The following is a 121,599-nucleotide window of genomic DNA, read 5'->3' on the forward strand; positions in this document are numbered from 1 at the left end:
TATATATGCGTTGCTTTTTATATCGTCTTTAAAGAGACTTTTACAAAAGTGGCTCGCTTAGTTATGCAGTGGATATTTTCTTTGATCCATTTTTTCACGGTTTTCCACTGCAGATGCTTTAAAATTCAAAATGTTCACATTGCAGGACGTCCTAAACAAATACTCCTATCTGTAAATTCACGTCACATGAGTACATCAACACATATGGTGATATTACTACTCCCTCCGTCCCAAGATAAGCGAATCACATTTCTTTCTGGGACGTTCCAAGATAAGCGAGTCATTTCCTTTTTTTAGAATTCTCTCTCTTACTTTTTCTCTATAGTTTATTAACTTTCTTATTTTAATCATTTTCCACTTTACTAACAAAACCTCATTTCCTTAAATCTCGTGTTGAAAAGTTTTTGCTACTTATCTTGAGACGGAAGGAATATTACAGTATATTACTGTATGAGATTAGTTATTCATTTTTAATTTCACAAATCCATGGTATTGACATGACTTTTGTAAATGGAATATAATTATAAGCAAACAGAAGCAAGGAAGATAAAATCCGACAGCACAAAGACCAAGGATACCTAAAATCCCTGGAATCACAAAGGCAGACTCAGGAATCGGGCAGTTAAAACTAGTAGATAAAACAATACAAGAAACAAAATGCATGCACATACCAATTGAAGGTCTAGCTTCAACCCTAAATTCCAAACTTTGTCGCAATTGTTTAAGATGTACTACGAAGTATGAAGAACCAAGGATTGGGTAAAAGCTACTACTACATCAATTCCACACATATGACAATGTCAAATCTATCCACCCCTTGGCCCTTGGTTCAAATGATGTAGTAGAAAATACGATCAATGCACTGTTACACCTCAAACACAAAATCACTGTCATTGTTCACATTTTCTCACTGAGTTTCTTTCCTCAAAACGAAATGATAAAAGAGTAGTTACTCTTAAAAATCAGAGACAATCACTATTACTTACTTGCTGATAAAATGAGGTAAATCGAATTTGAAATACTTTTAGTTGATCTCCAACTTGGATATCAATATGAGATAATTAGGAATGTTAATCGGGTCAATCCAGCGGATTCCGAGCCAATATTCTACTCGGGTTGTAGGTTAATCGGGTGGGGCTAATTGGATTGTATTTTAATCGGTCATAAATATTCTATCCTAACCCTCAAAGCTTGGGTTTCGCACTAATTGGGCTACTACCGATAAAATTAATATGTGATTAATCCAACGCATAATGATGAAAAGTAGTTATAATTATGAATATATAAAACATTTAATTATACTAATTTTGAGATTTATATTTCAACTCAAATATGATTGAATGCTAATTTAAGATTTATAAATATATTTTGAGAATTTGAATTTAAAGTAGTACTCCGTGTTTAGAAATTAAAATATACTACTCCCTTTGTTTCCTATAACTAAAAACTTTGGAAATGGAAGGAGGAAGAGAAAAAAATGGATAAAATAAGAGAGGTGAAGCGAAAAATTAGTGAAATTAGTGTTAATGAATTGTGAGATCCATTTCATAAAATGAAAATTTTCTATTTTTAGGAAACAGACGAAAAAGAAAAGAATTTCTATTTTAAGAACATGGAGGGAATGGAATTTTAAAGTGAACTTGAATTTCCTAATTTATCGATCTATTATTGTACTCCTTCCGTTCCCTCATAGTTGAGGCAGAATTTTCGGCACGGAATTTGAAGATGGATGTTTAATGTGTTAAGTAAATAGATAAAAAAGTAATATAGAAAAAAGTAGAGAAAATAGAGTAGAAAGTAAATAAAGTAGAAAGAATAAAATAAGAGAGAGTAAAGTAAGAGTGAGAAAAAATGTTCATTATTACTCAACTTCCCAAAAATAAAAAAATGACTCAACTATTAGGAAAAGAGAGAGTATTAATAAAATTTTAATATATATATATATATATATATATATATTTATTTTTAAATTATAATTTTTTTAGTTATTTATATTATAAAAATTATAAATAAAGTGTGGAATTAGATGTCAATAATAAACCGTAGTAGTTGTACCTAGGTCTAATCCACCGGGTTAGCCCATTAGATTTTGAGTCAGCTTTACTCATATTGCAAGCTATCGGGCTAAAAATTTCCAATTATATTTTCTAAATTTAGTTGTAATGACATTTCTAGAGACAGTCTCTATTAAGTTGCAAAAAATAAATGCAAGCTTGGGAGAAGATCACAATAACAAAAAACCGCAATACATAACAAGATTAGAGCTATTAAGTTGAAGATAAACTGCTATTTAGAGAAATTAAGCTGAAGATAAACCCAAATTAAACAGAAGGGGTATTAAATACACAAATATATTGGAATTCCAAAAATATAAACCTGAAGCAGCAAGAGCAAAAGAATAGAGTTAACCTTCACAAGCCAATTGAATTAGACAACTAGTACTTGTAGTACCGGAAGAGTGGAGTCTTTGTTAAACCTGAACATGAGATTTCAAATGAATTAGTACTTAATTCTGTAAATTGAAATTGATTTGGATTTCGGATTTCGGATTTCATACATACCGAAAATATGACCGGGGATCTCTCACACACACTACACCCAATCAAAAATGAAAAAATCTAAGCTTCATTTCTCCACCACAATCTCCTTCACACATCAAACAAATGTAGTTTGCACACCGCGCTTCTCTATCACACAACTGCACACTATATGCCCTCAACAAATCCTTTGATGGATTTCGCCTCCAAAACTACCTCCACTTTTTCTCCCCCATCTCATGGTGCTTCTCTTTCACCCCCCTCTTTTCTCACTTTCACTACCCCCAAAACGAGCTTTTTGGGGACCCAAACCTCCGCTCCGATGCTCTGTGAGGGTGCAATCCGCCATCAACGGTGCCGCCATCCTTTGGTACAAGCACGACCTTCGCATCGAAGACCACCCTGGCCTCATCGCCGCTTCCAAGCATCCAACTCTTGTTCCACTTTACGTATTTGATCCCCGTATTCTCTCACGTAAGCTACTGCTCGACTAAACACGCTTCAAACTTCTGTTCATTTATTTCTTAATTTTATTGGACCTTCTGTATTCGTTTCCAATTTTATTTTGAAGCATATAGTGCAATTAGTTGCTTGCTTTTCTCATTTATTTTGAAGCATATAGTCGCTTTACATGGCTAAAATGTTGAGTGCTTTGGATCCCAATAATGTGGCTCTATTTACTTGAATAATATGGTTAAGGTGTGTGATTGGTTTGTAGCTTGTTACAACTTCAACTCAATCTGCAAAAACTTCATATGCAGGATTCTCTGATGAAATGCTAGAACTTCTCCTCTTTGCTTTGGAGGACTTGAGGAGATTGCTAAAGGATAGGGGGTCCAATCTGATGATCAGGTTTGGAACTGCCGAAGATGTCATAACAAAATTGGTCAATGAGGTTGTTAAATTCGTTTAGTTTGCTCGTTCTAGTATGATAACATGTAGCTGTCGAGGACTGATGAGAGAATTTCGAGAGCAATTCTACTTAGTAGGAGTATATGTTATGTTCACACTGAGATTATAACAGGTCCAGGCTAGCGGTATTTTTGTAGAAGAAGAGGTGGAGTATGAGCTACGTGTAATGGTAGAAAATGTGAAGGAATCACTATCTACTTTATCTATCAAGGGAGGTAATCCTACGATTGTGATGTGGAGAACTCCATTTTATGATGTTCAGGTTAGCGGTATTTTTTAATTCAATTTAGATTTTGAATTCACTATTTTTGTAACTACTATATTTACTCGTCATCGTACTATAGTATCCTCCGTTGACACAGTGTTTATGTATCCCCTAGAATAGCACACACTAATATGACTCTGAATGGCCAATATTATTGTCATTGTGGTTGCATCATTATGTGGATAATCACATATATATATCTGTGATGTTTTTTTTAGAGTTCAAACGACCTGCCATCATCGTTTCATGACTTCCAAAAGCATAGGATATCTGTTTTACCTGGTCTTGAGCCCCCAATTTTGCCTGCTACTTTGACAGATTTGTCCTGGGGTGAGAGATTCATGTATTGTTCCTTTGTCCCCTTTCGTAATTGTTTATAAATTTTACTATCTGTTGAGATGTGGAGCACAATGTCTATGAATGGTTTAGGTATTTTTCCCACCATGATCGATCTGAAAGAATATCAATCAAAAAATGAATGGACTTCAATCAAAAAATTATCTGCTGAAAATATGCTGCAAAGAAAGAAGCAAAGAGGAAAAGTTGACTTGAAGTCAGCAGATAGGGAAGAAAAAGATGATAAACAATCTGTTAGTGAGACTTTCCAAAGAAAGAAACCAGAAAGATCGGCATTTGTAACAAGCCAAGGGAACTTTGCTGGAGGTGGTTCTGATCTTGTATTGAATGCTTTGGCCGCATATTTGAGATACCTGGAAGGAACTTCCCGAGATGAATATCAGGAGTAGGTCTCATAAATCGCTACGTTCATATTTCTTTGTGGCCTTCTCTTTCTTTAAACTCCCTCATTGCTATGTTTATATTTCTTTGAGCTTCTTTGTCAAAGCTAATATTTGAAGAACCATTGTTGCTTGATAACATCACATATTTCTTCATTGTTTTTGTGTAATCCATTCATTTGGTTCATGATATTGTCATCTAGTAAGCTGGAGAGAGACAATACCTTTTCAGACAGACCCAGAATACCTTTTTAGTAGGACGTCAAAGGTTTACAAATATTAAGGTTTTCTTCACTTGCAAGATATATAAATCCAATTTTCTTTAGTAATCCAGCATATTCAGCAATTTCGAATGATGTGCTATGGTGTTCTTTTGGTCTGATCAATGATATAGCTGACTTAGTAAGCTAAGTTATTGTTGCATACATCCTTGAGTTGAATGGGTTAAAATTGTTGTGAGCTGTTTCATGATGATCCAGTTTATAACTGGGCACAGTTTTGTACACAGAATATATTGCTGCATAACTCCATGCATTGGGCTTTCCTAAAACCAACTATTGTAGAATCCAGAAAGTTCACTACTAAGTTAGACCATGACAGCTTATGCGTTCCGCCATTTTTTTTTTGCAGGGTACATGCAAAGCTACGTTTAGCTGAAAAACGTGAAGGAGCTTCATTTCAAGCCCTTTTTGGTTCTTCCCTTCTTCTTGGAACTGTTTCCAGAAGAAGAGTGTATTTTGAAGCTATCAAGTATGAGAAAGAACGGAATGGTGGATTTTTGTCACCATTTGGTTACTCCACAGCTACAGTGGCTGCAGCAATAAATACAGTGTCTTCCACAGAGGTAATAATGCTCAAAATTCATTTTGAGAAGTGAGATTGATTTATTTTTCCATTGATTGTGAGCTCAAGGCCTCAAGCACTTATTTTAAATAATAGTAGAAGACTATAAGCTAAAAAGATTTTTTATGTTATTTTCATCCACTTCTATTACATTGTAAAAGCTGTAGATAATTTAACCTTGAAAGGTTGAATCATCAATGGTTTCCTGACGACAGAGGAACTATAATAGTTAGGTTAACTGAGTTTCTCCTTACAAAATACGTATATAATTCTTGTTACCTTAAATAGCATGTTGATTATTGACCCTGATTTTTCTTCTATATCTTTCAACCTGGTGTTTTGGGTACAACTATTGGGCTCTAACCAAGAAAGATTAGAATTGTAGATATATTGCTGTCCATGATTACAAGGATATATCTTACATAAACTATTTGATTAAATCCTACTCCCTCCGTCCACCATTGAATGTCCCATATTGCCATTTTGGGATGTCCACCATTAAATATCCTATTTTACATTTACTATTTTTGATAAATGGACCCCGTCCACTATCTCATTCCACTCACATTTTATTATAAAACTAGGAATATGTATATAAGTAGGATCCACATTCCACAAACTTCTTCCACACACTTTACTTTACATTTCTAAAAGCTCGTGCGAGTCAAAGTGAGAACTTTAATCCCGGACAGGAGTATTAATTATAGTTAGATTGTACTGTCATAAAATATTGACCCAATCTTCCTTGGTATGAAATCTGGTAGTCATGCAAACATTCTGACATGAACTGTTCCTTTGGTAGTGGTATTGGCTTTTGACTCTGAAAGGCTACAAAAATGATGCAGACATTTTCCCAATTCGGATATGGAGATGGAATAACTATCTAATCCAAGTAAGTATCTGTGTATCCAGAATTTATGTTGAACTAGTGTATGCTTTTCATTAACGTTATCATTTACCAATAAGAATTGACTGCACTTTTTCAGTATACTGTTGCTGGTTGTGAAGGTCCGGCCGTTCTTCTTGTTCATGGTTTTGGTGCTTTTATGGAGCATTACAGGGATAATTTGTATCCCATAGCTGAAGATGGAAACAGGGTTTGGGCAATCACACTACTGGGATTTGGTAAATCAGAAAAACCGAACATCATTTACACTGAACTCATGTGGGCTGAACTGCTTCGGGACTTCATAATTGAGGTTGTTAGAGAGCCAGTGCATCTTGTTGGGAATTCAATTGGTGGTATGTCCTCCAACAGCTGCCTTTTTAAGCTGGCTGATCATACCAGTGGAAATGATCAAAAGAAAGATTAAGAAAAAAAAGAAGAGGGGGAAAGTCACACACTTGATACACTAATTGTAAAAAGTAACAAGAGTGAAATCAACAAAATGGCAGCTGCAGCACCAATAAATTTTTAAAGAAATAAAATGAAATTTAAAACAAGGATAAAGAAAATTCATGTTAATGCTCCCTGTCAATGAAGTGATGGAGAAGTGCAAGCCTTTCAATTTAGTCCATGTAGGAGTAATTGTTAACTGACAGTCACTTTATTTCAGGATATGCTGTTTCTGTAGTCGCTGGTCTTTGGCCTTTGTTAGCCAAGTCTGTTGTCCTTATGAATACTGCTGGGAATATTATCCCTGGGTATCTCCCTTTGGGTTATTCAGCTGTAAGCAACTCTGGAACTTGTGAATACTTGTTATTTCCCTGCAGTAGATAATTTCTCTGCATGTAGAATATATGTTATGATTGTAGATATTGCTTGTTAAGGAGCCTAATATAAAAATATTATGCTTCTATACATGCCCCATTATGAATTTATGTTTTCGATCTTAGTTGCTGAGAGGCAAATAAACTATGAAGGGGAGTTAATTAAGTGATAAAATATAGGATTGGGTATTTGAAGGATAAGATGGTCAAGCAAGCCCAAAACTAATCAATGCATCAAAGTATATAGTGGATTAGGTTGGACTATTATATCAATTCATTCTCTCACTCGAGGCGTGTTTACTTTTAGACTTTTAGTGATAGGATAGATCGAGTAAACATAGAATTGACTATTTGAAGAATAAGATGGTCAAACAAGCTCAAACTTCATCAATATATCAGAGTAAACAGTCATTTAACTTGAATTATTTAATCAATCCATCATATAATGCCTCCTTAATAGATAACTTCTAGGCTACTTTCTATCTTTCTTTCGTATTATTATGCCTATCTTCTTCTACCCGTGTAATTGAGAAGTATTACAGGATAGGCGAACTTCAGGAGCAGCGTGGTTGGGTGCTAGGCTCCTTTTGTTGTACTTGAGGTTTAATATCAAGAACATACTACGAAGCTTCTATCCAACAGTAAGGGCTGCCTTAGTTTGCTCCCTCCCTGTTTTATTGTCCTAGTATTGATTGCTAAAATCATGTCATGCAGGAAGCGAGAAGGGCTGATGATTGGCTTATAAACGAGATGACTAGAGCTGTATCCTATAGAAAACCTCTTCAGATTCCTCTTTTCTTTTCTTGTTAACAATGCTATTAGTTATATACATGCAAGACCTTAACATTATTTTGCAGTCACATGATCCCGGTGTGATATATGTCCTAGAAAGCATCTTCAGCTTCGATCTTTCACTTCCTCTGAATTATCTGTTGGAGGGATTCGAGAATAGGACACTTATAGTACAGGTGCTGATCTTATTTGAAATCTCCAAGGGACCTCTAATTTTGTAATTACTGTTCTCATTCTGAAAACAAGTGATTCCTCGTTTTGTTAGGGAATGAAGGATCCACTATCTGATTCAAGGTCGATGTTAGCCATGGTTAGAGAGCACTGCAAAGGGGTTGCCATTAAAGAAATAGATGCTGGTAATTTTACAGCGTTGCGTTTTTATGTTTTGCATCGTTCGACATTTTATAGGATGTTTATTCATTTTAGTGGTTCTAAATTGCCAGGACACTGCCCTCACGATGAGCTGCCAAGTGAAGTGAACTCGATCATCACTGAATGGGTGGCGGCGCTTGAACATCAAGTGTCTCCTGTTGCCTCAAAACAGTAGAATTAAAAGATCATTTACAGATTCATCTTAGTACACGGAAAATTGTTTTGAAAAAATTAATTAAAAGAAGTAAAACTGACATTGTTTTGAGAAATTGAATAAACCACAACTTTAATAGTAGTATTAAATAAAATCGTTGTTTCACGCGTAAAAAGAAGAATAATACTATGTAACACAGAAAAGCATTTTATTATGCTTTAAAGCATGAATACAGAAAACATAACATCTCTCAATCAAGATCTACATAACCAAAAATAACACAGGAAAAAGAAAGTGCGATGCTAATCAGCTTTGACATATTGAAAACATGTGAACCTTAACGTGGTGAGATCACGCTGTCATCACCGGAGATCGAAGAATTTAAGTCAACAAAGAAGGTGAGGCACAAAGAGCGTGACCATCTTTTGACGGACTATTGAGGGCGCCATCGAGGACATTGGTCAAGATGTTAGATGACAACATGAATATTACACCGGGTGATGGTGTGATGGATAGGTTCAGCCTGTTTCTGATGATAAGTCTCTTGTGGAAAACATGAAGTTCTCGATTGTTGTTGATTTGCTGGTAGAAGTATTGAGTATACGGTCCTATGTGCGAAGCTACGTCAGATGTGAGATCTAGGGGGTGAAAGTAGTCGACATGGGGGAGGCTTTTCGTGGCTAAGGTGGCTTTGGAAGAGGCATATCAGTATGCGGTTCTTCAGGGGCAATGGACTCTTGTTGGATGTAATTTGCATGTACGGACGTGGTCACATGGACAACGACCTTCCGAGTACATGACTCATCACCACTATCTGGGACGGCGTGGATACGTATTTCAGACCTCCCTCTTCACCTCTATCCATCGATCGGACATTATTACTATTATTGGTGTTCATTCGCATCGATTATAACATGGGTCGAATGCAAGCTGCAAGTATCCTAGTTGGACGCAGGCTGCTATCGCCATCTCTACTACCAACTGTCCGCTACCACCACCGCGTGGTGCCAACGCTTTGAATTTATGCACAAGGCCGTTGGAATCAAGCTGTGGTTCAGTTAATTTGGCAATTTGGATGAACTGTTACACGATTTGTGAGTAAGTAGGAATTTTGACATATCGTAAGTACTAGTAGTACCAAATATACAATTTCTTTATACTGCCTAGTTTACGTGACTCATAGTTGAGATTATAAATTTCCGGATTATAGTCTAGACTTTGGACTACATTGTAACCATAATAAAATTTAGGCGTTACTATCAAAATTCCAAAAATTATTTTAAACCGAAATTTGTGGATGAGTAGTCATGCAGCATCTTGTGGGAGTATTATTTGTTTATTAACGTGAAATCTGAAGAAGAGATATTGTACGCGTAGCTTTTTATAGAAATATAACTGATTTGAACGCACGTAGATGTCTTCCCCTCTTTCCCGCGAAAATCCCGAGCTCCCAATCCGCCATTATCCCAACCCATAACTCCTTCTCTCTAATATACCGATGCAATCCACATCCTAATCTGTGCACATGTCGACGCCCCCCAGCGACTCCGACAATCCGCCCCCGCCGTTGCGGACGCCGTCCATTTCCAAGCTGAGGAAAATCCCTCCGATTCCCTCCAGGCAGAAAACCTTTGGCGATGGAGACGAGGGTTTTGATTTTGGGGCCGTTAACGACGCGGATGCCGCCGATTCCAACCTAATTGGCCCCTCCATGCTAGGCCTCAATCAGATCAGGACACGCTCCGCGCCTCTGCCTCTCGATCAGGTTATTGCCCTCGGCGCGCCTCAGAATTTCGAGGATTTGGAGGGCCCAGGGAATGATGTCGACGACCCCAGGCCAAATCTATCCGGTGACGCTCAACAATCGGCCGCTACTTCTATGGAGCGAGGTCAGTTTTTTGGATTCCCCTGCATCTGTATATGTAATTGTGAGAAATGTGCATAATTTTAGCTTTAGGATTGAAAATAGAGGTGAACAGATATTGGTAACATTTTGATCCACGCCATTAGAAATTAGAATTGAACATTGAGGCTCATGTTTATGAATTGTGAACTTTACTTTATAGTTCCTTCACTATGTGCTGTTTAAGTTCGAATTTATGTTGAAATATAACAGGTTGAGTGTTATCATTCCTAATGTAGCTTCCCATTGTAGGCAAAAGGGTTCATTGGAGTCATTCAAAATCACTAAAAGTCCTATCCCCTAGAAGATCCGGGCTAGAGGTATCGGTTTCCACATTTTTTTTGGCTTTAGTTCAATTCTTGTTCATATTATTTAAAGTATTTATTGATTTTTTGATTGTAGGGTTATCATGCAGCTTTTTCCAAGGAGATGCAGTCTCCACGTTTCCAGGCGATTCTGCGATTAACTAGCGGCCGTAAGAAAAGAGCACCAGACATTAAGAGCTTCTCACATGAGCTTGACTCCAAAGGTGTCCGACCACTTCCATTTTGGAAATCTCGCACCATCGGTCGCATGGAAGTATGTTAAGTTCACATGTAGCCTCATCTTTCTGCTTGTGAGAACATAGTTTCATCTCTTTCATCCTCACTGGCTCATTTTGAATAATTCATCTGACTTGGATGGATTAACTTAACTTGTACCAGGAAATCATGGTAATGATACGAGTAAAATTTGACAAATTGAAAGTTGAAGTTGATGCTGACTTGGGCATTTTTGCTGGAGATTTGGTTGGTGTACTTGAGAAGACTTCACGATCTCATCCGGATTGCAAATGTTTCGAAGATTTGCTTGTTATAGCCAGGCAATGTTCAAAGATGCCGCCTGATGAGTTTTGGATAAAGTGCGAGGGCATTGTACAGATTTTGGATGATCGGCGTCAAGAGTTACCTACAGGTACACTGAAGCAAGTGCATACACGCCTCTTATTTATCCTTTCTCGTTGCACTCGGCTTGTTCATTTCCAAAAAGAAATTGGTTATGATGACGATTATGTAACCACACACCAGCTCAGTGACCTTGGTGTATACCCCGAGCGCCTTCGTGCGTCATCAACGGGTATCAAGGGAAGTCTAGAGAAGCAATGTTATAAGGTGATAGGACAGAAACAACCCAATCTAAACAATGCAACTGAAGAAGTTAGCACTGCAAAGAGTGTTGTTTCATCTCCAGGAAGCTTTAGGATGGCATCCTGGAAAAAACTTCCATCTATTGCTGAAAAGAATAGGAGAGGACGCGGTGAGTCTCCTAGCAAGGATAACCCAGAAGTATTGCAACCTATAAAGGAAACAAACGATCTTAAAACTACAGAAACTGCAGTAGTCCCTCAGGTAGAACAAGCTGCAGAAACCTTGAAATCACAAGGAGTGGGTTGGGGAGTTTGGGACCAACACCAGATGGCATATGAGGATTCTCTGATCTGTCGAATATGTGAAGTTGAAATACCTACTGTCCATGTTGAGCAGCACTCAAGAATTTGCACTATTGCTGATAGATGTGACTTAAAGGGTTTAACAGCAAATGAACGTCTTGAAAGAGTTTCTGAAACTCTTGAAAAAGTTCTCGAGTCGTGGACTCCAAAAGGATTTGGAAGTCCTGAAATTTTGAGAGAGTCTGCATCATGTTCACAAGAAGACTTGGATGGTTTGTCACCAAAAGTGAACAGAGTGTCTTGCCACTGTCCTGATGACATGATGGATTACCTTAATGTGGCTGAAAGCTCTTTTACTGTGGATGATCTTAACATTTCACCAAACATGTCATGTGATGCACGACCACTAACACCAGATCAAAGCAAGAAAGCATTATCCGCTGGGAGCTTAACCCCTCGTTCACCTTTAGTAACTCCCAGAATGACTCAGATTGAGGTTCTTCTCAGTGGGCGTAGAACAATATCTGAACTAGAGAGTTATCAGCAGGTGAAATTTATGATACTTTATGCATTCTCTGCAACATGCTAGAAAAATTCTGCTACATATCCCCATCATATTCTTGATGTATATGGTACTGCTTTATAACATACTCACTCTATGCGACCATGGAGATCCATCACTAGAATCTCCTAAATGAAGTCGTTACTTTTCGGCTTTTTATCTAAACTTAGCCTGCAGAGTTAGTTTTTGTCGATGAGAATGTAAGAGTTCCTCTTCATAATTGTCTGCGATACCCAATTTTTTCTTGAACTATGCTCATTGTTGAGCTTTGCCCGAGAATATTAGAAGAATAACATTTAATAATAGAGCTTTAACTAACAGACATTTTATTTTTGAAACTCAATCTTATTGCATTCTCACAGCGCCCTTGCTCAACCAAAGCATTTAAGAATGCATGCCACATTGCCACTGTTTTCACCCACTTTCTATGAGACTTTGGTTTTTAATTTAATTATCTAATCCAATTATGAAGCCTCTCGCCAGGAACAGATTAGAGAAGAACTTATGCATGCAATAGATTTTCAGGATTCATATTTTTGGAATAACTTATTGCACCATCAACTTGTATGACAGATACGTAAGCTGCTGGATCTTGCTAGATCTGTAGTAAATGTTAACAAGACTGACTACAGTACATTGGAGTTCATGCTTGACAAATTGGATGACCTCAAATATGTCATCCATGATAGGAAAGTGGATGCACTTATTGTTGAGACATTTGGGAGGCGCATTGAGAAACTAATACAGTGAGTTACTATTTCTAATCATGGAGCTTATTCATGTCTTATCGTATATGCATGAATCTGAAAATTTTTTGGTCTAACACTCTAAATTCTAAGAGCTTTGCTATTCATGTGGCATAGATCCCATCTTGTCTAGCATGTTTAGGACCATTAACTATAAGCGCCTTGACACGCGGTTATATAGAAATAACTTTTAACTTTAGTAATCTGCATTCTGGCTATGAAATGTAGCTTGGTCAAACTTGGAGCTAGAAAGAAAGAAGTCATCTACTTTATAAAAGTTAATACTAAGTTATAATCAAGTGTAGCATATGAACCTTCCACACCAACTATCAAGGTTGCTGATTACTTAAAAACATGTAAACCTATCTTCATTTAAAAGAACATATGAAAAAAACGAAGACACCTTTCCATGCATAGGTATATACTGAAAATGCTTGCATATAATCTTTATGTTTTACTACTAGCAGAGGGGCTTAAGGCTATAGCATTCAAAAGAAATCTAACTCTAAGAAGAGTAAATGAAAACTTAGATATGTGCACGCCAGATTTATTTAATTTTTTCAGATCTTTTAATTATTTCAATGATGCCTCCATTTGGCTGATTGTGAACTCTTCAGGGAGAAATATGTATCCCTATGTGGGCAGATTGATGATGAAAAGGCATTCCTACAAAATACTATGGCAGATGAGGATAGCTCAACAGAAGAAGAGACATCACGTAGTTTACGTGCAAGCCCAATTAATCCATGCACCAAGGATCGAACATCCATTGAGGATTTTGAAATAATTAAACCTATAAGCAGAGGTGCTTTTGGAAGAGTTTTTCTGGCAAGAAAAAGGGCAACTGGTGACTTATTTGCAATAAAGGTCAGATTCCATGCAAGAAAATGTCAAATGGCCAGGGTTGTAGTCTTGTAGAACAGTTTCTTAAATTTTCCTATCTAGTTTCCTTCTGAAAAACTCTAGTTTTAAGTTTTAACATTATCTTACAGGTTTTGAAGAAGGCTGACATGATCCGCAAAAATGCAGTGGAAAGTATATTAGCTGAAAGGGATATTTTAATATCCGTTCGCAATCCTTTTGTGGTGAGCAGTTTGAAGTTTCAAGATTGTGCCTTATTTCTTAGATTAATAGTATTCTGAAAAACTTACTAATATAGTATAATCTAACAATGAACAGGTCCGATTTTTCTATTCTTTCACATGTAGGGAAAATCTTTATCTTGTGATGGAGTACTTAAATGGAGGAGATCTTTTCTCCTTGCTAAGAAATCTAGGTTGCTTGGAGGAAGATATTGCACGAGTATATATAGCAGAAGTAGTAAGAATCTCAGTTACTTCTATCTTATCTCATGGATTCATGTATGACTGATGTTAACTTAATAAATTGACATCTCTGCAATTGAAACTTTCAGGTGCTTGCTTTGGAGTATCTGCACTCCTTAAATGTTATTCATAGAGATTTGAAGCCAGATAACCTCTTGATAGGTCCCGATGGTCACATCAAGGTCAATATTTAAGTGTATTTGCACACATAGTACGCATGAGATGCTGATCTCTGAAGTTCGATGTCAGGTTTTTGGGTGAAAATTGATACTCTCAAAAAGAAAATAGCAAAGGAGAAGATATGATGGATATAAATGACTCGTCTTTCTTTTGACATAAGCATAGATTTGAGGAATGCCTTTCTAATGTGTGCATATTTAATTTCCACAAGCTTCTCTCAATGATGAGGGTTGTTTCTGTTGAGTGTTTTCACTTCATGCAACGAAACCATCACCTTTTGTTTGCATGAGCTGTGTAAAAGAAATAGATTGAAACTATAGAGAAGAATAGTTTTATTCTTTTTCTTAAAGATGCTAAGTGGGGAAGTTCAGCATAACAAACTATAATCTGTGTTCTTTGCAGTCATGCATAACTGGATATGGAGATGTAACAGTTAATTTACCCATAATTCATGAAGTACTTTTGTTATTAAAAATAATATTTTAGGTTTTGGCTCATGATGGTGAAAACATTTGTTGGGTGGATTAAGGTGACTTAGCATGAGAGTAATCTATGTAGATGAGCAAACTTGTTCATAATCCTATTATTCCTGAAGCATTCATGAAGTTGAGTTTGCATTTCAATGGATATACCTATGTTATGCATTTGTAGCATGCCATTCTTAAATTTGTTTCCTACTATCACAGTTGACAGATTTTGGGCTATCCAAAGTTGGTCTCATTAATAGCACTGAGGACTTATCTGGACCTTCTGCTTTTCTTGGAGATGATAAACCCAAAAATGCAGCACACTCATCACAGAAAAGAGAACAGAGGAAAAAACATTCAGTTGTTGGCACTCCTGACTATTTGGCACCAGAGATACTTCTGGGCATGGGACATGGTTTGAGTTCTAAACATTTTTTATAATGACCTCATTCCTAACTACATTCTTGTATTTCATTTTTCTGTCATGCACCTTTCAGGTGCAACAGCTGATTGGTGGTCTGTGGGAGTCATCCTCTTTGAGCTCCTAGTAGGTCTTCCACCTTTTAATGCAGAACATCCACAGGTATGCTATCTGTCTGTTATATTTGGAACTGCTGATCATCTGTAGTTAATTCAGGCACACATATATTTTACATCTCTTCTTGCTGATGCCTAAGCTTTTGCATCTATAATCTCGGCAAGCTTGATGAATGCTCTCTAGCTGCAAGCTCGACATCGTGAGAATAAAATATCATTCATTTACCTTTTGGTTCTCAACAATTTGTCCGCACTGCGCATGCATATCAAACTGGGGATTGACTGGCATAGTGTATTAAGTTGTACTACCTTATTTGATTTTGTTGAAACCTACTTTTATACTATTATGTCTACGACTTATCATGATCATTTTCCAACTATCAAACTAGAACTCAATGGTATTTTTCATATTGAGTAGATGGTCATGCCATGTTGCCAACTTGCCATTGAAATATTTGATAGGCGAGTTCACTTTAACTTATTGAGGACTTGTAGATCAGTGGCATTATTGATAGGTCTTCCATCTGATGCAGCAAATTTTCAACAATATCATAAATAGGGACATCACGTGGCCTAAGGTGCCAGAAGAGTTGAGTTTTGAAGCTTATGATCTTCTTAACAAGTAAGTTCTATTTCGACATTTGATACATGGAGTACTTCATTTTTGTGTGTTCAGTTTCATTAAAATAATAGATACATTGATTGTAGTTTGGCCTTTTACTTGTAAATTATGTAGTCTTTTATGCTCCTTTTCAGATTGTTGATAGAAAACCCTGTTCAGAGACTAGGTTCAACTGGAGCTGCAGAGGTATTTAGTAAGTTAATCGGTTGAAATTTATCATAATGAAGATGGAAATTTGATGTGTTACTCTTTCATTGTCAGGTTAAGCGGCATTCCTTTTTTAAGGATATTAATTGGGGCACTCTTGCAAGGCAGAAGGTATTGCTTTCTTAACCCCCTTCCCCACAGCACTAGCACTACTTAAGACCATTTTCCGATTTTTCTTGACTTGAATCGTGATGCAGGCTGCATTTATACCTTCGGCTGATTTACACGACACAAGTTATTTTATGAGTCGTTATATATGGAATCTGGAAGAGGAAAATGCGGCTAATGGAGGTAGTGATTGTGATGACATGACAGACACGGGCAGTGGATCCCGCAGCAGCAGCTCATATCTACAGGATGAAGATGTTAGTTTTTACTGAAATGATTTAAGGGATCACCTCTGACTTCAATGACGCTTTAACATTGTCTTGTTCAGGGAGATGAATGTGGAAATTTAGCTGATTTTGGTGCTCCGGCTCTTGAAATGAAGTACTCTTTCAGCAATTTTTCGTTTAAGGTGGGACTCATCTTAGCAATTACAACATGATAGATCAACTTTATCCTGTGTTTCTGTTGCATGCATTAGGTTTCCTTGTGCCCTCATATAACTTTGTGTCTTCTTCATCAGAACTTGTCGCAGCTAGCCTCGATTAACTATGATTTGGTAACAAAGAACAAAGAGTCAGGCTGAGCAGCAACCATTCATTCCAAGAGATTGGTATGGGCAGAGTCGCCTGCTGTTGTTGCAGTGAGGATGAAAAGTTGCTAAAACAGACTTGGTTGCCAGGTGACATGTAAGACTTACTCAAGCACACTGTTAGCAAGCTGGACATAATAGAATGCGGATGAAGAATTGTAGGGACAGCTTACCTCTTAGTTGAACTAAATTTCGATCTGTATATATACATACACATATTAGTTTAGGGGTAGAGAATGTTCTTAATGATTCTAACTCCATGTGTTCATTGAAGATCTTTTTAAATTTATATATTTGGAGCAGTTGAATTTCCTTTGGTGTACATACTCATAAGAGTATAAGACACAAGCCAATACTGTGCTTAAATTAAGTAAAAGTGTTGATATCTTTTACTACATTTGGCAAAATTGGGAATGACCTTTAAAAGGGCTTCTAGTTGAAAGAAAATAGTGGAAGACATGAAATCTGCTGAAGAAGTGCAGACAGTGCAGTGATGTTTCATTATGCAGGAAACATATCTTCATTTATTTTTCTTTCTCGTACTTTATTCATTTTATCTTTTTTTTTCTACTTTATAAATTTTCCACTAAAACACGTGTCGTCACCAATGAAACGAGTATTTTTTATGGACGGAAGGAATATGACGCAGTATGATCCAATGTGGCTTGAACTTGCTTCGTGCTCTCATTCTTCACATTATAAAATCTTAATGTGCGTTGAAATATCTCAAAAATATCAGATTGCAACGTGTAGCCCACTCGCAAAGAGTGAGAGTGGTAGCAATATAGCTGTTTTTTCATAAACAATTTGAAATATTTGATTTTTTAGAAACAATTTCCCGCTTCGAACTATACTATGTCACTTAACTAATTTTTAACCTTTTTGTTTTATTTTCTTAGCACAACTAAATCCCTATTTTCACCTATTAATATTCTCTACTCTCAATTTTTTCACACCAAAACATCTTTCTCACATACTCTCATATTCTTGCATAATGACTTGCGCAAATTACAGCAAAGAGGAGGAAATAATAGGCTAGTGGCACAAGCAAGGCAGATATTTTAAAGATGTCAAGATAACAAGAAATTCAAGTATGTCTTAACCTGGGAGATGATCTGTAACATTGACAAGTATGTCTAATTGTGTTCTAGATTAGATTTAATTTCGTGAATTAACTAATGAATTTTTGAGAATATCCTATGAGATCTCCGAGAACTAGATCTTCTATATATCCACATCATCTGGATTTATCATGCATTATTTGGCAGAGCACCGATGATACAATTCACTAATAATGGCCGTGAATATAATATGGGCTATTACTTTGTAGATTGGATCTATCCACGGTGGTTGGCCTTGGTGAAATCTATTTTTTGTCCGATAAAGTCGAAGAAGATGTTGTTTGCTCAAAGGCAGGAGGTGGCAATGACAGGTGTGGTACGTGCCTTCAGATGTTGGACAGTAGTCAAATATTCGACATGTTCGCAATATCGGTTGTGCATCTTTGATGCCATGTACGCATGCATTATATTGTCTAACATGATAATTGAAGAAAAAAGAAATAATGCGGCTGATTGGCAAGACAAAATAGGTGGTTCTAGCTCGGGAGTCGCAAGTGAGTCCACAACTCGCCCACCTTTAGAATTTCGGGAGGTCACAAGTCAATGGGCTTATGTGTGAAGAACAAGTCCATGGTCGTCTTCGAGCCGATCTCATTGAAGAAATTTGGATACGTACCAAAAGATTCTACAATGGAAGTAATCTTTAAATTTTAAATTTCAGAACTTGTAAATTTTATGATTTTTAATGAATAATTTATCGTTTGTATGTGTTGTATAATTTTTGTAAAATGAATGATAATTAAAAAAATGTGCTAATAAAATTTAATATGTTAGAGTAGAGCTGTAGAGGTATAAGGAGATGTATGAAATTGTAAGAGTTGTGATCTGATACAAAAATAGTGATAGCAGATATATGAGTAGAGGTATAAAAGCAACTTCAACAATTTTTACTAAATTTAAATCTCCAATAAATTATACTAAATTTAAACTTATTTTAATATAAATATCATGTCAAATGGTAATTTTACTCTAACAATTTACACTAAACTCAAATTTAAATGAATATTATCTATAATTTTGATTTGTTCAATAAATTATACTAAATTTAAACTTATTTTAATATAAATATCATGTCAAATGGTAATTTTACTCTAACAATTTACACTAAACTCAAATTTAAATGAATATTATCTATAATTTTGATTTGTTCAAAAACATATATGTACATTTTGCTCAAAAATTAAAAATGAGAAAACTATGAGATTAATTTTAGAGTACTATACGGCGAATTGTCTACTAAGATATTTTAGGTTTTAGAATATTATTGAAGATGGTCTAAGGAAAAGTATGGATTATACTGTAGATGACTTTATTGCATACTCTTTTTGTATCGGAGTAATTTTCATACTTAGTGATACACAAGATTTTAGTAAACAGTACCCCCTCTGTCCCATTTGAAGAGTCTCATTTGAGTTCAGCATGAATTTTAAGAAATGTAAAAGAAAGTAGGTGAAAGAGACAGTAAAATGTAGGGGTGGCAAATCGTGCGTGTTGTGTCGTTATCGTATCGACACGATAACGACACGACACGATAACAACAAACACGAACACGACCCGTTAAGAAAACTCCAAACACGAACACGAACACGACCCGCTACCCTCAGACATGAACACGACACGAACTCATTAACGACACGAACCACTTCGGGTCAACAACACGATAACAACACATATATGACACAACACGATAACAACACATATATGACACAACACGATAACAACACTATAATAATAATATTATAATATATTAATATTATTTCTAATATGAAAATTTTAATTTTAATTTTAAATTTTTAAAATAAATAAAAATAAAATTAATAAGTATTATATATACTTAACGTGTAACACGAACACGACACAAACACGACACGAAATAATATTATAGTATACTTAAGGTGTAACACGAACACGACACGAAATTTTCGTGTCGTTATCGTGTCGACACGATAAGGACACGAACCCAATAAGCTTTGACACATACCCATTAATTTCGTGCGGGTTCGTGTAGTGTTATCGTGTCGTGCTAAAAATTGTCAGCCCTAGTAAAATATGGTCCTATTTTTTCATATTAATTATTTTTATAATAAAATGTGATTGGAAAAAAGTTAGTAGAATATGTAGTCTATGAAGTAGTATCATTTATGGAATATTTCAACCGGGACTCCTGAGATGAGAAATCTAAAAATAGTCAACCAAAACTCGTAAAGTGAGACGGATGAAGTAGTAATTCAGTGTATTATTCTAGAATTTCTAGAACTCCTACTATAGAAATTGCATCTTGATCTGCGTTTATATTTTCAATAAAAAAATTGATCCATTTTGTTATAGACAAATAAAAATGTGAAACGGAAGGAATAGTTATCTAATCGACCTTTCTATTGACATAGAGAGAGGTGCCCCACGATCTGTTTAACAAATGATTCTCCTCTAAACACACAACCTCTTTTAAAACTGCCACTCGCTCGCATCTCCCTCTCTCACTATCTCTCTCTCTCTGCGAACAATCACTAATGTGGAGGCGCGGTGTTTCTCTCTCGTCGATGCTTTCTTCGTCTAAATCGCGCCTCCTAAATCAGGTATTTCAACATTCGCCTTTTTCTACTACTTCGATTCTTGTTGTTCTATCAAATTCAAGCGCGATTGAGCAACGCTCTCCTCTCCTCAGATGCAGGTGGCCTATGGATTCAATGCTTCCCAAGTTTTCTCTACTCGCGTTCTGAATCCGGTACTGCGTTGATTCACATCTTCCATTTTATCGAGTTTTTGGAAAAATTGATCATGATTTTTGAGCTCGCTTTTCTCTTATTCCTCATCTTACTGCGAGTACTTCGATAAACAATGTCGCCATTCAACTATGATTGAAAGTCTGGGGGGAATTCATGTTCCTTTTCTACGTTATTTCTCGAACATTTAGATATGCGAGGAGCTTAATTCTGAACACGACTAGTTATCCGTAAATTATTTTCTTAGATTAGGTTGATTTTATCTGATTTTGGTCCGTCCTTTAGTTATATGGTTATTAGCTTTAAATTCTGAGAGTGATGCGTAATTAATTATCGTCAGGCATTTCATTATGTTTCTATCCCTACATGCTCTTTGTTTAGGGTGCCTTAGATATAAGTTACTTTCTTTCACATTTTTTTACCTGTTTATTAGTTGTATAACATCTTGAGAGGGCGGGTTGTGTTGGCAGAGGAGTTGCAGCTCGAGGGTCCTTTATCTAGGCTGGACGTTTGAATTTTTCTTTGGTTTTTTGTTTTTATGATCTTACAAGCTTATGATGTCTATTGACCCAAATTGTTGTAAGTTGCAACTGTTTTTTATGTTCTCTCATGGAAGGCTGTTTAGTAAATTAAAAGTCCTGTATTTTTACTACTACTATTAAATATCAATAAGATATTTTGATGATTTATTTGTTGAGCCTTTTCTTTAATTGACACAGGCAGAAGATGGAGTCTCTGGTGCAAGAAGGAAACCATTTGTAACTTTCGTCTTGGGTAGTAAAGAATATATTAGCTGCTTATGTGTATAATCATTACTGATCTTCTGTTTGATAATCCAAATTGATGGTCTTGTGTTACTTGCCAGTATTAATTAACTGTAGCACATGACCTCATTTTTCGTAGATAATGTCAAGTTGGTGCTTTTATTTAGCTTGTTATGCTTATGCAATCGAAGGTTTTACTGGATAAGATTGTATTCAGTATATAAAGTAATGTTTGGTTGTCTCCCTGAGACAGACTTGGTTTCCAGTTTCTTTTACTAAAATGCATTCAAACATGTATATATTTTCGTTGTGCATTTTATTATTGATATATCACACTGCCTAACACAGTTACCATAAGAAACTTCCAACAAAATCTGCATGCACCAAGCATTCCCTAACTGCTGTAGTGATCATGGATCATGGGTTTTTCTGGTTTTCCTAATACTTTAATTTAGAAAAATGAACCACTTGAACCTGGATAAGCAAATCTCCCTTTTTCTTCTCATTTATTGAAATTTAGTTGGCGAATTAATATAACAAGACTTCATTACATAGAAATATCATGATACTCATCAAGATCCAGAGGGGGGGTGGTTCTGATATTATATTTGTATTTGCAGGTGGTCCAGGGAGTGGAAAAGGTACTCAGTGTACAAGGATTGTTAACACCTTTGGATTTACCCACTTGAGTGTTGGGGATCTGTTGAGGAAAGAAATATATTCTGATAGTGAAAATGGGTAAGAACTAAAACTATACATATTTTATAATGTGGATATCTTAGTTGATGCAACTTTATATAATGTATGTCATGTCCTATCCTATTGCAGTTCCATGATTCTTGATACAATCAAGGAAGGGAAAATTGTTCCCTCAGAAGTGACTGTTAAACTGATAAAAAAAGCCATTGAAGCCAGTGAAAACAATAGAATTCTTGTTGATGGCTTTCCAAGAAGTGAAGAGAATCGTATAGCATATGAGCGAGTTGTAAGTAGTCAGTTTTGAGTCTCTTTATTCTTTTCAATTTCTGTTAGCATTTATACTCATCTCCTTCCACACTATCTGCGCCCATATGATTGCTATGTGGCATATTACAAGGGTATCTGGCTGCATATAATGCCTGCTATCACTGTGCCATTGGCATGAGTTGAATTGTGAATTATATTTGTAGGGTGGGGTTGAACCAGACATTGTGCTTTTCTTTGATTGTCCTAAAGAAGAAATGGTGAAACGAGTGCTAAACCGTAATCAGGTGCTTTCCACATATGCATATTTTCTCCTGTCATTTACTTATTAACAAAGAAAGTTTAATGCGCAGGGGCGAATTGACGATAATATTGATACAGTCAAGGAAAGGTTGAGCGTATTTGAAGAACTCAACCTTCCTGTGATCAAGTATTACTCCGAGAAAGGAATACTTCACAAGGTATCAACTTGGTTTATTGGTGACAGCTAAATTACTGTAGTTTCACTGCATTTGTTACTTTTTCTGCTGTGGACACCCTACACCAGCTAATTAGCTGCAGGTGCTGTTTATCCTGAGATGGAAGGAAGATGAAATACACACTGTCACACTCACATAAAAAACAATCTGCTTATGCACCTTATTTTATCTGTGGTTGTAAAATTTGTTCCATTCAAGAGCCTCTAGTTGATATTCAGTTTTAACAAATTTCAAGCACTTGCAGATCGATGGTACTGGAACAGAAGATGAAATATATGAAAGGGTTCTTCCAATATTTGCTGCATTGAGGTATCCAGTTTTCTGTAGTTTTTGATTGAAAAATGTTACTTAAATGGCTCTTTGATAGTTTAGAAAATGCTATATATCATCTTTAATTAAAAACTTCTAATTAGCTGCTCTAGGACCAGTTGTTCTATATCTAATGAGATTAGCTCCAGCCTATGATTACCTTGTTTCTCTGATGAATCATATAACTCATCTGAAAAACTATAAATGTAAAATTGAACATGTGTGGTAATGTCAAAGTTGAATGGATGTAGGGGAATGTAAAGCTTTTCTTGAGCTTACTATTAGTTACTAGTACTTCCGTTTTATCTTGGTGCCAAAATCAATGCATATTTCACCTCTGGAACACAAGATAATGTCATAATTTTTTAACCTTTTCCAGTTATGTCCTGCTTTTCAATTTGTCTAATTGGTTCACAAAGTTTCACCATATTCTTCAATAAAGTCACAAGGCCAATTTTCCAACATCGAAATTTATGTATCGTCGTCTGAAAGTGACGTGGGACATATTGGTCTCATCCTCATGTAAAAATGTTGTTTTTCATAAAGCATGTGTGGCTGCATTCGTCGTTATAGTTTAACAAAAATGCTGAAAATGTACCAATGATGAAAACTAGAAGGCATGACATTGATGAAAAAAATGTTTTAACATTTTTCTGATATTTTCTCTTTACTATTTACATTTTTTCTGGATACACCGTTTTTTTGTATCAGTTGGTCAGTTGGTGCACTCAAGATGTCTAGTCAAATATCAATTTGTCCAATATGCAAGTAAATCTTTTCATACAACAGAAATTAATTGGCTGTGCTATCAGTGTTCATTTCTTGTAAAATCATAATGTTCTGTCTCACATTGGTTATTCATAAATGATTAGATGGTGACCGAATCGCACATGCCTTTACATTTATTTGTTTTGTATTTGTTGAACTTGTTAACTTATAATATGCTTTTAAATGCCAGGTGATCCCATGATTTCTGAAACCACAAAAACACTGAGAAGATGACAACTTTATTGATCTATTAAACACAATAATTTGTTTTACCAAAAATCTGGTGGCAGAGTAAACTTTACAAGTCTAGAGGAATGATTTAGCTTTGTTTGTCCTACTTACCAGATATACTACATATAGATGTACTTGTACATATAATAGTATGGTGTTTAATCAGCTACTTCTGCATTCAAATTGTCACACAAGCTTGTCTCATGACAGGTGTATTCTAATTTGGGCCAAATTCTTAAAAATTAGTTTAGTATTTTTAATCAAGAAAATAAATTGAGTTAAAAATAATATTTAGATATTGTATGTGTATTTATAGGCAATTAACCTTTATTCTTTCTGTCAAATTCTTCTTATGAATTGCAGACGAATATGGGTCTCAGTAAATACTATTTCTACAACGATTGATGGATTTCTTAGGTGTTGATAACTATGCTTAATTAAACCAATAGTAATGTAATTTATGTTTTAAATATATACAGTTAAAAAGTATAGAAATGTTCAAGCCTTTAGTAAGAACGTACATGTGTGGGTGAGTGTTTTTAGTTATGAACGCACCGGAAGCTATATCAACATATCAATTGGATTGCCCATTCAGTAGGAAATGTAGCTGAAGATTACCATCGAGACAATATTATGAAGTGAATATCTGTGCTGAATGATGACAGATGGAAGTCAATCAATATGTAATTTATAATATTGAAGTATAGAACACAAATTATTTTATGTGATTTTGCAAGTATTGCTAGGGATGAGTCGGTATGATATTCAGTATTAAAACTGTCAATCTGTCATAGTATACCACACTCAAAACTTCATTTATCTTGTCAATCTGTCATAGTATACCACACTCAAAACTTCATTTATCTTATCAAAATCTTCGGTATACTTCTAACCCCGAATTCTGGTATATTTTATACCCCCTCAAGTTATTTTCATGCATTTTGCCTTGTCAAATGACTCAAATATAAGCGGCCGCCTGATATTCATCAAATATCAAGGGAGCCCACATTTGGTCCAAGATGATGGCGATCAATCTCGTCCAATTGCGAAATTATAGTCCTACTTGTTTGATTAATGTCACCAATAACTAAATAATTGGGTTCATATTTCCGACGGCTAAAAAGATTATCAATATATAGTCTCTTTAAAAGTTTACTATTACATTTTTTGTATGAGAGATTGTATATAATGGGGTACCCTTCACGTCATCCTTAATAGTTTCAAAGCAACAATAAATTTTCCATGTCCTATAGGCCCAACCCGGTCTTCAAAATCATACTACTATCATAGAGCCACTCAGCCACTTGCTTCAATGCATGTATTTTTATTTTATTATATTTATTTTTCATTAAAATATCTAGTAATTTTATTTATCAGTTGACGAAAATGCTCGTAAACATTGACTTATTTCTAGCAATTGAAACAGTGACTTGGAAGTTGATGCAATGGAATTAGCGCTCGATTTGAAATTCCGGAAAGGGTGCGATAAATTTAACAATGAGGACAAATCAAGATACTGATTTACGAAATCCATAATTAAATTTGAGATGAACTTATATTGAATCTCATGCAAAAGGATTAGAAGGAATGAATTTACTATAACTAGTTCTAAAAGTTGAGTACGATTTACGACAAGGTCCAAATGATTGTAAATTTAAATTAAACCTCCTTTTACTACTATTATTATTATATGAAAAAAAATAAACAAGCATATTAAATGTGTATGTATGGTATGGCATAATGGCAATAGTCCTGTCAATAGAGGAATGCTGGTAACTTTCCACATTACATGGGTTGCATTGCATTGATATCTATATTTATCTATGAGATCACTATAGATTGTGTTTCTAATTTTTTTTGTTTTCTTAAAAATATCAGTTATATGTTCATTTTTTAAAACTCCTCAGCTTAAAATAACTTATGGCCTGAAAATTTTAGAATCCACGATAGAATGATTATAGAACGCCCACATGAACTTTGGTTTTGCATTTTTTGAAAAATGTCAATCAACTCACTTTTATAATTTAAAAATCTAAAACCTTTATAACAATATGGGCCGTGATCGAGAGTCCCACCTCGTCACATTATTGCCCAAATTAGTAATTTTTATTAATTTCAAATTAATAGACATTTTTCCTAACTAATGAGATTTCAAAGTTTCTGTATAAATAGACTCTTTCTCTACCAATACTCCCACAACCAAAAAATAGCACACATTAATCCGAAAAATGATGAGGTGGAGAGCCATATCAACCGTTGTAATAGTGATGGCCGCAGTCATGGTTTCCGTCTGCGAAAGCAGAGGCGTAGGCGGGTCGAAGAGGAGCACGGAATTCATCCGTACATCCTGCTCCGCCACCGCCTACCCCACGCTCTGCTACTCCTCCCTTTCCGTCCAGCAAAACCCCAAGCTCCTAGCCACCGCCGACATGGTCAGGCTGTCCCGCGAGGTCGGCGCCATGCAGGACTGCGTGGAGGAGCTGGCCATCAGAAAAACATTGGCGGAGGTGAAGCAGATCGAGGCCGTGACCGGCGATGCTCAGACGTGGCTCAGCGGATGAGGAGACCTGCATGGACGGCTTCGCCGGGAAGATTATATGGGCGGTGAGAGGGAAGATTGTGAATGTGGCGCATATGACTAGCAACGCCTTGTCTCTCCTCAATACCTATGCTACTACTCTTCATCATTGATCCATGCTTTTTTAGTTTATAAATATTGCTACATTACTTTATTAAGCATGTGCCTTTTTTAGTGTAGTACAATTGCAAGTGTATAAGTTGGTCATGTATGTACGATTTGAACGCTTAGTTCATGGATTCTATGGAATCAATGAAATTTAAAGTTGAGAGTTTGGTAGTATATAATTGGAGTGTTTATACTATTGATGCACATGCGATATATCCAAGTGTCACTACTCGACCGACATGAGCAAGTGTTGAGGATAAGAGATGGACCCGTGATTGGTGATACTATGTATAAAGGGAATGATATCATTGATATTTTATCTAAGGGAAAATTATGAATTTAGTTAAATTTTGGTCAATTTCACAATTTAAACAATGGCTAATTATATTATAATTTTAATATTTTTCTCAATTATCACATAGCAAAAATACTACTCCTCATACTATGTTTCTAAATTTATCAACATAATTGACTAAGTTATATTAATGACTTAGTTTAGTTAACCGAACGTTTTGTTCGCATGGTTTGTTTGTCAAATCATTTATATTTTCCAAAAATACTACTCCTCATACTATGTTTCTAAATTTATCAACATAATTGACTAAGTTATATTAATGACTTAGTTTAGTTAACCGAACGTTTTGTTCGCATGGTTTGTTTGTCAAATCATTTATATTTTCCAAAAATACTACTCCTCATACTATGTTTCTAAATTTATCAACATAATTGACTAAGTTATATTAATGACTTAGTTTAGTTAACCGAACATTTTGTTCGCATGGTTTGTTTGTCAAATCATTTATATTTTCCAAAATTTTAGACTATGAAATAATTGAGAAAAATGTTAAAATTATGATGTAATAGGTCATTTTAAATAATTGCAGGATAGAAAATTTGACTAAACTTCATATTTTTTTTAATAATTTACTCTTTATTTTATGTTTCTCGAAATAAAAACTGAATCCTTCAATTAATATATGGAAACTTGTTGTGGAATAGAACTAGTACCTCATTAATAAACAGAATAGACCCGTGTTTGAAGTAAAGATAATGGAGTTGTGTGCTGATTTAGTAGATTGGTGGAGGATTTGCAAGATTAATTATACAATTGTAAGGCCATCTCCAACCATTTATACTAAACTCAAACACATTTTTGAGTATGGGACACACCAAAAAATAATTTTGCTCAGATCATTTATTCCAAACTCAAACTCAAAAGAATATTCCATATTTATATACTTTTTATACCTTTTCAATTATACCTACATATTTCTTTTAAATTACATTTAGTTCCACATTATTTTATCAATAATTTATGTAAATTAAATTAGTATACAAAATTTCTTATTAATATATTTATGTATTAAATATACTCTATGTTCAAAAAAATTACACTACTTTTAAAATTAAAATACACTAAACTGCTATAATAAAATTCAAATATAAATTCAAACATATCACGATAAACATAAAATAGCTAAAATTTATTAGTTATTATTTGAAAAAAAAAAACATAAGTTATGATCAGCTTGCTAATTCCAATTTAATTATTTGGAAAATTATTTGCAAATTCCATGAAAAAATTGTGTGTAACCAAATTTCCTAGACCCTAGTACAACAAGCTAACATGTCTCTACTCAATATCTGCAAATAATGCCAACTGATTCAACTATCTACGCTGACTACGCAGTACACAGATTATGGCCGTATAATTATTTAATTATAAGGACTATTATGTAATATATAAAATAACTTTGCAGTAGATATTCAATTTTAGTGTTTATCTTAATTTTGGTGTTGTTTCATTAAAAAAATCCAAAAATGGGTTTGGGTATAGAGTATGGTTGGAGAACATTTTTACACTAAATGAAGTATGAAGAGAGAATAAGTTAGAAGAGATAAAAATATAAAGGAATGAAAAATAAATAGGAAAGATTAATGTGTTATTTTTTTAATTGTTAAAAGTAGAAATTGATTACTTATAGAATAAAAAAATATCAATCACTTTTAATAGGACTGGGATTACAAAACTAAAAGTGCCTAACAATTCAAAATAACTTAAGCTTATCCACGAATTAAAAATGGTTGATTGCCAAATCCTTCAAAATGATTGATTTATACTACTATACTCCCTTGCTAACCCAATGCTTAATTGCTAACAACAACTCAATAATAGCCATTAGATATTCAAACTAAAGTCCTAGATCATTAACCACAAAATGTCAATACGATAAAAAAAAACGTCAATAAGGCTATAGGATTAATTTCAATAAAAATCAATAGGGGTATTAATGTCAAATTAGTTATGACTAACTTTTAAAAGAAATCTCAAAACTTTAAATTCATATAACATATATCAAATTAAAGATAATTTTATAAGGATTCCAACGATATACTACATGCATATGTTCCGACGTCAAAATTTGAAAAAAAAATCTAGAATTTTCGTATTTTTCGACACAGGCTAATGTCGATACAGCTAAGATAATATGTCAATATAAAGCATATACAATGTCAATCCTAAATTTGTGTTGACATTCTCAAAGCATTGTGTTGATATTTTCGAAACACTATATTGACATTTTCATCCAAAACCCTAATTTTGTGTTTTTTTTTTAATTTTTTTCGATTTAATTAATAAAAACTAAAATTACACGTGGCAAATCCACACATTTTTTAAAATTATATTACCTTAAATTAGTTGTAGTTAGCAATTAAATGATGAGTTAACAATTGATGTACTGCTACTCCTATATTGCTGGTTGATTGTGAATGCCTTGGGAATGTTGCTAGAGTCTTTATTATACGGAAAATGATTATGTGAATAGTAGTACTCCTATTTGATTTGTAATGAAACATGGAGTATATTTCAGTAGCAAAATCAAATCAATTATTCAAATCCTCAGAAAATAAGCATTAATTATAAAATAAAATAACTATAAAGATGGCGTTGCATTCACAGAATATTTTTCTAAATCCTTACCAAACTCTTCACTTACGTAAAGTGGCTTTAGAAGGTGCAATAAATTCACGTAAACTAAATCACATATTCACATTAAAATCTTAGAACCACAATAACCTGCATCACCTTTTGAAAATAACCGCATTTCTATAACAAAATTAACAGCATCGGTCAACTATTTATTAACGTTGTTGCTGTTGGACTCAAACCAAAGAAATACGAACTATTTGTAAGATATCGTAAACTAAACTCATCTTACGACGGCTGACTTGCCAAAATAAACGCCTGAATTCAGACATCTCTCAAATAATCCTATATTATACACATATTGGCTCCATATTTCAACATTACTCCATATCCTCTCTAATTATTTAATTGATTTACTACCTCTTCCATTCGTGTTGCTTCACCTCCAAAACTAAAATCACACGGTTGTATGATCAAATTCCATGTATTCAACTGCCCACAAAATCACTACTTCCTACGGCCGGCTTGATTGCAATAGCAGTGATCCATGAAACAAGGATATGTAGTATCTCTTTCTTCTTAAGATAAAGTTAGCACACTAATTCTATTTGATCCCATTTAGTACTATTTAACTGCACAAACCATCCTTGTTTCCCACCATTTCAAACCAACTTGGCAACATCTCTAAATCCAAGCAAACTATCATAACTCCGCATTGCAATATTATAGGATGGCTACTACCATAATACTACCAATATTCTTCCTTTATCTCACATCTTGGCATGAAGCAGCAGCACAAGTTCCTGATAATGCTACAAACATCGAATGGTGGTGCAGCACCACCCCCCACCCCCACCCCTGCAACCACCACATGAACCAACTCCACCCCAAATCCCACCACGATTTCCTGACCATGACCGTTGCGGCCGCGCTGGAGAGGGCCGCCGCGGCCAAAACCCTAGCCATAGAGCTCAGCTCCACGGCCGACACCGCGAGCAAGAAGATGCTGCAGCGAGAGTGCGAAGATCTCATAGACAACACTATCCTCCAACTAAACACTACGCTACAAAGCATCATCATGAAAGCGAGCGCGGCTCACGACGCGCAGACGTGGCTCAGCGCAGCGCTGACTAGCATCGAGACCTGCGTGTCCGGATCCCGCCAGCTCAGCCTCCCCGATTTCACCTCTCCGATCCTCACCGGAAACGTTTCCGAGATGATAAGGAACAGCCTCGCAGCGAACGCGCCTCTGTTGGAGAAGTCCAGTGATCGCAGAATGCTTGGGGGTGAGCGGAAACTGCTGCAGGATTACGTGTGGGCGTCGAGAGCGAACGTGACGGTGTCCAAGGACGGGTCGGGTCAGTTCATGTCCATCCAGGAGGCCATCAACTACGCGACGGCTAACCGGCTAGGGAAGAAGAGGGTGATCGTGTATGTGAAGAAGGGAGTCTACGAGGAGAACATTCTCATCAACAGAACCATGACTAAGGTGATGTTGGTCGGAGACGGAGTCAGAAACACCATCATCACTTCCAACCGGAGCTCCTCCGCTGGCTTCACAACATACAGCACTGCCACATTTGGTACCTAAAAACATTTCAACTAATCCATATGTGATAGAAATCCATTCATGGTTATATACTATTGGTCAGTCATTTGATATATTGCTGGTTTAGTTAAATTTGGTCCACAAATATACAGTGGTTTCACTTCTTTGTTACTGTAGTTATTTTTATTTCATATAGTAGTACTATATGTTAAGTAATTGGAATTTGGATGTGCAGGTGTGGATGGGAATGGATTCATAGCGCGTGGCATCACCTTCCGCAACACGGCCGGGGCAGAGAACGGGCAGGCGGTGGCGCTCAGGTCAGCCTCGGACCTCTCGGTGTTCTACGCGTGCAGCTTCGAAGGCTACCAAGACACGCTCTTCGCACAAGCACAGCGCCAGCTCTACAAATCCTGCTACATATACGGCACCGTCGACGTCATCTTCGGCAACGCCGCCGTCGTCATCCAGAACTCCATCATCTACGCCCGGAAGCCCCTGGTCGGGCAGGCCAACATAATCACGGCGCAGGGGCGGGGCGATCCGTATCAGAACACCGGCATATCGATCCACAACTGCCGGATCCTAGCGGCGCCGGACCTCAAACCGGTGGTGGAATCGGTGAAGACGTATCTGGGGAGGCCATGGCAGGAGTACTCGAGGACGGTGGTGATGAAGAGCTATCTGGACGATCTGGTGGACCCGGAAGGGTGGTCCAAGTGGGGCGATTCGGACTTTGCATTGGATACTTTGTATTACGGGGAGTATCGGAATTTCGGGCCGGGGGCTCTTACCGAGAATCGGGTTAATTGGACGGGTTACCACGATATAAACGACACGGACGAGGCAGCCCAGTTCACGGTCGCGAACCTTATATTTGGTCGACAGTGGCTGCCTGCTACCGGTGTTCCGTTTACTGTTGGCTTGTGAATGTAACTATTAATTTATGTGATTCTTTTATTTGTTTCATTGTTTCTCTGTGTGTAATGCTTATTGAATGAATGTTGAATAAGACAATAACAACCAACTAGCAGTGTTGCTACTTCAGATTTAATAGGAAATGAGCAAGGACATGAATAAATTGTTTAAACCCCCTTGTTAATTACGCATATTTGTTATAGTGATCTTCATAGGTATGCAAATGCATGCGCAACTAGAGATTAAATCCAATGTTGGTTAATTATAATTAGATATTAAAAATTCTAACACTGAATTTAATTATGAGTATTAGTGATCGGTGAATGCAATTGATATGAGCGTTAGCATTATTTAGTTAGTTAAATTAGAGATTTTCATATCTTTTCCATATCTTTGTTTTCTTGTTCATTAAGTTAGTTATTAGCATTATAAATAGAAGTCATTGTAATCATTTGAAATCATTCAAGAATATCAATATTATTTTATCATTCATTGGCTTCTCCAAAGTTAGAAAAGTCTTGCTTGACGGGCGCGACAGATATTTATCGATCGCCGATCAGCCCGTAAGAGGTTTATCCTATCAGCAATGCATGACGGTTTTGGATGTAGACAAGTTTTCGCACCATATGTTCTGTTGTGACGAAGCAGGTTTTTGGGAGCTTCTCCACTCTAGACCTACACTCCTATTTCTTTCAAAGTAAGGTATAATTGATAATAGTTACTTGGGATTTAAGAGAATGGTGACTAGAGAGTTAAGTGGGGATATAATAAAGTAGAGGAATAAAGACAAAATAAATTATAAGAAAAAAATTAGGTAGTAGAGCAATTATTTTATATTTTATTCAAAAAAATATTGACTCATTTTAAATGGAACATTGAAAAAGGATACGTCCCAAAAGAAATTGACTTAGACTTATTTTACTTGGGCCAATCAAAGGTTTCTGGCCCCATTAAAAATTTGTTTATGTGGACTTCAATTTATTGGGCTTAAATAATAAGAATAGACTCTAATTTTGTAACCTTGTTGGGTATTAGATTTCTATTTTTTATAGCTGAATACTAGTATAATTTAATTTACGCTGTAAACGGAAAGCGCATATTCTTAATTGACATATCCGATGTACATAGATTATATGTGTAGATACCCGGATTTGGGTGCTACTATAGAAATTTATTTAAATCATAGCATAAAAACATTTAGACGTATCAGATCTTACACAAAATTCGTGTTGATACTTTTGTTACCGTTTGTTATCTCAAGACAACCATAAATCATACTACAACGAATTCAATAGCCATATATACTGATTTAGTGATTTGTACTTAATATAATAAGGCTATTTTAAGACCATCTCCAATCGTACACCAAAACTCATTTTTGGTGTAGATAATTTCTCCAACCGTACACCAAACCTAAACCCATTTTTGGAGTTTTCAATGGAATAACACCAAATATGGTGTTTACTCCAAAATTTTGTTAGATAAATACTCAAAAATGGTGTAAACTTAAAGATGGTGTAAATGATTGGAGTAAAACTACTTTTTGGTGTGACGTATACTCAAAAATGGGTTTGAGTTTGGCGTAAATGGTTGGAGATGGCCTAAGTATATATTTTAAAGCTTACACCATGATCTTCTATAAACTAGTAATGATAAGATTGAGTTATTATAAGAATCAGATTTATAGCAAGTCCTGAAAATAGTTTTAATAGAATCCACTGCTCCAGCTATTATCGATCTTCGATCATATGTATCCTGTAGCTTAATTAGTAGTACTATATGTATAATTGTAAGGATTATATTTATTTATTCCCTTGTTAAAATACTCATAATGACTCATGAGACATTGTCATTCTCATTTTTATTTTATTTAATTCAGTGGCTAATGTACCTGATTAATTATTAGGAGGAACTAAGGAAGCTGTAATCCATTAATTAAAATTATCTGTAATAAACAATAAATAGAATGTTTTCAATAAAGTTGGGGTATTTGACCAATCATAATTTATAGTACAACATGATCCCAAGTTATGAGCATAATCTAATACAACCTGACGTAAGTTCTTTGGTCATATTTGTTCCAAAATATGAACAGGGTTTCTCATAAATTAAAAATAAATCTCAATAAAGTATACTTTGGATTTATATTTATACTCAAAATTTCAAATTTGTAAGATACAGAGAATATATAAAGAGGTAATTAATTATTTGAACACATGACATTAGCCTGATGCCGAATGATGATTAAATAAGTAAAAAAATTTGTACTTGTATGATTCTAATTAGAGGTGGTTCAGTGTACCAGTACAGTATACTGTACTGTGAGTGTTATACTGTATACCGTACCGAAAGTTACAGTATGACAAAACACCATATCAATACTGTACCGAAATTTTCGGTATACCAAAAATTCGGTAAGGTAGTTTCTTCTAAGATAAACATATTGCAATATTATCTAATGTTGAGGAGTAGTATAAATTAAATATTGTGATCTGATGCATATTCTTGTATTTCTATTTAACTGGAAGAAGCTAGATCAAAATATCCATATGACAAAAAGAATTATAGTATCAGAATTTCCTGTGTTTCATTATTAATTCTTTGATGCAATGACTAACATGTACTACTATATCAAGTTTGAGGTTTCCTATCATTTTAGACATAAACTAATAGTATTTGACAAAGTTGTAATCTTGATTCACTCTTCTTCAAACTGTTGCTGCTTCTACAAATTGATTTTCTTTGTGAAGGTGGTGGCAGAATTCAGAATTTCCAAAGTGATCGACTCTGATAATCTGAAATTCAAGCTGGGAGACATATATAGTTTCATGCTTCACCTTGCTTCGCAAAACAGAGAAGTTCAACTAGATGACATACCTATTTCGTATCACATAGGCCTCCTAAGTCTGTGCATAACCCCCTTTTTCATCATTTTGTTGTATTTTGAAGTAGTATAAATATTGTGATCAGATGCATATTCCTCTATCTATATTTAACTGGAAAAAGATAGATCAGAAAATCCATATGATGATAGAGAAGTAAATAATTATATCATGTGCTACATATGCCACTTAGTTATGCATCTTCTTGGTATAATCACTAGCAGGTACTTATATAAAATTTGAGGATAATAAAGATGGATCAATAGAAGCAGAAAATCCAATGATGATAGAATAGTAACTAACAAAAACAATGCAAATATTAGAATATGCTAGGTTTCACATAGAACAATAACTATCAAAAACAATTACTCCAGATGTCTATATCAGATTATGTTGTGTTTCATATGCTACTCAGCTATGCACATATATGCGAATTCAATTAATCAATCTTAGAATCAACTCTCATCTTCATGAAGACATTACGGAGTGAGCATTGCATTTGCTACCGGTGATGTAATCCAAGAAGAGAACTACCACTGAGATGTCGTCATGGGTCGTTGTCCTCTTTGTATCATCGAGTTCCTTCGACCCTTAGATTTCAAAGCGGATTTCAGTAGTTTCATCGCAATTCCCTGCATGAAACGGTTTGAGTTCATCCTGAACAAGTGTTGAGGCATACAAAATGTCTACTCTTCAGCACGTCACAGAATGATATTGCAGTCTGAGTTTAACAAATATATACACATGACACGAACGTGATCTAGGGGAAAGTAGTAACTAAATTTTGAGTTTGTTTTTCTCACCGAAAGGAGGCTCTTGGAACTGTTGGAGTAATCTTTATGGTGAAAGGCACTGTGGACCCTCAGATTAAGTGGTTCTAACTCATGCGTTTTGAATTGAAGAATTGGGACTTCTGTTGGTAATTTGATGGCTTGTTGTCCAGCTCCAGCCCATCGCCTCGGGAGCAATGGAATCTGTCATTTGGGACCAAGCACTCTACCCACCACTGCCCTACAATCTCATGCATTTGCGATGTATGCATTTCCTTTGATTATGACTCCCACCAAACAACTTAGCTCTTCTTGCGGTTCCCATTCCTTAACCAACTCAAGGTATCGTTTATTAAATTCCGAAAAGGCTACATGTAGAACATTAGCCGATATGTCAGGAGTATCAGACATCGACTCTGCATCAAATGATTAATAGGATTAGCAACATAGATTGTGTAGTATTGAATCTCAATCACAATAATCTACTAAAGTGTAACTAATGTGAATCTTCTAGATTGAAGACTCATGAATTTGCCCCGTACTTATTCTTGTAAATAAACCCAACAATAAATAAGATAAACCAAGAAATGGAACAAGAAAAATGGATAAAAGGATAGAGGATGGATTAGTGTTATGATTTAGGTGAAGAACAAGAAAGAAATCCCAAAGGCACTTTCACATACAAACACCTAATGGCTTCACAAACTAGCAACACAAGAACTAGCAAGCATACCTTTACAATCAACCTTAGCCCGGCAAAAGATCGAATGCAACCCGAAGGAATTTGATAAGTCTTCAAAAGATGAAGAAAGTGAGCTCTCAAATATGGAGAAATGGTCTCTTATAAATATTCAAAAGCTGAGAATGAAAACCCTACAAAACAGTATTTATACTAAAACAAAAGTAATAGGGAAAATAGTCTTAAAAAATGGCATTTTCGGGCAAAACGCCCGGCCCGGGCGTTTTGGGGCCTTGCCCGGGCGTTTTCTATGTGGCCGGGCATTTTTGGCAGTTCTGCGCGACTTTCGTCAAACGGCCATAACTTTCTCATCTGAGCTCCGATTGAGGCGTGTAAGGTACTCACGCGAAGCTCTTTTGACGATGAAGATAATGGTGGTCTTAGAACAGAATTTGGACATCATTTTGATAGGCAAATTCTGGTTTGAGTCAGACCTCCGAATCCGGCTTGGCTCCTTGTCATATCTCCACCTTCTTTTCGGACCCCAATCAACCCATGGCCCTCGATGTCGTTGCATCCTATGATTGTGAATACCCGGATTCACATCATCCTCTCCTTCTTTGTGAAAGGATTTGTCCTCAAATCCGGTTCTTCGATTATTCTCTAGGACACCCGAATTCACATCATCCCCTCCTTCTTTTGAAGGATTTGTCCTCAAATCCCGATCAAGTTCACCTTGGGAAAGAGGTGATTCAACTTGACCTTGCGTCCATGAGTTCATCACCGGTAAGAAGTCACTCGGTGCATCCACGACTCGAGGTTCACATTCCAATCCTTCCAATTCCTGTCTCAAAATGTCATCCAAGAGAAAAGACAAGTAATAAGAGTTAGTGAAATAAAGGTCATTCTCCCCACCAAGGGCAAAAATGATAGGGTGGTTTAGAGCCCTCCCATGGATGATCTTAGAATCTAACAAGCAACCTTTTTTTCTCACATGCTTGTGGTTTTTCTCTCTTGAAAGTGTTGATTCACACTCACCCCCACCACTCTCTCTTGGCTTTTGCATCTCACATTTTCGCCTTTTCTCATGCTCTATTTGCTTTTGAAGCATGCTCTCATTTTCTAGCTTTTGCTCTTTCTCTCGATTCCCTCTCAAGTGCTTATTCCCATTATCAACCTCATGTGGCTTTGGTTCGTTGTTCAAGATTTGAAGGGCATTTAATGGCTCACTTCCGTCCCCGGCTTCCACTATGCTAGACATTCCATCATTGAAAGTTGGGCGAGCGTTTTCTCCATGTACGGCCGTGGAAGACTCTTCATCATCATCGGCAACAAAATCCACTCTATGCTTGACATGCTCTTTAACAAAGTGGTTAACATTGCCACACTTATTTTGATACAAGCTCTTTGAAGTAGTGAAGTTAGATGACAACCACGATGAAACCTTCGTGTGATGGCTAGGATGAGATCGGTCCACCTTCTTTGGTGGGATGCTTCTTCGGCTTGTGTCATCACCATAATTTCGAGGGCTTGAGCTCTCCCTTGATTTACTTGAGACTTCCTCTCCTATTAACCACTCATGCACCTTAAGATGACCATGATCATTCATCCTCTTAGAGTTAGACTCTCCATGGAACTTTGGTACTTGTTCCCTTCTACTCCCTCTATCAAGTCCATCATCGTGATACCTTGACTTGTAGTCACTCCTATCATGTCTCTCTCGGTCACTAGGTGCTATGGAATGGTTATGCCTAACTCGATCTCTTATGAGAGATATATTCTCATGGTATGCCGTAAATCCCTCTTGCATAGAATTCATGATTCCCCGCGCATCGCGCATCTCCTTCATGATTGAGGAAAACATCTCTTTGAGGGTGTCGTCGGATGTGGACGCGATGTCGTCCCCATCCTCCCTTCTAGGGGAATTGTGCTTAGAAATCCTCGTACGTGGTGTGATACGCCCGGTTTTTGCACTGTTTTAAGGCCATTATTTGGTCCGTTTTTGTCATCAAAATCACTCTACATGTCCATTATTTGCATATTCTATACATTTTGGTATTTTGACGTGTTTTGTGAGAAATGTGCATATTTGAGCCGAAAAGGGGAGTAAAAACGCATAGTCTGGAAATCTGGAGTCAGACGGCGATCAGCGACCGCCGCGAAGTTGTACGGCGACCGCCGGCGCCCGGCGGTCAGAGCTATGTGGCGGCCCGCCTCGGAAATTTACGCTAGGAGAAGAGTCTCGCCCGGCGACCGCCGGAGGACATGTGGCGGTCCGCCACCAAAGGGTCAGAATCTCTGGACTCCAACGCGGCGACTGCCGGCCAAGGTGCGGCGGCCCGCCGGAGAAAGGCGGCGAGTCCGACCAGCCCTAGATTTGCTCCAAGATTTACCAAATTTTGAAGATCTTTTCCTTCTATGATGAGGAATAATCTTCCCCTATAAATAGGACCTCAAGCTTCATAAAAAAAAAGAGTTTTTTTTTCACACAACAAGAACACATTCATAGAGATCAAAAGCTAGAGTACTTCAATTGTGCAAGGAGTTGAAGAAGGATTTCAAGAACATCAAGAACGACAAGGATTCAACCTATGGGTTTTATTTGCTTTAGTTTTATGTTCAAATTGCTTTCCCTTCAATCTATGTTTTTAGTTTATTCAGTCATGTGTAACTAAACTCATAGGATTCTAGGGATGTGTTAGTAGCAACTTTGGTTATACAATTCTGTTTTCTATTTAATATCCGTTTTGTTTTTACTTTGTTTCTTCCCTAAGTTAATCATGATGCTTCATAATTGAGTGACACAATTATGTATGATTCAATACAACTTGCTTCATAACTGTGACAGAGTTCTAGCGAGTTAGATCCACTTAGTAGACACTACAGTTAGCTTCCTTTAAAACGGCACTGTTAATTGAGAGTGAGGACTTTTCAAGGGTCTTAGGAGCTTTTTGGAGTTACGTGTTAGGATTGACAACCCTAATGTTAGTAATCAACGTTTGTATCGCATGAGCATAAGCTAGGTGACTCGTCCTTTCAAAGTATTAACTGTGCTAGGGTATTGTAGTTTGGAATTTGTATAACCATAAAAGTGAACGCACATCCCTGGAATTCCCCTTATCTCTATACTTTTCTCTCCGTGATTTGCTTGTTTTTAGTTGTTTACTGTTTTTAATATTTACTGTTTTCAAAAAGTTTCCAAAAATTCTTGTTTCTCCATATAGTAATTGAGTTCTAGTAGAAGATAGACACTTTGTGTACATCTTCCCCGTGTTCGATACCCGGTACTAACCTTTTGCTATACTATACCTACTCTGTATACTTGCAGGTATTTATAGTGCAAATAAAAAGTGCATCAAGTTTTTGGCGCCGTTGCCGGGGAAGACAATTCACTTTGGAGTGATATCTTCAAACGGATAATTTTACTACTTTGGATTTTTATTGCTTTCTGTTTTAATTTTTTTTAGTTTAATTTGTTTTTGTTTTCGAGTCTTGCAGGTTTTGTATGCGAACGCGTTCTGGGAAGTACATCTTAGAGCCGCTTGATTTAGAGCTTGAAAGAACTCGTAGAATAATAAGAAGTGAAAAAGGATTAGGAACAATGGGTGACCGAACAGATATTGAGAAGCTGTAGGAGATGGTGAAGTTGCTGATGGATGAGAGAGATGCGGAGAGAGCAGCCCGAGAAGCCATGGAAAAGAAAAACAGAGAAACATTACCTGTGATGAACATGTTCAATCATGGGAATATGATCACTTTTCCTAACGGCCCTCGTATTGATGCTAACAATTTTGAGTTACGCATGCCCCTTATCCAAAGGGTCGAGCAAACTCCTTTTGCAGGTAGGGCGACTGAAGATGCTAACCGCCATCTCTCCAAATTCGTGGAAATCGCAAACACTCTGAAATTAAATGGTGTCGACGACGATGCCATACGGGTAAGACTTTTTCCATTCTCATTGATTGATTCTGCTAAAGAGTGGTTTGAGTGTATGCCACCAGAAAAGGTCTCCACATGGAAGGACATCGTAGCTACCTTCCTCGACAAATACTACCCGCCAGGCACTATTTTGAAGCTCAAAAGTGAGATCTTTCAGTTCACACAAGGCCATGACGAGCCCCTCTATGAGGCATTTGCTCGTTTCAAAGCTCTTCTTCGAAAGTGCCCAAACCATGGTTTTTCCATAGACCATCAGGTAGGAATCCTCTATAATGGATTTAACGAGAAAATATGTGCTATGCTTGATTCAGGGGCAAATGGAGGATTTCTAAGAAAGACAGGAGAGGATGCCATGGCGGTGATCGAGGAGTTCGCCACCAACAGTCGGGGGTGGTCGAAGGAAAGGCATGCCACGAGAAGAGTAGCAGCCATAGAAGAGGCCGAAGAAAGTTCTTTTGCTAAGGAGTTAGCAGAACTTAGAGTCAGGATTGATCAAATGGACATCTCGAGGAAGGAAGATCCAATTCCGGCAACCTCCATAGTGGCAGTCAATGCACCCGAAACTGCCATATCAACTGTGGAAGAAATCAACTACGTGCAAGGAGGCGGTCCCAGAAACTACAATAACAATTATCGCCCTAATCAGGGGGGCGGCAATTTCAATAATTATAATGGGAACCGTCCGCACCCAAATCTTTCTTATTCTAACAATAATTACTTGCAACCCCCTGCTGGATTTAATGTTAGCAAAGGAGGAGTGGTTGAGCCGATGAAGAAGGAAGACAAGTATGAACAAGGAATCACGAAGATCTTGGAAGTAATTACGCAAGATAGGAAGATTAATGACACCAAGATCGGAGTGGTTGAAGCAAGGATAAACAACCTCGAGCAAGGAATAAACACAATCTCGGCAGCTGTAACCAATATTACCACTCAAATGGAGCAAATTCAGAAGAAGTTAGATGAGGATAGAGCAAAGGCAGCAGCGAGAGTGGATGATATTAACAAGAAGTGGGTGGCAAAGCAGAAATCTGGGGACTGCCCAGTCGCCGACGGACCGCCGCAGACCACGCAGCGGCCCGCCACTGAGACGGCAGCGACACCAACCAGGCAGGACTGCCCAGTCGCCGGCGGACCGCCGCACACCCCGCAGCGGCCCGCCACAGAGAAGGCAGAATCGTCCACTAAGCAGGAGCTTGTGCGGCACAACGGGATTGTACTCCCTTTTCAGCCAAAGAGGAAGTTCAAGCTTGAAGAGCAGTTCAAGCATTTCCTTAACATGTTTTGCAAGGTCCATACTAACATTCCTCTTGTTGAATCGTTGCAGGAGATACCAAAGTATGCAAAGCTACTAAGGGAGGCGGTAATGAGGAAGAAAAAGCTGACTAAAGCCGACCTTAAGCTACCGCATCATTGCAGCGAGATCACCCAAAAGGAACGGGCAGTGAAGCAAAGAGATCCGGGCCAGTTCATCATTAGGTGCCGAATTGGAGAAGGGAAGGTTGACAAAGCACTGTGCGATTTAGGATCGTCCATCAATCTCATGCCACTGAAGTACTACGAAAAGCTCAACATTGGGCCACTCAAATCTTCAGACGTAACACTCAGGTTGGCAGATAACTCGTCTATCAAGACTGTAGGTATGATTGAGGATGTCCTAGTTAAGGTTGATGATTTTATTTTTCCCGCCGACTTTATTGTGCTTGACATGAAAGTAGACAAGAACGTCCCTCTAATCTTAGGGCGAGATTTTCTTGCCACTTGCAAAGCTTTGATTGATGTAGGTCGTGGTGAGATTACAATCAGTGATAATCATAGTCAATCCACCTATAAGATCGAGAGCGAGATGCTAAAATTTGAGGAGGCAAAGCGGGCAAAAATGGAACAACAGTGCAGAGCAGTCATGACTACCGACTTGACCAAGCCCAAAGATCCCTTTGAAGCGGAGGATCCTTCTACCTCCACTATCTACATTGTCAAAGAGGTAAGACACTCTTCTAAAAAGGGTGATGCTAATTCTTCTACATCTGCTACACAGAAGAAGAAACAGAAGAGAAAGAAAACACCCAAAGAGGACCCCGAGATATACGTCATCAAAACCAAAGAGGGGAAGTACAAGTGGTGGAAGAAGCTAGGGACCAAGTTGCTCCCTATGCCAATTTTCAACACTCGAGTTATTGATCCGCCCAACTAGTGGGACATTTCAAGTCGAGCTAACGACTTTAACAAAAGCGCTTATTGGGAGGCAACCCAATTTTCTTTTATTTTTTTTTATTTTCTCGTTTTTTTTATGTTCTGTTTTTTTTAAAAAAAAAAAAGAAAAAAAAAATAATAATAATAATAATAAATTTGGTGGCGGTCGCCGCACTTAAAGCACGGCGGTCGCCACACGTGTGTTAACATGTGCAGGAAGGATCGGGCTTAGGGCGGGCCAGAGTAACCGCTGCACGGGCCGCGGCGGCCCGCCAGGATTGCTGTTTACGAAGGCCCGTGTGGCGGCCCGCCACGAGAGACGCGGCGGTCACCACACGCAGTCCAGAGACGGGAGTGAGCCATAAAAGGTATGTTTTTCATTCCTTTTCCCATTCCTTCTCAAATTCTTTCCTTGCACACCACCCCCACTTAGATAAATCACCAAATTCACACACCCACACTTTCATTCTCTCAATTCTCTCCAAGTTTAGAGCTCTTCTTCTACAAATTCTCTCCACAAAAAGGTATGAATCCTAACTCAATTTCTGAGTTTTGCTTTACTTCTTCCATGGATTGTGCTTTATTTTGGGTGAATTGTTCGGTAGAATCTCTTAATTCATGATGGGGGATGACTATGTGTATGAATTTTTGAATTCTATGGTTTAAATTTTGCTTGATTGGTGATTATTAAGTTGTGAATGATGATTCTCTCTTGGTTTATAGTGTTTAAAAGTTGCAATCATGTTCATAGCATTGTGAGGCTATTATTACTTCCATGAATTGCAATATTTGTGATGTTGTAGAGATTGTTGGTTCTTATGGATATTTGGTTGATACGTCTCTGCATGGGGGATGAATTCACGTTGGGGGATGATTTTTTGTGTCCTAATTTTGTTGATTTTGCTTAACATGTTATTATGCTAGAAATTAGGATGCTATTTTACCCAAGCGTGCATATAAGTTCTTATCTCTTGATTTCTACTTGGTTGAATGCAAGTTTGGGGGAACTTTTGATCTCCTACTTGTTGGTACTCTTCTAAGAGTGTAATTTCTTTTGTAGGATAATGGGATCAAAAGGGAAACCAGAGAATGCGAAGAACTATGGCATTAGCCTTGCCATGGAAGAGCAAAAGGCTATGTGGAAGAAAGTGTCGGCCCGAGAGACGGCACCTTCTAGATATCCCCACGATTTCCCTCTCCAAACTTTGGGGATCATGGAGGATTTTTGGAAGTTGTGCGACGTGGGTGATGGGAATGGCCTCGTCTACATGTTCCAAAGGAAGTGGCCATCGTTTCGAAAGTATACTCTCGAGTTCCTAAGCTCGCTAAAGGTTACTAAGGATCGCCGCCAAAATTTTTCACTTAGCATCGATTTCCGCCTAGGGAACCGTTGGCACTCGCTCACCAGGGAAGAGCTTAGTGGGATCTTCCATTGCTTCGACCCCAACCCCGAAGAGGACAATGAATATGAATTTTCAGAGGTTTGGGGGGCGATGACGAATGAGCAAGAGCATGCAACGGGCTATGCCAAGTCTTCATCGATTCGCAACCCCGTCTTGAGGTACCTCCATCGTGCTATGACTCAGCTTATGTTTGCTCGTATCGATGGGGGGAGTGTCTCCCAAACGGAGCTCGACGTGATGTGGTGCCTACTCAACAAGAAGGGAATCGATTATGGGACCCTTTTTACTTACTATGTGGATAGGATCACGAAGAAAGACGGGGGCGTCATTTGTTGTGGGGGATTGATTACGGCGATTGGTGAACATTTGGGGGTCTCTTTTGCCGGTATGACGGAGGATGGTGGAGAAAAGTTCATCACCTATGAGGTGCTATTTTCGGTGGGGCTTTTGAAGACCGATGGTTGGGGTCAAGGGTATTTTATGCAAGTAACGGGGGATCACTTTCCCGTTCCACTCCCGCAATTGACCAAGGTCGATGTTTGGGCAAACCAAGCCAATTGGAAGCTCGACACACCCGCCCACCGGAGAGCTATCGAGGCTAACCCCGTCAATGGGGAGTTTAGAAAGAGGAACATTCCCTCTCGCATTCCTCAATTTGAGCCCGATGAGGATTCCGCGTTTGATGCCATTGATAACTATGAAGAGGGCGCGGAGCATTCACAAGCTCAAGGGAATGAAGCACCGCCACCACCGCAATCCCAACCACGACGAGAAGAGGAAGAAGAAGAAGAGGAAGTGGAAGGACATCGCCGCCGGACACGAGCGAACCGCCGCCGCGGGAGGCCAAATCCGGAAGAGGAGTTTCAAGTCAACACCTCCGCCCAATTAGGAGAAATTTTCTCTTACATGCAAAACATGTCCAACACTTGGGACAATCGATGGGCGGAGCAACAAGCGGAGAATGCCTACAACCGCCAAGGGTGGACGGCTCAAGGCGATTGGCGCACGGCGGAACAAGAATTTTGGGAGCAACAACGTTTGGAAGACGCTCATCGGCGTCAACAATATGAAGAGCTCCAAAGGATGGCCGCCGAAGCTAGAGAGGAACGAGAGACAATGAGGAGTGATATCACGTACCTCGTTGGAGCTTTCGAGGATCTTAGCGCCCGTTTTCCTCCACCTCCTCAAGATTGAAGAAGTCAAGCTCGATGACTTTAAATGAGCATTTGTACCATGTTTTTGGATGTTTTTGAAACGATTTATTTCCTTGATTTAACAATTTTTGCTTTAATTTTAAGTATTTTTTTGGTTTTGGTTTAATTTTGTGCTTTGCAAAAATTTTCGCAGGTTCTGACTTCCCCGTGGCGACCGCCGCAAGCTCTGCGGCGGTCCGCCACCTGAATGCTGGAAATCATCTTTGACGTGCGGCGACCGCCGAACAGCTGCGGCGGACCGCCACCTGGGCACAATTTTCCAGCGCGATTTTTCGAAATTCTTCGAATTTTCGCCCCGCTCAACCTCTACGCGAAATTTTTTAGGGTACGTTTTTGTTTTCAGTAGTATACTCACGTCCCTACCGACTCTACAAACTTATTTTACACTTTGTTGTAAATAAGTTTGGGGGGATGAAGTGGTGGACCGTGAGTTTAGGGTTTTCTTTTTGTTTTTTGTTTGTTTTTGCTTTAATTTTCCAAAAACCCGTAGGAGATTTTTGTGTTCTAAAAATGTTTTCTTGAATCCATGTCATGAACATAACATGAAGAACTTAGAAACACGCATGCTTAGGGACACATTAGACCGAGTTGCCAATGATATTATATTCCATCTATGTTTAAGTGTGGCTTAACGTTTTGATATGATGGTTGGGTGAAAAGGTGCATAATTAGTGAATTGCTTGTTCGCCTTGAATCGTGCTTTTACCTTGTGAGATTTGAGCCTTAAATTCTTTCTTGTGTGATTTATCTGTATGCATGTATATGTTTCTAGAACTTGCTCCTAGTCTGCCTAAGTTTACATAGTGTTTAAGTTGATTTAGGAGGATGTTAGGCCGTCTTTTCTTAGCTACTTTTATATCCAAAATTTTCGACCCTCTCAATTTTTTCCTTTGGAGCCAATTTTGAGCCTTTAAGCCTTTTCTTTGGAAGCCAAAATAAATGGTGGGACAATTCCTTGGGTTAGTATAGTTTTTGTTATCTTCTTTTGTAAAGGAATTGGAGAGATAAGGAGGAAAGTATAAAAAGTAGTGTGCTTAATATTAAGAAAGTACAAGTTGCGAAATTGAGAAAAATTCCAAATATGTGCTTGATCTTAGAAAAAAAGAGAAAGGATGTGTAAGAAAGAAAAAAAAAAAAAAGAAAGGATGTGTAAAAAAAAAAAAAAAAAGAAAAAAAAATGTGTGAAAGGTTGTGAAAAGAAAATAAAATCAAAGGATTGAAAGTAAAGTGAAGGAGAAAAATAAAGTGTTAGAAGTGCCTTAAGTTTTAGAAAAGTGGAGTCATCCTAACTCTACTTGGGCTATTTTTATATTTGAGTCACTTTTTTTTTTAGCCAAATATTCATCACCTACCAAAGAGCCTACGTTACAACCGAAAAGAAAGACCTTTCGGACTTTTGATGCTTAATCACATTGAGTAGAGGAGGGATTAGACTTTGAGCAAGCCTATGGTAAACTTTGCATGATGCATGATTTGAGTGATTTACACTTTACCTTTATACACTTTGAGAGTGAGAGAAAGAACACTTCCCATCTTTGGAAGTTTGCCACATGTGAGTGCTTGAATTCAAGGTGTTCCACGAGTTAGTAATGAAAGTGCACTATTAAGCCTTGCTTGATTTGATTGTGTTAATACATGCTTAATCTATTCTTTCATCTTTTGAGGCAATTATGACGTCTAGTCCTTGTGTGTTCCGTGCGTCTATTCTTGTGTCTTTAGTGTTTTGTTCGAGGACAAACAAAAATGTAAGTTTGGGGGAGTTGATACGCCCGGTTTTTGCACTGTTTTAAGGCCATTATTTGGTCCGTTTTTGTCATCAAAATCACTCTACATGTCCATTATTTGCATATTCTATACATTTTGGTATTTTGACGTGTTTTGTGAGAAATGTGCATATTTGAGCCGAAAAGGGGAGTAAAAACGCATAGTCTGGAAATCTGGAGTCAGACGGCGACCAGCGACCGCCGGCGCCCGTCGGTCAGAGCTATGTGGCGGCCCGCCTCGGAAATTTACGCTAGGAGAAGAGTCTCGCCCGGCGACCGCCGGAGGACATGTGGCGGTCCGCCACCAAAGGGTCAGAATCTCTGGACTCCAACGCGGCGACCGCCGGCCAAGGTGCGGTGGCCCGCCGAAGAAAGGCGGCGAGTCCGACCAGCCCTAGATTTGCTCCAAGATTTACCAAATTTTGAAGATCTTTTCCTTCTATGATGAGGAATAATCTTCCCCTATAAATAGGACCTCAAGCTTCATAAAAAAAAAGAGTTTTTTTTTCACACAACAAGAACACATTCATAGAGATCAAAAGCTAGAGTACTTCAATTGTGCAAGGAGTTGAAGAAGGATTTCAAGAACATCAAGAACGACAAGGATTCAACCTACGGGTTTTATTTGCTTTAGTTTTATGTTCAAATTGCTTTCCCTTCAATCTATGTTTTTAGTTTATTCAGTCATGTGTAACTAAACTCATAGGATTCTAGGGATGTGTTAGTAGCAACTTTGGTTATACAATTCCGTTTTCTATTTAATATCCGTTTTGTTTTTACTTTGTTTCTTCCCTAAGTTAATCATGATGCTTCATAATTGAGTGACACAATTATGTATGATTCAATACAACTTGCTTCATAACTGTGACAGAGTTCTAGCGAGTTAGATCCACTTAGTAGACACTACAGTTAGCTTCCTTTAAAACGGCACTGTTAATTGAGAGTGAGGACTTTTCAAGGGTCTTAGGAGCTTTTTGGAGTTACGTGTTAGGATTGACAACCCTAATGTTAGTAATCAACGTTTGTATCGCATGAGCATAAGCTAGGTGACTCGTCCTTTCAAAGTATTAACTGTGCTAGGGTATTGTAGTTTGGAATTTGTATAACCATAAAAGTGAACGCACATCCCTGGAATTCCCCTTATCTCTATACTTTTCTCTCCGTGATTTGCTTGTTTTTAGTTGTTTACTGTTTTTAATATTTACTGTTTTCAAAAAGTTTCCAAAAATTCTTGTTTCTCCAGATAGTAATTGAGTTCTAGTAGAAGATAGACACTTTGTGTACATCTTCCCCGTGTTCGATACCCGGTACTAACCTTTTGCTATACTATACCTACTCTGTATACTTGCAGGTATTTATAGTGCAAATAAAAAGTGCATCAAGTTTTTGGCGCCGTTGCCGGGGAAGACAATTCACTTTGGAGTGATATCTTCAAACGGATAATTTTACTACTTTGGATTTTTATTGCTCACTTCCCAACCCACAAAGTATGTCCCCAATTCCGCAAACTCACACCCAATGTCTCTCGGAAGGTTTAGAGATTTAGTGGCTAGATACTCTCCCTCACTTGCTCTCGATGATGTAATCCCAAGGGTTGCACAAATAGCACAAACAAGATACACAACTAGGCAAGTGAAAACTAGTCCAAGAAGCCATAAGATTAGTGAAAGTAGGGAGCTAAGCCAATGGGACAAATTAACAAACACTTTGTGTGCACAATTTCACCCAACAACAATAGACCCAACAATTGATGTAATTTCGGCCTACAACTTTCCAACAATCAAATTGACATACCCAAGAACACATATATCAATTTATAGCTAAAGCCCACGGATAGGATTTGAGATCTCTTTTTTTTTTTTTTGACAATTTTCTAACAATTTTACTCTTTTTTTTTCACTCTTTTTTCTTTTCTTTTTTTTTCTTACAAGAACAAGAACCAATGGCTCTTGATACCAAATAATGTGAATCTTCTAGATTGAAGACTCATGAATTTGCCCCGAACTTATTCTTGTAAATAAACCCAACAAATAAACAAGATAAACCAAGAAATGGAACAAGAAAAGTGGATAAAAGGATAGAGGATGGATTAGTGTTATGATTTAGGTGAAGAACAAGAAAGAAATCCCAAAGGCACTTTCACATACAAACACCTAATGGCTCCACAAACTAGCAACACAAGAACTAGCAAGCATACCTTTACAATCAACCTTAGCCCGACAAAAGATCGAATGCAACCCGAAGGAATTTGATAAGTCTTCAAAAGATGAAGAAGGTGAGCTCTCAAATATGGAGAAATGGTCTCTTACAAATATTCAAAAGCTGAGAATGAAAACCCTACAAAACAGTATTTATACTAAAACAAAAGTAATAGGGAAAATAGTCTTTAACATCTTAAAAAATGGCATTTTCGGGCAAAACGCCCGGCCCGGGCGTTTTGGGGCCTTGCCCGGGTGTTTTCTCTGTGGCCGGGCATTTTTGGCAGTTCTGCGCGACTTTCGTCAAACGGCCATAACTTCCTCATCCGAGCTCCGATTGAGGCGTGTAAGGTACTCACGCGAAGCTCTTTTGACGATGAAGATAATGGCGGTCTTAGAACAGAATTTGGACATCATTTTGATAGGTAAATTCTAGTTTGAGTCAGACCTCCGAATCCGGCTTGGCTTCTTGTCATATCTCCACCTTCTTTTCGGACCCCAATCAACCCATGACCCTCGATGTCGTTGCATCCTATGATTGTGAATACCCGGATTCACATCAGTAACGCTAGAATCCTGTACAAGTAGATTGAAACCATTTCTCCCTTTTATAAAGAGAAAAAATAGAGACTAAAATCATTTCCTAATCTTGAAAACCAACCTAGAGAGAGATATGTTTAAATATGCATGTGAATTGATAAGGAGAAAATTATTTGTGGTTAGCTAGATACCTCATAAATAGATCGACCAGCATCAAAGATGAAATCAACAACTCCTTCAATGATGCATTTTTAGGACTTTGTGTTAGAATTTTATCGTGCAATTGATAAAATTGTAACATAGGTTCCCAGTAATTTTTATGCTTAAATTGAATATTGAATAATTTTTAAAATTAGATGTACTTCTATTTTGTGTGTGTGTTCATACGCTAATTAAGATAGTTTGTTTTGTGTTCACACGCTAAACTACTTAGCCAGCCATAGTCAATTTCCATTTGCTTAATCTAATGACAATTTGACTGAATTTGAACTGACTAATACCATTGAATATTGGTTTGCATGTCACGTTTTACGACAAAGTAATAGCCCAAGTATAAATATATTGTCGATCAATGATTACAAATCCGTGCCATTTTCAAATTAAAACTCGTGCGATTTTCATGTTTTATTAGATGGAGGCAGTATAAATTATCCTACAACTCTCACCAAAAACTAAAATAAAATAAGATTAGCCCAATAAAGAAATACTTAATAGCCAAAATATAAATATGTTGTTGATTACTGATTATAAATCCGTGTCATTTTCAAATTAAAACTCGTGCTATTTTCAAGTTTTATCAGTCGAAGAGAGTATAATTTATCTTTATTGGGATAAATTTGATTGCTTGTAACCCTGCTTGATAAATCTGATTGTTTGTAACCCATTATTCTATTCCAGGCTCCATTATATTTCAATGACATTAGATAGATCAAGAAATTAGTACTCCCTCTATCCGCCATTAGGAGTCTCATTTATGGGTGGCACGGGTTATAAGAGATATTAAGAAAAGTGGGTGGAAAAAAGTTAGTGGAAAAAGGGTCCCACTTGTATATATTAGTTTTAAATGAAAAGTGAGTGGAATGAGTTAGTGGAAGGTGAGACCCTATTACCATTTATGGAAAAAGTGAACCGGGACTCTTATTCGTGGACGGACTAAAATGGAAAAACGGGATTCCTATTCGCGGACGGAGGAAGTACCATTTATGGTAAAAGTGAACCGGGACTCCTATTCACGGACGGACTGAAATGGAAAAATGAGATTTCTATTCGCGGACAGAGAGAATATTTCGTTAAACATGAATTTGGATTCATGGTGATGGAATGTGGGTTCAAATTGTGAACAATCGACTTTTTTTTGGTGATGGAGTGTAAGTTCAAATTGTGAACAATATACTTTTTTGGTGATGGAGTATAGGTTCAAATTGTTAACAACTGACTTTTATGGTGATGAGGCGTAGATTCTAGTAGCAACAGTGACTTTTTTGGTGATGTAAATCAGTAAATGAATTGATTTATTTAGCTCTATACTATAACAAATTATATTATGGTTAAATAATGTCACTTTAGACAATATGGAAAGCAAAATCGGTTAAACATTATCCAAAGAAGAGAAAAAGTTGGAGTGCTTACGAGGATTCTTAATTATCTTAGTTTCATTATTTCAAGTTCTTAATTTCTTATTTTTACTCATTGACTTTTTTTGGTAATGAAGTGTGAGTTCAAAAAATATATATATAATTTTTTGAGTTTTTAAAATTTATATTACAATCAAGCTAAAAGCAAACCTAACAAACGTTGACTTTTTTTTGACAATTTACTTTACGTACTTTAACAAATCATAGCAAATTGATGCTAATTTCTAGCTTGCTAACTCTTTTCTTGTAAAAAAGAGAAACGCACGCAATATTTGTTACAAAATGAGGTCTTGCTCGCAATGGTGAATTAGTTCAACATACAATTAGCAACCATGTAATAAATAAAATGTGACCACAATATAAATTCTTGTAAAGTCGTACTATAATCAAAATTTTAAAATTTAATTTCTTACTGACTTGCTCCATAACTTATAAAGAAATGATCAAATTATCAATTTGACTTTCATTAAGTCATTTTATTTTCCAATTCTTCTCTCCGTCGGTCACTTTTTACCACTCATTTTATAAAAATGATATAATAAATAGTTAAAGTGCTGAAATGGTAAAGTGGTAAAAATACTCAGTCATGAGACATTGCCATTCTCATTTTTATTTTATTTAATTCAGTGGCCGATGTACCTGATTAATTATTAGGAGGAACTAAGGAAGCAGTAATCCTTTAATTAGATCTATCTGTAAAAAACAATAAATAGAATGTTTTCAATAAAGTTGGGGGGTATTTGATCATAATTTGTAGTACAACATGATCCCAAGTAATGAGCATAATCTAATACAATTACAACCTGACGTAAGTTCTTTGGTCATATTTATTCCAAAATATGAACAGGGTTTCTCATAAAAAAAATCTCAATAAAGTATGCTTTGGCTTTATATTTATACTTAAATCTCAAATTTGTACAGATAGTATATAAAGAGGTAATTAATTATTTGAACACTCGACATTAGCCCGATCCCTAATGATGATTAAATAAGTAAAAATTTGTCCTTGTATGATTCTAATGGATTTATATTAAAAATTGTTTTATGATGGACTTAGAACCCAAAAACTTGTTTTGTGCAAATTAAGTTGCGGTTTTTGAAAAGAGAAGATAAAATTCGGGGAAACATGGTTTTAGTAGATAAGGCAGGAATTGTTTTAATATTTGAAAAGTCAAGCGCGCATAATTGTAAGTTGTAACTAAATATAAAAACAAATACAAACACTGAATGAATTGTGGTTTAGTGGGTGCACGTCTTATTTACGTGCCTGTTTCAGGTTTTCATACAAAACAAACAGAATAAGATCTTAGTTGGTACGCGTTAGCGTTTGGTAGTAAATATAGGACAAATCTAAATAAAGATCGATGCTATATTCTATTATTATAAATTAATTTGTACTGACTTTTAATTGTCATAACAAGGAGAATAATTTATAAAAGCAGTTACTATAAAAAATAATTATTGTAGTATGAAGCATTATCATAGCAAATTTTGCAAAAAAATTGAAGATGATAATTTATTTACTTTTTACCCTTATTCAATTAATTTCACTGCATTATACTGTCCACGTTTGAAAGCTGAAAATTTGAATAAGTTGTGATGCAAACATTAGGACCAAGCTCAATTCTTTATAATATACTGTTAAAAGGCCTATTCAGATGAAACGTTTTCTGGAAATAAAAGAAGAATAAGTAAACTAAGTTATTCTGCACATGGTTTATAATTTTCATTTACAAATTCGATGTGCGAATGGAACTTTTCCTCTAAGGCAACTGAAAATTCAAGTTGAGATTTGAAATGAAACAACTTATTATACAGCATACATAACAATCGATATTTCATACTAATAAATTAATAATTTGTAAAATTGGATTGGGCAATGATGTTCCAAAGAATTGACTCCACGTGGATGAGAAATGTTCTGAAGAGGATCGGAAGCTACAAAGAAATTGTTCAACTTTAGAAAAGAAGCTTTCTTCCATTGCTGACGCTTGCATGCTCCAGACCGTTTTATCTGAAATTATTCTAATTATGTTTAATTAATCTTTAATTAAGAGAGTGTTTACTATTTAGAGAAATGAGGAGTATAATACTACTCCATATGATTAAGCATTACTATCTTCATGACCATCACTTCATTAACCCTACCCCTTTCAGTTTCATATATATATGGATCGTAGTGTTTTTGAAAGGCTTAATTAGTAAATGCTCCAAATAATTAAGGAACGAATATATGTTGTACTAACAATTATCATGAAATGATTATGTACAATTGCAGATTATCCGTAACTCCGCGCGGACCATATTCATTTATTTTATCTCTCTATAGTCTATATATCATATAATGAAAAATTTATTTACAAAAATTACATTTTAAAGTTTTATTATAACTCGTTAAATGTGATGAAGGTCATTAATTTGAGGCACCGCAAGTGACCTGCTATTTTATAAAAATTTACAAAATGTAGTTAATTGAAGTTTATCAAAATATATAGAAAGATCGTGTACAAATATAATTAAAAATTTAGAATATTGAACATGCTTGCGCACAAAGGTCTTCACCACTTACATTTCCTCCGTATTTAATCATCCAATGGTATTTATGTAGCTTAGCACTGTATATTTTATCTACGTCAAATGCATAGAATGAAAACGGATATTTAATTAACAAAACTTGAAAAATAAAGTCTAACTATAATTGTCTGAAACATTTAATTAACACAAAAAAATTGCTGGAGTTAGGTAGACAAAAGATAAAGAAACATAGCCAAGAAAAAGAAAAAGAAATACTTACATAATTTAAAACATGAAATTACACCAAATTCCAAAGTCTAAAGCCAGAGGTATTTAAATGAACTAATTAGTTTCATCCCTCAAACATTTATGTCATCCCTCAATATTCCAAGGCCAACAACACGTCTATTGGATTTGAATATTTCATGTCAACTCTATCGCTCTCATCTACTACAATATCAATCAAACTATACAACCTGTCACAATTCTCCAATTCAACTATATATAACCAGTCTTCTTCCCCCCACAAATATCACAATCACTTAATTAAACTCATAGACATGCATACCTCAACAATGGACCTCAAATTCCTAACCCCTTTGTTCCTCTCCTCCTTTCTCTTCATATCCACCGCCGCCATAAAATTTCCCTCCACCGTAAAAATCCCCTCCGGCGCCGGCATCACGTGGTGGTGCGACCAAACCCCCTACCCGGAGCCATGCAAGCACTTCATGTCCGAAAACAAAGGCCAATTCCTCCCCAAGCACAGATCCGACTTCCGCAAAATGGCCGTGAAGCTCGCCCTGGAGCGCGCCATCACGGCCGTGGGCAACACCAGGGCCCTCGGCAGCAAGTGCCGCAACAGCCGCGAGAAGGCCGCGTGGGCCGACTGCGTGAAGCTCTACGAAGAGACGATCGAGCAGCTCAACAAGACGGTCGACCCCACCACCAAGTGCACCGACTTCGACACCCAGACCTGGCTCAGCACCGCCCTCACCAACCTCGAGACATGCCGCACCGGCTTCACCGAGCTCGGCGCAACCGACTTTGTTCTGCCGCTAATGTCCAACAACGTGTCGAAGCTCATACGCAACACGCTGGCACTCGGGGAGAGCAATGAGACCGGTCACGAGACGGGCGCTTACTACAAGGGCGGTTTCCCCGGGTGGGTGCGGCCCGGGGACAGGAGGCGGCTGCTGCAGGCTTCTACCGTCAGGCCGAACCTGGTGGTGGCGCAGGACGGGTCCGGGGACCACCGCACGATTAAGGCCGCGCTGGACGTGGCGGCGAGGAGGAGCGGGAGTGGGAGGTTTGTCATCCATGTGAGGAGAGGGGTTTATAGGGAGAATTTGGAGATTGGTAGCAAGTTGAAGAATATAATGTTGACCGGCGATGGCCTGAGGTACACTGTTATCACCGGCACCCGAAGCGTCGGAGGAGGCTCCACCACCTTCAATTCCGCCACCGTTGGTAAATTTCTTCATGTTTAATTATGTATATAAGTTTGAAAGTGATAACGGCGCTAGCTAGAACAATATAATTAAGGTACAAAATTTTAAGTTGCAACTAACACGCTAGAAGAAAGTTCGGTTACTACTTTAATTAACTTTAAATATTAAACAATTAGCTGGACTTTGTTTTCAAAGATCGAATTAAGACATTTTCAGTTTGAAATTGGCGGCCAAATTAAATGAGTTTGAAAATGTATACTACATAATTTTCAAATACTTGACAAGAAGTCATGTTGATTTTTTCCAATCATCTATAGAAGCAATGAGAAGAAAAGACCGCAATGTAGTGATGCATGTAATATTGTGGTAAAATGGTAGTAGTAATTAATTTATGATCTCATTTGATCATTTACTACTAGTTAATGAGCTTATAATAGATAATCAATTTTTAAAATACTGAATTAGTATATGATTGAATATCTCAGCGGTGAGCGGAGAGGGATTCATCGCCCGGGGCATAACCTTCCGCAACACGGCGGGCCCACAGAACCACCAGGCCGTGGCAATGCGGTCGAGCGCGGACCTCTCAGTCTTCTACCGGTGCGGCTTCGAGGGGTACCAAGACACCCTGTACGTCCACTCACAGCGCCAGTTCTACAAGGAGTGCTACATCTACGGCACAGTCGACTTCATCTTCGGCAACGCGGCCGCCGTCCTCCAGAACTGCATGATCTACGCCCGCCGCCCCATGGCCAGCCAAAAAATCGCCGTGACCGCCCAGGGCCGGACCGACCCCAACCAGAACACCGGGATCTCCATCCACGACTCCCGGGTCATGGCGGCCCCGGACCTAGTACCCGTCCTCGGGTCGTTCCAGACGTTCCTGGGGCGGCCGTGGAAGGAGTACTCGAGGACGATTTTCATGCAGACCTACCTGGGCTCCTTGGTGGACCCCGCCGGCTGGCTCGAATGGGACGGCAACTTCGCTCTCAACACATTGTACTACGGAGAGTATAGGAATTCGGGTCCGGGTTCCCCCACGGGTCGGAGGGTCCGGTGGAGAGGATACCGGGTCATCACCAGCGCGACCGAGGCAGGGAGGTTTACCGTGGCGAATTTCATCGCTGGCCGCTCTTGGCTGCCGGCGACTGGCGTGCCCTTCACCGCCGGGCTTTGAGAATTTATATTACTAATAATTTACATTTGTGCTTAAGCAGCACTACTCTTTCATTGATTCTTTTTTGTTCATTTTGTTTTTTTTTTTTTTTTGTTTTGCCATGGGTGTTGAAATTGTAAAATTTGTTCGGCGTGATGTACTGTATTAAATTAATTTGGTAATGGATGAGATAATTTGTTATTCATGTATGTAGTCCTTGCCCCTGGGCATGTTTTAGCCCACTTATGAAATTAATTTCATTTATTATACATATTTTTTCAATTGTCTATTCTAATACTAGCAATGAAAGATAATAAATGTGTAATCCAGTCAAGTCAAACATGGCTATTTAAAATTTGATCTCAAGTTTCAACACATTTATATTTTAATTTAATTAATCTACTATCGAATATTTTAGTTTAGCCTGAGCTTAATATTCCTACTACCTAAACATGCGTTGTAAGTACTATACTAATATTACACTAATATATACTCTCTCCGTCCCTATAAATTTGTCACTTATTTTCATTTCGTCCGTCCCTAAAAATTTGTAACCTTTCACTTTTACCATTTTTTATAGTGAACCTCCACATTCCAGTAACTCATTCTTACTCTTATGAAAAAATAAATACTCCCTCTTTTTAAAAATAGCAACTATTTTCATTTTGGGTCGTTCCTTAAAAATAAAAACTTCAAAATCTTTTTATTTTAGGACATGGACTCCACAATCCACTAACTCTACTTTCACTACTTTTTCTCTTCCTCCCTCTTACTTTACTCATTTCTCTTTTTTTCTCTCTTATTTTACCAATTTCTTCTCACTTACTTTAGCAATTGTGCATGAAAATCCGTGCCGTTTCAATGTTTCTAATTTTTTAATACTAAGGGAGTACATAAAAGTAGAACTCACATGCCACTGACTTTTTTAACTCACTTTCTATTACATTTCTTAAGACCTGTGCCGAGTCAAATGGTGACAACTTATGGGAGACGGGGGGGAGTAGTATGTTATGTGCTGTTAAAATTCAATATTTTTTATGAGTAAAATATTGATCAACACTAAATTTGCATGTTTTTAGGGTATAGTTTTGGCACGGTTTTAATATCTAACATGTGAAATATAAGTAGTTCAGAGCCTTTGTCCTAACTGCAAGGAGCTTAGGCATTATTGTATGAGGTGTCGAGTTCAAGCCCTTTTGACATTATTTGGAATTTTCTTCTTTATATAGGAGTTTATTAAAAAAAACATGAGTTTATTAAAGAAAAAAGCATGTGAAATATGAGTAATAAATAATTGTTTATATTATGTAACCTGGTATACTTAGACCAATACTTGAAAAGGTAAAGAAATGATCCAGGCCATGAAACAGAGCAACTGCGCATGAGACACAAGTCAGTGGTAGCCGAACCAGCAAGCGCCCATTGAGACACATCTAGCGGCCCGCTTTGAAATGCATGCACTGAGAAACAAACACGCATAGTGTCCGACTTAGTAAACTTTGTTCTTTTCTTAACTCAAATACCAAATCATTCAATATCAACAATAAAGTTTCATAATATCCAACAAGTTAATAAAAAATTCTAACCAAATAGAGTATGAACAAAAATAGTTCCAAATTCTAAAATTAAAATAATAGCAAATCAACAATGTCAACAACATGCAATACTCTTTGCTCATGCACTTCAATTCCTTCCAAGTTCAACAAATAGTAGAAATCAATAAATTTGTTGAAGCTTGCCACGATAATATTGCCGTACCTACAACTATCCAATGAAAATAGTGAGCAGCATATTGATTATTTATTGGCACTACCAAAAAGTGTTAGGTTTTCTTGTATTCATCTAATGAGCGCAGCGGAAATTGCATACAAGAATACAGATCTAGATTCATAATCATATTGCAAGTTGAGCATGTAAAACACAACGGAACTAAATCTTACTTATTGTGTTGTTTTCTTCTGCGATTGAATCCTGCAAGTTGAATCCACTACTATCGAGGTCCACGTGCAATCCAATCCGATGCAGGAACTATCCCGGTACAATTGCTCCGTAGAAGAATGCTAGGAATTCTCTCTACAAAGCTTTACGTATTTTCTCTCTAATGTTACGCTATTTCTCATGTCCCACAATGGAGAATAAATAACCATTATATAGATGAAGAGTCACTAGGGTTTCATGATTGTTGGGCTTATGAACTAATATAATTATAGCCCAACTATAATTAATTAATCCATATTAATCTAATTCTAGCCCATTTCCTTTCAATCTCCCACTTGGACTAGCATTAGATATAATACGCAGTTCCAACTTTCTACCCTTGAGCGGATCAAAATACACTTATAGTGTGACCCTTTAGGCCCTCATTATCGACGATGATCTAATCGAAGTCTGCACAAAACTCCTAGACTGCGTTGGCAGCGTAGCTCGATATATGAAGGACGTTTACGTGAATTCGGTAAACAAGCCTCTACATAAAGTTTATAGTAATATCCTTTCATTCACGAACCACCCGATTGAGCCTAAGATTTGCTATGTGTCATCCAAATAGCTCAATCACTTTATCTCATCTTTATTAAATGACCCATTAGATCATATTCAATTACTTTAATTGAATATATCTTTCGCATTGGCCAATGACTTAGTGGTCAAGTAATATAGAGAATTTGAGTGTTCTCTCGAAATTCTAATCGAGGAATGAATCTCAATCTTGGCTCAACTACCATTTTCATTTATCTTATGATATACCCAACACAGGTCCGTGTCTCAATCCTCCTTTGGGAGGCAAAGCGTTGGACAAGATCAAAGCACACCACTCAACAAACAAAATGTGTAATGACCTCAGATCCAAGGACTATTACATGCTTCATGCACTAATAAACTGTAGACACTTAACAAAACAGTTTAATAGTAGGGTATACCAATACTCTCCAAAGTATACCATGTGTCCATCACGAGTATCAAATATCTCATAGCTGTGAGAACAACTACATTCTCGAAGAATGTGATGCAAACCCCATGCTAACCTATAACATATCATCAATATCCCATTCTTGATGATCATTGGTTAGGGCTATTTTAGAATTATACTATATCATTAATGTCTCACCCCATTAACGACAGTCACAATTCAAGGGAACAAATATTTAGAATAAAGACAAACATTTAAACAATTATTCCAATAAGTGCACAAAACCCATAGAAAATAAAATTTTCATAGAATGTGATCAAGTAATAATGTCTCAATACAAAATGTTTCTAAGACATATAAAACTTCAACTCCCACTGATTCAAAGCCATCTACCAACATGCTTAACACCTAAGCTCTCAAAGTGCTTGTTGTGTTTTGCTATACATAACGGTTTAGTGAAAGGATCAGCTAAATTATCATCAGTGGGTACTCTTTCTAATTTTATGTCGCCTCTTTCAATTATTTCTCTGATCAGATGATATCTTCTAGGAACATGCTTGTTCCTGTTCGTAGCTCTGGGTTCTTTTGCTTGCGCAACAGCACCAGTGTTGTCACAGTACAAAGGTATTGCACTACTGGCACTCGGAACAACACCCAGTTCCTTAACGAACTCTAACAAAGCAACAGCTTCTTTGGCAGCTTCAGATGCAGCAATATACTCGGCTTCGGTGGTGGAATCGGCAGTTGTACCTTGTTTGGAACTATTCCAACTCACTGCTCCACCATTGAGGATAAAAACATATCCAGACTGAGACTTATAGTCGTCATGGTCTGTTTGGAAACTAGCATCAGTATACCCAGTAACTGATAACTCTGGTTGTCCACCATAGACTAAGAAATATTCTTTAGTCCTTCTAAGGTACTTAAGAATAGTCTTAACAGTTTTCCAATGTTCCTCACCGGGATTTTGCTGAAATCTGCCTGTCATGCTAAGCGCATAGGCCACATCTGGCCTAGTAGATATCATGGCATACATAATAGATCCTATAGCCGAAGCATATGGAATCCTCTTCATGTTGTCTCTTTCTTTGTCATTAGAAGGACAATCCTTCTTTGACAATACAATGCCATGTCCCATAGGAAGAAAACCTTTCTTAGAATTCTCCATTGAGAAGCGCCTTAACAACTTGTCTATGTATGTGGATTGTGATAATCCCAACATCCTATTTGGTCTATCTCGATAGATCTTAATTCCAAGGATATAGGAAGCATCACCCAGATCCTTCATCATAAAGGATCTAGACAACCACTCTTTCACGGATTGCATCATGGAACGATCGCTTCCCATAATCAAGATGTCATCAACATATATGATAAGGTATCGACGTTTCCATTTTCGCGTTTACTATAAACACATGGATCCTCTTTGCTTCTGACAAAACCAAACGATTTGATTGTTCTGTCAAAACAAATATTCCAACTCCTCGAAGCTTGCTTAAGTCCATAAATGGACTTCTTTAGCTTGCACACTGCATTCGGCCTTTCTTTCGATACAAAACCTTCAGGTTGTGTCATATAGACATCGCCTTCTAATTCTCCATTGAGAAATGCGGTTTTGACATCCATCTGCCAAATATCAAAATTGTAGTATGCAGCAATTGCAAGTAATATCCTAATGGACTTGATCTTAGCAACTGGCGAAAAGGTTTCATCATAGTCAATGCCTTCGCGCTGACTATAACCCTTTGCCACTAACCTAGCCTTGTAGGTTTGTACTTTGCCATCTGCATCTCTCTTCTTTTTGAAGATCCATTTGCAGCCTATAGGGTAAACCCCATCTGGCAAGTCAACTAGTTCCCAGACTAAGTTGAAGTACATCGAGTCCATTTCAGATATCAAGGCTTCTAGCCACTTATCTCGATCGGTGTCTGACACCGCCTCGGCATAGGTCTTAGACTCATCGTCATCTAAATCAACTTCATCATCTTGGTTCTCAATCATTAGATTCAGTCTCTCAGGTGGACGACGAGTCCTTCTAGGCCTATTGAGTTGGTTTTGCTCTGGTTCAAGCTGTTCATTCTGTATGTGAGAGGGTTCAGGAATATCCCCATGATCTTCTTGAGGTGGAGGTGTTGCAACTATTGCATCATCTTGTCTTTGATGCATCTCATTGTCTTGAGGTGGTCCTTCGAGAGTCTCTCTAAGGTCCTCTCTAAGAGTAATTTCCCCTCCCAATAGATCATCAAAAACTCCCACTGAGTTATTGTCCAATCCAGTGGATAATACCTCGTCCTCAATGTTATCTTGTGGTTCTTGAATTTCTTCAAGATCTACTATATTTTGACCTTGTTCCTTGGAGACGTAACTGTCTTCAAGAAACGTCACATTCCTAGATATTATCACCTTGTGATCTCCAGGGCAGTAGAATTCATATCCTTTAGTTTCTTTAGGATATCCCACAAAATAACATTTCTCACTTTTAGTTTCCAATTTATCAGTCATCATTTTCTTAACAAAAGCTGGACAACCCCAGGTCCGAATATGGTTAAGACTTGCTTTCTTGCCACACCATAACTCATATGGTGTTTTCTCAACTGATTTAGAGGGAACCCTATTTAGAATGTAAATAGCCGTTAGTAAGGCATGGCCCCATAGGAATAAAGGGAGACTGGCGAAGCTCATCATGGATCGAACCATATCTAATAATGTTCGATTTCTCCTTTCAGATACTCCATTCATTTGAGGTGTACCAGGAGGTGTCCAGTCTGACTGGATTCCATGTGACTTCAAGTAATCAAGAAATTCCCGGCTCAAGTATTCCCCTCTTCGATCTGATCGAAGAGTCTTGATACTTTTCCCAAGTTGTTTCTCAACTTCACACTTAAACTCTTTAAATTTCTCGAAGGCCTCAGATTTATGTTTCATAAGATACACATATCCATACCTTGATAAATCATCAGTAAAAGTTATGAAGTACGAATAACCACCTCTTGCTTGAGTTGGAAACGGTCCACACACATCTGTGTGAATTAACTCTAGCAAATCCTTAGCACGCACCCCTTTCCCAGAAAATGGTTTACTTGTCATTTTTCCTTTGAGACAAAATTCACAAGCTCCATATGATTCTAAATCAAATGAAGTGAGATAGTCTAACTTTCTCAATCTTGCTATTCTTTTCTCATTAATATGACCAAGTCTGCAATGCCATAGATAAGTTGCATTATTCGTATTACATAGCTTAGGTCTTTTGTTTTGCACATTGAGAATATTTCGTTTGTATTCAAGCATATATAATCCATTTTCAAGAGCAGCATTTCCATAAAACAATCCATTAAAAGAAAACGAGCATCTGCTGTTTGCAAAATGGAAGGAAAAATCTTCAATGTCTAACATCGGAATGGAAATAATATTCTTAGAAATAACTGGAACGAAATAACAATTGAACAATTCTAGTCTATGTCCTGAGGGAAGATCCAATCTGTAAGTCCCCACGCATTCGGCAGCAACTCTTGCTCCATTCCCAACACGCAAATCAACTTCCCCAGGCCTCACTTTCCTGCAGTCACTTAGACCCTGCACATTATTACAAATGTGTGAGCCACAAGCTGTATCTAATACCCAAGATTGTGATTTATTCATAGACATATTTATCTCAATGACAAACATACCTGAGCTCCCACTTTCTGCACCTTGTGCCTTGAATTTTGGGCAGTCTCTCTTCCAATGTCCCTTCTCATGACAGAAAAGACACTCATCCTTTGATGATTTCGACTTCTTCTTAGCCCCTCCATTCTTAGGCTTTAGAACAGCATCCTTAGATGCTTTCTTCTTCTGTTGCTGCTTATTCTTCCCTTTGGAAGACTTCGCAGAAGAGCTCACCATGAGCACAGATTTTACCTTAGTAGTGGAAGACTCATAAGTCTTAAGCATGTTGTGCAACTCTGGCAGCCCAACCTTCGTGTTGTTCATGTTGAAATTCACAATGAAATTCTCAAAACTACTAGGAAGAGACTGAAGAATTAGATTTGTTGAGACATTTGCGGGAAGCACCGTTCCAATCGATGCTAACCTCTCAATCAAACCAATCATTTTCAGCACATGCTCAGAAACCTTGCCTCCATCATGAAGCTTGCACTTGAAGAGATCGCGAAGTATCTCATACTCCATAGTTTGAGCTTGTGAAGCATACAAACTCTCCAAGTGTTTAACCATCTCATATGGAAGCATGTGCTCATGTTGTCTTTGAAGTTCCAAACTCATGGATGACAACATGATGCACTGAGCATCATTTGCATTTTCAACATGTTTCTCATGAGCAGCTGCGTCAAACGTAGCAAACTCAGAAGATTCCTTACTGGGAACGACACCAATTGGTTTGTCCAAGACATAATCAATTTTGTCATGCCTTAGCACCAAGCGCAAACAACGGAGCCAATCCGTGAAATTTGACCCAGTCAATTTGTGTGTTTCCATCAAACACTTGTAAGTCAAGTTTGACATTTTATCTGAACAGAAAAATATAATGAAAAGTAAATTAGAAAAGCATATAAAGATCACATTCGTATCTCTAATCAAACAAGGGTTTATTGTATTGATTAGCTCCCACTAATTTTAACATATATTATGTCCCCCAAACATAAAATACGAATTTATATCAAATATAAATTTTAGTGGTCCAAGATCCAAGTCCATATCATCGCAGCCCCTGCTTTGGCTGATCACTACAATAATATTACAAGGTAGGCCTCTAAGCCAATTGCAACAACTATTTTGCAATTCTTGGTTTATTAATCCAATTAATATGCATCCATAAACTATTTAGGTCGCTTTGGCTTTACTAAACAATTTAAGCAAGTCAACCCCATCACACGATGCCAACTATGCATCTATGAATGAGCCTAGACCTTGTGGATTTAGAGTAAACGCTTTGGCGTAAAACTCGTGGTCGAAAAGGGTAGGAACATCAAACAATTATGATGGACGATGCATTTGTTTCAAAAACAAGACTTATATTTTATGGGGAAAAGTGTGATACTAGTTATGTGAATATAATATCCAATATTAAATTTCAAACAATTACTGGGCGCCGCCTACCCAGACATAGTATAACACGGACTACAAATACTGGGCGCCGCCTACCCAGACATAGTATAACACGGACTACACATACTGGGCGCCGCCTACCCAGACAATAAAACGGTCTCTAACTACTATAGTTAAAATAAATAAGCATAAATCAAATAGCATGCTTATCACATAGGATATCAAATAATGCTCAATAAAATCAAATTTTATTCTCTAATTAAATGTGGACTATCCAATTATATCAATTCCAAACTAATATAATTGCATATTTTAATATTAGTTCTAAATTAATAAAACTATATTAAAATTTATTAATCTAATTAATAAATTATGTTTCTGTAATTCGTTTTATATAATTAATCTAATTAATTATACGTCTTTTGTCATTTCAATTAAAACTGCATCTGAAACAATTACTCATAAAATCATCTTGCTTGGAAATTTTTTGTAAACTTTGAATCAGATTTTAATACGGAAAATTTTTGAAACATAATAAAAGTTTCCTTCTGTCATAATCTAATTTTCTTTGGAAATATTCTGATAAACAATTGTTTTTCATAATTCCCTATCATGTTCGAAACATGTGGATACAAAGTTCAATCAATTAGTTTCAAAAGATTTCGAGAAAGATGAAATCTATTTACAAAACCCAAGCAATTTTCAACCTATACGTGTTCAAAACATGTAAGATTCCACAAAAGTTAAACGAAATCAAATTTCATTATGAAACCCTAAAATAAATTTCAGTTTCAAAAGATAAGTTTCAGACGGCTGATTTTCAGAAACAAAATAAGAAATCTAATTTCTCATTCCAACACAATTACGTAATTAATCCACAAGTAATTAGCAAATACAAAATTAATTATGAATCGAGCCCCGGGCTCTGATACCACTGTTAGGTTTTCTTGTATTCATCTAATGAGCGCAGCGGAAATTGCATACAAGAATACAGATCTAGATTCATAATCATATTGCAAGTTGAGCATGTAAAACACAACGGAACTAAATCTTACTTATTGTGTTGTTTTCTTCTGCGATTGAATCCTGCAAGTTGAATCCACTACTATCGAGGTCCACGTGCAATCCAATCCGATGCAGGAACTATCCCGGTACAATTGCTCCGTAGAAGAATGCTAGGAATTCTCTCTACAAAGCTTTACGTATTTTCTCTCTAATGTTACGCTATTTCTCATGTCCCACAATGGAGAATAAATAACCATTATATAGATGAAGAGTCACTAGGGTTTCATGATTGTTGAGCTTATGAACTAATATAATTATAGCCCAACTATAATTAATTAATCCATATTAATCTAATTCTAGCCCATTTCCTTTCAAAAAGAACAAATTAACCGATGAAATTTACCGGTGGATAACCGACCGAAGTTTCCGTCGGTAATGTACACGCCGATAATTTGTTTTTAGCTATGGCCAACGAAAATGTCGTCGATAATTTATCAATTCTGTTGGTAACAACGTTGTTTGTCGGTAATTGAACCCTTTTTTGTAGTGTGAATGATATTACCACACGGTCTGTCTGAACAATGTAGAGGTTGATCACAAATATTGCTGCAAAGAAGACAATCACAGTCCATGGCATTTTGAAGTGGTTATTCGTCAGATCTGCCATCCATGTTTTGGCACTGCAATCACAAATATTGCGGCAAGGAAGACAATCCTCATCTTGACCACACGTAAAAGGTCATTCTTTAATAATTTGTGTTGAGCTCATTCTTTCGTCATTTACTTCTTATGCCGATTTGTGTTGAGCTCTTTGAATGAATTTATTTGAATTGTGGATGTTGTTGAAAGTAACTAATTAATTCGTTTCGGCCATCTACAAGAGACTTGTTGAACAATTTCCAATTGGAGCCCGACCCATCCATCCTAAACCCACCAGGGAAGTGGACTGGGCTGAGCTTCTTACTATAAATTTAATATATGATATAATTATTTTAAATTTATATTAAACATATTTTTATTTCATGTTATATACCTTAATTTACAGTATATACCGAATTTTGGTATGCAGCGATATAGGAAATTTCATACCATTATCTTACCGAAATCTTTCGGAAATGTATCATACCTTACCGAAAATCACGGTATACTGAAAATTCGGCCCGGTATTTTTCGATACAATAAGACCGGTATTTCGGTATTTTTCTCGACCCTAGTTTGGTAGTCCGTCCTCGAGCCTTGGATGCACTACTACTTTATTCACAACAAAATTGAATATTAGAGAAAAAACCTCAAATTTAGATTCTGGTTTAATAGTGATTATAACAGATGAGAGAGATGAGATGGACCGATGGCCAAGGTAGTGACGGAGAACGCAAGTGGCAGGTTCAGAAATCAGGTGGCGGTGCAGGATGGGGAAGAGATACATCATTCGAGTGAGGGTTTATAACTGTGTATATATATCCGTGTGCGTATGTAAGTAAAAAACTTAAGTGTGCTAGGAATGAGTGTTATGTAGTGAATTTTAGATAGGTCGGAGTGGAGTGTGTTTAGAAATATGATATTTATTTTATTTTCATTTTTATTTTTCCTTTTCTTCGGTCTAAGTAGGACAACTTGTAAAACATTTGAAAATCAGACTCGTTAGTTCAAAATCTATAACAATTAACCAATTAGCAATTAAAAAAATGGAGTAGAAAAAGAGTTGAATATTTAAATCGGAGAAAGAAAAAAAGTGGTTTTGAATGTATTAATTGGAGAGAAAAAATTACCAAAAATAGAAATATTTTATCTTGGTTGAGATAGACTTAAAAAGAAAGTGTGTCATATCTTGCTTGGGACGAAGGGAGTAATTCTTTAAAAGATACATGATAAATTACAAAATGAGTATTTGATATTGTACCCATAATGAAAGTCATTTAATCCAAAATATAGTTTCATTTATATGATTATGCTATTTAAAAGATTTGATATTTTTAGAATTACACCAAATATTACATTAATGTTTATTAAAAATAGTAATATGGTCAAATTTATTTATAGAAATTAATTCTGAAAAAAATTATAAATAAATAATACTTCATCGTCCCACAATAAGAATCACACTTTGTCATTTTGGTCTGTCCTACACTAAGAGTCACACTTCATTTTTACCATAAATGGTAAATAAGTCTCATATTTCACTAACTCACTTCACTCACATTTTGATTTTACTATAAAACCAATATAAAAAAGTATGTCTCATATTGTGGGAGGGAGGGAGTAATATTCTAATTTTATTGCTATTAATACTATGAAAACTAACTTTTCTAACTCACTATTATTTACATTTCTTAAATACGTGCACACAATAAGAGTGACTCCTATTATGGGACGGAAGGAGGAATATTCTAATTTTATTGCTATTAATACTATGAAAACTAGAATAAATATAATTAAAACTATGTTAAGAATGGAAGATTATGAACTAGTCTAATTTTGGAAATATTTGAGTAACACATTATCCCTACTCATGATTTTATTTACAATTTATACTATTACAATCTAATTAAACATACTACATCTGTTGACGCTAAGTGAGACACTTTTTTTCCACGTGTTTCGGAAAATAATACTTCATCTGTCCCACAGTAGTAGTTTTCTCGGCACATGATTTTAAAAAAATTGTGTTAAGTGATTTAAGTAAAGGCAGAATAAAAATAAGAATGAAAAAAGATAGAGAGATGAAGAGTGAATAAAGTAAGAGAGAGTGAAGTAAGGGAGAAGAAATGTGTTGATTTTTTATAGAAAAGGAAATGACTCCACTATTATGGAATGTACCAAAATGGAAAAGTGACTCCACTACTGTGGAACGGAGGGAGTAATATATAGTTAAAGTTGAGAGAGAATCAAATAAGAGAGAAAAACAATATAGATGACACTTTTTATGATATTCTCTCGCTTACTTTACTCTCTCCACTTTAACTATTTATTAATATCATATTCTCAAACCTAGTGTAAAAAAAGGTGCATCACTGACCATGGAACGTAGAGTACTAATAATGTGGACTCCACTATCCATTAACATCACTTTCACTACTTATTCACTTCATCAGGGGCGGAGGAAGTATGATTTTTAGTTGCGGCTCATATTTGGTTCTAGGTCGGGTGACTCATGCCTAGGCTTGGTGTCTAATGATCCCGGGCCTGCCCCGTGCCTAGGTTTTTAGTTTCCGCATTTGACGCTTAAACAACACTTGACATATAATCAAAAATCTATATTACTCACAAAGAGACTTAGTGAAGCTTGGAGATTCGCTCTAGTAAATACTTTGTCGATTATGATGTCCAAATTAAATACCATAAACAAAAGAGTCAATGAAAGCAATTTCCATCTCTTATCTTGACTGAATTATTTTTGTTATTTAGTTATTTTATTTAAATTGTTTTAGTTATTTAAAATTCCAATATTTGAGATCATAACAATACCTATATAAAACTCATGGTATAGTTCTATATTCTATCATGAAATAAGCAAGTACTTTTTTAATTATTCAAGTAACTGAATTGTTTTTTTTTTAATAAGCATAGCTCATTTGAAGTACACAAAGAAAATCATTAATATTTCATAACTAATTGACCCATAATATCAAGAAATTATAAGAAAAAATTCTCAACAAGTTTTATTCAGATGATGTTTGATAAATCTAAACAAGAGCTGCTGGCAAGCCTCCAGTGTAATACTCCCTCCGTTCCATAGTAATGGAGGTGTTTCTTTTCGGCACAGAGATTAAGAAAAATTGTATTAGGTGAGTTAAGTATAGGGAGAATAAAGTGGAAAATGAAAAAGGTAGAGATATGAAGAGAGAATAAAGTAAGAGAGAGTAGAGTATGTGTGGAAAAATGTGTTGAATTTTAATAAAAAGGAAAATGACTCTATTACTATGGAACATACCAAAATCAAAAAATGACTCTATTACTATAGAACGGAGGGAGTAGTCCGTAGATACCAGTAAGACTTATTCTGAATTAGTTATGTGGGAAAAGAGTGAAAAGGGAAAAAAGAGAGTAGTCTGTAGTAGGAATGTCAATCTAGCCCGAAACCCGCGGGTTGACCCGAATAATCCGGTAAAATCATAGGGTTAGGGCCGGAAAATCGCAACCCAGATACAGAATATGGCTACACGGGCTGACCCGTTCGGGTCAGCGGGTTATGCGGGCTGGCCCGAGTGGGTTGCGGGTTAGCCCATGGGTTGAGCATTTAAAATAAAAATATAATTAAAATTTTTGTTTATATTTATATGAAGTATATATGGTAATTATAATATTAAAAACAGCGTTTATATGAAGTATATATGGTAATTACAATATTAAAAGCAACATTGATATGAAGTATATATGTTAATTATGTATTCTCTCTCAAATTGAAAGTTAGGGTCATATGGAATATAGATGTTATTGATATTTACTCATATTAAATGCCGCATTACGTCTTTCCTCTCGAAGAGAATGATCCGGTCGAAGCTTCAAAAGTTATTGATGTAGAAGAATGTCATTCAACTTCTAGAATTTATTTTTGACATACTACTATCTATACTAGTATTTTTTTTAACTACTTAGAATTTATTTTATGCGTATATAATTAAGAATGCCATTCAACTCCTTTTAAATGCATGATTTCCATTTAATTGTAGTCAGACTCACGTGTTCTACTAATTAACGATATGTTTATGTATTTTGTTTCAATTTTCAATTGTTATTATTTTATTTCTCTTGATCACTTTGATAATACTTTACTATTTGTGATAATCTGTAATTTTTTTTATAAGTTAGAATATTGGTTTATATAGAAAGTAACACATAAGATCACTTTTGGCCCGAATAGCCCGTGGGTTAGCTCGAAACCCGAAGATTTAGGGTTAGGGCCGAAAATTTATAGCCCGAAAAATTCATAACCCGAATAACCCACACCCAAATAGCCCGACAACCCGAGTGGGTTGGCCCGAACCCAAGCGGGTTAGCCCAATTGACATCCCTAGTCTGTAGGATTGCAAATACACTAAATAATTCCTTGTCGGCTATGCTAATGAGAAGTTAGGCCACCAGTTAAGCATGAACAATACTAATAAAAATTTAATATTAACATATTTTTGGTCAAGGATGTCTACAAAATTATCCAACTTTCAGCTTGAATCCATATAGCAAGCCAAAGAAAGAGTCTGAACTTGTGCTTTGCACTTAAAGATGATGCATCAAGATTGTGTTTCCAGTGCTAGAACAGGGCTGGGTTCACGGCCATGCACCCTCAGTCGGTGATGCACTTTTTATTAGCACTAAAAATACCTGCAAGTATACAAGGTATATCTAGTATAGCTAAAGGTCAGTACCGGAATATCGAACACGGGAAATATAATTGCTACTAGCTATTATGTACTAAGCGTCAAATACTATCTGAAGAAACAAGAGAATTTTGAATTTTTGAAAATAAAAACAATTAAAAGCAAGTAAACAACTAAGTGCAATTAAATCACAAAGATAAAGTATGAGAGATAAGAGAATTCTAGGGATGTGCGTTCACAGTTATGGTTTTACAAATTTCAACTACAATACCCTAGCACAGTTTATATTTCGATAAAACGAGTCACATAATTTATGCCCATGCGGTACAAGCGTAGATTACTAACACTAGGATTGTCAATCCTAGATCCGTAACTCCTAAAAGCTCCTAAGACCCTGGAAAAGTCCTCACTCTCAATTAACAATGCCGTTTTAAGGGAAGCTAATTGTAGTGTCTACTAAGTGGATCTAACTTGCCAACATCCTCTCACGATTATGTAGCAAGTTATATTAAATCTTCATCGAATGTGTCACTCAAGCATGAAGTATTACGGAACAACTTAGGGAAGAAACGAAGTCAAAACAAAACGGATATTAAATAGAAAACGGAATTGTATAAACCAATAAAAGTTACTAACACATCCAAAGAATTCTATGAATTTAGTTAAACATAATTGAATAAGCTAAAAACATAGATTGAAGTGAAGACAAAATGAACATAAGTGCTAAAGCAAATAAAACCAAAAGATTGAATCCTTGTAGCTCTTTGATGATCTCTTGCTTCTTGCTCCAACCCCTTGCACAATGAAGAACTCTCAAATTTATGCTATGGATTTAATTGGCATAAAGATGAAGGATTAGGGTTGGAGTAGGAGCTATGAAGGCTCCCCTTTTGGGGGCTATGAATTGGTGAATATTATGAATTAGATCATGAAAAGGATTTAAACTTGGTAAAAAGTATCCTCCAAGCAATAATAAAGATGGAATTTCCGTGTCCCATAGTAGAAGGAAAAGATTTGGCTTAGTCTTCTTTCCGTCTTTATATTTCCGTCTATACTGCATTTGACAGCTTTGCGCGACTTTGGTAGAACGGCCATGACTCTCTTCACAGAACTCCGATTGAGGTGATCTTGGTACCAACGCTTATCTTTCGAAGAAGAAGAGAATGACATGTAAAACGCCTTAATTAGACTTCAGGATCGCCGGAAAATTGAGTTTGAACACAACTGTTGTGCGCCTCGTTTTCTCAGCGGGCCGCTGGACAGCTCCAGAACGCTCTGGAATGGTTGCAGCGACCGCTGCATTGGGCGCAGCGGGCCGCTAGGTTGCGCTTCAGTTCCAGCTTCCGACTTTTCATGCTCTTTTTCAGCGCTATTTTGCACATTTCTCACAAAACACGTCAAAATACCAAAATTGATAAAATATGCAAATAATGAACATGTAATGCAACTTTGACACTCAAACATACCAAATAATGTCCTTAAAACAGTACAAAATCCAAGCGTATCAGTGGGTAGATGCATGTATGAGCAGCACTCCCGTGGTTGGAAGTGAAATCAAGCGTAATAATGTCGACAAGGTTAGAGGCCGATGAATCCACCTTGTAGGTTTGAGAGTTGTTCTTCTGAAGGTCATAGGTGAATTTAGTCAAGAGAAACATCTTCCCAGTTTGCAGCAGTCATCCCACCACCCTACCGTACTTGGGCGCACTGGACCTATCATACGCCACACTTTCATACAATACATTCCAAAGTTAAAGTAAGCCAAAGAAAGGGCAGGTGTTTTGGAGTTGTTGGAGAATCTTGTATGCCATCAAATTAAGTAGTGAGGCAATATTATCTTCATCCGAGGTCCTCAAAATTTTGACACCTTTTTTTCAACACTGTGAAAATGATATTTTGTATACAAATTTTATTTTTGTTACAACCTCAGTAGTTCAAAAACTATAACAACTAAACAATTAGCAATTAAATAATTTCAAAATACTTTTTAGAATGTCCAAAAAATATACTCCCTTCGTCCACAAATAATATAGCACAGTTACCATTTTTAGCCGTCCACAAAAAATAGAGCACATTCATTTATAGAAAGTTTTCAACAAATAATAACCCTACACATCATTCCACTAACACTACTTCTCACTTACTTTTTCTCCTTCCTCTTACTTTTTTTTCTCTTCTCTCTTACTTTACCAATTCTACATTAAAACTCGTGCCATACACAAATTGTTCTATTTTTTATGGACGGAGGGAGTAATATTCTTTCTAAAATATGATACTTTTATTACTTGCTACTTGTTGTGTCTTTTGTCATTTATTTTTTATGCTGATTTGTGTTGAGCTCTTCGAATAAAGTGATTTAAATTGTGGATGTTGTTGTAAGTAACTAACTAATTCATTTCGGTCCTCTACAGGAGACTTGGAGTACAGTTGCCAATTAGAGCCTGACCTATCCCAAGCCCACCGGGGAAGTGGGTTGGGCTCGGCTTCTTACTATGAATTTAATATATGAATATAATTATATAAAATTTATATTAAACATATATTTATTTTACATTATATACCTTAATTTATGGTAAATACCTTAATTTTTGGTATATACCGAATTTTGATATGCAGCGATTAGGGCTGGCAATTTTTGACACGACACGAACCGGCATGAAATTAATGGGTTTGGGTCAGAGCTTATTGGGTCCGTGTCCTTATCGGGTCGACCCATTAAGGACACGAAAATTTCGTGTCGTGTTCGTGTCGGGTTCGCGTTATCCGTTAACAATGCGTGTTCGTGTCGTGTTCGTGTTATCCGTTAACAAATAATATTTTAATATTATTAATTCTTATTATTTTTATTTTTCACTACTTATTAAATGACTCTTACAATCTCATTTTTCAATACGTGTTGTTATCGTCTCGTGTTGACCCGAAGTGGTTCGTGTCGTTAATGGGTTCGTGTTGTGTTCGTGTCTGAGGGTAGCGGGTCGTGTTCGTGTTCATGTTTGAGGTTTTCTTAACGGGTCGTGTTCGTGTTTGTTGTTATCGTGTTCGTGTCGTTATCGTGTCGACACGATAACGACCCGACACACACGATTTGCCAGCCCTAGCAGCGATATAGGACATTTCATACCTAGTTTGGTTGTCCGTCCGCGAGCCTTGGATGCGCTACTACTTTATTCACAACAAAATTGAATTTTAGAGAAAAAGCTTCAAATTTTGATCATGCTTTAATAGTAGTTATAAGGGATAAGAGAGATGAGATGGTTGACCGATGACCAAGGTAGTGACGGAGAACGCGAGTGGCAGGTCCAGAAATCAGACGGTGGTGCAGAATGGGGAAGAGATGTATCATTCGAGTGAGGGTTTATAGCTGTGTATGTATATATCAGTATGTGTATATAAGTAAAAAACTTAAGTGTGCATCATTCCTTTCCCACAATTCACTAAGAATTGATGAGATCTAGCTATGAATGTATGCTAGATCTAGCTATGAATGTATGCTACGAATGTACGCGAGTGGCAGATCCTGAAATCAGAATTATTGAATCTAAGCTAAAACAAGCAAGATCTAGCTATGAATGTATGCTAGATCTTCAATGAGACTACACACCTCAAAGCATACCTTTACTTGACCCACACTTCACTAAGAATTGATGGATTCAAGCAATCTAGAACTAGGAATTTGGGAGAAAACCCTCAAAGGGGAAACAAATCTCTCAAGCTTCTAATTTCATCAAAGTCTAATCATGAAAAATGAGAAAAAATACTATTTAAGGCTTGGGTGCAGAATGGGGTCCGAAAAAGACACCCGACCGGGTGGTTTATCCTCCTTGAAATTCACCCGGCCGGGTGGAACTTTTCTGCACTGCTTGTCTCCGTAAAATAGCCATAATTCCCTCTATCGGACTCCGATTGAGGCGTGCAAGGTACCCACGGGAAGCTCTTTCGAAGATGAAGACATTGGTCGTAGTTTCAGAGCTTTTGGACATCATATAGGCATAATACTGATTGAAGCCAGCTGCAGGTACAAAGTTTGATGCACGGCTTCCATGATCGTACCATTGGATGTATTAATTGGAAAGAGAAAGTTACCATAAATAGAAATGTGCTATCTTGGTTGAGATAGATGTAAAAAAGAAAGTGACATCTTATTTGGGATGAATGGAGTATTCTTTTTAAAAGATACATGATATTACAAATGAGCATCTGATATTGTACCCATAATAAAAGCCAATTAATCCAAAATATAGTTTCATTTATATGATTAAACTATTTAAAAGATTTGATATTTTTAGAATTACACGAACGTCACATTAATATTTATTAAAATAGTAAATATTAATGTTCAAATTTATTTTATAGCAATTATATTTGAGAAAATTTGTAAATAATATTCTAATTTTATTGCTATTAATACTATGAGAATAAATTTAATTAAAACTATGTTAAGATTGGAAGATTATGAACTAGTCTAATTTTGGAAATATATGAGTAACACATTATCTTACACATTATTTTATTTACTCCCTTTGTTCCATAGTAATAGAGGCATTTCATTTTGCGCACTCGTTTTGAAAAAATAATTATAAATAGTTAAAGTGGAGATAAAGTAAAGTAAGAGAGAGAATATTATAGATAAGACTCTTCTCTACATTATTCTTTCTCTTACTTTTCTCTCTCTCCACTTTAACTATCTATTATTATTTTTTCAAAACGAGTGCAGAAAATGAAATGCATCTATTACCGTGGAACAGAGAGAGTACAATTTATACTATTACAATCCAATTAAACACACTTCATCCGTTGTCTCTAAGTGAGACACTTTTTTTTGCACATGTTTCGGAAAATAATACTCTCTCCGCTCTACAGTAGTAGAGGCGGTTTTTTCGGCACACGATTTAAAAAAAATTGTGTTAAGCGATTTAAGTAAAAGAAGAATAAAAGTAAGAAATGAAAAAGGGAGAGAGTTGAAGAGTGAATAAAGTAAAAGAGAGTAAAGTAAGGGAGAAGAAATGTGTTGACTTTTCCTAGAAAATGAAATGACTCCACTATTATGGAATGCATCAAAATGACAAAATGACTCAACTACTGTGGAACGGATGGAGTAATAATGTAACATCCCGGATTTTCGAACCCTAATTTTAGAGCCCTAGAATTTTATTGATGACGTGGGAGACGAGAATTAATTGAGGAATGAATTTATTGCATGAGTTTTTTTGACCGAGTCGAGCCTAGGGTTGCGTTGGAAGTTTGAAAAGTCAAACTTGTTGATTATATGATGTAGCATGTGATTAATTAAATTATGAGGTGAATTATTTGTTTAAGGGTGAGTGAGAATATTAGGATATTTTCCATAAATACTAGCCACATAATTTTGAGATTTTCGACCCCTTCACTTTTGGAGAAGGAATTCTATTTTTCCGGATTTAATTTAATTCTTGGGATATTTATCCAAACTAAATCCAAAACCCAATTATTCTCTACTTCTTATTGAGAAAAATCGAACCCTATTGTTTTTAAGGTGATTTTCGAAAATCACCTATTCTTGGGAAGGAAGAATTTATTTTATTGTTTAATTGATCCCTTATTTGATTTCCTTCCATACCTAGAATTTAAATATTCTACCAAATCTTACCATACCTCAAAAGATCTTGCCATATCTTATTTTAGTTAATATTTAAAATCCATTCCTTGTGGGAGAAGCAAAACTAATGCCTATCTCTATAATATTAGGGAGGATTTTTTATTTTATTTTGCTCCGTGATATTTTATTCTACTTCGTAAAATATACCAAACGAAATCTTGGCTAAATAAGAGCCATATTTTCCGAAAACTTCATGCCTTGAACCCTAGCTCACTTTTTTTATTTCTTCCTCCCTACTCCACAATATTTTATTTAATTATGTAGAATCAAATCTTCCCAAATATTCTATTTTATTTACCTAGAGATTCTATTTAACTCTATAAATAAGAGAAACCCCTAAATCCTAGCCATCAAATTTTCGCCCCCCACCCAAAGTACACACCTCCCTCTCTTCTCTCACTCTCTCAATTTTTCTTCTTCTATTCTCCAATATTTTGTCATCTTTTGGAGAAGAATTGAAGTTTAATTCAAGAATCTTGAAGAACCAAGGCTAATACTTTGATTTCTACCGTTCGTTTTTCTCAAAAAGGTATTCTTGTATTAATCTTCTTCTTTCTAACCGATTAATTGGTATTCTTGAACCCTCATGCATCTGGTTTGAGTGAGAGTGGGGTATGAGGGACATAGAAAACGTATGCATGTGTGTATGAGTGAAATCGTGTGTGTGTGTGCGTGTGTGCGTTGTGTGTGTGTGTTTGTGTGTGTGTGTGTTGGCAAAACACTCATGTGTGACATATGTTGATGATAGATCTAGAGTTAAGATGCGAATGAAATTTATATAATGAACATGATTTTGATTGGTGATATTAAGATAAACCGATGGGAAAAAGGGAAAGCGTTGAGACATGCATGAGTTAGGAGTTTGTGTTGATACTGATTCATGATATGTGCCTATGTGATTAAAAGGTGAAACCTTGGTTGCGAAGCAGGATAACAAAGGGAAAGAACATACTTGAAATCTAAGCAGTCGAGGTGGGCTTTATTCTTAAACTCTTTTATGTTGCAAATTTATGAATGTGTAGAGATAAGGGTGGTTTAACTGTTATGTCATGCCTATGTCTGTTTTGTTGTGATATTGTGCGCCTGATGCCCAGTTTGAGAGTTCGCTCCATTGGGCTATAGGGCTATGGATATGTTTAAACGAATTCGGGTCTGAGTAGGGCCGCAAACCCTGCAAGGCTGTGTACACGGTGGGATCGAGAGCCGTCCTTGCTAGTCGGCCGGTCTCGTGGGCGAAAAGTGTGGCCACACTTTCGTCGCACCATGGAAATGTTGTGATTGTGGAAATTGATGAGAAAAGTGGGGAGTTGTTTGACTGGCCAGTCTATGGAAATATTTTTGTGATACTCGATGATCTTTATTTTCATAATCGTAAAACTCGAGTTCACTGTGGTAAGGGTGGCATAACTTACAAAATGTTTTGGCAACGAGTTCACTGAGTATTTCAAAATACTCAGTCCTGCATGTGTTTTCCTTATGTGCAGGTTGAGCGACGACGAGCGGTAGCGGGTGTTGAGCACATTAATAAAATAAGATGGATATTTTGAACTTCGAGTGTAGTTGTGTCTTCATACATAGCTTCACTTTCTCTTGGTCGTTTCCGCTGAATTTTTAATAACACTTTAGTATTATTTGGCTATTTTGAACACGTTTCCTTTGGTTTAGCAGTTTGAGACTTGTTGTGAATTTTCGTTGCATTTATGTCGAACCCTTGATATTTTGATCATAGTTTATGGTATCTATTCTTCATTGATTTTCTAGGTTAAACCTTTTACTTATTGCTTGATAGTTCGTTTAATACCTTGGTCAAATCTCTTTAAATGAAACCCTAGCCTATGTTTTTATTGCTTTTAAGTCCGTTTTGGTAGCAGTCGCCGTATTTATTATACCCTAGAAATCCGGGTTGTTACAAATAAATATTTAAAGTTGAGAGAGAATCAAGTAAGAGAGAAAACAACGTAGATGACACTTTTCTATGATATTCTCTCGATTACTTTATTCTCTACATTATAACTATTTATTACTATCATATTCTCAAACATCGTGCAAAAAAAGTGCATCACTTACCGTGGAACGGAGAGTACTAATAATGTTGACTCCACTATCGATTAGCACCATTTTCACTACTTTTTCATTTCATCGGGGGCGGAGGGGCTATGATTTTTAGTTGCGGGTGACTCGGACCTAGGCTTGGTTTCTAATGATCCCAGGCCTGCACCGTGCCTGGGTTTTTAGTTTCCGCATTTGAAGCTTAAGCAACACTTGACATATAATCAACAATCTATATTATACAGAAAGAGACTTAGTGAAGCTTGGAAATTCGCTGTAGTAAACACTTTGTCGGTTATGATATTTGAATTAAATACCAATGAACTAAAGAGTCAATGAAATCAATTTCCTTCTCTTATCTTGACTGAATTATTTTTGTTATTTTGTTATTTTATTTTATTTTATTTTATTTTAATTGTTTTAGTTATTTAAAAATTCAACATTTGAGATCATAACAATACCTATTTAAAACTAATGGTATAGTTCTATATTATATCATGAAATAAGCAAGTACTTCTGTAATTATTCAAGTAACTGAATTGTTTTTGTTGGACAACCATAACTCATTTGAAGTACACAAAAGAAATTCATTAATATTGCATAACTAATTGACCCAAGATATCAAGAAATTACAAGAAAAAGTTCTCAACAAGTTTTATTCAGATGATGTTTGATAAATCTAAACAAGAGCTGCTGGCAAGCCTTCAGTATATAACAAAATCCAGCAGAATCAATTATGTGGTAACATATGTGTGAGCATGATGCATCATATCACTATTATTCTCTTAAGGATATTGGGCGTATTCATATATGATCAAATGGGAATGGATGAATATCCGCTGAATCCATTTTCCATATCTTGATTGATGCAATAATAGTGGCTTCTGTAGCATTATTGAACAAGAAAACTCGTGCGGCGCTATTGATTGCCTTCGTAGGATAGACTCTTGATGTAATTACTCTTCTTCCCCCTTGAGCAAAACTCTCCACGATCGAATGATCAACCTAGAATGTTTTAACAACCAACAAAATAGAGGATAGAATATTATGTATAGAAGGCAAAATAATACATATGCAGGCTAACTCATACATTTTGATTGAAATTGTAGCACACAGACTTTCACACATTTTGTAAAAACACCAACTTTGAGACATACCAATGATCGGAGGGATAACTTTTCACCATCAAGCACAGGGACTTCGCTTCCATACACTATCTTCTCAACATCATTAGCTTTTGAAGACCTACATACAAAATAATTAATGAATATGTAGACAACAATGAATTCAATACTGCACTCCAACTTGTTCATCTATGTTTTAAATGGATCGAAAGAAAAATAACTTATCACGTACACAATTTATCGTACATAAAGTAGTTTTAAGTTCATGTATAAAGAAGTGATATGTTTTGTACCTACGACAAGAACCACTAGCATTTGGTCTACATTAACACTTACTGTACTTTTTATGAATGTCATTATATATATATGTGTGCATGAGAGTTTATAGTACTAGCATCTACATTCCCCTTTGTTTATATATATTTAAGTTTTATTCTTCCATTATATCTCTACTAATATTATTCAAAATGAGCATACAAATTAATGTGAGAAAGCAAAATTGGAATAAATGAAGTAACCTGAGCTCATCTGCACAAAAATGAGTATGGGTGTTGCCATTAGACCCCTTTACGACGTAGAAGTAAATGGGAGTCAACTCCGATAGTATATCATCTGCCAAAACTATCACACCGAATGGCCCTAAAACTCCCCTATTAGTAGCACCACCACTCGTTGAGCACTCGTAACTCATGTTATCTTCTGATGTTGAGGCCGAGACCGAGGCTATTGCCTCATCAATGCCAAATGTCGCCACCAAATCCAACTACATACATCAACTTAACCATTGAATACGATTTAACTATTACTAATAGTCTAATATTACAAGAGTTTTATGAATTGAACCTGTGATGGGGAGTCAATTGCAAGTTGTACAAGAGCTCCTGGTGCAAGCTTCACATCATTGATCTCAACATTACCTTTGCTTAATCTTAAGCTTTCCACTTCCTCAACTGGCCATTGAAGTATGTTTTTCCCAGTTTTTTTGTCCATCACTATGCTTCTCGGTATCGACTGCATGCAACTCAAATTAAGTGAAATTTGTGTCTTAGTATTTATTACGGTGGTGTTTGGTTTCTATTAGAAATGAGCCACTCACCCCTTAAAAGGCCTCATAAGGGGGAGGGTTATCCACACTTATATATAGATTAGATTGGATCATCACCAAGTCGATGTGGGACAGAATTGAGAGAATTTAACACGCCCCCTCACGTGTGGGCCGGAAAGGACATCGGTCTTCCATCACGTGGGTAGGCAATGCAAGAGATAAGAGAGAACCATCATCGATGTGGGCCGGAAAGGACATTGGTCTTCCACTCGTGAGGTAGATAAGAAATAAAGAGAAATCCATCATCGACTTGGGCCCGCTCTGATACCATATTAGAAATGGGCCACTCACCCCTTGAAAGGCCTCATAAGGAGGAGGGTTATCCACACTTATATAGAGAAGCTAGGATCATCACCAAGCCGATGTGGGACAAGATATTAGAATTTTAACACGCCCCCTCACGTGTGGGCCGGAATGACACATCGGACTTCCATCACGTGGGTAGGCAAGAGAAGAGATAAAGAGATAAACCATCATCGACTTGGGCCCTGCTCTGATACCATATTAGAAATGAGCCACTCACCCCTTAAAAGGCCTCATAAGGGGGAGGGTTATCCACACTTATATAGATTAGATTGGATCATCACCAAGTCGATGTGGGACAGAATTGAGAGAATTTAACAGTTTCCTAAATAAAATAGTTCAAGGTAATACCTGGACGCCATTCCATCCTTTCAACAAATCGACAGACTCAGCATCAGTTTCTCTAATCCAACCCCACAGGATTCGCCTATGTGTATTTTGATCATAAAACGTCTTCGACGCATAATATTTCCCATAATCATACCTTAGTCCAATGCCCACATCAATTTCCGGGTCATCAGGTGTCCATTTGTTCTTTATCGGGTCATACACACCAAGGGCATAATAGTCATTCTTGTCATCATCCAAGCTTGTTTTCAGCACGTGCTTAATACCAGGCCCATTAGCCGACGTGTCAAGCCCATTTTCCTCGGTCAAAGAAACCGGGTAAAAGTCAACACACTCCCACATGCCCGTACCCGGAACCTGATGCAAATACTCCTCCCAAAGTTCATACTCTATGAAATCCTTAGTCTCATAAATAAGTGAAATTCCGGTCTTGTTGACCTTAGAACCAATCGTGATGCGCCACTTGTCGCCATCCGGGCTAAGCCATGCCGTTGTGGGATCCCTAAAGTCCTTGCTACCTATGCCTGGTGGGGGAAACAATACCGGATTACTAGAGTCTTTGACCCAATCTATGAGGAGAGGGTCCGATAGATTGGCCGGGTAGGCTAAACATTGGACTTGGACCTCGTCACGTGTGTCCCCGGTGTACAGCATGACGATCCGACCGTCAGGTAGGATGGTAGCCGACCCGGTCCAGACACCATTGATATCGTACCATTGGTCGGGTACCATTGCAAATGGGAGGTGGAGCCAATGGATAAGGTCCCTTGAGACAGCATGGGCCCAAGTGATATTGCCCCATACAGCTGAATCCGGATTGTATTGATAAAATAAGTGGTACCATCCATTGTAGAATAATGGACCTGTGTAATCAATATTTAATTCATCATTAATCATGTCTTTTTTTATAACAACTTACATTCCAATAGGAAAACGTGTTGTTTTGTTGTCGATATTGGAGATGCATATAATAGTTGTATTCAAGTGAAAATAGATCAACAAGTAAATAATTATATTAAGTCCCACAATTAGATTCAAAATGATATATTTCAATTAATTCTCATTTTGATTTCATTATATATTTTTTAAAACAAAATTTAATAGGGCTATATACGTCAGAATGTTACACGAGCCCATTTCTTTGAATGTGATGTGATAAAACGGATGGGAAATATTAACTGCATCAGCGAGTCAAAGACGTAAATGAAAATTAGATGGACCTAAATTTATTAAAAGTAACATTAATTTTACACGGAAATGAATTATTGATGTACCTAAGGAATTCACATCTCATATTTTCGTGGCAGGTAGCTTCTGCCCAATCAGATATTAACATCTGCTAAGTCCATAGAATTGAAAATTAAGCGCGTGCATAATTAGACCTAAATTATCTCAGCACGTTAATTACGTGAACAAGTTGTAATTATGTAAGGCAAAGAGGAGTATTAATTAAGTTTTGAATTAATGATTTATTACTAATTAATTAGGGGTGAGCGCTTAATTTGACTTATTTATGTCTAATAGTAGATGAACCTTCTTCCCAACATAAGCCCTTTTAAAAGTCCAATAGTGTGAATGGTAGCAACTAGAAAGGTTAATCCAGAAGAAGCTCCTTAGAAAGTACTAGTACTATACATAATTTCTCTAAACTATTTAACAAATTTAGGTACGTTATAAAATGGAATAGTAGTGCATAGTTCAACAGTTAATACTATAATTACTAGTAATTTTTAATTTAGCCAAAATTTCTCTGTACATGGAGTACTTATATCGTATAAACAAAAATCTTATTAATATTTGATGATTAGATAAAAACGATATAGAAAAGTGATAGGATGGAAGTTGATATTGAATGAGAGTGGCTAATGCGAAAAGTAGGTTCATTCTCTAGATCTATCCAATTTTCGGTATCTCATTTCATGTTCATGACTAATTCAAATACTATTTGCCATTATTTTGTTAATGATCGTTCATTAGAGAATAGATTAATCAATAATTAGGATATGTAATTTTAAAAAATAAATAAATTTAAGAGGAACATAAGTTAAGACTAATGATTTTTATAGTAATATTTTTCTATAAAATAGAAGCTAAGACAAGGATGTAGGATCATATCCATTCACAAAAACACCCTCTACGCAATAATAGATGGACCCTAGTCCCTATCTTCCAACTAATTGGCCCCTCGACAACAATTATAAACACAAACAATACTCCTATATTTTAATTCCCACCACAAAATATTTCTCGTTGAAACTTCTACTTGTTTCGCCAATGAATAAAGGTTCAGGAAACCAGAAATAATAAAAATCATTTTTATTAAGTATTATTCAACTTTTTATAATAAACATTATTATTATATTCTCCTTGCCCTGAATGGAGTATATGATAAAACTTAATGATAATAATGATAAACAGGAGTATAAGAAAATTACGTACCATTAGGATCTTTTGTAGAAGCCACCAGTATCACCAAATCCAAGCCACAAGCGCCATATCAAATATCAAAAGAAGGGGGGTGAAACTTCAATCAGATTCAAATTACACAATTTACTTTATAAAGTAAGTGTATTTATTTAAATCAACTATATAACTCACATGGAACTCAATGTCATGTAAAGTTCCGTGCGGTTAATTCGCATTATTTACTAAAACAAAATAAATTTTTATTTGAATTATTTATTTAGTTAGGTTGATATATTAATTAATTACCGTTAATCCAATTCTTCTGAGGTTGGAAATGGTAGGCCGTCCTCTGCCACGACAGCATAACATTACTCCACGCGAAGCTCAAGTTTCCGCCGCTCACTCCCCGGAAAACCTTCTCCGACACCCCTTGCGCCACCCCTCTTGACGGCGCCTCCATCGGGATTTGAGGAGTCGGCTTTTGATTGATGATCAAAAGAAACAAGAAAACTGATGTAAATAAAATGGTGATGAAGAAGAATTTGTTGGCTTTGGGGCGCTCCGCTTCGGGGCCAGCTGGAATCGGGGCGTACGAGGCGGCGCCTTCCACATCATACGGCGGCGAACGGAAAGAGGTGGTGGCCATTTGGTGGTTGAGTTGAATGGGGCGGGATGTTATGAGTGTTGGTGAGTATTTATGTATAGAGTAGCAAGAGGCACGTGATTGGATAAGATATGTGCGTTCAATTTCCTAATTAATTATTGACAAGTGTAAATTCAGCACATCTTTCTAATTTCTAATATCTTCTATAGTATAATGTCCAAGCCACCGATTAGATCTTGTCAAATCATTTGGTTCATTTCATTAACATATGGTAATAGGGTGGCCAGAAAGGCCACGTATAAAATAAACTGAGGTGGGAATTCATTTGTGATGCAATTATTTGGAACTGAATTGTCTAATGACTAATGTTGGCTAAATAATTGTATAAATACTCATGATTTGAATAATAGTCAAAAGAATTTATAAGTATGCTAATTAGTGGTTTGATTTGTACTCAATTTCATCATTAAGTGTAGTTAAGTGTACCTTGTGGACACCATAGGATGTAAGTTCGGGTCAATAATAAGAAAGTTTAGGGATCAAACATCATTATTATCGTATTTCCAAATATTAAAAAAAAATAAGAAACCCCATATGTAAATGTAAACATGCAAACAATCCGGCATATACCAACTTATCATTATGTGCAAATCCACATCACATTCAAATAGAGTATAGCTTGTACACATAATCATATCTTAACCTCTACATAAGTAACTTGAATTAAAGAAACCAAACTGGTTACATTGACAAGGATCATATGCATTTTGCTTTAATGTCTTTCCTACTACACCACAACCAATAGATAGGAAGGGAGTGAAATTGAAACGAATAAACACCGATAAACGAACAAATGTATCAATAAACTCCTTACATAGCTAGAGGCAACCCTTTGGGAGGCTTACAAGATAAGATGGGTGTGAGGACATCCTTGGTGCTGGAAAATCGAATACTCAAGGACAAAGAAACCACGATAGCTTCAAGCATCTCCGCTCCTCAACCCGTTAAAATCTCCGACTAAAAAAAGAAACAAAGAATATCTTCCCAATTTATCCATCCGTTTTACTACCACGTCCTCCTTTCCTAGGCCAATATAATTACACCACACTTTTCTTCTTCCACATCACCAACGCATTGAGGAACTCCATCACCTAATTCGACACATTATTAAGACACTCGTCTTCAGCAAAATTATACTCCTAATTCACATGCTAATAACAATATCTTCTATAAGGATATGCACTCTACAACATATAGTAATCATCTTAGTCAAACCAGTGAAAGGAGTATATTATTAGGAAACTACTAATACCTCAGAAGGATCCCTTAGAGAGTAAAATGCATTGCTTTCCTTGGGCACAGGCGACACTAGGATCCCATAACCTCGATTACCCTCTCTTAAAACCTGTGGCAAATTCCCGTCTAGTTAAGATTTCACGCAATTTGATTACTATAATGAATGTTAAGCGTTCATTAGTTTAAGGTTACCTTAAATGCATCTTCATCCGTGCGATCATCTCCAATATATATGGGGAGAACGTCATCACAGTTCATCAGACCTACAATTTGGTTTACAGTAAATTAAATTAAATTGTTGATAAAAGATGACTTCATTTATATAGCTGGTTTCTATTATCCACTCACCGAGTGATTTTAGCAGGAATTCAACAGCTTTACCCTTGTGCCAGTCAAGGACTGGTCGAACTTCTAAGACCTATATCATACCAATATAATACAGTTAAAACACAATAAGTTAGAAAAAAAGAGATGTGAGCAGGAATATAAAGTCAAGCTTGCGAGAAATACCATTCGACCATGTGTCAACCGCAGATGAGGATACCCTTTCAGAAGCTCCTGGACAGCATCACCAATTATGCTCCAACTCTGTAGATGTTCAAGCCAACCCAAACATAAAAGCCATTAGTTAAGAAGCGCAAGGTAAGAGAACTTAGTCTCTCAACCAAGACAAAGATACCACGTTACCTTCTGATCAACATTACGGTAGTGTACAGAAACACAGAACTTGTTGTTCTCAACTTTAGCACCAACTATATCTTTTGTAATCTCCAATAGAGATTTGTGTACCTGGGTTTAGCATAGCATGAAAACGCTTCATTTCGATGAACATCCAATATTGCATGAAAGAATGCATATCACTAAATAGTTTAAGGAGTATATACCTCGTCAATCAGGGGTAAGAATTTACTAGCAGGCTGAAACAAGTTAACTTCCTTGCCCTATTACCACAAGTGACATCATAAATGTAAGAACCGTTACATATTTAAAACGAGTTATGACATAAAGATGAGAAGACTTATACATTCTTGTCTACGGATTTGATACAGTTAGTGCTGTCACCGTGGGAAGGACTGACTGGGCCCATGATGTCCATACCATGACTTCCAGCATAATAAAGTTCGGTTAGACCTACAAATTCATATACCTGAACAAAACACGCGCAACAAAAACAAAATAAAGAGGTCAGATACCCTTTTACTTAAATAGCTGATACCGCATTATTAACATTTAACAGAAAGACATCAAAGCACCTTGTCTCGGCTTCTGCCACTAATTATAGCAGTTGGAAAATACTTGGCCACATTTCTGACAGCGACACGCATCTGGAAAGAAGCTGTACTAGTTTAGTAACAACTCAGGGAACAATACTATAGAGATAACAGTTACATAAATAGATTCTCACAGCGTTCGACATGAAGGCACAATCAGGATTATCGACTATTGGAGATAACGTTCCATCATAATCCAAGAATAATGCAATTCTCTTTCCATTTGCACTTTTAGCAATTTGCTCAAAAGATGCAAGCGCTGACGGGTACTTGCACTGCAGCAGAACATAAATTACATAACAAGAAAATTACATTAATAATCTTGTCTAAAGATTAATCTTGGACTAAGATCAACAGAAATATAAATGGCTATACCATCCAGTTTCGGTAAGCAAGATCAGCATCACTTTGTGCTGTCTCGTTGTTGGCATCTTTCAATAATTTATTATGAGTCGGGGATGAAGATATCATAGTATCAAGCAGACTGGACTTCACATCATCAAGTAGTCCAGGCCTCTTCCTCGGTATAGTAAGGAAGAGAGGGGAGAAAGCAGAGCTACTGTGCGAGTATGGCAGCAAACCGGAGTGAATACCTAACCTTGTGTTGTCAGTGAGAACCGGGGACGTGCTGCCTGAATTGAGGTCCATTCTATCCAGTATTCAGGCAAAATATACACCACGAAATATTGCCTGAGCAAGTGAAGTATTAAAATCTTTCACTCAATTAACCAACCCTTTGTTATCAGATGTGACCAGTTCAGTTACAGATGTCACTGCTGCACAAAAAGAAATCAGAAAGAATTTAAATTCAAATGCAAATAATTGGAATGGAAATAAAAATCATAAGATTTAAGTCTTGGTCATGTTACCAAGATATCTTATATCTTATCAGCATAAATAGATAAACAACGATGTTTTGCCACTAGCATATATCAAGAGATGAAATAGCGATACATAAAACGATCTGCACGTAGAACGTAACTATCGAGTCGTTGTTAATGCATGAGTAGCAACAAAGGAAAAAACAAATGCTACCACAAACTATGGCCCTACGAAAATACAGGTAGCATTAATCAAATCAAAATCAACACCACTCATTGCATTATTAAATTGCAACTGTGGCCAATACACACATGAAAGCAACAAAAATTCAAGGGCCTCCTAAATGCCGTTGTTATCACATAAATGCTAGTGACCACCAAAACGTTATTTTCTAGATGAAGATATATATGATTTGACCTTCTACCACCCTACTACCTTGAGCTCAAAAAGAATTAATTTTGCACAACTTAAAATAAACAACACAGTTATAGATCTGCACATTGAGTTATTATTAGACATCAAAGATTTTTTTTAAAAAGGGAAATACTCCACTACTAAAATTTTACAAGCAAGTTGGATCATCTCATTATACAATGAATCAGCCGCCGAAAGCATGAAAAGGACTGCTTGCATACAAAATACGGAGGTGATAGCAAATAGTATCACATTTAATTATAGCCGACAAATTAGAATTCAAGAATCCAGCTTGGAGAAAACAGAAATAACCGAAACTGAACATCTGTGAACAAAGGCCACAATTTTTTTATTTTTAGATATTTTTCCAAATAGAGATATCCATAGTTGTGATCTATAAAAATCAAGCAATTATAACAAAAGAAATTATAGCTAATTTCGGCAACAAAAATCATTAAAAATGACATTTTAGGTCAAACAAGAGGAAAAGGTATTGTGAATTTCGCCTAAAGTGAAAACTTCAACATATAGAGTTAAAAAAAATACCATAAAAAGGCCAAAAAAACAGAGTATCCTAGAAATGAAGCATTAAGAATTGGATTTCACAGTTCAAAAACACATAAAACGAAGAATAAATACAGTACGTTTTAGGAAGGGGGTGAAAATGAGGTTAATGTAGCTCAATACCTGATCTTTCTTCAACCTAACTGGAGAAAACGTGTCAAGAAATGAAGAGCTTTAAATCCTGAGAGAGAAAAATCAAAAAAGAAAGTGTTTTGTTTAGTTTCGTGAGCGAAGAGGAATGAGACAAAAGCATTGTGGAGAGAGTCAAGGCGCAAAGAGATGACGTCACCTTTCCAAGAAGAGAGCGACGATCGTCGTGAAAAGAAACAAAAGAAATCGCAGAGGGAGATATTTCGCAGCGAACGATGAACTAAATTGAGGAGAAATGAATGTATATATTACTATATGGCAGAAATGGAGATGTCAGAGGTGGGAAAAGAAGAGGCGTTTTATGGAAAGAAGGGGGGTTTTTATAGGAGAGAGATAGAGGCGTATTTAAGAAGGTGAAGGGAAATAACAGAGAGAAAGTTGAAACCGAAATAATATTATTTTATTTTTCTGGTTCAAAATTTTGACCCCACACCCGATTTCACAATTAATTAGCTCACTGCATTTTTTGTGTGTCTTGCTTTTAAATTATAATATTTCCATCTCCCATTTAGCTTTCTAAAAGTTGATTATAATATTTTAATTGAATTGGTGAAACTTAGTTAATTATCTACTAAAATTGAATAAATTAAAATTCAAGTTAAACAACTGAATATTAGAAAGGTGAAGTGAAAATATTAAATGAAAAAGCAGATCGCATGAGAATATTCAGACAAATGATTCTTATAAAAAGAAATAAATAAATTATGAACTGACTAATCTCCTTTCCTTTCAAAAGTTTTGTTTCTTTTCTCAAAAAAATTGCCTGTCATTCCTGTCACTTGGTTGAAAGTCCTCAATGAGTTTTTAGGGAAAGGTGAACCTCTGACAAGTACTTTGTTTGCTTTTTGACGTAGAATTTTAGGGCATCCCCACAGCTAAAAGCTTTTAAATTTGACTTGACTGGACGTAAGATTATTGATACTTTTTCCTTTCCGCATAATATCAGTAATTATTTTTGGTAAAATAGCACAAGAACCACGAACTTTCCTGTATGTATTTTCAATGAACTTTAAAATGGTGGAAAAAAGCCATATATTTTGGAGAAGTATAGTGATAAAATGCAAATTTATAGTATATCGTAAAAATTCTAAATTTTAACACAAAATCAATACAGTGTAAAATTTTAAAATTTTGATGTCAATTAATGTCAATACAAATGTCAACACAATATTAACACAACGGAACCGTTGACACTGTGTTGACATTTTTTGTTGCTGCTTTTTTTTCATCTGTTGATATTTTCTAACGGTCTAGATCATAGTTTGAAGTTTGTACAATATATAGAGTTTGCATTTGATCACATTTCTTTTGGATAATGTGTTGATTTGTAAGAGCATCCTCATCCGTGATCTTAGCTAAGAGCACGGAAGTGGGCCCGGACCCACTTTTACTCCTTGTCCTTAGCTAAGAGCACAACACCCACATCCGTACTCTTAGCTAAGGCCAAGCTCAAGGGTCTCATCATTCTATTATTCAATTTAAATACTTCAATTACTAAAAACATTTCTACATTATAAAAATATATTAAAAAATAAAAATTACATAATTAAAATCCTAAAAAATAAAAATTACATAATTAAAATCTTAAAAAATAAAAATACATAATTAAAAATCCTAGAAAATAAAAAAATACATAAATAAAATCCTACAAATTAAAAATTACACACATTGAAAACTAATCCTACAAATTAAAAATTAAAAATTAAAAATTAAAATCCTACAAATTAAAAATTTTCCAACCGCGATTGCCGGAGGGGTGATCGTCGGAGCCTGACAAGTGTAGTGTGATGGGAATTTAGATGAGAGAATATGAGAAAAAAGATGAGAGAAAATGTAGATGATAGAATAGATGAGAATGTGATTTTTTTTTTTTTTTTGTGTTGAAGTGAGGGTATTTATAGATGAAAATGTGAATTTTGGGGAAAAAAATTTGAAAAATAAATTAAAAATTTGGAGAAAACGGATATAATTTTTTGGGAAGTGGGAATTTTTTTTTTTATTATTTAAAAATATTTTTTAAATAAATTTCGAATTTTAAAAAAAAAATTGAATATGCCAACGGCTATGCCGTTGGCGAATCAGAACACGCCACGTAAGGGTGCTCAGCGGCACGGACGGACGGCTCGCAGCGGCGGACGAGCTCATCCTTGCCGCTGGCACGGACGGAGTTTAGAGCACCGCTGCGGATGCTCTAATGATGCTAACTTTTTAGTCAATTTTATCTGATGTGGCTTATCGGGCGTTTTACGTGTAACTTCGGAAGGTAAAAAGAACGCATCATTTTTAAAATAAGAAAATATTGTCGTTTTGAACCTCAATCATATTTACAATCATTTTCAAAATCGTTGTTTTTATTAGTGCAATTGCATGTAAAGTCGTGAACTTTCAAAATATTTTTATTTTTCCCGTGAACTTTAAGTATTGCATGAAAAGTCATGAATTTACCTGACTAGGTAAAGTTCTCATCCTACCCGACCCAATAGATTTCCGACACAGACTTATCCTACGTGGCACACCGGAGGCGTGACTTGGTAAATTTCAAATTTATGGTTCAATTCGAATAATGCTACTTTTATGTTGAATTCGATTTGTGGAATTCGATTTATATGTTTTCATTTGTGCTACTTTTATGTTAGTGATAAGTTCAGGGGCAGAGATTGCAAATATAGAAAAGAAACAATCAGAAATAATGGAGTTTTGTCAAGTCACGCCTCCGGCGCGCTGTCTAGGATAAGTTTGTGTCAGAAATCTATCGAGTCGGGTCGGATGGGAAAATTACACAGTCCGGTAAAGTTCATAACTTTTCATGCAATATTTAAAATTTACGAGAAAAACTAAACTATTTTGAATGTCCATAGCTTTACATGCAATTTACCCTTTTTATTAAGGCATTTTCTTCATTTTAATGGAACATCCCAAAAAATGTTTGAATCACTTGTGCTGGAAATGGGGTAGTAGCGGTAAGATTATTGATGAGGTATTTGTTTCATTTCATTTAAGGAGACTCGTAAAGGGACGTGATCAAATACTAAATATCTTAGCGTGTTATTTGCTAACTACATATTTGTGTTAGCATTTTTAATATAATGTGTTGATTAGTTAGCAAATAGCACATTAATTATGTATAAGAAATAAAAAAATGAGTGTTAAAACATATGAATTCATTTAAAGTCATTAATTTTCTTTGATTTGCATATTACATAAGGAGTATAAGAAAAAAAAAACCCTAAAGAATGAGACAAAATCGAGTAAATGCACCAAAGAGAGTAGAATGAATCTCAATTGCTCCTTTGAAAGGGCTGTGGGGGAGAGTATGTAGGCTGGCGGGGTGCAGTGCAATCGGGGCCAACCATTTTTGTACAAAACTCTCTTCACCTTCCGCATTTCATTCTTTGTCTTCTTCTCTTCACTTAGAATTCTACCCTAATTTGGACCTACATCCCTTTCTTCACCCTCTGTCATTCCACTACACAATTCATTCACTTTGTTTTTATATTTTACTAAAATTCATTTTTCAAATTCACCAATATTTCATTAAATTTTTACAATTATTAATAAATAAAAGTTGCATATAGAGAGGTGATCTAGTGGTCCTCTCTCGTACACAAGATTATTGAATAGGAACATCGGAATTCACCCATCGACATTATTGAAATCAATCTCTATTTTATTTTCTAATTTGATAAAACTAAGATTATTTAAATAGAATCTTCTTACAATATTTAAGGATTATTTATAGATTCCGCGTTAGTGGTTGAACAACTACATCAACAAGGTGGACACATAATCCTTCATCCAGCAAACAAAAACAAAAGGGATGGACAAAAAATCCTAGGCTTCTACACGCTTGAAAAAACACGTGCATTAATTAGCCTTTAAAGAGTGTGATTGAGTAGTGGTTTCCGAATCACAATTTCATTACAAACGAAAAGTCATAGGAGTACTGGTTATTGGCTGTATATAAATTATAAACCCAATTATGCATGCATATTTAAAGAAAAGAAATAAATTAAAGTATATAAAATGGTCCATTGGTAGAATTGTTAATTTTCGAAGTTATATGTGTCATGTTTGAGCCTATCATGATATGATGGATTATATAAGGAGGACAAACTATAAGGTCTCTGTTTTTTTGTTGAAATTTCATACTCTTGATATTTTATTAGATCTCACCTTACATACCAATAGATAAAGACATTATATTAGATCACACCTTACATAAAAAAAACAATTAGAATACTTATTGAGTACTGAACTTAATATTCTAAGAAATAACGAACTCAAATAAAGATGAGTGGGTGACACGTATTTTTGGACCAAACTAAACAAGAAAAATTGAACAAGTTAAAAGCTTGAAACAGCAAAAGTTGAGGAAAATGACACTATGACACGTGGAAGTAGTAAACAGGTGGGCTGCAGCGCGTAAAGACAACTAAATTTTGTGTCAGTCTGACGTGGCCACGTTTGAAGTGGGTCCCAAATGATTTGTATGGTCATTTTCAACGCCAGCTGGATCTGCGTCGGTTGATGTTGGTGGTTGTAACCAACTGCTTCCCCACATAGGTTAAATTAATTATACTATAGTTTTTGGTTTATACGAAAAGCAATACTACTACTACTACTATATAGGAATGTGAAACACAGAAAACAATAAACAAAAAGAAAAGATCGGCTGTTGCTATAGAGTTGTGGCTGCTTTACCCTATATTGTTAATAGAATTATAGCAGAAAGGAGTAATTATTTTAATGAATTCTCAAACGTGAATTTAATTGGTCGTATTTTTCTGGTTGCATTCAAATTTATTTGGCGTGCGTGTTGGATACAATAGATTTATTTATAATTTTATGAAATTAAATAAAATTATAATATTCTAATTTAATTTTATTCGTTAATAAAAATAATTGAAATTTCAATTTGTTTGCTGAATAAAAAAATAACCAAGATTTGACATTAATTTTTTATTTATGTAAATTATGTAACATTATGTTTGACGTTTTCACGATGAAATCACGCCCGCAGGTTGCAGGGCATAACTCAGTTGGTTTCGAATGGATACATTTGTTTCAATGGGCAAGGTTTGAGTTATGCAGCCGCAGCGTAGCTTTGATGATGGGCTCCTTGTAAGTTCGTGGGCAACTAATCTCTCATTAACGGGCCACTAAATACCTGATTTACATCCTCCCATATGCCTCGTCGGACCGGGGTTGGATTAGGGATTCTAAACTTTTTTCCCCAATTATAATGAAATCATAACATTATACCCTCTCCATCCATAAGTAGAAACATGAATTTTAAGCCCCACAAACAAATGTGATCTAAAAAACTTAGTAAAATATAAAAATCTCATTTGGATGTTAAATTCGAATTGGAAATCAATTTTAAATCTACTTTTCTTATCAAACTAGTATCACTATAAACTTAAAATTTGATGTTCAATCAAACACAGTGAGTCAGTGACCTGTAAATACGAAGCATTTACAATTTAGATTTATATTTAAGTCAAATAATAAAGCATTTTCGTTTATGATGGAATTACACTATCAAAAGAGTGGGGACCTACCGATATTGTCGTTTGATTTGTTGGTCGTGACTCATCTAAAAACTGCTCCTATTAAATAATGTTAGTGCATCTTAACTCCACCAGGATCCAGGTCCCAAGTCCTCTCAACGTTCCCCTAATTTTATGCATCAGGCCACAACTCTTATAACTCTACAGACCTCGTACAGACCCAACAATTAAATTGCACTATTCACAATGACAATCTATTTTACTCGTAAAGCGGAAAAAATTGAACAATTAAAATACAAAAAATTCATTATTCTGAGTGTTTATATAAAATTACAAACCCTATAAATAAAAAATTACGAATCCTATTAAATAAAAATTATAAACACTAGAAATTAAAAATTACAAATCCCTAGAAAAAATAAATATATAGAGAGGATAGAGAGAGAATAGAGAACGAAGTAGAAATTATTGGAAAAATGTTGAATAAATGGTACTCCATATAAATAGGCAAAAAAATCGAAATTAATAAAGAAAAATAAAATTGGATAGGGATTCTGGGTTTGGCCCGAACACCCCACAACCCTAGGCCGGGCCGCAACCAGGCGCGTCCCAGGAGCACCCAACGCTGGGCCGGGACGCAACCCAGCGCGGCCCTGGGACTCTTCCACGTCCTCAGGCGCGGCCTGAGCCGCGACTCGCTCCACTCCAACGCACCAGGCTGCAGGCCGGAACCCATGTGCAGTCCGGCCCGCAGTGTTAAGGACGCTCTTATACTCCATATTTATGATCTTCCAAAAAAAAAATAACTATAGTTTTGCTCATTTTTTTAGTTTGATTTAGGCTACTTTACAATATATAGTGTATTAACAATTTGGTTAAATCGTTAATCAATTGAATGCATTTATGTGGTTTGTTTGATTTATGGTCCACGTAAGTGTTCACATCATATCAGTTTCAAAGTGTCGAAGTCTTGATTGATTGGCCGAACAAATTAAAAGTTTAATAATTTATTGATGGATTTTAAAAACTAATATCCAAAATTTTGTAAGAAAATAGAAGTTTAAAGCTAAATACCCCATATAAAAACACAGTATAATAAATAATAGAGTGAACTACAAACACAATCCCTAGATTATAAGTTTATCTCACCAATAGTCCCTGGACTTTAAAAATATCTTCAGTAGTCCCTGGACTAAGGGTTTATTTCAAAAGGGGTCATTTTGCACTATTTTCTTTCGAAAATGCACTTTTGGGTTGCTGAGCAATTTCATCTTTTCGCATTTTAATTGTTTCAATATGATATTATTTCAATGATGCACTAAATCTTATATTATTTCGAAATTATCTTCTTCTTCCCCTTTGCAATACTTCACTTTGTTTTTTTTATTTCAATATTAGATTTAATTTTATAAAATTAAATTTAAAATCCAATTTTTAAATTTAAATTTATTAAATTAATTTAATATTGAAATTTTAAAAAAAAAACAAAGTGAAGGATGGCAAAGGAAGAAGAAGATAATTTTCAAATCATATCAGATTTAGTACATCATTGAAATAATATCATATATTGAAACAGTTAAAATGTGAAAAGACAAAATTGCTCAGCAGCCGAAAGGATATTTTCAGAAGAAAACAGTGCAAAAGGACCAATTATGAAATTAACCCTTAGTCCAGGGATTACTGGAGATATTTTTAAAGTCCAGGGATAATTTGTGAGATAAACCAATAGTAAAGTACGAGAGAAATGGGAAAAAAATTATAAAAAAATGAGGAAAAAGATAATAGAAGTAGTCTTAGTGGATTGTGATATTTAGTGTCATGTAATTGGTCAAAAACTCTCCATATTTAGACTTGGTCTAATTTTAGTAATGACTCGAAATGATAAAAAAAAAATGTATGGAACAAGCTCTAAATATAATTGCTTAAAGATAGTTGAGGCCTTGAGGGTGTTTATAGCAACTAATTTGTGGAGCAATCACCGATTATATTGCATTAACAAGTAACTAGGAATATAATGTGCCCATGAGCCTTCCAATAATAAGATGTGTTAGTGAAAAACTGTTACACTGAAAAATTGTGAGAAGTGGAAAGAAAGATTCTTATTAACTAGACACTTTCAGATTAGTAGCGTCAACTGTGAGAAGTAAAGCAATGATCTACTCTAGAACCCCTCAAATTCTTTTGTATTCCGAGCAAGGCGACGACGGTACGAGAAGTTGTTAAACAAAGACCTAATCTCCTTCAACTTTGTCTTGTCAATGGCCAGCTCGCGAAGTGCACGTCAAGATTGCGAAGTGCACGCAGAAGTTGTTAAATACTCAATCTAGCTTATGTATCGTCAATCTGATCCAGTACTCATAATGGCCGTTTGGTTGGCCCTACAAACCCAAGAATTTGTCTAACTCAAGTTTTATCAGCCGTTCGTTTTCCAAGATGTAAATCAGATTCAGCCCGAGACTAGTGATGGAAATATGAATATAGAATATTGGTTATCCATTCCCGACCCGATACACGCCCGGTATTAGATACACGATATCCAATAAAATGTGATTGGGTATGGGATCGGGTAATGAAATTTAAGATAAGTCGCGTATTGGGTAATCCAATCGGGTGTCGGGTATTACCCGAATACCCGATGTACTATTTAGTGTAACTTTTATAATTATATACTTAATTATAATTAATTAGGTTATTTTTCTCTAACATTTATAAATACGTCAATCATCGACTCTCCATTAAGTGACTCTACTCTCATTCCATCTCTTTCTTTCTTCAAGTCCATGCATCTATTAGTTGTCGCCTCCGATCCAGATACTCTCTGTCGTTGCCTTTCGGTTAGTCACTGGCCTCACTCGGCTATACAGTTGACATTTTTAAATTCATAAAATGACATAATTAGCATAGAAATAAAAATAAAATAAAATATTCTCAATGAACCAACTTCAACTACTATCTAAATGAATCCAAAAGTTTTGGTTTTTCTAAATCTACTTGAAAGCAAAGCATAAACAATAAATAAAGCAAATAAAAACAACTTAGACAAATAAAAGCAAGAAAAATGTAACGGATGTAGATCAAGGATGAGGAAGGTAGAATCCTACGGGATCGATAACAACTATCCTATGATTAACTAATTTCCAAACTATCCCAACAAAGGGTCTCAAGGGTTATTAAGCTATCACTAAAGTAAAACTATATCTTCTCCCGAAGCATATAATTTTTAGATTGTTACCTAGAACCGAAGTGTCTTCCTAGAACTAAGGTAACAACTCCTAAAAGCTCCTAAGATACATAACTGCATTCAAAGGCTCAAATATCCCGATTATATTGGCAAAGACGTCAACTTCTCTTCTTTCAAATTAAACTACTCATCTCCCGAGTATTGTAGTAAATTTCACATGCATTTATAAGGCGATCAGTAATATGTATAAGCACAAGAGAAGTCAAAATAACCACATGAGTCAGGGCATAGAAAAAGGAAATCAATTAAACATAAAAATCATTGTATCTCCCCCGTAGAACTGTACGGAGGATTTAGCTACTCATGTTCATCACAAAAGTCAAAAAAATATTCAAAGAATATTAAAAAATATTGTTTGAACAAGAATAAAACTAAAATATGAACTCCTAGAATTAGATTGGGCGGATTGGAGGCCTCGTCTTCAATCTTGCAATGAATACTCGTCATCTGCTCGTTCTTCTCTTCTTCCTAGGTTAAAAACTGATATTTTTGGGGTAGGAGGCGTGTAGAATCGTGTTGGGAGGTGTTTCCTAGGCATATATATACCTAGGGTTAACTTTGGGCGCGAAATAAGCTATCCGACGAAGCTGGCGGGTCGTCATGTACAGTGTGCGTAGAAGGTGGCGAGTCGCTAGCTGCCTACGGTGTTTTTCCAGTGCGTATTTGGCGGGTCGCCGGGTTCGTTGCATGCGAACACGGCGGGTCGTTAGCTATGTCACTGTTCCGCGTAGTTTCTGTAAAATGGCCATAACTTCTTCTAACAAACTCCGATTGAGATATTTAAGATATCCACGCGAAGATCTTTTGAAGACGAAAAGAATGGTATGAATTATAGGCTAATCGAACTTCAAAATCTCTAGAAAAACTGTCTCGAACCAAAGCTCCTGCACATCCACATATTTTGTACATTTTTCTACACATTCTTCACAAAATGATCAAAATACCAACATAATAGAGAAGTAGCTATAATCATACCTCAAAGTACACAATATGTGATCAAAACCAAATAAAACTACTCTCTAAAACCATGGCAAAACCAAGTGAATCAGTGTTGATTGCTTCTTTATTTCGAGAATTTGAGAATTGTGTATTAGTAGATGACGGTTGCATAAGATTTAATACCTGAATTCCCACCCCTACCCGAGACTAATTAAAAGCCCTAGTTGTAGCCAGCATGCCCAGTACTATTTTCACTTTTAATTCGAGACAATGAATCGCATCCATACCCCAGCGACTATTTTAGCCTCACAGTGCATGTCGTCTCTATTCTCTCTCTGCTCCCTCTCTCTCCATCTTCTCTTTTTCTCTCGTCGATGGAAAAATGATCAAGATTAGATTTTTTCTATTCTTTCTTTTAGGAAGAAATGATGATGATCATGATGATGATGATGATGATGGTAATTTTGGGCTTTTAATTTGTAATTTAATTTTATTATTTTTAGATTGTAGACTTAATATTTTCCAAGTGTTGATTGCTTCTTTATTTTGAGAATTTTGAGAATTGTTTATTAGTAGATGACGGTTGCATAAGATTTAATACTCCGTCCATCCCATTTTAGGAGTTCCAGTTGACCATTTTTGGGTGCACCACTTTAGAAATCCCGGTTAGAATATCGTAATAAGGCTCACATTCCACTGACTGTTCTCAACTCACATTTTATTATAAAACAAATATATAAAAGTAGGGCTTACATTCCACTATCTTTTTTCACTATTTTCCTTTACATTTATTAAAACTCGTGCTGAACTCAAATGAGACTCCTAAAGTGGGACGGAGGGAGTAATGTACTAGTATGATGTATCTAGATAATTAACTAATATGATTTATTTCTTTAATTTGCTAATTAATTAATATTGATTCATAATTTATAAAACAATTTATTACTATTTAATTTGATTATATAATTAATCATTATATATTAAACTATCCAATTAGTTAATTATTTGAAATTAATTCATAATTTATTATATCAAATTAATCAAAATTAATATTCCTAATTTTGTTAATAATTTTACTAACTAAACATCTAACTGAAATTATCTTCGACATAATCTTGGCAACCAAACAACAATGAACATTCAATACTAATTTAGTCTAAAGATAAAGCCCATCTTTCTTAATTCCATATTGGCTCTCACTATTATTTTATCCATCAAATCGAACAGCACCTATAGTAAACACCTCATGATATGTTAGTATAAATTAACTATCACCTTAAACCAAACTACCCTTTAAGATATAGAAGTTAATCCAAACTACCCTTTAAGATTTAGAAGTTCATGTTTTACAATACTCACTTTGAAGTTCTAGAATAATCTTTCAAAAGTACATAAAGGTCGCAAATTATAGTAGTAGTATTAAATTACAAAGGAAACACGGACAATGCGCAAGGTCTAGATGGTAGAACAGTGTGACTTTGTGTGATATAGAGCTACTTTTTATCTATGAAATGTATTGCATGTTTCTAAACTTGATTTCGTTCAAAATTATGTGTATTTCTGAAGTTTTAAGGGAGAATCTCGATCATAACAGCTTGTTTGGGGCCACTAAATCAAGCTTTATGGCAAGAGTATGAGGTTTGATCAGTCATGCATTCACTCATCTATAAATTGTTGATTTACTGCATGATAATCCAATTGCTAAGCTTCCTTCTATAAACAGTCTAAACTTTATAGAATGGTGAGATCAGGTGAATTATCTTTGTGTGATTTCGAATCTGCTTCCCATTAGCTAACTCGATGACTTTTTCAGTATTTTTTTCTTTGCAGCTTTCAAATATCTTTGTGCGATATCCTGCTCAAATTTGTTTTTCTTTAGTTAGACAACATAGAGTGATAGAAACATGAATTTGGATAATACTCCAACTATTTAGGAAAGGATTGTTTAAATTTCGATTCGTAATGCCGTAAAGGGTTGCTGAAATGGGGCTCAACTTTGTAAATTTTGGATGATTTTTGGTTTTGTCGCCTTTTTAGGAATTAGACAATGAATGAAAGCATATTCAATCTTTGAACATCCTTGTTTGGATTTAGGAGTACCAATTTGGATATTAAAAATTAATTTAAAAATATCGTGCATATTTAAAATCGTGAATATTAATAAGAATAAAGGCCAAAACTGGTCCCGAACGTATGCCCATTTTATGATTTTGGTCATATATTTTATCTTTTGAAATTTTGCATCTTGAACATTTCAACTCGGATCATAATTGGCCTTACACTAACAATTTCATCAATTTTTAAACGGTTTTAACCCGAAAGGGACTGTTAAAAGTTAAAACCATCAAAATCGGGTTAATACCGTTTAAAAATTGACGGAATTATTAGTGTAGAACCAATTGTGATCCGAGTTGAAAAAAATTAAAAGATAAAATATAAGACCAAAATCATAAAATGCGCGTATGTTCAGAACCAATTTGGCCTTACTTTATTAATAAATCCATATAAAAGTTGAATCAATGTTATTGCCTCTAAATCACATTATCTATTTTAATATGCAATCCACTTACTCTGCCTACTTGTAGGATTAACTTAATTTCTCACAATCAGTCGAATTAATTTTGAAACTTTCTTTTTCAAATTTTAATGCGCATTCGACGTAATTAATGAGTTAAATTAGATCAAATTCCTTTCCAAAACCGCAAAACATGAGAAAGAATTATCCCATTTTACTATCTGGATTATCTCTGTTTTAACCACAATTATTTCATAAATTCAACAATCTGAAAAATGAGCTTTTCAGATGGAGCTTCTAAATCGTCTTCCAAGAGTTCGACGAAACCCACTTGTACATTTCTTTAATCTTTTACTGCCAAATCTTCGTCTAATTCGATGCTTTATCAGAATGTTGAACAATGGTGTAAATGATCAATCTATTAAACAAATTCATACCAGTCTACATTGTTTGATTTTATTCAATAACATTTCTTTCTTCCCTTCATTTATCATTCGCAATTTTTTTTCTCCAGATTCTAGGTTTACCCAACAAGAGCTTCCTGCTTGCAAACCAATCTTAACTCCTGCATTGGTATCTCTCTCCATATGTGTGTATATGTATAGTATTTTTCCCAATTAAAAATTGCTTGATTATATAAATGTTGATTGTGATTCAGGTTATGGCAACTTTCATTGTGATTGGCATAACTTTCATACCAATTGGCCTTTCCCACTTGTCTGCTTCAGAGAATGTAATGCTGCAATACATCACTCTGTTTTTTGTAGAAAAACAAATGTACAAATATTTAAAAAAATTACACTAATTTATCTTACTCTAATGTATTAGTACTACATAAATTGTAAGAGCTTTATCTATGGATTGCTATTTCCTTTGCAAGATATGGATATGAAGGATTGTGAATACGAAAACGTGTAGGTGGTTGAACTCGTAGATCAGTACGACGAGGTCTGCATTCCTGCGGATTCTCCGGATCCTGATGTTGTATACTCGAAGAGGATAGGATACATCCAGGATGAAACGACGGACAAAACCTGTATTAGGACTTTGATTGTTAGTCTAACTTTGTGATCACAATGCTTTATCTATGTTGTCTTACTGCCTTTTTTAACTTGCCTTCAATTTTTATTTAATTTCCTCAGGTTCCAAAGAAGATGAAGCAGCCTATTTTTGTGTACTATCAGCTTGATCAGTTCTATCAAAACCATCGCCGGTCGGTGAAATGAAAATCATTTGCTTAGTTTTCATCTCATTAGTACTATTTTGTTTGCACAATGTAGTAAGTAGTGCTTTATGCTTCTTGTTTGCAAATAATGGCATGTTTAGCAAGCTATAACTTGGAAATGAATGTGGAGACTTTCTTTGAGTTAGAATTGTGTTGTGAATGTATGGTGCAGTTATGTGAAAAGCCGGAATGATGAACAGTACAGGGATCCTTCGGCTAGTGCCAAAACCACCAATTGTGAACCGGAAGCACAGCTTAGTGAAGGCCAGCCTATTGTCCCTTGTGGCCTCATTGCGTGGAGTTTGTTCAACGATACATACACTCTGTCAAGAAATGATGTTGCGCTACCAATTAACAAAAAAGGAATAGCATGGGAGAGTGACAGAACCCATAAATTTGGGAATAATGTCTATTCTAAAAATTTCCAAAACCGAAGCTTGATTGGCGGTGGGAAGCTTATTGACAACATTCCTGTAAGCGAGTTAGCTCATTTTCCTCTGTATATGCATATGATAAGGTTGTCAATAAAACATGTTCATTAAAATGGTGAATGCTTATATGATTCCTCTCTACTTTTCTGACTGGTTTGACACAGAGAAAAGAGGAACATATAAAATTTGATAGATAGTCGTTGGCAAGTCATATATGACCAGTGGAATCATCACAGACATATCAGTTATTCAATATCACAACTTGGAAGCATATCAATGAAGGAGCTAGGCTCGAAACTCTGAATATTCAAGCAATATCAGTCATGAAACATTTGTTCTGTTTCTATGTTTATATACCCGGTATTCGCTTATACATTTTTTTGTGTGCAACAGCTGAACCAGCAAGAGGATCTTCTTGTTTGGATGAGAACCGCAGCATTACCCAATTTCAGAAAATTATATGGCAGAATAGAAACTGATCTGGAAGTTAATGAAATTATAAAAGTAGTGATACAAAACAATTACAATACTTACAGTTTCAATGGAAAAAAGAAGTTGGTGATTTCTACCACAACCTGGATTGGTGGGAAGAATGATTTCCTTGGCATGGTTTATATCATTGTTGGTGGAGTTTGTCTGCTCATCGCCTTAGTTTTTATCACTGTCTATCTCATCAAACCGAGGTAATCTTTTAACTCAATTCCATCTTTCCTTATATTATCTTTCCAACTACATATACATGAATGTAACATGCTTTCTACATACTTGAGGAGATATGTATAGCAACCAAATACCAGGCACGTTCGTCTTTCAAATTGCATTTCATAAAACCTCTCTGTCTCACCAAAGTCCCCATTTTCTTTGACAGGGGATAGTTTATTTTCATCAACCATGCTCTCTGTTTGGTTTTTGTACTTGGATCAAAGTGCGTTTTTATAGCTTAAATGATGTCGAATCATATTGCAGGCCACTAGGTGATCCATCCTACCTATCCTGGAACAAAAATCCTGCTTCCGTGCAATAGCTTTTCTTTTCTTATTCGAAATGTGCATTGAGCGTACGATGATGAAAACTCGGTAAGTTGGCATTGTTTTTCTAGCGATGGCTGTACCTATAACACTAATCCTTCTTTGTCATATTCGAAATTAAGTCCGAAATCAAGTCCTTTCAAGATTATATATGTTTTTCTTTTGAGTTTTAATCTTTGATAATGTGAAATTGCAGCTTAATTTATCTATAGCTCTTCGGGCATTTATTATATTTAAATAATAAACCTGCAAATGTTCTCGAGACTTTTAATTTAAGGCATATATTAATCGAAAGGTTTATAGTCAACATTTGGAGCTATTACAAAATTATCATCTTGAGCTTTTCTCTGAAAAATGTAAAATTTGTCGAAGCTTTATCTTTTGGGGCTTACACTATATTGGGTGCAAGGTCCAAGTTGACATATGTATTGTGTCAAAACTTTTATAAGTATTTCACTTGGAGTTGAATGTTGTTATATTGTTATAAATTTGAAAAAAAAAACACTTGGTCAAAATGAGATTTTAATCAACTTTAAAACTTAAAATGTCGTTATTCAACTCCGGATTGAATAGAGAATTCTAGAAAATCTCTGGCATAAAATAACGTCAATTTCGTGTCTTTCACATCATAGTTTGAGCCCAAAGTACAAGTACATGTACATGCCATTTTTCAAATATATGAAAATTCAGAACATTTTTTGAAATGTTATGACTATAAAACAAAAACCTCTAATCAAATTAATTAGTTAGGTGTCCTGTATTAACAATTATATGATGTGACTATTTTTTTCGTACTTATAACATATGTATCATTGCAATTTGCAAACTTCACTCATGATAGATAGGAAAAGAACAAGTTAGTATGTATTATTGCAATCATAGGACCATGCACACAAATAGAGTGATGAGGGGCTAAATTAAAGCTGTTACTAAGTCTATCTTTTATCATATACTAGTAATTTTGAAATTTATCTGATTTTTATGTGAATAATTATGTGAAGAGCTCGTGTCAATTATCCAAACGAATAAGTTTAGAAAATATAACCTATAGTATTATTTATTTAAATATTTTGCGTCGGCTCCTAATTGGTAAATGATACCATGCCGACTTGTTTGTGTTCACATAATTAAAGTGTGGAATTCAGTAGAAGCATCAAAAGCCCAAACTCTGGCACATCTTCATCAACACCATTATGAAAATGACTTTTGGATTGAATGCAACAAATTTGCGAAACTTCCCTTTACTTTCTCCATAGGCCCATTATATCCTAACCTGTCCTCACTATTTATTTTTTTATTTGGTTACAACAAAATAGTCACACACTATCAATAATAGAAGAAGCTACATGTTTCTTGATTTTTTTTTTCAATTGTTATGATTTTTTTGAGCGATTAACATTCTGCGAATTCTTTTAATTCCCACTGAGTTGGTTCAGTGTGACTGCATAATGTTAATTTCATCATTATTTATACTCCACAATAATTTACGAATTTTCCTCTATATACAAAAAAGGGTGGGCAAAAATGATTGTACATTTGTACCCGTGCAGACACGTACAATTAGAGTTTTTGTATTTTTGTGGATTGTGTTGTTCTTGGTTTGATTAAATCTCGCATTATCCATACACCAATATTCCCCTTTTCAAATAAAATAAATATTATAAAGGGTTTCAAATACTACTCCTATTTAAAAGAACCATTCCAATAGTTTCACTTGAATATCACTAACGTTTTTATGTCGTGTCAAATTGTACATAATTGAAATTAATCCAACTGCGAAAAATAAACTAATTTGTTGGAACGGTTTTTGAAAATATCAATTCATTGATTCATTCATAACATGGCCCTAACGTGTTTTGGTTCGAGTTGTTAAGCGAAAGCACGTTCAGAAAGCATATATTCTAAAATAATTAATTAATCAAAACCAAAAAATCTATTCCAAATAAGTTAAGCTAATTGGTGTCTCATCCAACCCCTGAAAGCCTAAACTATAAGAAATGTTGAGAATATACTTTAAATATAGAGCTATCCATATTTGACAGCAACCACATGAATGCTAATTCAAAATATTTAAAATGCTTCAAAGATATCGAAAGTTTGACTGAATTGCTAATATGCATAACAGAAAAATAATTGCGCAAATCCACTTTTATATGTGTCATATTTTATATATGAGTAATATTTTAATATAATATGAATGTACCAATTTAACAAAATATGAGGTTCATTTACTTAAAAAAGAAAAAAAATACTTAACATTTAAATTGTAGACGAAATGTGACATTATTTTATAGACAGATTGAGTATAAATTTGACAAAAATAAATATATGTCAATAATGCACAATATATGTATATTTAAAGCAGTACTGATCATTTACATAAAAACTATTATCACATTATCATGTATACTTTGAATATATTTACGTCAACTGTTATCACGTCACTTAAATTCTTTTTTTATTTCACTATTCATGGATCTCAAAATTTTATTTTAACATATTCCTTGCTTGAAAACAATATTTATAACCTACCCTTCATTTTCTTAACTACTAAGATCCCATGTATTTATCTTTTACCATTTATTTTATACTGTAATTTATTTTAGATAGAAAATTCATATAAAGTCCTAAAATTACAATCGTTGAAAGCTAGAAGTATTCTTCCCGAGCCATCAATGTTCTTGCTATGTACAAGAATAGATTCTAGCTCATAAGAAAATGGCGATAGAAGACGAATTCCTCCTATCGCCGATTCTCAGTAAAGTAATCATCGAATAGCCTTTCGGTAATAGTTTTTCGCACACGATGCATGTATTGTTGGGTTTTTGGTTCAGTAACCAGGGGACTCATTTAGTAATCCTCAACTCGTTGAACATACGAAATACGATAATTAACATTTTCGTTGGATACATTTACTTCAGATGAACTACTCTAATGTTGATATTCATACTTGAATTGAAAGGAAAATACTTAAAGATTGAGATAAAGATGATAGGTGTGGAAAATGGAGTTAGGTGGTGGGATATGTAAAGGTGGAAATAAATGGCATTGGAAAATTAAAAAATAAGTAAAAAAAACATTGAGTAACGGTAAATAAGGAATATGTTGTAGACTAAGTAATTTTTAAAATTTAAAAACCAAAATTTTGATGAAATCAACACCAAATACGCTCACTCCCAAATTCACGAGTGGGCAACACATTAGGATACCAATGGCCGAGAAAAGAGGGTGAGTGCGTGGTGTAACAACATACCCTTTTTATTTCCCCGCGTGACTGCTATCCCGCTCCACCACCTATAATGTGTCCTATACCATTATGTCACATAGGAATGCATTCGTAAACATTTAGTGGATGTTCTTACACTTTTTTAAGTAGTTGCGGATGATCTTACACTTTATATACGCAAGCAAAGCAATATATTATGCATGAGAGTATATATTTATGTTATTCATTCTTATAATATGTATGGAGGCAAATATTCTTAAGACGAGACATATAAACATATGCTTCATTATAACGGAAATTTCATTTCTAAATATATTATATTCTTAATGTTGCAATATAAAAATTCTGACGAAATGAGATTTGATGGTGGATATGATATATTGGTATAATGGCATTTGAACCGAATGTCTCTCCATCAACCAATAAAAGTAATATTAATGATGGACACTATCACTATGTATAAATCGTGACCATAAACAAAACTGAAATAGATATTGCTATGTATAACAAAAAGAGAGAAAAGTGGAAACATTTAATGAAGGCCATAAATCAAAGTAGAAGATACACAATCATTTTCATCCGATTCATTAAATGTAATTTTAAAACGATTAAAAAGTATTAGGCGTTTTGATGCGGACAAGCATTGGCGGGAGAGCCAAGAACCGGGTCCATGTAAACGCAAAATAAACGCCGGCCATGTGAAATTCCACGTCATCGAATGCCGTGGACGAGATTCCACGTAGGATTTTGTGGGTCCCATGCTGGCGACGATAAAATATGGAGGCGGAGAATATACACTGTCACAAAAGGAATTATGCTTCCCTGTTATGCGAATATCCCCTCACATTATATTGCTTAAATTACCAAACAGCCCTCGCCCCTCCTCATAGTGGGGGCCTTCTTTATTCAAATTTCGCACTTTGTATTTACATTTTTGTCCCTCACCGCTATCAAGTAAGGCGGCCTACTTTTTCAATTTAACCATGTTTTCTTACTTCTAAATACTACTACTAGTATTAGTCAATTTTCGCATTAAATTAAGTAACTAAATGTGTTCATTTTTAAATCGAAGTATCAAATACAACTGGTTTATCCAACTAGAAATGCAAGGGAGCAAGTTGATACATTTATGACAAAATATTTAATCCGCTTTTTATTAAATAAAGAGATATTGACACCTAATATTATAGAACTTTCAAAAAATTGAGTTTTTCTCACGAATTTTGAAATTAACAAATAATATCACGAATTTTACACTGAGTTTGTTATTTCCCACTAGTGAAAAAATTTCGGCTATATTAATAGATTGAATAACAAATTTGAAGGGTGTGTTTCAAGAAAAACTATTCTCAAATATTGGAAATCTTGAAACTCTCGAAGTTGTTGTCGAGAAATTACGAAAAAAATCTGTATCATGATTCTATTTGCCGGATTTTTTTTATTGGTGGGAAATAACAAACTTGGGATAAAATTCGTGATATTATTTATCAATTTTAAAGTTTATGGGAAAAATCCAAACTCTTTCAAAATTCCATGAAATTAGGTGTCAATGTCCCTTAAATAAATGATAAAATGGTGGAACATAATATTAGTACTAAAACTAAGTGGAATTCGGAATCTATGATGTCACCGGAATCAATATTGGCGGATGCCCACCTAAAAAGGAATCGAAATATTTAATCCATTCTTCATTATTAATGTTGTTTGAATTAGAGTTTTATAGCAGCCAGCTGTTCGAATATAAAACTAGAGAAACTCAATACATAGTGCTTAAATATCTCATCACATATCTTTAAAAAATAATGATCTCGTCACGCACAATTACTTGAATATGCATGCATATTCGAATTTTAGATTGCATTTTCACTTAAATGTAAAGTCACTGCCTACTGTGAAATAGTAAGGTTCCAGAAGAATGGAGTGTTGTTTAATACTAATATCAATCATAATCAAATGAGAGAAATCCAAAGAATAAAATCAATCATAATCAAATAAAAGAAATCTAGAGAAATCTAGAGAAGATTATAATCGTTGTCTACATTAATGCTAAAGTTCAAATTAAATTAAAGATATTGGTCATCTAAATTTACAAGCTTCAGTTGAAATTTGGTGTTTCACTTCCAGTCGTTCGTATTATACACTTTGTTGCAAATTTCCAATAGTTGTATACAACCAAGTTAGCAAATGTCAAATTTCATCTGAGGGACCAATTGCTTTTAATTAGTGGCCAAATCATTAATGAGAATAATATTATAATATAATGTAGATGTAAGCCAATTGGCCACTGTTGATTTGTAGCTAGTGATAAGGAAATTTAGGGTTAAGTTGTCCACATAGATACAGACAAGTGTCATGTAAATATTTATTTATTTTCATGCATTTACCGACTTGTATACCACATTAACCATCGTTCATTGATGGTCTCTTTGCAATGCTTTCCACGCCATATTTGTTCAACGAGTATTTTATAATATACAAATATAGAGGGAGTAAGTACTAGTGGAGTAGTAAATATCTAGAAGTATATATACAACTATATAATCAAAAATAATAATCACAAGACAAATTACGTAAAAAATTGTTTGGATAGCAAGCTTTTGAAAAAAGATGAAAAAGACTGTAAAATACAGTAAGAGGGAATAGAATAATTAACGTAAAGATAAGAAAGCAAAGTAAGATAAACATATCACAACAAAAATTACTCTTAATTTGATTCATAATTGCTTCAATCTATAATACTACTAAACTCCATCCTAAATAAATTTTCTATGCACCTAGTTCATTCATATCTCCTTTGATACCTAATCTAACCAATCAGTATTTTATAAAATAGGAGAAATGATATAAAAAAAAAATCACAGCACATTGGAGGGAAAAATTTAGCCCAATTCTCCTATTGGGGATATATAAAAGATTTCTGATTCTCGCAAATATCTTAAGATGACTTTCAAAAAATAATAAGTCAATTCACAAAATTAATTCTATTTATAAAATATAATTAGACAAAAAAAATCAGATTAAAGTATATCATATGCATACGCCTACGGATCAAAGAAATACTCATAAAGATCTTCTTTTTTAGAGCAACTCCCATCCCTCAAAAGTTCGATTAATGCATGAGCAATAAACTATCAAACTTCTAAACTCAAGACTTCCTCTTTAATTAGTTATTTTTTCGTGTTTAAAATTGAAATATTCATCAATTAATTTAAGTTTTCCATACGATTTTAATTGACTAAGGGCATTCATAATGGGGCGGAGGATAGCCCGCCCTATGCTTCGCCATATCAGCATTCTATCCTCCTACCCTTCCACCTGCAATGGAGCGGACTATAGTCCGCCCTAAGCATTTTATTTATTATTTTGAATATTTAAACACTATAAAAATTGGAAAAAAACAACTTCATTTCATTGAAAGTTCAAATTACAATATATCAATTAATTAGCAAGAATAAAAAAATATTTTTTGTGTTTGCAAATATATCAATTAGCAAGAATAAAAATATAAAAAAACCACCACAAATTAAAGGCATATTCTATTGTCAGTATTTATTTTTTATTTTTTATATTTTATGCTTGCAATATGAAAATCTTCGGAATTTATTATTGAATTTAGAGAGAAATTGAGATGGGGAAGAGAGTGGGGTGAAAGGTGTGAAATGAAGTAAAAAAAATTGGTGATATATATAGAAGAAAATACAAAAAAGATTTTTAAAAAAATGAAAAATGTGTGCATAGTCCGGACTATCCTCCGCACCCCTGCAATGGGGCGGAGGATAGGCCGGAGGATGCATCCTCCGTGTCATAGTCCGAGGACGATGCATCCTCCGTGGAGGATAATGTGTGCATAGTCCGAACCCCAGCAATGGCGGAGGATAGGGCGGAGGATGCATCGTCCGGGCTATCCTCCGTCCCATTGTGGATGGCCTAACATCCTTTTATCCAAGAATGGTCTAGTTGAAGAACATTATTTATTTTTCATGAAATAAATTCCAATCGGTGGGTTTATAGAATAATAATCTTTTCTACAAACTTCTTAGCGAAATTATCAAATCGGACTCTCTTAGGACACGATTCAATGCAATAACAATCCCGTCACCGCTAGACATTAAATCATCATTGCCCAAGATAATTGGATTCATGAATACGAAAAACTCGCACCTTTTGATTTATCAAAGCATGACATAATTATTGTCGTACGTTCGATGTTAATATACAAAGATTATGAAATAATAGTCAACTAGACCTCGTCTTTCAGAAAATAGGCAGGAAGGACCTATCTCATTGTTAGATTAATTCAGTGTTATACCAAACTAGCGTCGTTAGTTCACAAGGCAAAGAAACTTTCAGATAGACTCTGCAACATTACCGATAGGTAACCAAAGTTTATCTCTATTATGAAGGGATTGACTGAGTTACCTACTGGATAACTTGTTCCATTACCCAGTCTACAGTGCAGAGAATTTAGCCCCAATTTAATTTTGGACATTCAATTCTTGTAAACCATATCTTAAATGAATAAGCAAGCACAACATCACAAAAACTACTTCTTTTTGTAACAAGTAAAAGAAGTTTGAGGGTTAATATACAAACAACCATTCAACTCGAAAAATGCTTTTTTCAGTATACCAATTCTAATAAGGGTGCAAATCAAGAATATGTGGTTACGTGGAAGTTTCCAGTCTCAAAGTGGAAGACTGTTGGAATACAGATCCTTGTGTATTTAAGGCCCAATTGTTTCCTTAGGATATATCTCTTAACAATATATTTTCTAATGTGACCAGGATTATGGTTTTCTATATTGCCAATATATAAAGTTGTTATTTCATTGTAAATTGTGCGACCAAAAGTTAAATAGTGAATCTCTAGCTTCGCATCAACACAAATAGTAACGAATTGAGTTAACAATTCATGTGCTAGTCTTTTTATATGCGTGATTATTTGTGTTTATTTTGCTAACAACTTTTAGGACTTTAATTATTTAATACTACTCTCTCTGTTTCATACTAATGGAGACGTTTCTTTTTAGCATGGAGATTAAGAACAAATTATGTTAGGTGAGTTAAGTAAAGGGAGAATAAAGTGGAAAATGAAAAAGGTAAAGAGATGAAGAGAGAAAAAATTAAGAAAGTAAAGTATGTGTGGAAAAATGTGTTGACTTTTACTAAAAAGGGAAATGACTCTATTACTATAGAACGTACCAAAATGACAAAATTACTCTATTACTATGGTACGGAGGTAGTATTTAATTTCAAGTATTATTTAGGATTTAATTATGTATAGTATTTTTAACTTTAATTAATAAAATTTTGAAATTTTATTTGATTTGAATATTATAAAATATGCTCCATGAAAACAGATAATTAAAAGCTGATTTTTGGCACGATTGTTGTATAAATAATTTTTGACCTAATTATGGCATAATTGTCATGGACGTGGTGTATGACGTGAAATGTTAATTTCGCATATAAATAGTACTCATAAGTCTAACTCTGTGATCGAAATGTCAAAACTTTTATTAAGTAGTGATATGTTGTTATAACATGAGACTTGAATTTTCAATTTTGGCATAAACGTTAAAAAATATACTACTAATTAATTATGTAATTTAATTTAATTAGTTTCACGTATATTAATAGCAATAAATAAAAAGGAGAGCATAGTCAGTTAGTTGGTCCAGCTTGTATAAGTGGAATCTCAGTGGGATATCCCTATAAAGAGGTGGCGTCGGTTATGACTCCAAAAAACAGCACACGCTCAGTGGCATAATCGTCATTTTAAGCTCACCAGTAAGAAGCAGTTGTCAGGGGTATTGTCGAGACTTCAAATTAGCTGCAAATAAATAAACCCCTCCCGTTTAGTTTCTCACCACCATTTGTTCCTGCATAAACATTTTACACTCAGAGGGATATACCGGCCAAGGCACACACCGTGACGGCATTGCCTCGAACAATCTCAGGTAAAAGTTTTTCTTATTTCAGAATTTTTCTTAATGTTATTTCTGTTATCCGTTTCTCTATCTGTATTGATTTTTGATCGCCTAACTCGAGCTCCGACCTGTGCGAATACACATCATTTCCTCGAGTTTCTGAATTCAAATCATTCAAAATTTATTGTTTTTTCTCTGCCCTGCTATCATTTTTTTTCCAAAAAAAATTGGTTTTGGCAAATTTATTGGCTGATTGCCGTTCAATTATCTGATGCTCGAAATAATTTCTATTTTAGGTGAAACATGTTCTCCTTTGTATTTATTCTTGTTTTTAGTATTCTAGAATTTTTAAGAGTTAAACCCAGCCGTTGATGCTATAATTTCTAGAATTTTCTAGGTATGGAGTGGAACAGATGCGCTGTTCGTTAATCCAATCAGTTTCCTGGATCGATGGGAAATCTGTTGATTTTAATATGTGTTTTAAAACGTTATTTTTTGAGCTAAGTTTCTGTCGTTATTTCCGAACAAGAACCTACTTATTCTCAATTTTGAGCTAAGTTTCTGGAAATTCGTTGGTAATTTTGGTTGACATTCGTTTGCTCTACTTATTCTCAATTTTGAGCTAAGTTTCTGGAAATTCGTTGGTAATTTTGGTTGACATTCGTTTGCTTATCTGTACTCATTGTGAGAGTTTGAATTTATATGCATCTTTTGATCTGAATGGTTTTTTGATGATTGAATGACGTTAGAAAACTATCTATTAGGCTATTAGCATTCTAAATTGCCAATTTGCTGAGTTTTTATATGGAAATTTATCTTGAATGTTAGTACTATAATCTAATTGATGAACTTGTTATCTTAAATTCAGGTTGCCAATTATTTATTTCATTGAAGGGTGGAGACTTTATAAGCCGTAATGGGTTTAACTGGAGAGCCTACCGGAGAGATAAGATACCGCAAGGCCCTAGGATTACGATTCGTTGAATATGTCAAAGGATCGGCCATCTCGTACAAAACTCATCAAGCCATTGCCCTTACTATAACATTCTTTGCATACTTGGCCTACCACGCTACAAGGAAAACTACCAGTGTGGTGAAAAGTGCTCTTGATCCCCAATCTCCTGATGTAGACTTGCAATCTATCTTCTTTTGGAGACGGGTGCCGCTACAAGGAACTAGAAATTCGGCTCTCGGAGCTGGTTGGGCGCCCTTCAGTGGTTCTGATGGAACTGCATTGCTTGGGGAGCTTGATGTGGCTTTTCTCTTTGTATATGCTATAGGGATGTTCTTTTCTGGACATGTGGGAGATAGGATGGATCTTAGGATATTTCTAACCATTGGTATGGTTGGAACCGGATTGTTTACTGCCCTTTATGGAGTTGGTTACTGGGCAAATATACACACTTTCTATTACTATTTGATTGTCCAGATGCTTGCTGGACTATTCCAATCAACTGGATGGCCTTCAGTGGTTGCAGTTGTTGGAAATTGGTTTGGGAAAAAGAAGAGGGGACTTATAATGGGTATCTGGAATTCTCATACTTCTCTTGGTAACATTACAGGCTCTGTAGTTGCTTCAATGTTGTTGAAGTATGGGTGGGGGTGGTCCATGGTTGTTCCTGGGTTTGGTATTGTGTTTATGGGGTTGGTGCTGTTCTTTTTCTTACCGGTTAGCCCCGATTCTGTTGGAGCTAATATTGATGATGATGATGAACAAGTGTCATCTCCTAGGAAAGAAGGGGATGAATTAGCAGTACCATTGTTGAGCATGAACTCAGATCATAGAAGTGCTGTGGGATTCCTGGAAGCATGGAGAATTCCTGGGGTTGCTTCTTTTTCCCTTTGCCTTTTCTTTTCGAAATTGGTGGCCTACACATTCCTCTACTGGCTCCCGTTTTACATTAGCCATACAGGTACATGAACTTCATTTTTGCATTATATTGAATGTAATATTTTGTGCTACTACTTCCAATGTTACTAAAAGCTAAATGCCTTCATTCTGAATGTTGCAGCCATTGAAGGGAGGTACTTATCAAATGAGGAGTCCGGTAACTTGTCTACACTGTTCGACGTTGGAGGTGTGGTTGGAGGGATCCTGGCTGGCCACATTTCTGACCGTTTAGATGCTAGAGCCATAACAGCAGCAAGTTTCATGTACTGTGCCATACCGGCTCTCTTCTTTTACAGAAGCTACGGGCACGTGTCCATGACTCTAAACATCATACTCATGCTGATCACCGGAATGTTTGTGAACGGGCCATACGCTCTCATAACAACGGCAGTATCTGCTGATCTGGGAACACACAGTTCGTTGAAGGGAAACGCACGGGCTCTAGCCACGGTTACTGCTATAATTGATGGAACAGGATCAATAGGTGCTGCTGTTGGGCCATTGCTAACAGGATACATATCAACTAGTAGCTGGAGTGCAGTTTTCACAATGCTTATGGGTGCAGCTCTCATAGCTGGACTGCTTCTAACGAAGCTCGTTATGGCTGAGGTGGCTTCGAAGATTCAAGGTGCAAGGACGTATGAACTTCCTAGATCAACACCTTCGGACTTGGAGGTATGATTGCCCTGCAACACCGAGAAGATTTTCTGCTTCGTTGTGCATACATCCGTTGTATACTAGTCTAGCTTCTTGGGGTAGCTCCCTCAATTGAAAGATGGTGGTTAGAAGAAATCGAGTTTGAAATCTAGATAAAAGCTTTTGCCTATCCTCCATTAGTTGAAATTGCCATGGGCAGAGGTGGTGATTTTTGTGTACATATTGGTTGAATTGGGATGATTCATTGCCCTCCCAAGAAAAAAGCTAGAGGAATTTAGTCATCCTCAAGAGAATGTAGATTTTTCCTGTTATATGTAATATATGAAAAAGGTTCTTTTAATTTTTTTAATCAATGACCTTTTTCTGTTGTTCCGTTTCCTTGTGATTGATTTTCATTTGAGATTGTTGGTGCAAGACATGTTAGGCGATAAAAACGAGTTTCTCAAAGTGGTGGAATGCAAAAGATAAGGTTAGATTAAGACATGTACCAACTCATTATTTCAATTACTATTATAATTAAAATGTGTATATAAATTTTCGCTACAATTAAAAGATAAACCAAATCTTTATTTCACTGGAATTCAGTAATCATCATAGATTAAATATTCATCCCTGGTCACAAAATCTTTATAATCTCGGAAATGAGAGCTTCTCAAAAGACAAGTTGACAGTGACGCATAATCTTTCCATGATTACAAATGAGAACAATTGCTTTATCACATACGTGAGATCCACTGAAAACTCAAGTGGCCTATGAGAAAACGAGGTTTGCTTCCTTTTCTAGTTTAATGCTAGTATGTTTCAATTTGGGGCTGCTTTAGATCAATTCCATCGAACATGACTACTTATTTAGTGAAATTTATGTTTCATATATTGAATATTAAGAGAAATTTACATAACCAAATTTCTTTCTCCTAGAAAAGAGATCTAGTGGCTTTTAATATATGGTTGTGGCCATATTGCAAGGAAGGAATGTGCCTAGTGCCAACCCTAGGTTGGTGGTATTGGTGAGAAGTAGGTGTGGCCTTTCAAAGAGTGATAAGCCTTTTCTTGGTTTAAAGTTTAAACCAATGGGTGATTTTTCTCAATTACCATCAATCTTTGCGACCCCACGTTACAGCCATGCGATATCAAATTGATTTGTGTTTTTGTCTGGTCTCTAAAATATTAGTAGTATTAAAAAATAAAAACAAAAGGAATAGGAAACAAATTATGTGTGGCCCAAACAATATCATGCAAAAGTTTTAATTTAATTCACAATTCACACTGGTTCTTTCGGAATCCACTGTCGTGTCATTCGAGAGCGATACACGGACAAATTTTATTAATATAGTAGTATGAAAATAAATACTACTACTACTATAAGATGTGAATAATTGAAGCCTTCTAAAGAAAAATATTTACATCTAAAAAAATTATTCTATTAGTTATAATTATATTTGAGGTATTTTTTCCATTTTGACCTATTTGTAAACTTTATTTTCCATAATTTCAGAAAAAATTTATTTTATCACATGGTTAGTCATTTATTGTTATTTATATAATTCATAAAAAATAATAAATACTAGAACAAACAAAGGCATGTTAAACCACCAAGGTAGCATATGGAGTATATATTAGCACTCAACAATGTAACACACTAGTGAACAATTTGTATGTGACTTTTAATACTACCAAAGTAGTTTGGGCTCGTGAGAAGACCATTATCACCATGTTGAGAGATATTTGAACCAACCAACTGCAGTGAAATAGATTACTGATGCCAAAGGATTTAAGACATACGACTATCTGGAATTGGTTGATACTTGTGTGTGACCTTTAATACTAAAGATAATGGTCTGGAATTTAATATCAACTATTCACTGCACATATGCATTTCTATAAAGATGGATAGACATTTTTAAACAGTTACACTATTGATATTCCAGACAAAAGTTGATATTTCGAAGGCCAAAATCATCTACCACTAGTTATACTCCATCTGCATGCATCGAATTGTGTATATTCAATATTCTTCCAAGTTCTAACCTTCTACCAATAATTTAAATAATTAAACTGAGATGATCACTGATGGATTAGGATCATTAAGGCAGCTTTCAACTATTTAAGTCCCCAGGAAAAGCATTCTGCGTAAGGGCCACTGCACTTACACCACCAAAACAGTGTTATTCGTCTTCAAGTGCTGCAATCTCATACCTGACCTCTTCCAAGTATTCGTTTATAGAAGTGACTGCATCTTGCATGCCTTGAACAGCTTCCTTGAGGGCATTATCGTATTCAGAATCAGCCTCAGCTTCTTCAGTTCCAGATTCCTCAGTTATTTGCTGGATGTGCATGCATTCGTGTCCTGTCGACTGAGTAAATCTGCAATTCTCATGGCTTACCAAGCGTTCTGAGGGTCGACCAGCCTTCTTCAGCACTTGAATTGTAGCTGTCTGAGAGAAAAAGGAGCACAAAAAATGAAACAGAACATTTATAAGATATGGATACCATCAAGGGATACTCAAACACAATAGACCTTTGAGCAAAGAAATACTTACAAAAGTATGAAGAACTACAGAAACATGGAACAAAATAAAGCTACAAGCTTTGTTATTTAAGATTCTATTTTTCTTTTCTTCTATCATATCAATTTAAGGCTAAGAGGTGCATTCTTTTGCATGCTGTGCAGATAGTAATGTCAACCAAAATTCCTGGTCAAACATTTTTCATTTTTCAAGCACTTCTATTTACCAATAATTTTAACATTTAATTTCTTATAAGGATGCATAAAAAAATTGAGGGTTCTAGAAAGTAATTGAAAGATGAAAGAACACAATGCATTTAGTGATACGAGCTTTTTTTAGCTTACGAGTTCTAGTATCTATTAGGTGTAAAAACTTTTCTTTTCGGAATTATTTCTACCTCGACAGTCAATGATCTCATTTCTAGCGATAAATAAATTTTGTCAGACACTTTCAAGAAAATATCCAATCTGTCTGTCTGTTGCTGCAAAATAGAACTGCTTATTATGCTTCCCAAATCCCAACTGTTCTAAAAGGTGCATGGGCGCCATACTGGGAGTTAGACCTAGGCAAGGCCTGGGATGGGTAGACTCCCATGACAGGTCCAAAATAAAATGAAGTTAATGATCACCGTTTTCATAAAATATCTCCCCGCCCCCTCCAAAAAATTTAAAATGATTATCGTTGCGACTTCCCTTTCGATCTGGATACTGTCTTCTAGATTGTTAACAAGGAAACAGAAGCCACATAAAACTTACTAGCAGGCAGGGGACCAAATTTCTTCCAGAAAATTGCACTTGAATGAAGATATTTAGGCGGCGTTTATTTTGGGCGATAAATAAAGAAGAGAAAGCTTAAGCTAATAACTGCAAGCATTTAACACCCATGATCGCCCCATATAAATTAGTATGGATGTTATTCAAATTTTCCTAACAAATAACACAAGCACCAAAAGATTACATTATTTTTGCTAAAGGCACTCACTGCTGTTATAATGCACCTAAAGACAAATCGGGTCACTAATAGTTGCAACAATTTTCTTCATAGTTGAAATAACATTGGAATTTGGACTAAAATTAATGAACTTTCCAGTGAGTCTTATAAAAGGTCGAAGATACAAATGAAGTATACAATACCTGCACGAGTTCACCAGTGTCATAAATACAAGTATGAAATATCCAACTAAAATGGATGTACCTCTTATATATGCCATAGAAAAGCTAGATGTTTATGAGCATGCACATACCATAGAATGGAATAATCTCATTATACTTCTCCTGGAAGTTAATAACCGTGAATTCCTAAATAATGAATCCATCATAATTCATAACAGACTGTGGAAATATGCAAGTAATTCAGAAATATCCCAAGATTGCCAGAGAAATAATAAGGCAATTGAAAGGAGGATGACATACTAAATTCAATTTCTCCTTTTCTTTGACTTGAACCGATCTCAGCAAGCCAGCCAGATCCTCTCTGCAATAAGCAGGACTTGTGAATACCGATTCCATTTCAAGCACCTTCATCACAACACACGTTCCACGTAAGAAAATGCAGCAGGCAATTTAAGAAACCGAGATAATCAAAAGCATCGAAAAACATTCATACACCAGCTAATGCACCATGGTCATGAACAACTTATTACATTTGTTTTAAAACTGAATCAAGGACATCTAGATTGTCTTCCACCATTGCTTGAAATTATTATTCCCAGTATTAACCTAAGAATCATGATCACTTTCAATAGTGTCATGATTCAGAGAGACTGACCTGCTTTGAACAATCATTAAACTCGAGAGTAATCTCACTGCAAAGCTGCTGAAAAGCTAATTCACCTCCTGATACCCTATAATCTTCAAAACCCCTGCGTAAAAAAGAAAGAATTTGAGGCGAAATCGAAATGCCATAAACAACCGGAGCAAAACAAAGCATATTCACTGCTGATCCACACTATAATCAGGAAAGTTCCGGACTCTATTACAATACAGAACCAGAAATTGGAAAGAATACGAGCTCAATTTCTTTCTCAGACACATAACGACTCATCCAGCCCCAGAGATGTATAGTATACCATTTGCGAGGACACAAACTGCGTGCAATCGAGGAGAAATTGGGGAGAGAGGAAGAATACCGTTTGAGGCGGGCATAAGCGATGGCGCGGCGCTGCTGAACAGCGAGGAATCTGCGGAGCAACCCTAGAATTGCTTCGTTGGTGGTGTTGAATTTTGAGCCTTTTTCCTGATTCTCTTCAGCTTGAGTCTCCATATTTATGGATTTGGCGGCGGTCTCTGGTTCTGATATGGACACCTTCTTCGCAAAATCCTCCATTCCTTTTGCAAATTACTACTTCTACTCCATTGCTTTCTTTTGATCACCTGAAAAGCTTTTCTAATTTTACGTATAAATTTCATTTTTTTCAATTAATTTGAAATTAAAATTAGTCAAAATGCCAAATAAATTAAAATATACCGATTATAATATTTAAATTTTGATCAATCTCATATAGACGTCACCACGGTTCATGAACCGCCGGTTCCCGGTTCGGAACCGGCGGTTCCGATTCAAAAAAATATGGAACCTGAACCGGCCCGCCTAGGGTCAGGCGGTTCCGGTTCCGGTTCCGGTTCCGGTTCAGTCACGGTTCCAAGCCGGTTCAAAACCGGCGGTTTCTAGACGGTTCTGGGCCGGTTCCGGGGCGGTTCCGGTTCGGACCGCCGGTTCAATGCCGAATTTTTTTATTTTTTATTTTTTAATTTTATTCCGGTATAGTACTAATTGTAGAGTTGTAGGTGTAGTTGTAGTCTTGTACTATCGAATAAATAAATAAAACGAGAATGACAATTGACAAATTGAGTAGAAGTCGACATTGGAGTTGGAACAATTGGAATTTTATTGAAACAATCATACAATCATACAATCATACAAATTTGAACGATATGTGAATGTCGATATTACAAATACAAATGTTGAAAATTGAAATTACAAAAGAATCAAAAGACTTAAATAAAAAAAGTTGAAGTAAAAAATAATAAATTATAAATGTAAATAGATAGTATATAAAAATACTCTTAGTCGGCATGCCTACGCCTGCATGCCTATACCCTGAACCCTGAAAAGCTACCGGAACCGCCGGTTTCCGGCGAACCGGCGATTACGGTTCTTGATTTTTCGTGAACTTGAACCGGCCTGCCTAAACCGCCGACTCCTATCCGGTTCCGAACCGCCACCGCGGTTCCTGTTCACGGTTCCGAACCGCCGGTGACGGTTCCGGGCCGGTTCGGTTTGGTGACGTCTAATCTCATATTTCCAAAAACTGAATGATTGCTCTAGAGAAGTTTGAGTGACTGACATGGTTTGCAATAGAAAAC

General features: G+C 35.8%; 10 protein-coding genes, 1 non-coding gene and 2 pseudogenes across 18 annotated transcripts; 8 read left to right on the top strand and 5 right to left on the bottom strand.

Moving 5' to 3' along the window:
- Positions 1 to 2,635: 2,635 nt before the first annotated feature.
- LOC125190209 (DNA photolyase) lies at positions 2,636 to 8,463 on the top strand. 2 transcript variants are annotated; one of them, XM_048087433.2, is made up of 14 exons: positions 2,636 to 3,011; positions 3,299 to 3,432; positions 3,562 to 3,711; positions 3,933 to 4,044; positions 4,144 to 4,456; positions 5,082 to 5,295; positions 6,097 to 6,186; positions 6,281 to 6,536; positions 6,851 to 6,963; positions 7,547 to 7,645; positions 7,719 to 7,766; positions 7,862 to 7,972; positions 8,062 to 8,152; positions 8,240 to 8,463. In XM_048087433.2, exons 1-14 carry the CDS (start codon positions 2,777 to 2,779, stop codon positions 8,341 to 8,343), a joined length of 2,070 nt encoding a protein of 689 aa, XP_047943390.1. In that variant the 5' UTR covers positions 2,636 to 2,776; the 3' UTR covers positions 8,344 to 8,463. The 2 variants fall into 2 exon arrangements, with proteins under 2 accessions (XP_047943390.1, XP_088914300.1); XM_089058174.1 differs by having other exon boundaries at positions 2,978 to 3,011; positions 3,299 to 3,389.
- A 136-nt stretch (positions 8,464 to 8,599) lies between these two features.
- On the top strand, positions 8,600 to 17,286 carry IRE (AGC (cAMP-dependent, cGMP-dependent and protein kinase C) kinase family protein). Of its 3 annotated transcripts, XM_089058172.1 has the most exons (18): positions 8,600 to 9,420; positions 9,865 to 10,211; positions 10,478 to 10,545; positions 10,628 to 10,804; positions 10,930 to 12,201; positions 12,790 to 12,962; positions 13,580 to 13,829; positions 13,955 to 14,047; positions 14,142 to 14,282; positions 14,377 to 14,469; positions 15,154 to 15,349; positions 15,432 to 15,517; positions 16,005 to 16,093; positions 16,228 to 16,279; positions 16,355 to 16,411; positions 16,498 to 16,665; positions 16,737 to 16,817; positions 16,929 to 17,286. In XM_089058172.1, the coding sequence occupies exons 1-18, from the start codon at positions 9,398 to 9,400 to the stop codon at positions 16,989 to 16,991; spliced, it is 3,429 nt and encodes a 1,142-aa protein (XP_088914298.1). In that variant the 5' UTR covers positions 8,600 to 9,397; the 3' UTR covers positions 16,992 to 17,286. The 3 variants fall into 3 exon arrangements, with proteins under 3 accessions (XP_088914298.1, XP_047940245.2, XP_088914299.1); XM_048084288.2 differs by having other exon boundaries at positions 8,600 to 10,211; XM_089058173.1 differs by lacking the exons at positions 8,600 to 9,420; positions 9,865 to 10,211 and having other exon boundaries at positions 10,479 to 10,545; positions 10,628 to 10,841.
- Positions 17,287 to 20,498: 3,212 nt separating this feature from the next.
- Positions 20,499 to 24,532, top strand: LOC125186989 (UMP-CMP kinase). 2 transcript variants are annotated; one of them, XM_048083484.2, is made up of 9 exons: positions 20,499 to 20,694; positions 20,784 to 20,843; positions 21,561 to 21,615; positions 22,226 to 22,343; positions 22,434 to 22,590; positions 22,775 to 22,855; positions 22,922 to 23,029; positions 23,292 to 23,356; positions 24,068 to 24,237. In XM_048083484.2, the coding sequence occupies exons 1-9, from the start codon at positions 20,629 to 20,631 to the stop codon at positions 24,126 to 24,128; spliced, it is 771 nt and encodes a 256-aa protein (XP_047939441.1). In that variant the 5' UTR covers positions 20,499 to 20,628; the 3' UTR covers positions 24,129 to 24,237. The 2 variants fall into 2 exon arrangements, with proteins under 2 accessions (XP_047939441.1, XP_047939442.1); XM_048083485.2 differs by lacking the exon at positions 24,068 to 24,237 and adding an exon at positions 24,315 to 24,532 and having other exon boundaries at positions 20,503 to 20,694.
- Positions 24,533 to 26,538: 2,006 nt separating this feature from the next.
- LOC125189715 (pectinesterase inhibitor 11-like) lies at positions 26,539 to 27,220 on the top strand (annotated as a pseudogene).
- Positions 27,221 to 30,669: 3,449 nt separating this feature from the next.
- On the top strand, positions 30,670 to 32,449 carry LOC125190724 (pectinesterase-like). The gene is made up of 2 exons (XM_048088101.2): positions 30,670 to 31,553; positions 31,755 to 32,449. Exons 1-2 carry the CDS (start codon positions 30,701 to 30,703, stop codon positions 32,447 to 32,449), a joined length of 1,548 nt encoding a protein of 515 aa, XP_047944058.2. The 5' UTR covers positions 30,670 to 30,700.
- Positions 32,450 to 40,840: 8,391 nt separating this feature from the next.
- On the bottom strand, positions 40,841 to 40,947 carry LOC148926429 (small nucleolar RNA R71). The gene has a single exon (XR_016131893.1). It is a non-coding gene; the product is annotated as a small nucleolar RNA R71 (small nucleolar RNA).
- Positions 40,948 to 54,499: 13,552 nt separating this feature from the next.
- LOC125186832 (putative pectinesterase/pectinesterase inhibitor 17) lies at positions 54,500 to 56,978 on the top strand. Its single transcript, XM_048083290.2, has 2 exons — positions 54,500 to 55,636; positions 56,103 to 56,978. Exons 1-2 carry the CDS (start codon positions 54,592 to 54,594, stop codon positions 56,792 to 56,794), a joined length of 1,737 nt encoding a protein of 578 aa, XP_047939247.2. The 5' UTR covers positions 54,500 to 54,591; the 3' UTR covers positions 56,795 to 56,978.
- A 3,082-nt stretch (positions 56,979 to 60,060) lies between these two features.
- LOC125209637 (secreted RxLR effector protein 161 pseudogene) lies at positions 60,061 to 60,756 on the bottom strand (annotated as a pseudogene).
- An 18,545-nt stretch (positions 60,757 to 79,301) lies between these two features.
- On the bottom strand, positions 79,302 to 84,696 carry LOC125190137 (beta-fructofuranosidase, soluble isoenzyme I-like). Its single transcript, XM_048087340.2, has 7 exons — positions 84,321 to 84,696; positions 84,048 to 84,056; positions 81,612 to 82,471; positions 80,696 to 80,863; positions 80,371 to 80,615; positions 79,886 to 79,973; positions 79,302 to 79,733 (listed from the first exon to the last, which is right to left on the bottom strand). The coding sequence occupies exons 1-7, from the start codon at positions 84,658 to 84,660 to the stop codon at positions 79,533 to 79,535; spliced, it is 1,911 nt and encodes a 636-aa protein (XP_047943297.2). The 5' UTR covers positions 84,661 to 84,696; the 3' UTR covers positions 79,302 to 79,532.
- A 616-nt stretch (positions 84,697 to 85,312) lies between these two features.
- LOC125190277 (trehalose-phosphate phosphatase A-like) lies at positions 85,313 to 89,448 on the bottom strand. 3 transcript variants are annotated; one of them, XM_048087539.2, is made up of 13 exons: positions 89,275 to 89,448; positions 89,109 to 89,166; positions 87,561 to 87,958; positions 87,320 to 87,460; positions 87,168 to 87,239; positions 86,939 to 87,061; positions 86,799 to 86,855; positions 86,602 to 86,703; positions 86,425 to 86,502; positions 86,263 to 86,332; positions 86,107 to 86,177; positions 85,931 to 86,023; positions 85,313 to 85,769 (listed from the first exon to the last, which is right to left on the bottom strand). In XM_048087539.2, the coding sequence occupies exons 3-13, from the start codon at positions 87,831 to 87,833 to the stop codon at positions 85,716 to 85,718; spliced, it is 1,134 nt and encodes a 377-aa protein (XP_047943496.1). In that variant the 5' UTR covers positions 87,834 to 87,958; positions 89,109 to 89,166; positions 89,275 to 89,448; the 3' UTR covers positions 85,313 to 85,715. The 3 variants fall into 3 exon arrangements, with proteins under 3 accessions (XP_047943496.1, XP_047943495.1, XP_088915071.1); XM_048087538.2 differs by having other exon boundaries at positions 87,561 to 87,961; XM_089058945.1 differs by lacking the exons at positions 89,109 to 89,166; positions 89,275 to 89,448 and adding an exon at positions 88,055 to 88,171 and having other exon boundaries at positions 87,561 to 87,961.
- Positions 89,449 to 101,448: 12,000 nt separating this feature from the next.
- Positions 101,449 to 104,197, top strand: LOC125190599 (ALA-interacting subunit 1-like). 2 transcript variants are annotated; one of them, XM_048087928.2, is made up of 8 exons: positions 101,449 to 101,673; positions 101,855 to 101,913; positions 101,999 to 102,073; positions 102,259 to 102,393; positions 102,483 to 102,553; positions 102,738 to 103,038; positions 103,390 to 103,679; positions 103,963 to 104,197. In XM_048087928.2, exons 1-8 carry the CDS (start codon positions 101,616 to 101,618, stop codon positions 104,018 to 104,020), a joined length of 1,047 nt encoding a protein of 348 aa, XP_047943885.1. In that variant the 5' UTR covers positions 101,449 to 101,615; the 3' UTR covers positions 104,021 to 104,197. The 2 variants fall into 2 exon arrangements, with proteins under 2 accessions (XP_047943885.1, XP_047943886.1); XM_048087929.2 differs by lacking the exon at positions 101,449 to 101,673 and adding an exon at positions 101,681 to 101,743.
- An 8,871-nt stretch (positions 104,198 to 113,068) lies between these two features.
- On the top strand, positions 113,069 to 116,076 carry LOC125189223 (putative glycerol-3-phosphate transporter 1). Its single transcript, XM_048086512.2, has 3 exons — positions 113,069 to 113,209; positions 114,048 to 115,092; positions 115,192 to 116,076. The coding sequence occupies exons 2-3, from the start codon at positions 114,096 to 114,098 to the stop codon at positions 115,749 to 115,751; spliced, it is 1,557 nt and encodes a 518-aa protein (XP_047942469.1). The 5' UTR covers positions 113,069 to 113,209; positions 114,048 to 114,095; the 3' UTR covers positions 115,752 to 116,076.
- A 1,526-nt stretch (positions 116,077 to 117,602) lies between these two features.
- LOC125186777 (DNA repair REX1-B protein) lies at positions 117,603 to 120,611 on the bottom strand. The gene is made up of 4 exons (XM_048083221.2): positions 120,363 to 120,611; positions 120,002 to 120,095; positions 119,647 to 119,751; positions 117,603 to 118,162 (listed from the first exon to the last, which is right to left on the bottom strand). The coding sequence occupies exons 1-4, from the start codon at positions 120,557 to 120,559 to the stop codon at positions 117,893 to 117,895; spliced, it is 666 nt and encodes a 221-aa protein (XP_047939178.2). The 5' UTR covers positions 120,560 to 120,611; the 3' UTR covers positions 117,603 to 117,892.
- Between the last annotated feature and the right edge of the window lie 988 nt (positions 120,612 to 121,599).

The sequence above is a fragment of the Salvia hispanica genome, chromosome 5, assembly GCF_029641045.1.
Source record: "Salvia hispanica isolate PSC_SH4W2 chromosome 5, Shi_PSC_v1, whole genome shotgun sequence".
In the NCBI taxonomy this organism is placed as follows: domain Eukaryota; kingdom Viridiplantae; phylum Streptophyta; class Magnoliopsida; order Lamiales; family Lamiaceae; genus Salvia; species Salvia hispanica.

Excerpts from the sequence above, each read along its gene's own strand:
- LOC125190209 (XM_048087433.2), top strand. The coding sequence starts at position 2,777 with ATGGTGCTTCTCTTTCACCCCCCTCTTTTCTCACTTTCACTACCCCCA. Across the intron at positions 6,964-7,546 it reads TCCCTTTGGGTTATTCAGCT|GATAGGCGAACTTCAGGAGC; the intron begins GTAAGCAACTCT and ends GAAGTATTACAG. Across the intron at positions 7,767-7,861 it reads TAAACGAGATGACTAGAGCT|TCACATGATCCCGGTGTGAT; the intron begins GTATCCTATAGA and ends ATTATTTTGCAG.
- IRE (XM_089058172.1), top strand. The coding sequence starts at position 9,398 with ATGAACTGTTACACGATTTGTGA. Across the intron at positions 14,470-15,153 it reads GTCCCGATGGTCACATCAAG|TTGACAGATTTTGGGCTATC; the intron begins GTCAATATTTAA and ends CTACTATCACAG. Across the intron at positions 16,280-16,354 it reads GTTCAACTGGAGCTGCAGAG|GTTAAGCGGCATTCCTTTTT; the intron begins GTATTTAGTAAG and ends TTTCATTGTCAG.
- LOC125186989 (XM_048083484.2), top strand. The coding sequence starts at position 20,629 with ATGTGGAGGCGCGGTGTTTCTCTCTCGTCGATGCTTTCTTCGTCTAAA. Across the intron at positions 20,844-21,560 it reads CTACTCGCGTTCTGAATCCG|GCAGAAGATGGAGTCTCTGG; the intron begins GTACTGCGTTGA and ends TAATTGACACAG. Across the intron at positions 23,030-23,291 it reads AGAAAGGAATACTTCACAAG|ATCGATGGTACTGGAACAGA; the intron begins GTATCAACTTGG and ends AAGCACTTGCAG.
- LOC125190724 (XM_048088101.2), top strand. The coding sequence starts at position 30,701 with ATGGCTACTACCATAATACTACCAATATTCTTCCTTTATCTCACATCT. Across the intron at positions 31,554-31,754 it reads ATACAGCACTGCCACATTTG|GTGTGGATGGGAATGGATTC; the intron begins GTACCTAAAAAC and ends TTGGATGTGCAG.
- LOC125186832 (XM_048083290.2), top strand. The coding sequence starts at position 54,592 with ATGTCAACTCTATCGCTCTCATCTACTACAATATCAATCAAACTATAC. Across the intron at positions 55,637-56,102 it reads CTTCAATTCCGCCACCGTTG|CGGTGAGCGGAGAGGGATTC; the intron begins GTAAATTTCTTC and ends TGAATATCTCAG.
- LOC125190137 (XM_048087340.2), bottom strand. The coding sequence starts at position 84,660 with ATGGCCACCACCTCTTTCCGTTCGCCGCCGTATGATGTGGAAGGCGCC. Across the intron at positions 80,864-81,611 it reads AAGGATGGAATGGCGTCCAG|TCGATACCGAGAAGCATAGT; the intron begins GTATTACCTTGA and ends AGTTGCATGCAG. Across the intron at positions 79,734-79,885 it reads AGTTATCCCTCCGATCATTG|GTTGATCATTCGATCGTGGA; the intron begins GTATGTCTCAAA and ends AAAACATTCTAG.
- LOC125190277 (XM_048087539.2), bottom strand. The coding sequence starts at position 87,833 with ATGGACCTCAATTCAGGCAGCACGTCCCCGGTTCTCACTGACAACACA. Across the intron at positions 86,704-86,798 it reads TCTTACCCCTGATTGACGAG|GTACACAAATCTCTATTGGA; the intron begins GTATATACTCCT and ends TGCTAAACCCAG. Across the intron at positions 86,178-86,262 it reads ATTCCTGCTAAAATCACTCG|GTCTGATGAACTGTGATGAC; the intron begins GTGAGTGGATAA and ends ACCAAATTGTAG.
- LOC125190599 (XM_048087928.2), top strand. The coding sequence starts at position 101,616 with ATGAGCTTTTCAGATGGAGCTTCTAAATCGTCTTCCAAGAGTTCGACG. Across the intron at positions 101,674-101,854 it reads GAGTTCGACGAAACCCACTT|ATTCTAGGTTTACCCAACAA; the intron begins GTACATTTCTTT and ends TTTTTTCTCCAG. Across the intron at positions 101,914-101,998 it reads CAATCTTAACTCCTGCATTG|GTTATGGCAACTTTCATTGT; the intron begins GTATCTCTCTCC and ends ATTGTGATTCAG.
- LOC125189223 (XM_048086512.2), top strand. The coding sequence starts at position 114,096 with ATGGGTTTAACTGGAGAGCCTACCGGAGAGATAAGATACCGCAAGGCC. Across the intron at positions 115,093-115,191 it reads GTTTTACATTAGCCATACAG|CCATTGAAGGGAGGTACTTA; the intron begins GTACATGAACTT and ends TGAATGTTGCAG.
- LOC125186777 (XM_048083221.2), bottom strand. The coding sequence starts at position 120,559 with ATGGAGGATTTTGCGAAGAAGGTGTCCATATCAGAACCAGAGACCGCC. Across the intron at positions 120,096-120,362 it reads GCTTATGCCCGCCTCAAACG|GGGTTTTGAAGATTATAGGG; the intron begins GTATTCTTCCTC and ends TTTTTTACGCAG. Across the intron at positions 118,163-119,646 it reads AAAAGGAGAAATTGAATTTA|ACAGCTACAATTCAAGTGCT; the intron begins GTATGTCATCCT and ends TTTTTCTCTCAG.